This window comes from Wolffia australiana, chromosome 20 (assembly GCF_029677425.1).
Source record: "Wolffia australiana isolate 7733 chromosome 20, ASM2967742v1".
Lineage (NCBI taxonomy): Eukaryota > Viridiplantae > Streptophyta > Magnoliopsida > Alismatales > Araceae > Wolffia > Wolffia australiana.
The window spans coordinates 1,558,638-1,702,816 of NC_135854.1; the positions used below are offsets into that span (position 1 = coordinate 1,558,638).

Genomic DNA, 144,179 nt, shown 5'->3' on the forward strand with positions numbered 1-144,179 from the left:
TCAAGTGACCTATGTTGTCAACCCAAAGTTTGGGGTAACCTCTCACAATGTCTAAGAGGGTTAAGTGACATGTGTGGTCCAAAGAAGGGGAGGTAGAAATTCCAATCATTTGACATGGCTAAGGGGGTTGAGGACATCAGATCAATACTGATTTTCTTCTTTCATACGTGTATATACACCCTTTCCAAGTATTTGCTTAGGGGTTTTTTGAACTCGGGTCAGGCATTCAGTGAACATTTGGATAGGATATTTCCAGGATATGGGTAAGGGACTAGACCTAACCTATACATAAATCATTGTGTACAATCTTATTAACTATACTATACCTAGATAGGAAAAATTAATGAAATTAAAATCTAAAAACCTAATTCATCCCCCCAAAGCATAACCTAGTTAAATAAACCAACGACACCAATGATATAAAATGTGTGCTATTAAGTGAAATGAGTTCATTGAATTAATCAGTATGAATCCCTAAATGGTTTTATACCAACCTGTCAACCAGCTTGATTCATGTTATTGTTCAATAATTGGTCCCTAGACATGAGACAACAAAGAGTTCTTATAGATAGGCAGTTTTACATTGACTATGGTTTAAAATTTCCTATTCATGGAACTCCAAATTTCTCAGCTTGGTGCAGTAAAAAATTCATGAATATGATTCAGTGTTTTAGATGTGAGCATCCGCCCTCGATTTAAGATCACACAACTCAAGAGAGATATGATCATCCACCCTTGGTCGAGGTGGAATAATATCAAAGAAGCATTATCCAATGATTCAAAATTCATCTGTATTAACCTGGAGGACATGTTTTCTTTTGACAATGAACCGTACTCTAAATAATCCAAGGAATGTCGAAAGGATGAGGACTATACCTTCATGAAAACTAGTGATAGAAACATTCCATGAGTTAGTCTTTACACTCCTTTGAATCTTCTTGAGCACAAGTTATGGCTTGGCACTCCACATGTTGGAGGCTCAAACCATTGATCAGGATAAATTTATATGTGATTAATTACTAGAAATAATGATATATATAATTAATCTTGAAGGCAATAGAGGTTATTGGGCCATATAATTTTGTTAACTAGACTAATACATGGGCCTAGAAGGCTCTACACACATGGTCTTTTGGCCGTGTGAAGATATAACTATAGTTTAGGGATTTAAAGAAAAACTCTCATTTAGTATAGATAGTGGAAGGCTTTGGGCGAAATTCATAAGGGCCAAAAAGTTTCTGGTGTTTCACCGTTTTTTACCCTCTTCTTCTATTTTCCCCTCCCTACTCATGAAACAATTGGGATGGGGTGGTAACACCTTGGCTCATCAAGATAAAGGAGGTGATGCAACCTCCAGGGATCACGTGGATACATCTCGAGGATGGACACATGAACAACTCAATATGTCTCACTCAAATAACTGAGAAGTCAAAGATTTGATCAATGCACCAGTTATTTGATCATAAATTTTGGAATGTCATTTTACAAGAGCCAATTCGCAGTCATTTAAACATGAATTCATGCATCAACAAATTAAACAAGATTCAATTGAATTAACGATTAAAACATAATGAAGCTCTGAGTCAATGTCAAAACCACATAGAAATAAAAAAAAATTACCGTAAATCCATGCGTATAAACAATAATTTTTAGTAATATGAATGACAATTTGGCTTCAGAAGTGTGAATTGATGTTGAAAACATGAAGAGAGACTTGATAGCTCTCCAACATATCTAAAATTACACAAATAGGGCCCAAACTTGATGACAAATCAAGAATACGAAATTCAGATTGATAATTTGCGGGCATATTTGTTTTGTAATTTAACCTAAATTAAAAACTAAAACATTAAATTAAACCTATTTAAGCTTGGAATTTTCTCAATTAGAGGAAAACTAACCTTGGTGTGAAATTCAGGCAATCAAAGCTCTCTTGGATTATATTTATCCTCCTCGCGAAGTCGCAGTTCAAGCTCCATCAACCTTCTTGCTCCTGGCATGAACATAGCCTCCACGAGGTCATTTTTTGTCTTCAAGTAAGCCTACTCTTTCCGGCGATCACTCCTCTTGCATCAAAAGCACAAGAAAGCCCCCAGGAAATAAATTTTTCAAGCCAATAAGAGGATCTCGTTTCATGTTTTCTGAAAACACATAAGGGGCATCGCATCCCCTCCTAGCCGTCCGACCACCCTTAAGTGGGGCGATCAGGCAGGATGGGACCTCACCCTATAAGAAAGTGAAAAGACAGGCCAAACATGACCTATTGGCATGGCAATCGCTGACCGTTTGATAGGCCACGACACCCATATGGATGGTCACGATCGCCCGCAAAAAGAGAGAGGGAGACAAAGGGGACATCATAGAGAGGTAATTGCCCCTAGTGTGTGATGTGTGTTTTTGTGCACACACAATACATGTGGCTCTCCTCCGCCATCCTATCAACCTTGCAAATATCCTCGCACGTCCCACGCCACATTGATGAAAAGCAGAAACACCGTCCACTCACAAAGCACCACCCACCCATTGCACTTAAAGTGATCGAGGGGATTTGACAGCTCAGACAAAATTTTAGGATTTTCAAAAATACCCCCTATCGGTCAGACTTTTGGTTGCATTGGCAATAAGTCCACCATATTTTTCTTAATCTTTTATTTAACACACGGCCCATGGCCTGTAATCTACATCCACCTCTATTTGCCCTTCGCCTGACCCACATTTTGAATGAAACCTTTAAAGGCATGAATCGTGTATGAAAATATGCTAAAAATGAAAAGCCTATATAATTTCAGAAAAAAATACTTTTAAATTTGAAAAGAAGCCTCCCGTGCAGGTGCTAAGTGCTTCGATTTCTGACAATGTGTGGTTCTCTGCTGCCTTATTGCCTCTATTATGCCCTTGTAACTTTGGCTTCGGCTGATGCTTAAAGCCAAAATCCTTTTTTCATAGTAATAAAATTGTTAAGATATTGAGAAACTAAAATTACTGAGGTTATATTAATAATATACTTCATGCACAAGTCATGCAACATTCAGGAAAAAAATAAGAAATTTTGTATTATTTTTCAAACTCATAAAAGGGTGTCCATGATATTTAATATGTTAGAGACCATCCCCTTTTTATCACAAAAATTCCTTTAAAAGTTATCTTCATAAAAAAAATCAGAAAAGATGCATGGTTGTGTCATCTTAAATGAAACAAATGTGTTGCATTTATTTTTGAAATCCCAAACTCAAAGGAAAAGATAAATTTCCACAAAAAAAATTTTGTTTCAGTTTGAATGGGTTGAGGAATATCAGTCTCTGATGAACCCTCTCAAGAAGAAAAGTTCCATACTTGTACTCTATGGAGAAAAACGAGAAAACTGTGCACAAACATAAACATCTGATGAAATTTTGCATATTTCATCTCCATGAAGCATCATTGCCCAACAAATTATAAGTTCAAGTTGTATGTGATGGAAATATATGTGGCCGGCAAGCCAATCACACATTCCACATCTCGTTCCATATTCATTAATAGAACATATTCATTATAGTGCACGTGTGATGCGTATAATGAAGTCCATGAATACATGATCGGACTTAGTGAATTATGATGAGATCATAATACGGAGATCACTCGTCTTTAAACATGTGTTTTAAACATTCCTATTCAAAGGATACACGAGAAGGACATCGAAGTATCCGGATATAATAGCACTATCTAGCCTCACTCATATGATGAGTATGGCCGGTCCCGTAGCCATTAGTTTGGCGACACTAAGGATAGATAGTGGGTGCTCTTTAGTGAAAGAGTTCACTGAATTGATCCATACGAATCCCTGAATGGTATTATACCGAACTGTCAATCAGGTAGATTCTTCACGTCACGGTTGTGTAAGTGGTCCTTAGACCTGAGACACCAAAGACGTCTTGTGGACGGACGGTTGTACTTTGGCTATGGCCAATGAGTCTCTAATCATGGGATTCTAAACGGTCTTAGTTCGGGTGCATCAAGAAGTACACGAAGGCGATTGAGTGGTCAAGATGGGATCTTCCACCCTCGGTATAAGAGGTGACAGCTCAAGGAAGACGATGCAACGAAGTCCTTGGCCAAGGCAGTGAAATATCGGAGAAGAGTTCTCCGATGATTTCCGAATGCATCAGTACTAACTCGGATGACCGATTAGGGTTTGACAGTTGACCATACCCTAAGTCATCCAAGGAGTATCAAGTGGATGAGGGATTATACATACACGGTAACCGATGATGAACAGGTTCCATGAGTGAGTCAATACACACTACTTTGTATCTTCTAGGACACGAGGTGTAGCTTGGCACCCCACGTGTCGGAGTCTTGACCTATCGATTGGGTTAAATCGATCCGATGTTAATTAATCTATATGATGATATGGTTAATTAAGTTGGAAGGCCAATAAAGGTTATTGGGCCGTTGGAGTCGTTAACTAGACTGATACATGGGCCTAGAGGGTCACAAGAAAATGGTCTTTTGGACGTTGGAAGATATACTTAACTTTTGGGGGTTTTATGAAAAAAACCCACTTAGTATAAATAGGGGAAGGCCCTGAATGAAATTAACCCAGACCAGAATTGTTCAGGGGCCTTTCCCCTTCTTCTCCAGTCTCCCCACACCCCCTCTCCATCCCTGATGTGATCGAGACGACGTAACGACGCCGACGGAAAAAGAACGGGGCTTGTCAACGAGAAGGAGGAGATCCGATGCGCCGAGGACCTCGTGGATACGTCTAGAGGCTGCACACTTGAGCAGCTCGACTCGTCTCACTCTGGGATTCAAGAAATCACAAATGAGATTCGTGCAAAGGTACATTGTTTCAATGTTTGGGTTGATGTCGTTCGATTCGCAAAAGACTTCCGCTATGCATCGTTTTAGATTTATTAATCAACAGAATACCAACAACATTACTAGAATAATATTGGATAGAATAATATATATATTTAGAGAGAGAGAGATTAGAAAAGTATACTGATAAATGAAAAAATAAGAGAGACAAGTATACTTATGGAGGATGTGAGAGTTCAAGATGAAATCTAGAGAGAGATACATATAGTGAAAGAAAGAAGAGAGCGAAATACAACTTGAGGAATAGATAGGAAGGCTGAGATAGAGAGGAGATAGAGAGAGAGATGGCTTAGCCTTATTTACTAGCATATTGTCTAAGGCATTCATTTCTACTCAACTAGAGAGAGAAAGAAGCAGATAGAATCTCAGATGGAGTTTATGTGAGAAAGTTAGGAGACAGAAAGCTGTGGGAGATGATATGGTGATGAGAGAGGAAAACAAGATAGAGAGAGATTACGTTTGAAACCCTAAAAATCCTAAAAATAGAGGTAGAGTGAAATTGAGGAATGTAGAGAGAGAAAGAGTTCTAAAATACCTATGGAATCCCGAAAATCTAAATCTACAGGCAGAGTGAGAGAAAAAGAGAGATGGGAGATATGCTGTAAGAGATAAATAAAAATGTAGAGAGAGAAAAATTACCCTAGAACTCCAAAAACCTAAGAAAGCTCGTCAGTAGTAGAAATCCAAAAACCTGTCGCTTTTCTTTTCTCTTTTACTCTTTTCTTTCTATTCCTTACTTTATTCTCTCTGTTAATTTGTTTATCTTTTCTTTCTCCCTCTTCCCCTCTCTCAGATTATTTCTTCTCACTTTATTTTATATTTTTTGTTATGTTTCTCTCTTTTTCTGTCCCTTTTCCTCTCTAGATTTTTTTTCTTTTTCACCTTAACTTTCTTCTTTCTCTTTTTCTCATTTTTATTTTGCAAACATCAAAATTATTTTCATTAATCTTAAGGAAATAAATGTAATCAGAAAAAAATTATGTTAATCAAGAAAATTTAACTCCAGCTCCCTCTCTGTGATATCTTGTGTCTGGAGAGAGGGAGATAGAGAGACTGAAAGAGATAAAAATATATATATAGATATATATATATATCAAAAATATAATTTATAAATGATTGAAAGAGGAGATACAATTATACTTATGAAGGACGAGTTCAAGGTAAAATCTAGAGAGAGATACAGATAATCAAAGAATGGTTACGCCAGTTAGGGGTAATTCTAGATCTGGGCCAAGGCGAACTCTTTTAGGGGATTTCTTGAAACCTTTGAATTCGGAATATGGTAAAGTAGCTCCGGGCTGTGGTATTACTCCCTTTATGGGAGTCGCAATGGCTCTGTTTGCTCCTATCGATTATTTTGTTATAATTTTTATTCATTCCCATCCAATCAAAAAGTTTTTTTCGTTTATTGATGGTTTTGTTTTTTGATGAATTGTGAGAGGATAAATATCTGCATTATAATTTTTTTGATAATTATGAGTTCCAGATTTAGTATTGTTATTATTATTGGTACCAATATGCATATTAGTCCAGGTATCAATATCGATGTTTTTTCTAAAACAAAACCGGTTAATTCTACAACCAAAATATTTTCTAATCCCCCTCAGGGGGACAGCATTCCTCGTAAACAGAGAGTTACCATCCCTCCATTATAAAAAAACATGTTACTTTGATGCTTTTCTTAATAAGAAGCTCGGTTACGAGCCCCTGATGTGGGATTGTACTCGCCCGTGGAATCTTTGTTTAACTTCGAGCTCTAAGACAGTTCTTTCAGAACCTCCACCGCTCCTATTACCTTCCCCAAGGAATCACACTTAACCTAAAAAACAAAAACTTTGTTTGAAAAGTGCAATGCTTCTTTTTTTTTAGTAGCTCGAAGCTACTCCCCCCTTCCTCCAGTACAAAGCCTGACCCGAGGCATGACTTTAGGAGCATAGAAAAGTTACAGCCCCAAGACAAGGTGCAACTTTAGGGGCAAGCGACTCCATGGGCTTAGGAGCAGAAGACGAGCAAAAGGCGCATGCCAGTTTTATACGGCCTGGTGGAGTGGCACAAGATCTTCCTCTTGGCTCATGTCGAGTTATTGATTCCTCCACACAATAATTTTCTTCTTGTATCGACGAATTAGAAGAGATATCAATGATTGTTTAGCCAATGATGGATTTAACACCACGGAATGAATCGAAGAACTGAGGACGTTTCCAATACCGATAGCAGCTCTCGCTAAAGTAATTGTAGCAGTTCTTGTCTTGACAAAGTCAAAATCAATTTTGAGCTCCCCAATTTCTGGTTTGGAGTCTGTCGGCCGGTCGCCGACACAAGGAACAGCTAGAACCTTGCATCAACTACGAGAGTTTGGAATCGGATTTTCTCTAACTTGTAACATAAATGCTGAGGGGCCAATGATTGAATCTTCTGAAATGTTGCGATGCAAAATGACATCACTAATGGTTCCGAAGTTGCACTTGACGCAATGGCGAGACTTTAGGTGTGGGAGGCAAAGCGACGAGCAAAAGGGGCGAAACTTTTCTTACATGTTCACTAGGTAACCGAAGGTTTTCCAGATGTATACTTGTCAAATGAAAAAGTATTTTAAATTGATTTCTCCTTTTCTCATATCATAAGTTCTTCACCGCTTGTAAACTCGCGCCTGATCTAGATTATTTTGTTATAAAATATAATAAAACTCAGTCATTTTATAATCAGCTCCAAACAGAGAAAGATTACATAATAAAAAGTTTGTATTCCGAGGATTTGTTTAATTGACACAAATTGTGACCCAGATCTTGTAGATATTTCGATTCCAGCTAACGACGATGCTATCACGTCAATCCGATTGATTCTCAACAAACTAGTCTCTTTGTCATGTCAACTATTTCCACAGAAGATGGTAAGTGAATATCTTCAGCTGTTATGTTTTTGGGGCCTTTGACGCAAAGAACCTAAAGCTTTAGTTTATGTTTTTGGCTTTGTAGCAGCAAGCCAGCCTAGCATGTTCCAGATCTTTGCACCATCTGCATCCCCACATTTCTTGATGATTTTTACTTTGAGAGTTTGCCCAACGTGAGCCGAGAAAAAATGTGTGAGTACAGAGATTCTAGGGTTCAGACAGAAATACAAAATTTTATAAATAACATTTTTGGCATAAGATCCTTAAAATAATGGACATAGTGTTGATGTATTGAGTTTTCCAAATAAAACCAATTCCCCATTGCATATTGTTACTTATCGGGTATAGAATATGGTTTACAAAGTAAAAGGTTACGAAGTAAATGAATTATTGAAGGCGCGAGTTTACGAGCAGGAGCAGCGAATGCGGCAAGCACCTCCTCTCCCAGTTCTATCAGCTTCTTTCAGATTCTTTGACTGAAGAAAAACAACTGATCGACTTTAGGGGCGTTCAGATGAATCTTCAGCCGCAACTTTAGGAGCGTGAAGATTAAGATTCAGACGCGACTTTAGGAGCATTATGATTAAGATTCAGGCACAAATTTAGGAGTGTGAAGATGGCCTGAAGGCCTCGAGTGTCGCTTTCCTCTTATGTTCTTGTTGGAACAGCTGTTCTCGTTGGAACTGCAAACTCCATAACTCCAGAACTCCTTAACACCAATTATTTTATAAAATTTGAAAATTCAAATAAAATGCAAAATGCAAAAGTTGTCTTATTCAAAATCCCAATTATGACATCTCTTCTCTCCCACTCGTAAACACGTTCTTGCTCCGCTTGTAAACTCACGCCTTCGTCACCTATGCTCATAAATTCTCCCGCTCGTAAACTCACGCCTTTATTCTCTTCGCCCCTTTTGCTCGTCACGCCTGGCTTACCGCATTAGCTTACTGTGCAAGCGAGTATCCTTTCTTTCATAACCTTTTCTCGCCAAAAAGAACGAGAAACCTAGCACAGTTGAAGTCAGTCCGTTTGGAGCAGTAGAAGCTTCTTAAGAATGAACCAAGGCGCGACTTTAGGTTTGACTTTAGGAGAAATAAATGTCATAAGGCACCCCTTCTCCCAAAGTGACGGGGCTATTTTGCCGAGTTCCTTAGAGAGAGTTGTCTCGCGCCCTTGGTTTAGTTGGTCTTTTCTTTTACAGTTCATATTCCGGATTAGGCTCATCTCTCTAGTAATAAGATGAGCAGAATTGTACACATCAAAAACTAATAACTCAGCAGGTCCATAGCCTCGAATCAAATAAAACAAAGGGTACGGTCCTGCCAAGTTATTCATTAAAAAGAGCGAATGCGCAGGTTCATGAGCGGGAGCACAAGGGAGTGAAGCGAGTTTACAAGTAGGAGCGAATTTACAAGAACTGTTGTAATTTATAGGCGATTTAAGGAAGGGCCCCCTGTCGTAATTTCTGTATAAATTCTTTTTACAAATGAGTTATTCTAAAATTGTGGATTTAGTTTTTCTTTTTCCTTTATTTAGGAATAAGGAATTGTATGTGACTTAAGGGAGGGAAGGGAGCCCCTATAGCCATTATCCTACTGAAATAATTCTTGCTAAGATGAATGCCCATGTTGCGGCAATTCCACCCAGAAGGTAATGGGTTACTCCTACAGCTCGTCCTTGTATAACACTCAAGGCTCTAGGCTGGGTAGCAGCAGCAACTTTTAATTTGTTATGTGCCCAAACAATAGATTCAATAAGTTCTTGATAATAACCATGACCGCTGAATAGAAACATTAAGCTGAGAGCCCATACAAAATGAGCACCTAAGAAGATGAAGGAAAGAGAGAGAAAGACAACTTGAAAAACACACAGAAAGGCTGAGATGGAGAGAGGTGAGAGAGAGAGAGAGAGATGGCTTACCCTGATTCCTAGCATATTATCTAAGGCATTCATTTCTAGTCAGCTAGAGAGAAAAAGGAAGATACAATATCAGATGGAGTTTATGTGAGAAAGGTAGGAGACAGAAAGGCTGTGGGAGACGATATGGTGATGAGAGATAAATATATACGTAAAGATAGAGGAAAACAAGGTAGAGAGAAATTACATTTGGCACCCTAAAAATACTAAAACTAGAGGTAGAGTGAAACTGAAGGTAGAGAGAGAAAGAGTTAAAAAATATCTATGGAATCCCAAAACTCTAAATCTAGAGGCAGAGTGAGAGAAAAAGAGAGATGGGAGATAAGCTGTGAGGGATAAAGAAAAAATGTAGAGAGAGAAAAATTACCCTAGAACTCTAAAAACCTAAGAAAGCTCATCAGTAGTAGGAATTCATTACCAGTGATGAGTAGCAGTCCCTAAGGCAGAATAAGAAACAGTTTCTTTGGGAGTTGGGAACCATAAAACTCTAAAACTACAAGCAGATTGAAAGTGAGGAAGATATGATGTGAGAAATAAAGGGGTAGAGAGAGAGGGTAGAGAGAGAGATTACCACGGGACTCTAAAAACCTAAGAAAGCTCATCGGTAGTAGGAATTCATTACCAGTCATCAGTAACAGTCCCTGAAGCAGAAGAAGAAAGACCCCCTGCGACGGGGCTCGGAGGCGCCATCACGACCGCCATCGTGCAGCGCCATGAGAGAGCTCGTCCCGGGGGACTCCGGCGGTATAACTGCGTTCTCTGGGGTGAATGTTCTTACCAGTCTCGGCGGCAACAGCGCAGCATAGAAGCTCTCCAGCATCTGCACGATTTCCCTGAAGTTGGGCCGCTGGTTTGGATCCTGCTCCCAACACGACGTCATCAACCTCGCTAGATCCACTGGCACATCATCCGCGCTCGGTCGAACATTCTTCAACAACAAAGGTAACACCCGAGAAATTGAACATTATTCAGAGAAAATGAACATTGAATTGGTATATTTGCAAAATGCAGATGTAGAAATAACCTGGTCTTGAGATTACGCAGAGTCTCAAAAAAGAGTCAGGAAATAGAAAGAAATATCCTCTCTAGGCAACAAATCTCTCACGGAGTTTCAAGATAGAAAGAGAGAAATGGAGAAATGGAGAAATGGTGGATGGATGAGATGCCAATTTGAGAAATTGAGCAATAACTTGATTAAACTGAGGAACACTTGCTCTATAAGAATATTATCTTCAGGTAGCAAAATTGCTCAGAATTGAGATTTTGCAGCGCTCCAAAAGAAAATATTTTGAGATCGAACAGAGAAAGATGGAAGGTGAAGATCCAGCGATTAACTGGAAAGACGACGGCGGGGAATCATCAGACGGAAGATGAGATTTAACCTTGAAGGCAGCTGCGTAGGCGGCTTGGAGATTGGACATGCCTTCAAATGGGAGTTTGTTGTGGATCAATTCCCATAACACTATCGCGAAGCTGTAGCAGTCCACCTTGTGATTATAATGCTTCTTCTCCCCGTGCCTCAGTGTCACCGTGCTGTACAACTATTCGACAAAATAAATAAATCGAAAATAAGCTGTTCGTGATTTCTAATTTAGATTTTTTTCTTATTTTGATATTTTTTCTATAAAGTGAAGGATTTACCTCGGGGGCCATCCACCTGTAAGTGCCGGTTTCAGCCGTCATCATCTCAGTCAACGTCTCCTCCCTTGCCAGCCCAAAGTCGACGAGCTTCACCATTTTCCGGTCCGCAGTCAAAATAAGGTTCTCTGGGAAAGCAACATAATTATTCAGAAAAAAGCAGAAAACACAGTACAGAAAATTAAGCAGAAAAATTATGAAGGTAACCCAAATAGGAAAATTTTATCCCCGTGGGTTCAATAAGAGCAAGAGACTGAGGAGATCAGAGATGTATAGAAAAGATCGAGAAGGATCAAAGAGGAAATGGATGGGAACGGGACGCATAGAACGAGAGATGAAGGGAGGATTAATGGTTGAGAGAGAGAAACGAAAGGCAGGATGAAGGGACGAAGGCATGAATGCGAGTAGAGCGAGAGAGAGAAGAAAAAGTAGGGATGGGGAGAAGAGAGGCAGGATGTAGAGGGAGATTGAGAGAGAGAGACTGAGAGGTCAGCAGAAAAAATGGGGACGAGCAGAAGAGAGGGAAGAAGAGAAAGATGAGAGCTTAATGGTAAGTGGACGATAGAGATAGATAAGTGAGCAAAGAGAAGAGAAGACAGTATAAGATAGATATAGAGGTAAAGAGGGAGGGGGAGAAAGAGAGAGAAAGGGAGAGTGTGTGAGAGAGAGTGAAATTGCCAGAGAGAGACAAAAATTGAGAAAGATCACCCGAGAGAGATTACCAGAGAAAGAGATGGAGAGAGATCATGAGAAGAAAAAATAAACAAGAGGTTACCAGGCTTGAGATCTCGATGAATGATCCCATGGGCATGTAGGCATTCCATGGCCCTGGCAATGTCCAGGGCGAACCCCACCGCGACGCGCAGATCCAAGCACTCAGGCCTCAAGTTGATCAGGTACTTCCTCAGAGAACCGCCCAGCAGAAGCTCTGTCACCACCACCATCACTGGCTCTCTGCAAGCTCCGATGAACTGTCCCCCATCCATCCCAATCATATATATATCCCACTCGACTCTAGCCACAAACGCTCTCAAACAATGCCAAAAGTAGTCCAGAATCCATCATCGTCCTCCGCTTGAGTGACGGTGAAGATTTCATCATTGTCACAGTGACGACTTTGTCATCTCCTCTCGTCGTCTTAGCATTGATATGGACAATGAGGACAATTTGGACGTCCTTATCCATCATCCGGGCAACGAGGAATGATGGGGGCGATGACGACTCGTCATTGTTCAACACTATTCATCAACAGCCTCGTCAACGACAATGTCATCGGGCGTCATTGACGTTGATGAAGTTTACGATAGACAGTTGACAGTGATGTTAATGGTTTCACTGTTGATGGTTTACAACCGTCATTTTCCCTCAATTTTTTGCTAACAAAATTGACAACCACATCAAACTCATTGACCGCTCTAGACGATGATGTTGACTGTTATCAACATTAGCGCCTTAATTCAGAAAAATTAAACCATGTGTCTACATCACACGTCGTCCAGTCTCATTGATGTAGATGAATTTTGGATGATGAACAGTTGACAGTGGCGTCGATGGTTTCACCATTGACAGCTGACAACCATAATTTTTCCTGAATTTTTTGCTAAGAAAATTGACAACCACATCAAGGTCATCAACCGCCATTGACGATGACGTTGACTGTTATTGACATTAGCACCTTAATTGAGAAAAATTCAACCATGTGTCTACATCACACGTCATCCAGTCTCATTGATGTAGATGAATTTGGGATGATGGATAGTTGACAGCTGACACCCATAATTTTTCCTGATTTTTTGCTAACAAAATCGACAACCACATCAAGGTCATCAACCGCCATTGACAATGACGTTGACTGATGTTGACATTGACACCTTCATGTAGAAAAAGTCAACTATGCGTCAACGTCCGTGACACGTCATCGTAGTCTGGATGGAGGAAATTGCCAAGGTTGGGGGACCAAACCTTGACCAAGTTGCGGTGCTGGACACGGGAGAGCATGGCCACCTCCCTCGCAAATCTGCCCTCCCTCTTCTCCTTCTCCTCTGCCGTGTCCGCTTTGTGCACGATCTTGATCGCCACTGCCTGGTTCCTGTACCTGCGCCAACACCACAACATCAGTCCAGTTACTGTGAGAGAGGAAGAGAGAGGAGATGTAGATGTAGAGGGAGAGGGAGAGAGAGAGAGAGAGGGAGATGTAGAGGGAGAAGGGAGGAAGAGAAACAAAGAGAGAGGAAGAGAGAGAGAGAGGGAGAAGGAGGAAGAGAAACAAAGAGAGAGGAAGAGAGAGAGAGAGGGAGATGTAGAGGGAGAGGGAGGGAGAAGGGAGGAAGAGAAACAAAGAGAGAGAGAGAGGGGGAGGAAAGGAGGGAGGGAAGAGAGAGAGAATGAGAGAGGAGGACGGAGGGAGAGAAAGTGAGAAAATGAGAGTGGAGAGAGAAAGAGAGTGAGAGAGAGGAAGAGGGAGAGAGAAAGAGAGAGAGGGAGGAGGGAGAGAGAGAATGAGAGAGGGAGAGATGGAGCGAAAGTGAAGAGAGAGAGAGAGAGAGAGAGAGTGAGAGAGGAAGGGAGATAGGGGAACAAGAGATTTGGATGGATGGATGGATGAATGGAGAGAGAGAGAGAGGTAATAAGAAGAAGAGGGGAAGGTGAGAAGAAAGGCAGGAGAGAGGGATGGAGACATGACGGCATCATATTGTGCGAAAGAAACAAAGATAAATAGAGAGAGAGAGAGACTGAGATCAATCCATCACTATAAAACGGAGAAATCCGCAAGGATCTACTATAAAAGTCTAGAAACGGCAAAATCCGCAAGGATCAGTTAAAGAGATTAGCGAAGCTATAATTGAAATGATTGCAGTTCTCTATGAGATTAAAGAACAATGGAATGATTAGTTCAAGAACACTTGAAAACGGATTAATCGGATACAATCGGCATCCATAACGTAGATCAAGAAACGGAAAGATCAATCCAGAAAGAACAACAATGGAACGATTATCTCCAAGATCGGCGAAGCAGGAAGAATAAGAGCGGCCAGTCCAAGGAAAAAATCGGAGTAATTATGAGATTGCCGATTATTTGTACCCAGATTTAAGAAATCAACGGACTGAAGAACAAACTAGAACCGACTAAGATAAAGAAATTAACGGACTGAATCCGAGATTACAGAAATAGCAAACTGAAGAGAAGAACAAACTAGAACCGATTAAGAAAAGGAAATTAGCCGACTGAATCCGAGATCATAGAAATATCAAACTAAAGAACAGCTAGAACCGATTAAGAAAAGGAAATCAGCGGACTGAATCCGAGATTACAGAAATATCAAACTAAAGAGCAATTCGAACCGATTAAGAAAAGGAAATCAGCGGACGGAATCCGAAATTACAGAAATAACAAACTAAAGAGCTATTCGAACCGATTAAGAAAAGGAAATCAGCAGACGGTATCCGAAATTACAGAAATAACAAACTGAAGAACAAGCTAGAACCGACTAAGAAAAGGAAATCAGCGGACGGAATCCGAAATTACAGAAATAGCAAAATGAAGAACAAGTAGAAACGACTAAGATAAAGAAATTAACGGACTGAATCCGAAATTACAGAAATATCAAACTGAAGAACAAATTAGAACCGATTAAGAAAAGGAAATCAGCGGACTAAATCCGAGATTACAGAAATAGCAACCGAAAGAACAAACTAGAACCGACTAAGACAAAGAAATTGATGTACTGAATCCGAGATTATAGAAATATCAAACAGAAGAACAAACTAGAACCGATTAAGAAAAGGAAATTAGCCGACTGAATCCGAGACTACAGAAATTGCAACCGGAAGAACAAGCTAGAACCGAGAAGAAGTAGAAGATGAAAGACAGTCTTACGCACTTTCCTTCATAGACCTTGGCGTGAGCTCCTTCGCCGATCTTCGGCCCGACGAGCAGTTCCTTGGGGTCGACAATCCACTTGGAATCGAGCCGAAACTCGGAGATGGAGGAGAAGAAGTTACAATCGCCGCCAGACTCCATGGCAATTAGGGTTTCGCCGATCCGTCTCACCTTCCTTCTCCTCCAAGCTCGGCCATGGCGACGCCCATCTCCGTGGCGACGCCGATCTCTTCCCGCAGAGCAGACGAGGAATCAACAGCCATGAATGCTCGGACCCCAATTTTGAGCTTGCTCTGCTGCCCAGAGAGCCATGGATATACCCCGGAAGAGAGAGAAAGGCAGAGTTTCTAGAGAGAGAGATGGCGGAATGGGGACTGGGTAGAGAGAGAGAGAGAGATGGCTTGACCTTTACTCTCTAGAGAGAGAAAGAGAGATGGGATGGGAGGAAGAAGAGGATGGAATGGGGAGGAGGACGAGGCGTATGTATAAAGGGTAGAGAGAGAGATGGCTAGAGCATTACCCTCTAGAGAGAGAGATGAACTGGTGAATGATGGAGAGATAGGATGGGAGGAAGAAGAGGATGAATTTGGAAAGAAGACGAGCTGAGGTTAAAAGGGTAGAGAGAGAGATGCCTTGAGCTTTACCCTTCTAGAGAGAGAGAAATCAACTGATGGATGATGGAGAGAGAGAGATGGGATGAAGAAGAAGATGAATTTGGGAAGAAGACGACCTGATGTTAAAAGGGTAGAGAGATAGATGCCTTAAGTTTTACCTTTCTAGAGAGAGAGAGATGGCGTGAGCTTTAACCTTCTAGAGAGAGAAATCAACTGATGAATAATGTAGGGAAGAAGACGTGCTGAGGTTAAAAGGGTAGAGAGAGAGATGGCGTAAGCTTTACCCTTCTAGAGAGAGATGACTGATGGGGAAGAAGACGTGCTGAGGTTAAAAGGGTAGAGAGAGAGAGATGAATTGACCTTTTACTCTCTAGAGAGAGAGAGGGAGCTGAACTTTTGAATGATGTAGGGAAGAAGACAAGATGAGGTTAAAGGGGTAGAGAGAGAGATGGCTCGACCTTTTACCTGCTACTCTGCTAGAGAGAGAGAGGGAGATGAACTGATGAATGATGAAGGAGAGAGGAAGAAGAGGATGAAATAGGAAAGACAAACTGAGATTAAACGGTAGAGAGAGAGATGACTTGATTTTTAACCTTCTAGAGAGAGAGGTGACTTGATTTTTTACCTTGTAGAGAGAGAAAAGAATGGAATGGGGTAGAGGACGAACTGAGCTAGAGAGATGGATTGAATTTTTACCTGCTAGAGAGAGAGAGGGGATAAACTGATCGGGGTAGAGAGAGAGACTATATGGGCTATAACTGTGCGCTACTTGCTTTTAGAGAGATAGAGAGAGAGCCAAGGCAAAGAGCACGTGACTTTCTCTCTCTTGGGTATCTCGGATTTGTCTCCGGGAAGAGTTAGAGAGAGATGGCGAGGGGAAAGAGGACAAATTGAAGTTAAGGGTTAGAGAGAGAAAGAGAATTGGATTGACTTTTCACCCATTGGAGAGAGAGGGATGAACTGATGTATGATAACGGAGAGAGAGAGAGAGAGTCTCTATGGTCTAGACCTATGTGCTACTTGCTTTTAGAGAGAGAGCCAAGGCAAAGAGCAGGTGACTTTCTCTCTCATGGGTATCTCGGATTTGTGCTCAGAGAGAGACAGAGAGAAGAGTTAGAGAGAGATGGGAAAAAGGAGAGTTAGAGAGAGATGGGAAAAAGGAGAGTTAGAGAGAGAAATAGAGAGTGGAGGAAGAAAATGGAGTGGGGAAGAGGACAAATTGAGGTTAAAGGATTAGAGAGAGAAAGATAATTGGACTTTTCACCCATTGGAGAGAGGGGGATGAACTGACGGATAATAAAGAAGAGAGAGAGAGAGAAAGAGAGTCTCTTTGGTCTAGAACTGTGTGTTACTTGCCTTTAGAGAGATACAGACAGAGACAAGGCGAAGAGCAGGTGATTTTCTCTCTCATGGGTATCTCGGATTTGTCTTCAGAGAGAGACAGAGAGAAGAGGGAGAGAGAGAGATGGGGAAAATGGGAGAGAGGAAGGAAGAGATAAAGAAGAGAGAGAGAGAGAGGTGAATGATGAGTTCCAGAGAAGACAGACAGAGGAAAAGACAATCAAGAGGTAAGAGAGAGAAATATGAACCAGTAAAAGAAGGGCGAGAAAGGGTTGAGGACAAACAAAAGAGAAGATGAAATGGGGGAGAGAGATGATAGAGAGATAGAGAAAGATGATGAAATGGGAGAGAGAGATAATAGAGAGGGAGAGAAAGGAGATGAAATGTGGGAGAGAGAAAAAGAGAGATGGATAGATAGAGAATATGAAATGGGGAGAGAGAAAAGAGAGATGGATAGATAGAGAAGATGAAATGAGGGAGAGAGGAGAGAGAGAGATATAGAGAAGATGAAATGGGGAGAGAGGAGAGAGAGAGAGAGAGATATATATATATATATATATATATATATATATATATATATAGAAGTTGTAATAGGGAGAGAGAAGAGAGATAGATATAGATAGAGAAAATGAAATGGTGGAGAGAGAAGAGAGAGAGATAGATAGAAAAGATGACTGGAGGTGAGAGAAGAGAGAGAGATATAGATAGAGAAGATGAACTGGGGGAGAGAGAAGAGATATATAGATAGAGAGGATGAAATGGGGGAGAGAGAAGAGAGAGAGAGACATACAGAAGATGAAATGGGGGAGAGAGAAAAGAGAGATATAGATAGAGAAGATGAAATGGGGAAGAAAGATAGGAGAGAACAAAAAAGGGAGAGAGAGAGAGAGAGAGAGAGAAGATGAAATGGGGAGGGAGATAAATAAAGAGAGAGAAGACAAAATAAGGGAGAGATAATAGAGAGAGAGAGGGAAAAAAAGATGTAGAGAGAAGAAAAGACTTTTTGGTTTTACGCGTAGAAGAAGAGTCCAACGTTCACACCGATCTCACCTGCTCTGCTTTTTACTCAAGTGATTAAAAAACGTTATTTTTTATTCTCTCTTTTTTTCCATGTGCGGTATTTCTTAAAAGATGCAATCAGCGTCAATAATTGTAACTATTTAATAACAAATGTCGATTAATATATCATGAAAGATAGCTAATAATCCGACGCTCTAGCCATGTAAACTTAAACATAAACTAATCGAGTTTAGAATTGAGGTAAATTTTGAGGCCACATAAAATAAACTACAATACTGGCTTGATGATTGGGGCGGCAGACTAGTCCGTTCAGTTCCGGATCGTCCAAGACGTGGGCGATGGACAGGCCGGGATGAAGATAGTCCCGTCCAACGTCCGAAAATTTCAGCTTCGTCCAAATCGTCCAGGGATTTGTCCATTGAAGAAAAAAATCGTCCGCTGCCTGACTTTGCCAGTTTTTTCCAGTCCGGAGAAAAATCGTCCCATGCCTTGTTCAGGACAACAAAAAATCATATTTTAATTTTTTAATATACTTTTCTACGTTTTTCTAGGGAAATATTGAGAGAGAAAGCTAAGGGACATATCTCAAGGACTCTGATTCAAAATGTCAAGTAGGGAATGGTATGTCCGGGACATGACGCCCCGGATGTGACGGGACAGATGACGATGTGTGACGAACGGTGACATGATGAAACGTTTGCCGCGTCACTGTCTCGTCATACGTCCGAGGATTTTGAAAAATTCCATCGTGTACTCGTCACATGTCCCTTCTTCCTCGTTCCGTCACGTCGCCGTCACCGTGATGCCGTCATCGTCACCGGTGACGGAAATAATTATTATTTTTACTATGTTAATAAGCATAGTCAAAATATAATGTTATTTATTTTACTATGTGTTATTATTTGTAATATTTATTTTACTATGTTAATCCGTCACGGTCGTCATCTGTGGACCTGTCGTCATGTCACGCGTCCGGGGTATCCCGTCACCATCACGTCACCGCCACGTAGAGCCCATCACGCGTCGCCGTCACCATCACACCCTATGCATTCCGTCACCATCACCGTTACGTCATCCGTCATGTGTCTGTCATGGTGACGTGTGACGTGACGGATGACGTTTGACGATCCCTAATGTCAAGGAATTGATTAAGCGATGCCACGTAGCAATATCTCAACCGTCGGAAGCGAATCCATGCTGGTTTCTGTCCATCCCTAACCATCCATCGTCCCAGACCTCCGTACAGGACCATGTTTTCATCTGATAATAGGAAAACCATCCCATCAGTTCGTCCCAGGACAAAGTTCCGTCCTGATTTTTATCCAATCTCGGGGACGCGACGATTCTTTGCCCTGGGACAACAAAACCGTTCCCCTCCGCATCCCTGCACTGTACTCGACCGCTTCGTCCAAACCCGTCATCGTCCGTACTGTACCGATGACTGGATGAAGACACTTCCATGACGGATGGACGGACGAACGGGACGGAGAGAGTGAGAGGGAAGGAGAGCGAGGTAGATGGAGAGAGATCAAGAGGGAGAGGGAAGCGGTCGTGTGACGAGAAAGATACCTGAGACGGCTACAGGGTGTCGGCGGTGACTGCATCAACGGCTGAATGACTAAATGGGAGTGAGAGGAACGGGGAGCTTGAGAGAGGGAGTCATTCGGTCATGACCGCCATTTCCAGTATACTTTCATTAAGTTAGAGAAACTGATGACAAAATGGTGACGATGACGAAATATGAACGGATTGCAGAAGCGAGGGAGTCATTGCTCTCATCTCCATCATCAGTCCATTGGCTGTGCGGGACTGATGACAGATTTGTGACAATGACGATATGGATGGATGACGTCATCCCTTCCGTCATCCATCATCCATCATCTATCCCTACTTAACATTTACTGCGAAAAATTGTTTACAAAAGAGGACTCAGAAAATGATGAAAATTTGAACTATAGGCCGAGTAATGTACAAGCGGGGCAGCCCGGGATAAACCAGGTCAACTGACCAAAATGTCGGGCCGCAGTAGTCAAACGTAAGCCCACCAATTAGGACTAAACCTAGAAAAATATTTCGGGAAAATACTTAGAAAAAATCATGGTCTTGATGGGGCGAATCGATGCCGATTAATCAGGATGATACCCTGTAACAAGAGCGAATGCAACTAAGAAAGGATAAATAATTGACTACCTACGAAAAACTATATTAATTACAAAAATACGAACAAATTAAACCAGATTTATAACAGATCTGAAATTATGACGGCAGCTTAAGGTAAATAAACCAGTGGAGAAGAGTAAACGCCAAATAAAGTTGGCCAAAAAAGTATATCTGAAGAAAAAAAATCGAAATATATAAATAAAGATGAATACCTCAAGAATCATGGTTTTGACGGGTATGATCACCAAGGCCTCTTCGCTCCGACGGGAATCGAGTTCGGGCCGGAGATCTGCGAGCGGCCGCCAAAGCCGCCTCGGCCTCTCCCATGGTTCCGCCCCACAGGACCTATTAAAAATAATTAAAAATTCAAATATCAAAACATATTTATTTAAAAAAAGAGAGAGGGAAGATGGATGAACCTAGAGAGTTGGTGAAAGCAAGAAGGGGAGGGGGGACAACTTGGCCCGCGTCACGAAGGATCTTGACAAGATCTCGGGCGTAGCGTGCGTTCGAGGAGGTGAAGAAGGTGAAAGCCATTCCCCTGGCGCCGGCCCGGCCGGTTCGGCCAATCCGATGGACATAATCTTCCAGTGTCCCCGGAAAATCATAATTTATCACGCATTTTATGTCCTTCACGTCTGTGGAAGAACAAATACAATCGCCAATGTTTTTTAAAAATAGAGATAGAGTAAATATATATATAATGGCTACAAGATAAGAAACATAATCGTCGAAGTTCATAAAAGTAAGTTAAAAACCAAAATTAGAGATAATGGTAGATGTATATACATATGCATATGTGATGGCGAAAAACAAATGTAATTGTAAAAGTTCACGAGAAATTACAAAGAAGATAGAGATTGATGAAAACAAAAAGAGAGATATAACCGCAAGATGGAACAAAGGTAATCGTCAAAGTTCATTAAAAACGGAGCAAATTTACAACAAAAATAGAATTAGATTGAGATAGGAAGAGCGAGATATTTATTCGCAGAAGGAATAAATACGATCGCCAAAGTACATCACAAAAGAGCAAATCTATTACTAAAATAGAGAAAGATGATTATAGAACGAGAGAGATATAATCGTAGAATAGAACAAAGATAATCGTCAACATTCATAAATAAATGAGGTAAACGTATCATGAAAAATAAAGATAGATGAAGGGAGATAGAGATATATATAATGGCAAAATGGAACAAATATAGTCGTCAAAGTTCTTCCCAAAAAGAGGCAAAGATATTAATAAAATAGATATAGATAAAGATTGAGATTGAGAGAAAAATTTGGACAATGGAAAAAAAGGGAACAAAGATAATCGACAAAGCTCATCAAAATATGCGCGAATGGTTTAAAAAAATACAGATGGATGGAGACAAAACGATAAATGAACACAAAAAAGAAACAAATATATTCGTCAAAGTTGAAAAAATTGGCAAATGAAAGACGAAATAGAGAGATAAAGATCGATAAAGAGAAATATAATGGCAAAAATGCAACAAAAGTTAAATCTCAAAGTTTATCGAGGAGATAAGATTGACAGATCAATTAAGACAGAGAGATAGAAAGAGATGGCCAACTAAAGCAGTCAATGTAGCCACTAAAGCTGTCCATGTAGCCACCAAAGCGCATCGAATTAAATAGATTGAAGAACAGGAATTAAGTTGGATAAATAAAATACAGATTGAGAATGAGGAAGCAAATAAGATCACAATTATTCATGCTATAACGGGTCAACATAATAAAGATAGGGATGTGCAATAAGAAAGGAGAAAGAAAGGACAGCAATGCACACCGTAGATGGAAAAAAATCAATATAATCAGCCAAGTTCATAACTGAATGAGTAAATATACGGCACGATTGGGTGTGCAGAGGAAAGAGAAAGCGAGGGATTAAGGGATGAGATTTTTTTTGAAATATTAAGGGATTAGGGGATGAGATAGAAAGACAAGAGAGAGAATAGTGAGAAAGAAAAGAGAGAAAGGGGGGAGACAGGGAGAAAGAGAGAGAGGAAGCAGAAAAGTTAAATCTGACCAACAAATTCGTCTCAAAGATATTGAATGATTTAAAGGAACCAATGGCCAAAACTTTAAATCGAAACAAATAAAAACCGGAACAAGAAAGAAGAAAGAAAGATGGGACATAAAGGTATGGAAAAAAGGCAAATATAATCATCTAAGTTCATCGATGAATAAGTAAATGGACTGCACGATTGAATGTGCAGAGGAAAGAGAAAGCAAGGGACCAATGGAGGAAATAGAAATATGAGAGAGAGAGAGTGACAAATCACAACAAAAGCTAAAGACCTAAGAAAGCCGCAGGAGCAAGTTCTGAGAAGATGAGTGGGGGGCAGTAGACTCTTTGACAACCACATCGAGGAGATGAGCACTTACAAAAATACCTGATTTCTGGGCCTCAAAAACATGAAAAAACTCAACTAATCAAAACTAAAAAAAGAAAGAAAGAGAACGATGGGAAACTGAAAAAAAAAAACGATAAAAGAGTTGAGGCCCAGAGTTCAGTAAGTGCTCATACTCAGTGGAGATTAAAGTAGCTACCTTTACGACGATGCCACCCCATTGCACCACAGAAAATGAGCAGGACGATGTCCTGCGGCAGCGCCGACGACAACTAGACACATAAAATTTCGGAGTGCGATTGGGGAAAAGAAACTTGTATCAGGTTTTAAGGAAGATCCATCCCTACCGAGGCCACGAGCGGCCACATCGGTGGCCATCATCACAGGACTACTGCCGTTCTTGAATTGCGATAAAACCCAGTCTCTCTCAGCCTGGGGCTTATCACCGTGGATAGAGAGAGCAGGCCAACCATCCATCCTGAGCTGCCTGGTCACCTGGTCGCAGCCTTTCTTTGTCTCGAGAAAAACGAGGATCCGGCTGCCGTCCATCATCTCACCTAGTAACTTAATTAACCTGCTCAGAAAAATCAAAGCCCATGCAGGTTGTATCAGAATTATCACATGTAACAGAATCATGCAATGTTAACAAAGTGGTTCATTTCATGTGACATAGCAAGGGTATAGAAAGTTCTAATGAATCATCCATTCTGCTGAACTTAAGAGGAAGTGAGTTCTTTCCGTACACCTGGGATGAATTGTGCACCGAATTTGGTACCTAGTTTTTAGGGTTAGAGAAAAATGATGAATTCATCATCCGCAGCCATTGTCATCGTCATCATCTGCAGCTTGGAGAACAACGGCAATGAATCATCGTTGTCATCCCAAGTGAATTGTGAATGACAAATTCCTCATCATATGACGATGTCGATTCCTCATCATCGTAATCAACCTGACCTCATCATCGTCAAGGACGTTGAACCCTACTTATCCCGATAATAAGGCAAGCAAACTTCACTCGATGAACACATAATGTTTAATACAGACAAGTATGCATTAAAGCATCTCATTTTATTTGAATTACGGGGGACTAATATATTTCCAAGCTATCTAAGGGGTTTCATTTCATTTTGTCATCGAAAGGAAGACAAACCAGCAGTGATTCATCATATCTTGTTATAATATATGAGGAATGCTTTGTTTCTAAATTACATGAGAGAATTTACGCAATATTACAAGCGTGAAGTTAGTTTTTGACTTCTTCAATTGAAGGAACTTAAACCCCATTATAAGCCATCTCATGTCACTATAATTGGAATCAATTCTTTCCATCATATGGGATATTCACCGATTCATCGGGTGTTCATCCCTTTTATTGTTCAAAAAAAAAATTTATTCCCGTCAGTAATTGGGGTGTGTCAATAAAACAAAAAATAAATCAAAGGCGAGACCTTGGATACTTTTCGTGTTCAGGTAAAACTTCGACAATTTGGCTGATGGATTGGTTTGCTTTCAGCGAGGGAGACCCAATGATGACCTAAAAATGGAAGATTTCAGCAAGCGAATCAAAGATTTGAGGAAGCAAGTGGACGAATGATACCTTATAGGGGTTTTGCAGGAACTGTCTAGCTAATCTCTCCACCTCCTTCGGCCAAGTGGCACTCCAATACAAGGTCTGCCTGTCAGGTCGAATCTGATGACAAAAAATGATTTTAAATACGAATAATGTATCATCATTAATAACCTTAAAATAAAAAAAGCTAGAGAATTTTGGGACAAGAAGACAAAAAAATTAACATTAAATTCTTCGTTTAGAGCTACATGGGAGCATAGGGTTAGAGGAAAATGCCAAATTCACCATCGTCATTGTCACTGTCAAGGGATGAGGACGATGATGATTTATCATTGCTCAATATCATCATCAAGCTAGAAACCTAGAGAGCTTGTAGATAGAATCACATTTAGACAGACAATAAATTGCATAAATTATAGATTCGCCATTATGATAATCCTTGATCAATCATTATTGAAATTTCCTGGCAGATGAATGATAAGAGCGACGATTACTCATCATCCAGCAAAAAACCTTGGGGAATAATGCTACGAAACCTACTTGAGAGACAATCTTTTTTATTTGAGGTTCGAATCCCATGTCCAGCATCCGATCTGCCTCGTCCATCACAAGGTAGGTGACCCTCCTCAGATTGGTATGGCCAGCTTCCAACATATCTATGAGACGACCAGGAGTAGCAATCACGATCTCAACACCTGATAATAATAAAATTACCGAAGAATAAGTTAAGAACATCAAAATAAGATAACATAATAAAATAAAAAGTCACAGTCAAGCATACCTCTTTTAAGATCCCGAATCTGGGGTCCCTTTGGAGCACCTCCATAAATACAAGTGCTTCTAATATTTGAATGAGATCCAAACTTTACAGCTTCTTCCTGTATTTGCACCGCCAACTCGCGGGTGGGCGCCAAGATTAGAGCAATTGGGCCATCACCGTACGCTGCAAATTAAAATGAAAGACCAAAAACTCAAAAATGTAATATTTTCCACGGAGAGTAAGAATAACTTTGATGAAAACGAACCTAGAGGAGGCTGAGCTTTAATGTGCACCACGGCTGGAAGCAGATAAGCCAGTGTCTTTCCAGACCCAGTTTCCGCAATGCCGATCAAGTCTACACCTTTCATGGCCATAGGCCAACCCTGCGCTTGAATAGGAGTTGGCTCCACAAAGCCGAGGCTTGCTATCACTCGGAGACAGTAATCTGATACATTAAAGTTGGCGTTCATAATTCCAATATTCTAACATGAGATAAAGAATCACACAAAAAAATTGCCGAATTTAGAAGAAAGATATTTAATAGGCATGTTTCATTTCTTGTTAAACACAACTATTGATATCATTTTTTTTCGTTTTAAAAAAATTTATTGGTATCACTTAAGATTTATTTATGCAACTAGAATTGGGCTATAAGTGAATGGGCCGATATCGGCGTGTTTGTTGCGTCTTTTTTTTAAGAAAAGCGTGATGTTGCGTATAAGTTTGTTCAATCGCAAACTTAATGGGCATGTCTTACGTAATTGGTACTTAAACCACTCTTGCATGTGTAGTAGATAAAGATTTTCCTTCCTACACCCTAACTGAGGCTGGCGGCTGCTAGGAAGAACACTGCGCCAACGACGTTTGACATTTCTCACTCGCAGAAATGATATAGTCATGGAACATACAAAGAGTAAAGAGAGTCTAAAAAATTCGTCCAAGGTAATTACTTTCGCAAGCTCCTCAGGTAAATTTCTTCTCAGATCTAAGACTTAATCTTCACATCGCAATAAGATAGAAATGATCACATATTTTGAAGAGAAAGCCACTAATTTTCGAGATTGCACAACATTTAACATTAAATAATCCGTATGAACCGTAATTTCAGATTTAAAGTCACCTGGAAAATTGGCCTCGGAGAAAAACCTAATCGGCCTCGGAACATCACGCCCCTCCACTGTTATATCTCGCCTTCTACGGTAGATCAATACTTCCTCCTCGGACATGGCCTGAATCGCGGGATGCTCGACATAAAAGTTCTTCTCAAAAGGGGTAAGATTACGAAAATCCTGCCTCGCAAGAACAATATTATCCAGATCATCCCTAGGCCTTCCAGCCCCGCGTCCACTCCACCCACCCGACCGCCCGCCTTCAAAACTCGGCGCACCCCTACCTCCCCCACGACCAAACGACCGTCCTCTTCCCCTCCCACCATCAAATCCTCTTCCGCCACCGCCATTTAACCTTTGATCCATGCCGAAACCTCTCCCCGAGCTAGATCCACCAATGAATCCCATCGGAGGGCCATAATACATCCCGGAAATCGGTTCCGAAGGGATATACGGCACGGAAGCGACTGGACCTCGGAAAACGACGGGAACGGGCGCCATTGGGATCGCTTGAGGCAAAATCGGAGCCAGATCGCTCCTTCTCTCCCTGTACGAGTTCGGATCGCTATACCTGAGTTCTTGACGAGGATTCATCGTTCGAAATCTCGGACAGTTTCTCGAAATCTCGCTAGGGTTCCACTGCCTCCGAACAACAAACCTGAAGAACAAGGCAGACGAACAGAACTCGCAATTGGACCAAGTTTCAAAAATTGGCCGGCTTACGGGTATTTATAGATGGCCCGGGGTTTTATAGCATAACAAAATTACCCTATTTCTGTAGAATTTGTGCTTGTACTGTTGAACATTAAGCATATACTAAAATGTGATTTAAAAGTGGTGGGGTCCACCTTGTGTCTGCCCACATGCAGATCTGTTATACTTATGAAATTGAGAGGATCTCAGATATTGGATGGATATTGAATATTTATATGTTCAAAAATTGGACGGATGTCGTAGACGTCGGTGTGTACCTGAGTTCTTGACGAGGATTCATCCTTCGACATCTCGCTTGATTTCACTGCCTCCGAGCAACAAGCTCTCAATGAAACCGAGTTTCAAAAATTAGTCGGCTTATGGATATTTATATATGTCCCGTTGTGTTATTGTATAGCAAAATTACCATATTTCGACAGAAGTTGTGCTTGTACTGTTGATCATTTGGCACGTACTACAACCTGATTTTAAAGTGGTGGGGTCCACCTTGTGTTTGCCAATATACAATACCTGATATACTTATGGAATTGAGATGATCTCAGATTCTGGATATCGGATATCGGACAGATACTGAATATCCATTCGTTCAAAAATTGGATGGAACGATGGTATCTAATGTTGGATCCAATATTCTTCTCCAAACTGGCAAGCGCTTGGTACACCACTGAAGGGCTGGTCTAAAGTTTCGAATAGGTCAGTTTGAATTGGGGAAAGGCCTTAACCCTCCCAAAGACATGACCTTCGTGCACATTTGGGACATCGTGGTCTAGGTTTTGGCAAAATCTGGACCTGAAGTTAGGTCAAGATAACTAAGTGTCAAGCTAAGTGTTAGGAAAAAATCCATGTGATATTCTTCAAGGTTGTTGTTGTCCTGAATCTTAGTTCATAATTCTTCACTCCTACAACAAATGGCACAATTCGAGAAGCTATGTATTTTTATGAATGTTAGAAATAACTTTCATGTTAAATAAAAAATTTTAAAATTTTTGCAACAATCTCTTGATGATGATATTCATGCCAAGGTTCCTAATGGAGAAAACCATAAGTCATAGTGTTTTCCTCTTTGTAAATTCTTTCATTTCTTACCAAAAAAAGGGTCCTAAATCCTGGGGATCTGGGATAATGCGAGCAATAAATCTGGCATTGATATTTTCTTGATAATGTTAGATCTCTTGCTTGCCTTGATAGATAAAATTTTCAAGTCTGGAGATTTTCCAAAGTATTTTTTAGCTTTGTTTAATCAGAAAAGTTGTTCATGCCATAAATCCTTACTTTTTTAATCTTATCATTTGAAGCACGATTGAACGAATTAATGGGGGAAAGAAGAACATTGAGAAATCACAGAGAAAAAAATGTCAACTCATGAATAATTTATATAAGATTCACTCAACAATTCACCATAAAATTAATTTCTGCCCATTCATAAATTTTTAATGTTCTTTAATATCTATTTGTATGAAAGTATTTACAGGTAACTTTTATAATTTTAATTAATTAAACACACAAACTTTAAGTGGATCCCATTAGGATTCGAGGGTAACTAGTGAAGGCTTTGGGGGCCAAATAAGAGGGGGTTTTGGTGGTCGAGTCTAAGGAGGTCAAGCATGGTCACTCCATGAAAAAAAAATTGAGGGTTGAGGAAGAAAAGGTTTGAAATACCTTTATATTTCCATGATATCCTTCTTACACCTTATTTCGAAGTGTTTTACTTGGACATATACAGAAACTTGGTTAGGCCTCGTCGTCACCTTAGGTTAGATATCATTGAACATGATTAAGGCCTGGATTAAGTTTTTTTGAAAAAATAACTGATCCTACCCTATCAGTTATCTCGTTCAGCAGATAAGTAGTCCTTATCTCACATAATTAAGTAAATTAAAGTGGATAAAATTTTAAATAACATTATTCACACACCTCCAAGTCTTAACTTTGACTAACATGAACAGTTACAATATGCTGCATTTTATTGAGGAAGGTCATCCTGCCTATTCAATATCTGGATGAAAGGGGTAGTCCTTTTTCAAAAAATAAGAAGAAACAGGGAACATAAATGAGAAGATCAGCGTGTTTTAAAATGCTAGTTCTTTCAAGATATGATGGATGACTCAAGTAGATAGATACAAACCCTCCTCAAGGCTGTATCTACAACTGTGGTCATCAAGAATATGAGGCTGCTTGGCCGAGGACACTTGGAGTTCCTTATTCTTTAAAATTCAAGGAACGGCTTCTTGGTTTGGCCAAGGATGCAGGATCCAAAAATGAGAGTCCCTCTATTTCATAAAAACCCAAAGTTCTTTGTGCCTCAAGTATTCAATCTAGCACAAAACTTGTAATTTGAACAGCTAAAAAAAACTTAAATCCAAGTTTGCAAGTTAAAATCTGGATTCTCCTCTATGTTCAAAACCAGAACGCCCATCTTTAAAACCCACAACCCAATTTTTTAAAAAAATAGAGAGCTCCAGGTTCCATTTTACTTTGGAGAAGTAATTTGACTTATTCTACTTCTAAAGTTGCACCACTCTTAAAGTCACGTTTTTCATCATTTCACATTGGACTTCATACTCTCTTCCCCCCTATAGATGACTGAAGTGGTCTCTACTGGGCCTGGTGTATAACACTTTATTTTGTGGTAGTCAAAGTATATATTGTAGAAGTGATCAAAGCCCCCTTCCACTCCTAAAGTAGCTCATAAAATCATGCCTAAATTATCTCCTAATCTATCTAAGAGGGAGAAAAGTTCGCCATCATAAAAGAGAGGGGATATGTAAGGGCAACCCTTCCTAGTAAAATGCAAGGCATGTATGGAAGCAAGGAGGTAGACGCTTGGGGTTACTAACTATACACTTTCTTTATTATCGCATGGATGGTGTTGTGGCTCTTCGACCAAGGTTAGGAGGCTTTTGTGTTATATTAATTACAGGAATGAATCACATATCCTGGTCAAGAAAAGCTCGAGAATGCTTTGATAGTTAATTTTCCAAGTTCTAGGGGGTTTCCCATTTTTTTGTTGAGTGAGTAGCTCTCCCTCATTCTACTCATCCATCCTTCTTCACAAAACTATATAATTGATGAAAAGAAATATCCATTGGGCGATGATTTGGGATTGGCTATCTAGAGATGTGGAAAGAGAAACAATGATAAGTAGTGGAATCATAGCGACATAGTTAAAACATGGAAACAAATCACCCGTGCATGGATCATATCTATGATCACTTCATTCCTTAAATAAGTTGTGTGGAGCTGCTCATGTGTGCATCCTTTAGAAGTATTCACACGATCATCGCCACGTCAAATGTCCTCCTTCACCTTGATGAGCTCCGTTCACCCTATGTCATATTCGTTACATCATTCAGATCGCATCAAGGTAGAAGAGGAACTATTGGGAGAAGGGAGAAGAAGGGGAAGACCCCTGAAAAATACTAGCTTGGGTGAATTTTATTCAGGACCTTCTCCTATTTATACTAAGTTGGCACTTTTCATTAAACCCCCTAAGCTGAAGTATATTTTACAACGTTTAAAAGACCATTTGTGTGTGACTCTTTAGGCCCATGTATCAAACTAGTTAACGACTCTAGTGGCCCAATAACATTTATTGACCTTCCAAATTAATTAAATAGATCATCATATAGATTAAGTAATGCTGGATCAATTTAGCCCAACCGATAATTTGAGTCTCAAACTCGTAGGGTGCAAAGCTACACCTAGTGTTGTGGAAATACAAAGGAGTATGTATCTACTCACAGCGACTTTCTGACGCTTGGAGGAAGCATAATGCAGCAGACAGCGACTTTCTGACGATTCTTCCTGCTATGAGTCACATTAAGTGGCTTTTGAATGAGATGGATAGCCTAAAAGACCGTTAGGATAGGAAAGCACATCTTGGCAACATGATGGATGCACAACCTTTATTTTGGAAAATGGATCCAATGTTGTTGCAATAGCGAACCTATGATTGCCCCAAAGTACCATTGCACATTGGATTAGCTAGGTATGCATAACTCTACACGCCAACCACAATGTATCCCTCCGCTCAGAATCCAATACTACCTTTGCCTTGTATATAGCATGCTCAAGGTGAGGCTTAAGCTCTGCGACCAATGACATTACCTTCAGTGATTAGCAATTTCTTCGCTGAACACACAAAGTCAGAACCCTTGCACAATGGGACGAGGATGCCCAAATATTCATCAATCAACTCCCATTCCACTTGTCAGAGGTAGTAATCCTTAGTCGACGTCGTAAGAAAGCTCATAGGCATATGGTCAAGTACCTCTCTCTTGGCAAGAGCATGCTCTAACATAATGAAAGTGGAGTTCCAGCACGTTAGGCAGTCAACCTTTATCTTGTTCGAATCTAGGAGCTCAAATATTTTCACATATCAACATATTTTTCCATTCGTTGCGTGGATCCCTAAATGACATTAATGATGGCTCTCACGCATGAAACAACTAGTCCTAAAGGTGCTACCGTCACCGATGTTCTTTCGTCCGTGATTATGGCACAAAGCTTAGACTTGATGCCATATTCATATACAACTTCCACGACAATCCTCGCCGAGTTCGTGCTACAATGGGATCCCTTGATATGTTGGAGAGCAAGAAGTAGCTCACAAACTTCTACTTTTTGTCAATCCGATGGGCAGTGACACCTAAAATGGCAAGGTTATTTTGAGATGTCCAAGCATCCACAATAATGTTGGGTTCGGTGCCTTGGTTGTTCGTCCATGGAAAACACGTTCCATGGATGCGGAAGCATGTAGATCAATTCACAATTGATCTTTAAAATCAACATATTGATTGTACCTTTTTGGAAAACTTATTCCACCACTGACATGCTCACTTTGAGATTGTTCCAAAGCTGTTCACATGTTCGGCCTCTAGAAGTATCCACGCGATCACTCGGCACTTAGATCTCTACCTCTTCATCTTCAACTCTTCTTGGAGGATCTAGAAGATCTCCTCACCATAAAGATACTCTTCCTTGGATGAGTGGAGAAGAGAATGGAGAAAAGATGGGGCTCTCAAATTAGGCTTGCATGGGTGCTAAAAATGAGACCCTTTTCCCTCTTTATATTTGACTTAAGATTTTTCTCAAAAACATTATAAAGTAAAATATATCCACCAATGCCCTTATGACCTTGTGCGTGTGACCCTCTAGGCTCATGTATCATTCATGTTAATAACTTTAGTGGCCCAATAATATTTCTTGGTTAACCTTATTAATTAACTATATCAACATATAGATTAAATGAATAATGATTGATTTAACCCAATCGATAGGATGTTGTTAGCCCGTGGGGTGCCAAGCTACACCTCATGCTCTAAAAGATACCGAGTAGTCTCAAACTCTCTCATGGAACTTTTATCGTCGTCAATTACCGTATATGTATAATCCATCATCCGCGTGAATCTCTCGAATGACTTAGGGTTTGGTTTATTGTCAAACCCTAATCTGTCATTCGATTAGTAATGATGCATAACGGGGATCATCGGAGAATGCCTTCTCCAATATCCTCACTACCCTGGCCAGAGATTTTTTTGCATCATCTTCCTTGAGTCAATCTCCACTTATACCAAGGACGGAGGATCACATCTTGACCACTCAATCATCTCAATAAACTTCTTACTACATCCAATCTATAATTTATTTGAATCCCATGATTAGAGGCTCATAAGTTATAGTCAAAACGTAGTCGTCCACTCTCAAGATATCCTTGGTGTCTCAAGTCAATGAATCACTTTTACAACCATGATTTGAATTAACTTCATTGACGTTTAGGTATAATACCATTCAGAGATTCGTACAGATCAATTCAGTAAACTCTTTCTCCAAAGAGTACCCACTGTTTGTCCTTAGTGTCGCCACACTAATAGCCACATGATCAACTATACTTGTCGTGTAAGTAGGATTAACTAGTGCTATTTCATAACACCCTAAATTCGGTATTTATTTCATGCTATTAGCACAACTTTATGCATTTAAAGAGCTTAAAATGGGGTTGTTATCATCTATTTACATGAAAATACTATTTTCAAGTGATTTCTGATTTTTTCCTAATTTTCTGTTAATTCTATGAATTTTAAGGGATTTATTTGGGCTTGAAATAATTATTTTTTAAATGAAAATGGAAAGTTTAATATTTAATTTCAAAATTTAGTAGTATGGGGATGAATCATGAATTTTCTAGAAATTTTTAGGATTTTATAGGATTTTTCTGAGATTTATTTGAAGAAGAAATACAATTTTTCTAAGAAAAAAGATATATTTATAAGAAAAAAATGAGTATTAAGATTATTTTTGATCTTTGAAGGGCGTTTCCTAAATTTTCATTGCAATGAGGCCCTCAAAAACAGCTCTCAGTCGTGGTTGCAGGAGTAAAGATATTATTTAAAATATTCTAGGGTTTTATTGCAATTATATAATATTTGTTTTAATGTTTTTAGGGAAAAAACCAGAGGAGAGAGAATGTGCAAGGGGTATATACACAATTATTTTTGGGTGGCGTCGGGCCACAATTTTTTTTTTAAAATAGGATTGATGTGTAAAATGACAGGCGACCCTCGTTGGCGACGAGGTGGCCTCATCACAGCCGTCGGATGAGAATCCGACGGCGGGTAGTGATAACGGCCACTGGGCGGTAAGTTTACCGTCCATGTGGCGCATACAAAGTGCACGCACGGGTGGTGACGTGGCGTGGCGTGGCGCGAGTGGATATTGCAGTGAGAAAATGCACCTTAGGTGCTTGGCGATATTTACGGGGCTGATTTTCTTACCTTTTCTCTTTCTTTTTTATTTTCGCCAAGGGGTACGTGGCGCAACAAGAATGCACCTTCCTGAAGAAGTTGAAAGGTTGCCGCCAATGGGAGGACGAGACCTCAGCGAGCAGTTAAAAGAAAAAACTATGAAGAAATGATTTAAATCCAATGGCTAATATTGGTTTAAATTCATTTATTCATAACTTTTGAAGTCTGATTGAGATGAATTTTTTATGAATTTGCTCATCTTGATATCCTCTTTCTATCTGTATGGTTTGATCATTGAGATCAAGCCCACATTGATAGATAAAAATTAATTACTAATTAGGGGTTAAATGGTTTTTACCATTTTACCTAGGTATAAAAGCCAAATTTCGAGAGAAGGGGGTCATTCTTGATGGTTCTCTATCATAGCTATAAGACAAAGAGGAGCCCCAGCCTGGATCAACCTGTTTGGTATCTTTCCCTTCATTGTATTTTAGTTTTTGGTGCATTTTGGATGAAATTAGTTCAATTTCTTGATTGTTCTTCTTGATACTGGTTTGAACCTCTAAATCGCTTGGCTTGAGCGGCATGTACAGACGCTGATTAGGATTGAGAGGAGTAATTGAGAGATTTAACTAGATATTCAAGTGCATTTCAAAAGAAAACTCTAAAAAAACTTTAAATTCTCGGGTATTAAAATTTCTTTTTTCATTATTATCTAATAGTGTAGTTATTTCTGAATTATCAAACCTATAAAAACCAACCAACCAAATCAAAATTTTCTTCTTAATCCCTCTAATTGAATTCTTTGATCCTTTTATTTGGATCAATTAATTCAACTTAGAGCTCCCTTACTTCTTCTACTCTTCTCATCTCTTCTACCTCCCTCTCTAAATTCCTTGTCTAATTAGGTTGGTTTAATCTTCATTGAAGATCAAATTAATCCTAATTAGGGTTGATTTATCAAACAAATCATCGAATTGAATTCCTCACTAGCCTCCCTTGGACGATACCTATAGTCGTCATTGTACATCTTAAGTGAGGTTTTATAAATTTTATTGTATAAGCTAAAATTGACAACGACAAGGGTTTAAAATTGCATAAATTTACCCCTATTTTTGGCTTATCACTATTCTATCAGGATAATTTGATGTTTGTCTTGACTATCCATCGAATAGGAATATTTTGAATATATGTTTAAAAACTAGTGATCACTGTATTATGATCTCATCATAATTCACTAAGTCATTGCACGTATTTATGGTCTTCATTATGAACATCACACGGAGTAATAATGAGCGTATATATTTTATTCAATGAACTTAAATAAACATGGTAGTGTGATTGGCTTGATGGCCACGTAATATCCATGAGGTTAGAGAGACACTATGGATGTCAACAAATATCTCCACCAATTTCCCTTGAACTTTTTTGTACATCTTTTTAGTCGTCGCTTTGACCGCATCCGGACTAGGGACGTCCCCAACCACTTGTGTCGGTAGAACCATAGTCTTGGGAATGACTTCTTCACAAGTAGCCAAGGAAGATCATTATCGCAGATGAACCTAACGAACTCCTTCGTCTGCTCCATGTTGGGGCCGGACAAGTACAACTTGTGTGAGAGTAAATCATATTGGAGAATAGTTCTCTGCTTCGTCGGGCCTCCCCTAATGTCATCGTGAAATTTACGATGGGCTTTCTCTAGGTGTTTCCAAAAGATGTTTGTGCTCTTATCATTATTTCTCCTGATGATGACCTTATGGGTGGAATTCTGCACTTGACAAAACGTACACTAGTACTCGTCCAGACCAACTTCAACAAATCGATCTAAAACTTTAGACCGATTGCTTTATCCTATGTAGTAATAGAGTAACAACTGTAATACTACATCCGCAGGCAGTGTAAATAAAATAAAACGAAGAAAAAAAAAATATGAAATAACCATAACTGATCCATCGGATGGGCATGAAGTGATTGACTTCCACTTCGAGATGAGACGTTGTCATCAACCTCTACTCAGAGGTACTCCGCAGCCACTGACAGCTTATCCCTAGCCGTCGATTTTGAAGTGGCAGTGGATGTGGACTCCATTACTCTGCCAAATTAATTCACAAGATGCAATCATTTGTACAATGCGTGTGACACGCAATTTTCATGAAATACTCGAGTCACATTCAAATATAAAAAATGGTGGAGATTTAAATAATTGTTTTTCAAACTCTAAGTTCACAAAATTAATGATCACAAGAAAATAATGATGTTGTATTACAACTAATCCACGTGAAAGAATATTAAATCAACCAGATCAAACTATCCATCAATCATATTTACTCCATGGACTGATCAGATCCTAGTCCATTGAGTAGAATGGACGGATGGATCCATTACAATAGTGCATATGACAAAGTAGATGGGTGGAAAGAACCCATTTCTTCTTCTCTGTATTCTCAATCCCATTTAGTGATGATCATTGATAATCAAGCAATTTTTTTTGACCGATTGAACTATCTATAGAACGAAGGATCCAAAAAAGTGTGATTGACTCTTACATATTAATCACCTAACAAACGACAAATTGGGATATATGTAATTAACAAAGTGTACCTCTTCTAGGTCGACGACAAAGACGCACGAGATCAAGTGTCTACTCTCTAGTTACATTTCGACCTGGTCAGTAGTGGCGTAAGTGATGTGCTCAGTGATGATGCACGTATTTCTCTAAAATCCAAGAAAGTTGAGGTAAAATTAGATATATGCACAATTCCAGTCATAAGTCCATGTGAAAACGTCCCACCATATGTGTAAGAAAATATGATACGAATATCGAGATACGACAAATGCAAAAAGAGTTCAAAATTTGTAGTGGGTGTAATTGCAGTTATTAATAAATAAAAAATGTGGTTCCTTGAGGAAGTCATGTACAGATGGTCAAGTGTACAGCCTTTGGATATTTCATTCTCCATTAAAATATGGAATAAATTTATCAATCTCTATGGAAGAAAAAAGGGAGATTGAGAGAGAGAGAGAGAGAGCAAGAGAACAAAAGATTTTGAGACGTGGAGAGAGATAGAGTGTGAGATAATGAGAAAAATAGAGATTGAGAGATTAAACGAAACAAAGAGTGAGATACCAAGAGTATGAGATATTGAGAAAGAGTAAAGAATCAAATAAGCAGCGATCAACATGTTGAATCTCCCTTATTCTGATGAATGAGGATGAAAGTGAATACTTAGGGGTGTCATGGCACACGCCATCAAAGATCGTCGACGACGTCATACGCGCCGCCCGCCACCGTCGTTGAAGCTCGGATGAAAATTGCTCAATTATCGCTTTTCGTCTTCATCGTGTTTTATGTTTTATGTTTTATGTTTTCCCGTCTCATCGTTGTGTTTTTGTCGCATTCGCGACGGGTCCCTACGTCCTTCATTGTCGTCATGGGGAGGGGTCCTTGGCCATTTTGGATCCCCTCCCTTGTGCCCTTCTTTCCTTGTTTTCTCTTCTTTTTTATTTTTAATTTCCCTTTGAGTTTGTAATGAGGGGGCCCATTATATGAGGGCCCCCTTAATGGACCCTTTTCTTCCCCCCTTGTTGACCCAATTGGGGGCCCATTGTCCTCTCCCCTTTATAAGGGGAGAGGGGGGCGCCCTAAAAATTCAGACCAGGAAGAAAAGAAAACCATGAATCGTTGTGTGTTTCTATCTTGGTCTCACCCCTTGAGAGAACAAGAAATCGAGGGGGGAGGAGAGGGAGGAAGACGACAATTGTTGGAACTGGTGCAGCTGGATGAGGAAGCCTTCAGTCCACACCCCTCATCCAACAAGACGTCATTCCCACGGTGGATAGCAGATCATCAAAGACAGGAGAGAAATTCGCTGAACTCCCCCTTCTTCTGACCGCCACGAAAGAAACTCACATCGCTAATTGCGGACTGCTAAGTCTGGCCGTGGATTCGAAGGCAAGAAGATAGGAAGGCAACTCTCTGAATCTTCCCCTTCGCCGACAGCTACTGAATTCCGCCACGGGAGAATCCCCACACCGGTAAATTTTGCCGGATTGTTGAATCTGGCTGGGAATCACAAAGTAAGAAGATAGGTGAGAAATTCGCTGAATTCCCCCCCTTTCTCTGACAGTTGCTGAACTCCTCAACCGAAGGATCCCCACACCGCCAATTTTGTCGACCGTGAAGTTGGCTGTGGATCAACTAACTCGCGAGGCTCCCGTGAGGGAATTCCGTGCTTGTGGGGGGGGGATGCCCAGAACCCGATCAGGCCGCTCAAATGCCCCTGGTCCTCACCGTATATCCCATCCCCATCCTTCGTCGAGTCGTCTACGGTCGGGACAGAGTCACCGATCGCTGACCATCGCTCTTGACGGGCTGTTGCTACGACTGGCGAGCTCGACGGTGTAACGTAGCCTTCCAAGCTTCGGTTCTTGCTCTTCCATACGAGGAACCTGATTCGATTCATGCTCTTCCGCGCTAACGTCGGGACACAGACTAGTCCAGCCCCATCGCTCACTACCTGTTCAGACGCCATGCCCATTAGAGTCTGGTCGACGTTCAGGATGAGTCTACGTGGTGCGCTCTCCCTCTCCTCTGACCTCTGATACAACACCTGTGCCCCTTCGCTAGTCGAGCCTGCTCCCCCTCTCTGACATCTCTCCACCCACCTCTCGCGATGGATACCATAGCTGACAAGGAACCTGCACAAGGAGCCGCACGCCGACGAGGTACACCGTCTCTCCGCCACTCGTTACATTACTTCTTGCAGTGTACTTTAATCTAGACTCCATCGCGCTCGGGCTAGGTAGGTGAGAGAGGGTATTCGAGAGGAAACTACAATCGTATTTTGAGCGTCTTACTGGTACGGACGAGTCCATCCGTTATGTGTGAGCCATACAGAGTTATTCCGTTCGGTCGTAGACATCCTCGTTGCTCCGACGAGGTTCGAGAGGCTACCGTCACCGTCACCCGGTGATCCCGTCCAAGCCTGGAGCTCGTCGCCTCCCTCGAGTCGGAGCCTGCACGTACGACACATAGGACACATTTCATCACGTCGTAATTACATAACCCGCTAGGGTTTCATCCGTTAGACGACTACACCGTCGACGATCGATTCCACCATCCCTTATCGGTACCGAGCCAACCTACTCGGTGCTGACCGGACGATGTCCTAGACGATGCCTGACATCAGGGGGGGGGGAGAATGAAGCAGAAGTACACAGATGGGAAGCGGAAGAGCTGGAAAAAAGGGAGATGGTGAGAGACAAATAATGCGTGAGCAGGAATGATAGATTCATGGAGATAGAGGCTGACAAATAAAGACATTGCGATATTAATATTGATAGTCAATTTATCTAAATTTGCTATTCATTCTCATAAATTGATAAAAAGGAGGCTTTGAAATTGTATTCCATGTATGGCTTACCGTTTATCCTGACTTAATTGCAATGTCATTCTTATTTTTTCCCCACTTAATGATTATGACATCTTACCGCAATAGGTTGAAGCTAGATGTCTATAACAACATAAAAATAGGTTTTCGTGCATTATTTCTGTTGGATCAAAGTGAAAATGGTATATAAATACAAAGGACTTATGACATTCCATCATAGTGGATCAAAGATAGCAGAATATGTCCACATGAAATAATAATGTGTATGTCATCCCATCGCACTAGGTTAAAGAGAGTGGCACCTAGATTAAAACTTATCAAAATATAGCTTCATAAAATATAAATTGGATCACATATCATAATCATGATTTTGTGCGCTCCTTATGCATATGAATTTAGCGTATGATGTATGTTCAGCACCATGTGATTAAATTCTAATGATATTCCATCATCTTGGATCATGTTTTGTGGCATATAACCTGATAAAACTCTTCACCGAAGCATACCATCACAGTAGACCATAACCAGCGGAATATGATATATAAATACTTCACATCGTACCATCATATTGATCAAAACTAGTAGAAAAAATCCAATAAAATGTTTTTACAATACCATCACAATGGATCAATGTCAGAGGATAGTAGCCCAGTGAAGTATAGATACCCATGCCATTACATATTCATACAATTTCTCATGAAATTAATACAATGGGTTGTCACATGACATATTTTGAACCTTAGCTAGTGGAATACTTTCATATGAAATGTCAATGCTTATGGCATTCTTCTTAGAAGGTAAAAAATATGGCTGTAGATCCAACACATGAATCAAAGGTGATGCAATACGTCCATATGACATAGAAATGCACATTTCATCTCATCGTATTTGATGCAGGACGTCGTCTAGGACGTCATCCCGGTGGTACCAAGTTGATGCTTGGATACCTAAATACTGGGGTCGGACATAGTCAACGACATTGTCTAACGGATAAACCCTAACGGGGTATGTAACTATGAGAGAGATGATGCATCCTATGTAACTATGCACGTCCCGACTCGATGACGAGTGCCGAACTCCGAGCTCCGAAGGGGTCATCAGGTGACGACGATGGTGACCTCTCGAACCTTGACAGAGGGATGAAGGCATCTATGATGCTGAACGGAGACAATCCGTAGGGGCTCACACGCAATGGACGAGCTCGAGCCGTACCGGTAAGACGCTCGATTCTCGTAGTTTTCTATCACTTCCTCTCTCACCTATCTAGCCCAAGCACGGTGGAGACAATTGACGATATACTACAAAAGGTAATATAACGAGCAAGTGAGAGGACGACGTACTTCGTCGGTGATCAGCTCATGGTGCAGAATCTTCATCCAGTCGATGGCTGGTGTGGACTGCGGTTGGAGAGGAGCTGGAGAAGGTCGGCATAGCTTGACTGGCTGTGGCACGGGAGTGGTTGATGGAGGTCGGAGGAGAAGACATGGCCGAGGATGAGGTGGGAGAGGCCACGATGGCAAATCGGTTCAAGCAGTTTGGCTGGATCCGGCGGCGATTTTACAATAACCGACACAAACAGAGTCAATCAGCAGAGGAGAGCGGCGACAGGCAAGTGGGAATGGATGCCAGTCAATGCAATTGGCCGACGAAGGGCAAAAACAGCACGACAACTACAGCTGGCAACAATGGGGCTCATGCAATTCGGAGCTCGACGACGGTCTGTGGCGACATGGCTAAAACACAGCGGTGATTGACTAGCAGCGGTCAGTCGAGATTTGTTTGTCATTCTGTCCCCCGTGGCGATCGAAATCTATCAGATCGGGTGAGGCTATGCGACCCCCGACCGCGTCCAATGGTGGCTCGATCAGGTGATGGCTGAGCCAAATAACCACGCTGGGTGCAGCGGGTGCAGCTAGGCGAAGCTTAACATGGCTAAATCAGAATCTTTCAGGCGCCCCAAATTTGCGAGTCGGTGTAGCCGAAGATGCAAAAGTCGGTGGCAGTTGCCAATGGTCAAGATAGGGCCGGTGGCGGTTAGTGGAGGAGCACCCACCCGCACGCTTCAAATCCCCCCAATGTAGTAGGATTGTCAAGAGACATCTCTGCATCGAAGAGGGAGAAGAGTATCGCGGGACGGCGACTGGGTACAACAACCCGTCATCCCGCATCACGAACTGGCCGCGCGAAGTCGCGACCGTCGACCCTGCAAAGGGCGTGCGTTAGATTGACCAGCGGTGTGCGAGATGGGTCTTACGACTGAACCAAGGGGGTGGCAAATGGAGTCCCTCCCGATCAATGATGGGAGGCTGCTCTTTCACTCCTACCTCCTTCCTCTCCCCTCAATCCTCTTCCCTCTCCTCCTCCATTCTCCTCTTCTTTCTTTCACGGTGAGACCAGATCTGAATGAGAAATCCTTCTTCAAAATAAACCTGGTCTAACCTTCTCCTAGGGCGCCCCTCTTCCCTTATAAGGGGGAATTGATGGGCCCTAGGAGGATCGATAGGGGGGGGACTGGTCCATCAAGGGGGCCCTTATATAATGGGCTCCCATTACAACAAAATAAGAGAAAAAGAAGACATAAAAGGGAAAAGGGAGGGGGTCCAAATAACTAAGGACCCCTCCCAAAATAAAGACAAAGACACACAAAGAAACATACAAAATGACGGACGCGTTGCGACTCGACGAGTTTGAAAAACACAAAATGCGACTAATGAAGAGGATGCAAGAAATCAAAACACAATAAAGATAATCCATAGGGGGGGGACTGGTCCATCAAGGGGGCCCTTATATAATGGGCTCCCATTACAACAAAATAAGAGAAAAAGAAGACATAAAAGGGAAAAGGGAGGGGGTCCAAATAACTAAGGACCCCTCCCAAAATAAAGACAAAGACACACAAAGAAACATACAAAATGACGGACGCGTTGCGACTCGACGAGTTCGAAAAACACAAAATGCGACTAATGAAGAGGATGCAAGAAATCAAAACACAATAAAGATACGAGTGATTTTTTCACCCGGGATGTTCGAAGCCGGGTGTCTTCATTGGCGACTTGGTGTGCCGGGTGGGTGGAATGCTAACCGGCGGGCCATCGATGACGAGAAGGACGGCGTTGAAGACGTCTCTGAGGGAGCGAGCTGGCATGCTCCATCAGTGTTGAATGTGAGAATCACAGCAGAATCAGACATACCTCTACCGTCTTCGAGGCGTTTGTCGAGGAAGCGATCTCTGACGACGAGGACCTCCCGTGGTAGCACCGGAGGGGGTGAGGACGGTGGCTGTCTGCAACCTGCTGTCAGCCTTGTTTCGAAGGAAGAAGCAATTAGGGGGGGACGAGGGACGGCCTTGTTTCAAAAGACCTTTAATTAAATTAAAAAAATAAAACTGGTTTTTTTGTCCGGGACGAGGGATGGGACAAAAAATTGTCCCCGGAGGGCTGGATGGGATGGTTTTTGTACCTTCGGATGAAAAGTCCGTCCCATCCCTTGTCCCTGCACTGAATCTGGACGCCGGACGGGACAAAATTTGTCCCGTCTCGTCCATCATCCACGTCCGAGACCATCCGGAACTATACTGCCCATTTCGCCTTAACAGCATGGAGATCTACAAAACTGTGCCAATAAATTGCAATTGTTTGTACCCTTTTCGATAGGTTTTTAATTTACAAGTTCTTCTCTCTACTTCTCTATCATCTTTCTCCATATTTTCTTTCAATTCTATATCTCTCCTTCCTGTTCTTCATGTTATTTTCACATATGTCTCCATCATCTCACTTTTGTAGGTCTTTAGAAAACAGAGACTTGAGAACTTACCTTGACTCTGCATATGAGAGACACTTGATCTCTGTTGAGACCAATCTCAACAGAGTATAGAAACAGATAAGAGGGACAGTGAGAAACACAAACCAAGAAACCCTTCTTGTCCAATAAAGGAATATGAAGGGTTTTTCATTCAAAGGTTCCCAAGAAACCCCAAAAGGACTATTTATAGAATGTCTCTTAAGTCCAGAATAAAGGAAAAACATTAGGCTTTTAAAATTATGAAAACACCCTATTTTTGTAATAATGAAACTCAACTTCTAGGCCCTTACCAGCTAAATGGCCGAGCAACCTTCTTCTTACACTTCCTTGCACTCAATGTCTTTCTATTTACCTGACTATCGCTCCATCTCTATATTTTTCAAACTCTCCCTATATCTCTGTCTCTTCCTTGAACTTACTCTCTCTATCTCTCTCCCTACCTCTATCTCTTCCCCAAATTTACTCTCTCTCTCTCTCTCTCTCTCTCTTTTTCTTCATTTCTCAAACTCTCCTTACCTCTGTCTCTTCCTCAAACTTTCTCATTCTCTTCCTGTCTGCCTCTCTATCTCTATATCGTTCTCTCCTTGTCTGTCTTGTTGAGAAAGGAGACCTTTTCGAGAGAGAGAGATGAACGAGAGAGAAAGAGGAAGAAGGAAACAATGGAGGTATGAGAGAAAGAAGACAACTATCTTATTGAAAAGGATCACGAAGATTTACAAGAGTGTGGTATTTATAGGCAGTCAGAAACCGCCTTAATTCAACCTGGGTTGACTTGACTAGGGATATCTAACCCTGTCTTGGAACCCGTCAAGGTCTGGGAAGTTGAACCAAGCAGACGTGTGGGTTTAGGCCCATTTAATTCATCATTACGTATCTTAACATGCATCTCTGTCTCCTCTATATCTTTCTCTCCCTGTTTGCCTCTCTGTCTCTCTCTATATCGTTCTCTCCATGTCTGCCTCTCTGTCTCTCTCTCTCTCTCTTCTCCTCACACTCAGTCTTGATCTCTCTTTTTCAGTTTTCCCTCTCTCATTTTTAGTCTCTCTCTAAATCCCAATTGTAATCTCTTTAAAATTTTCTCATTTTCTCTCTCTCTCTATCACTTTCATTCTCAATCTTTCTCTCCTCTAATTTTTGTAGTATATTTCTAAATTTCAAACTCCATCTATTCTAATGTCTCTCTCTTGCTTTCTGCCATTCTCAATGTCTCTTAATATCTCTATTTTTTTATCTCTCTCTCATCCATTCTCATAGTTGATTTCTAAATCTCAGTTGCAATCTCTTCAAAAATCTCTCACTTGCTCTCTGTCTCCCTCATTTTTGTAGTATCATTGTAAATATTAATGGCAATATCTACAAAACTCTAATCCTCTCACTCTCCCTCTAAATATCTTTCTTGCTCTCTCTCACACATTTTTGTAGTCTCTCACTACATCTCAGTGCAATCTCTTCATGAGTCTCTCACTTTCTCTCATACATTCTCCCTCTCTCTATCTTTCCTGCTTTATCTCTCTCTCTGATATTTTTCGTAGTCTCTCTCTAAATTTCAATTGCAATATCTTCAGAGGTCTCCCGCTTTCTCTCTCACACACTCACTCCCCTGCCATTTTTCCAGTCTCTCTCTAAATCCAAATCTCAGTCTCCTCATGAGTCTCTCATTCTAACTCTGTCTTTTTATTTCTCTCTCTCTCTCACAATTTTTTGTTGTCTCTCAAGAACTCTCTATAGAAATCTCTTCAAAAGTCTCTCACTTGTTCTCTCTCGCTCTCTCACTCTCTCTATCTTTCCTTGTCTCTCTCTCTCTCTCGCATCATTTATAGTCTCTCTCTAAATCTCTGTTGCAATCTCTTCAAAATTCTTACTTTCTCTCTCCCTCTCTCTACCTCTTTCTTTCCATCTTTCTTGCTCTCTCTCTCATATCATTTGTAGTCTCTCTCTAAATCTCTGTTGCAATCTCTTCAAAAGTCTCTATCTCTCTCTCTCCCTCGCTCTGCCTCTCTCTCTTTCCATTTTTCTTCCTCTCTCTCTCTCTCATTATTTGTAGTCCCCTTTCTAAATCTCTGTTGCAATCTCTTCAAAAGTTTTACTTTCTCTCTCCCTCACTCTACCTCTTTGTTTCTATCTTTCTTGCTCTCTCTCTCATCATTTGTGGTCTCTCTCTAAATCTCTAATGCAATCTCTTCAAAAGTCTCTCACTTTCTCTCTCCCTCACTCTGCCTCTCTCTCTTTCCATCTTTCTTGCTTTCTGTCTTTCTCATTATTTGTAGTCTCTCTCTAAATCTCTGTTGCAATCTCGTCAAAAGTCTTACTTTCTCTCTCCCTCACTCTACCTCTTTCTTTCCATTTTTCTTGTTTTCTCTCTCTCTCTCATCATTTGTAGTCTCTCTCTAATTCTTTGTTGCTATCTCTTCAAAAGTCTCTCGCTTTCTCTCTCCCTCACTCTGATTCTCTCTCTCTTTCTCATTATTTGTAGTCTCTCTCTCTAAATCTCTGTTGCGATCTCTTCAAAAGTCTTATTTTCTGTCTCCCCCACTCTGCCTCATTCTTTCCATCTTTCTTGCTCTCTCTCTCTCTAATACTCTGTTGCTATCTCTTCAAAAGTCTCTCACTTTCTCTCTCCCTCACTCTGACTCTCTCTCTCTTTCCATCTTTCTTGCTCTATCTCTTTCTCATTATTTGTAGTCTCTCTCTCTAATTCTCTGTTGCTATCTCTTCAAAAGTCTCTCACTTTCTCTCTCCCTCACTCTGCCTCTCTCTTTCCATCTTTCTTCCGCTCTCTCTCTCACATCATTTGTAGTCTCTCTCTAAATTTCTGTTGCACTCTCTTCAAAAGTCTATCCCTTTCTCTCTCTCACTCTCTCTATCATCCTTACTCTTTCTTGCTCTCTCTCTCTCTTCTCTAATACCGTCCCGTCCCGTTCTTATCGTCATCCACAACTTTTCTTTATTCACGTTCCTACAGGAATGCATTGCTGGAATGGATTCCGCTCTCCGAGCACTATTTAACCCGGGTGGATCGCGATTTTTGAAAGTTTGTTACTGAAATGGAGGCCGGGAGCAGCGCGGGCGGGAAGAGGAGGAAGAAGACGATGTCCGACAGAGGGAAATCGGTGCAAGGAAGTGGTGGAGGACGCGTGCTCTTGCTTGGGGCCGACGTAATCTGCGCGGTGTTCTCTCATCTCGATCATTTCGATGTTGCTCGTTGCGCAGCTGTGTGCAGATCGTGGTCAGTGCTCTCCGCCCTCTTTCGGCAAGTTTCCTTCGAATTACGCTTCATTTTCGAGTTCTATGGCTGGATTACGATAAAATATGCGATAAAATATGGATTATGATAAAAAGTGTGATAAAAGATGTGTGATAAAATGTGGATTATGATAAAATGTGGATTATGATAAAATGTGTGATAAAAGATGTGTGATAAAATGTGGATTATGATAAAATGTATGATAAATTGTGCGCTGAAGATGCCTTCAGAGACTTGCAAAAAGATGTGAATGGGTGCCGCGTTGTCTTTGTTCGAGTTGGCTTTATTCGATCGAGATGGCGGAATAATGCCTGTTTCTTCGTAAGTTTTGATGCGTCGCCAAGGTGATTGCTCTGTTTTGGCTTTTCATTTTTTCTCCATGTACTCTCGATAGATTTTGACTTCGAATTCGAATATCTACCTTGCCTTGTTTCTCTAGTGTGGAGGCTGATTATTTTGGTACTCCTGCCTGAGAATTTCATGACGTGGTTTACCGTACATTAGAAAGACATTTCTCTCATGTATGCAAGGCGACAAAGACTCTTTTAGAAGTTCATCATCCTTTTTTTGTGTATATTCTCCATTTAAATGTGTTCATGTCACCCTAAAACATCTCCATCTTTACGCTCATGTAAGTTATTTTATGGTATCTTAGACTTTGTACAGCGGATAAGGCTGAGCTGTTTTCCTATAGGCGGGACATCATCTTATCATCTAGTTTAATGCGAGACATATACCTTGAAAGAGGTCCCCGCGTGTTTGGTACCGCTGGTGTACAAGTTTTAGAAGGAGCTCCGTTGAAGCAATACTTGGAAGAACTGGCAAAGGAACAACACAGAATTGCATTGGTAAATGGTCATCCTGAAGTTTATCAGTGGCAAGGCCATACTGTCAGGTCTCTCCCTTTACCTTATATTCTCTGACTTTCATCTTCTTTTATGAGAATTTCTTCGATCTCATTTTTCTGATAACCAGTTTTTCGATTCTTTCCTCGAAATTATGTTTTTCTTTTCATACTTGTAATAAGTATATTATGCCTCGGCCACGAAATTAAGAACTTGGAGACAAAGTTGATGATATTTGCTAGTAGTGGGCCACACGCGTCCAGAGACTTTTTTCAGAGAATCCAGAGATTGGAAGGCACAAGATGTCAAGAGGACAAAAGAGTGAAGATAATATACTCGTGATCAATCAACTGAAAACAGAAATATATGTGTTCTTTGTTTCTTTGTTGCATGCTGATGTGATACTGGGCTGGGTTTATGAGTGCCACTGTCCCGGGCGCCCAATAAGCATGAAATATATGAAGGGCTGTCCCCATCTTCAAGGGCAGGCAGAAACATAACATATATGTGTTAATGTATTGTCGGCATTCCCCCATCTCCTTCCTCTGGCCTTGTGTACCAGCATAGTCTCTCTCTCTCTCTCTCTCTCCTCTTTCTCAGTCCGCATACCCAGTCTTGTTGGACATTTCTAATTAGTGAATTCAAAGTGTTTTTATGGACACTTCAAAGATAGTTGTGATCTTTTAGAACTTCATTGTGGAACCTGGATATTTGGTTCAGATGGTCATCCCCTGCCTTTCTGATGCCATTTCCGACCCCTTCAAGTGTATTTTGGTCTTTTCGGCCATCTTTGTATTATTCTGAGCAGGGCAGCACAGAGGTTTGGAATTTCCTCTGTGGTTGATCCTCTATCTCCCAAAGCCCTATCTCTCTCCTCAATCCTTTCCCCTATCGTTTGTCCAATCCCATTTTCCGGAGATAGTTTTGCCTATCTCTGAGTCTTCAGTCAGCATTCCCACAAGAACGATTATATCTCCTCGCTTTCAGACTCTCCCAGCTCACATTAGGAAAATGATACGATCCCAGTTTTTGAACAGATAGATTCATACTGTAATTCAATCTCCAAACTGGAATTGATATTCCCAATTGAGCACGAAGTGTCTACATCGTTCACGGAGAGACGAGTGAGGGAGAGATGAGAGAGAGAAGTTCCTGGGGTAGAACGGAGAGAACGAGAATGACCAGGGGATGGCGAAGGATCGCCAATGAACGATCATTGCTCGGCAGGGTTGACGACGTAGGCTTGCGAGCACAGAGAGGGAGAGTCACGACCGGAATAAAGCAGATGACTGGGTAACAAGGAAACTCATCGTGATCTTCATCCCGCCCTTCCTCTAGAGAGGGAGGGCTTAAATAGAGGCCGAAATGGGCTGGGCCTGCGATTTCAGATCGGGCCGCTGCCGGGTCTTCTTCCGGACATAGTTGCACTGACGGATCATATCAGAAAGCCAAGCCTCTTATCAGTTTCTCTCATAGATTGGTCAATTATTGACCCTGGGGCCGTCGATTGCGGAGAAACTGGGGCCGTCGACTTTTGAATGATGTCTAGAATGTAGGCAAAAGGAGAAACCTAGAACCTCTTTTCGGGGTGTTTATGAGTCGCATCCTATCCTCAACATATATTGAATATCAGTAGAACATAATCAGTTATGAAAGAGTCTCTTCTCTCTTTAATCACAACCTGGAAGGCTATTATCCCGATTTGCATGCCACTATTCACCCGGCACTATGTGCCGAAGTCAATCAGTTGTTAAAGCTCCCCTCTCTTTAATCACAACCTGGAATCCTAGCAAAGAGATAATTCACTGTTCGATGTCCTAAAGATCATTGGGCCCTATTTGTGTGCTCTTGTCAAAGTGGCTACTTTTCTGGAATGAAATGTAATGCATAGTTGTTTTCCAAATCATTTTAAATTCATGGGTCGAGATTTCTTGACAGAAGTTAGAAAATATCATTTTTAATCAATTAAATACGAACCCATTTGTATTTTTGACCCTCCCTAGGCTCTATCTTATTTCAGAGTAAGCCAATGTCGTATGAGGAGGGGGATGATTCTCTCTGGTGTTGGGGACAAGGTGCATATTTACCTTAACGCCATGTAGAGTTATCTTTGTCGCAGTGTCCATTTTTGTGTTTCTTGGGAGAATCTCTGTTTAATTCTCTTCTTGGGTTTATTCTAACAGCCATACTGATTTAACTTGTGTTTCACTAATATATTTTCTTCCACTAGGTCATAAAACTGTGGTCAGCGACGGACTGTCAATGTTTAGATGTTTATTCTGTACCTGGCACGAACCCGTTGGTTGATATGGATTTTGATGAAAGTAAGGTAGGCCGAAGAAAAGTTTCTATTAGATAGAAATTGTCAACTCGTCTTTGATCTGGGTTGTATATTAGATCTTAGATAATTTGCTTCAGTTGAGATTTATGATCATTTGTTGAAATGTTTTAATCTTGAACATGCTTCAGCACATTTATAGGTGCAATGAATAAAATAATCTTTTCATCACATTTGGGATTTTATGAGACGTTCCAGTCATGGATCCTATCAGTTTCCATTTAGGTGTAATTTATGGACAGATCATTTTGTTGTACCATGTTTTGATTATTTTTATTCATATTTTTCCTTTATTTTCTCTTTACCGTACTTTAACCTGAAATGATACCCTTTTTCACTATTTATTGGCAGAAAAGAACCTTTTGTTATCATTTTTTATTTTCTCTTTTCTTTTTTAATCTTAAAAGTTGTGTATTTGTATTTATAACCTCCCAGAATATGACCGTTGCACTTATGATTCCAGGATCCACTATCCATTGGGTAGTGGATCCGAGATAAGCATGTATATATATATGCTATTCACAGAAATAAGAGAACACTTTTCTCTGGTCATTCAAATGATCTCTCTGTATCAAAAGGATGACCTAGCGACCTGCACTATGCTGCATCAATGACGAGGAGGTTTCACGGCCCTTCTCCTGGTTCAGCCTTCTACTTTCATTATTCCCTCACTATTTATTGTTATTTGTTAAAAACTTAAGCAAGAGAGCACTCAATTTTGGGCAGAAGTAGTCCTATCCTCAGTCCATTCCTTCTGGTATAGACAAATGATGATTACATAAATTCACTACAAAACACCCAAAAGACAAAAAATTGTTCTTGTCGTCTAATTCCCTTTCAAGCTGGTGAATGAAGTATTTCATCGCCAGCTTGGAGATAAGCAAAATATTTTGGTAGGTGTGTTCTCCTCGTTGTGATGTTCCCTTTGAAGACTTGTAGCTCTTCCCTAAGGATGCCATGTAAAAAGTAGTTGAGAAATTTTCTAGGAGATCCTTGTATAGAGGGCACATGCAATCTTAATTTATTAATTCTATTAATAAATAAAAATGCATGTTGCCATTTGTTTTCGGTTAGCGACATTGGCTGAGTGGGAGATTCTCCTCTTCAGTGAGCGACGAGAGCGATCCGCCTCGTCGCGATCCCGTCCTCTTCCCTCTTCTGATCTTTCTTTTCTTGCCTATTATTCCCTTCAACTAGAAGTGCATTGTATTGCGAACTTCTTCCTCGTTTGGATCAGCGTATTTCCATTTGGTATTCTTCCTTTTCCGTGTATTTCTTCTGTATTCTGGGAAGATTGGGCTCGGATCGACATCATTTGCAGAGGTCGTAACACCCTCCCTGGTACGTTTCTGCCAGACTCACTCGGAAGGAAAGTGTAGGAATCATTAACAATGTTCTCCATGTAGTCACTCGGAAGGAAAGTGTACGTTTCTGCCAGTACCCGTCTTTGAAAGTGTAGGAATTATTAACAATGTTCTCCATGTACCTAGCCTGAGGGCTCAATTAATTTCCCCAGGCGTCTAGCTCGGGATACTGGATGTACTCTAATTTTTGATCCTATTGGCTGTTTTGTTTATGACAAAGCAAGGAACCAGAAGATTTCACCCGTTGAGGAACGAAATGGACTGATCTACGTCAAGGATGAATTGAAGGCTGGGATGATCGTGGATGCTCAGAGGCTTGAAGAGAAGAGGAGCAATCAACTTGAAGAATTTTAACTCTTACATTTTCGTCTGGGACATCCAGCTTTTGTATTAATGGAGAAAATGTTTCCCTCTTTTGCTAAAGACCTTGAACTCTCTAAAGTTGTGTATGAATCTTGCCAATGCGCCAAACATCAGTGAGCATCATAAAATGGGAATGGTGAAAGAAGTGGGATTCCATTTTCTCTCATCCATGGTGATGTATGGGGACCATCACCTGTGACATCATTGACAGGGGCAAGATGGTTTATTATCCTGGTCGATGACTGTACTAGGTTAACTTGCGCACACCTACTCAAGCAGAAATCAGAAGTGACAGAAGTAATCAAGGACTTCTGCATACGAATTAAGACTCAATTTGGTGTGTGTGAAGAAATTTCAATCAGATAATGCGAAGGATTTCTTTGACGATACCTTGTCCTCCTTTTTTTGGACAGGGAATGGTACATGAATTGTCCTTTGTATGCACGCCACAACAGAATGGTGTTTCTGAGAGGAAGATAGGCCATGTGGTGAATACAGCTCGAATGCTCCTCTTACATCAAAATGCTTACAAGTTCTTCTGCGGCGAGGCCTATCTTTAATCAGTTACCGTCAGGAGCACTGATTAATGACAGTCCAGTTGAAACTCTTTCTGAGCACTTTCTCCATATTGACTTAAGGATTAAGCTAAAGCCCAGAGTATTCAGCTGCAAAATCTTTGTTCATTTGCACAGTCCAGTGGACAAACTCAGTCCACAAGTAGTTAGATGTGTATTCATTGGTTACTCGCAAGAGAAAAAAAGGTGCAAATACTATGACCCTAAGTCAAGGAAGTTCTATATTTTGGCAGATGTCATTTTTCTCTGGTGAGATAGCAGAAAATGTTCTAACTGCCTCCCCTGCAGATGGGTTGGTTGAAACCATAAGCACTGAGTATAAGAATAATGGACTACTAGAGCAAAGACAGTCATCAGTTGATATGGATCCGAGCGATAATGTTGCTGACAATAGAGCACCTGCCGAGGAAGTAAGGTCAAATGGAGATGAGGAAACTTACCAGAACAAAGGTGCAACAGCCTCACAAAGTGAATTAGTTACTCCTCAAGATGGGTACTTTCTAACTGAAGCTGTTGCTTTGCTAGATCAGATGATCATGCCGGGTGGCCTATTGCTCTCAGAAAAGGGTGGAGGACATGTACTCAGGGAGTAAAATATCCCTTCTCACTATGTGACATATGGCCATACTTCTACTGAGTTTCTGACATTCCTCACTAAGCTTGACTCCATCATTATTCCTAAAACTGTTAGAGAAGCTCTAGCAGATGATAGATGGGTGGAAGCAATGGACACTGAAATGGAAGCTCTCAAGAAGAGTGGTGCATGGGACATAGTTGATTTACCAAAAAGGTAAAAGAAACCTGTTTGATGCTGATGGATATATGCTGCAAAGTATAAAGCTGGGGGATCCATAGAAAGATATAAAGCTCAATTGGTGGCCAAAGGCTATACATAGTGCTATGGAATCGATTACGAAGAAACTTTTGCTCCAGTGGCTAAGTTGAATAAAGTATGCATATTGATTACACTGTTATAAATTACAGTGGCCAAGTTGGTGTCTGGGATGGCAATTGCATCAATACGATGTTAAAAATGCCTTTCTACACGGAGATTTGGATGAAGAAATTCATATGCAATTTGCCTACTGGATATTATTCTGATATATCTAGGTGACAAAGTTTGCAGGCTGAAGGTGTTGTATGGCCTCAAACAGTCTCCAAGGGCGTGGTTTAGTAAAATTTCCCAAAGTTTGAAGAACATGGGATGTATGCAAAGTCATGGCGATCACACCCTATTTGTAAAACAATCTACTTCTGGGCAGATAGCAGTTCTCCTTGTGTATGTAGATGATATCATTATTACAGGCAATGATGATGGAGAAATTAAGCTACTTGGTGTGCGCTTGGCTGAGGTACTTGAAATTAAATCATTGGGACCACTGAGGTAGTTTCTGGGCATTGAGATTGTATACTCGAAGGAGGGGATGTTTATCTCACAGCGTAAGTATATCCTGGATCTGTTACAAGAAATAGTAATGAGTGGTTGCAAGTTGGGCCTGTGTGAAGAGTCTGCTCCTATCAACAAGGAAATATATCAACACTTGATTGGAAGACTTATTTATCTCAATCATACCAGGCCAGATGTTGCTTTCGCAGTAGGACTCCTCAGTCAATCCATGCAAGTCCCAGAGAACCTCATATGCAAGCAGCCTATAGAGTGTTGTTGTATCTGAAAGGCACATCAGGCCATGGTTTATTGTGAAAGAGACAGCTGGCTTAATCTGGAGATTTATACATACTCTGACTGTTGGCGGATCCTTCTCTGATTGTCGGTTTACAACAACATATTATACCTTTCTTGGAGGTAATTTAGTCACATAGAAAAGTAAGAAACAACATGTAGTTGCTCTATCTAGTGTTGAAGCTGAATTCAGGGCCCTTGCTAAAGGCATCTGTGAAGGAATATGACTCCAGATTATCCTTGAAGACCTTCGAGTGCGGCAAAACTCAGCTGATTCTGCTATTACTCTCTACTGTGATAGTAAATCAGCAATTAACATTGCTCACAATCCGGTACAACATGATAGAAAAAAAATGTTGAAATTAACCGTCACTTTATCAGAGAGAAGATCGATCAGAAGCTAATCAAGCTGGAGTATGTATCCACTGCAGATCAAGTGGCAGATCTTCTCCCCAAAAGAGTTCCCAGGAGAATATTCCAGAAGCTTATATCCAAGCTGGGAGTTAGAAGTATCTACCAGCCAACTTGAGGGGGGTGTTAACACTTTTGTCTTCATTTTTCTCTCTTTCTATGCAATGGACCCATTACGGGCCCATAATGGGTCCATTACATGGAAACTTCCACCTGCTGTCACCAGTACACTATATGATCGGTTGATTTATCCCACTATCAGGCAGAACTTACTACGATCACCCTACGTAAAAGATGTGTGGAAAAGGTACATCAGACACACTCTAAATGCAACGACAAACCCTAATCCTTATTCAGCACTCTAGTACGCTCACCCACAGGAGTACGAGAGTGCTTGAATATGCTTCAGCATTGGAGACTATTTGGAATGAGCTGGATCATTATAGAAATCCAAAATTAGAGGAGCGAGCGTATGTAATAGAAGACCAAGTTCTCAAATTTATCTTCGGTCTCAGCTTACAATTTGATACTCTCAAGACTCTACTGATAAACCGTGAATGGACTCCTATGCTTGAAGAAGCAGTTAGTCTTGCTACAAGAAACGAAAGCCGATTGCGACCTGTAATCATGGAGTCCATCCAAGAAACCATGGCCTTTGGGATAAAAACCATTAACAAGAAGCCTCCCCCTAGTAGGCTCACAGATTCGAGGTGTCACATGATCTCCGCTGAAGATGATCCTAAAGGACATCTCTGGTGAAGGGATTATGGTAAACTAAGCCAAACAAAACATACCTTTTGGAAGCTTCATGACCAACCCCAAATGAATCCGAAAAATGCATTTCTATGCCTGATGCACAATAATCCATGGCAATTCCCACAGGAGCAGAGTCTAAGTGGTACAAACACTCAACCACACGGCTCCTCAATGGGGGGGGGGAACGTATTATGCCCACTGTGTCCATGGTACCAACTGCTGTACCTGCAGAAGAAATTGAGAAACTACGCAGGAGCTGGATCAGCTACATCATCTGGTGGCAGCATCATCAGGCACACCCTTATGCTTATACTGGTTTGACATCCCAGCATATACCTAATGCAGAACGAAGACCATGTGATCTATGTGTTAGACAGTCCTTTATTTTTCTTCTTTTATTTTCCTTTATTTTCTTCTCTTATTTTCCTTTATTTTTCTTTATATTTTCTTCTTCATGTACTAATGGGCCACATGATATAAGTGGCCCATTTCGTTTAAGTGACATGCAGCCCACCCTCTCACTCTGTATGGCATTTTGGAGGCCAATCCTGTTCAGTAGAATTGAGGTGTTTTTTGGGGAAAACTCTAGGCGCCAGAGCTTCAGGGCATAGAGCAGCTGGAGAGGAGAGAGGGCTGATGCAAGTTTGACATGGTATTAGAGCAAGCCTGGTGAGCACATTGCGCCTCCCTTCTCTCCAGTAGAAACCTTCCTCTCTGTTCTTTTATCTCTCTCTTGCTAGAGGATTCACTGTTTGTGAAGAGGCATTTCGAAATCTGGAATGGAAGACCAGAACAAGATTTCTACCACTGTGGCCATCACAGATCGAGATAGGGTCACGATTGTGTTCCCTGATATCAAGATAAAGTTCAATGGGCTTAATGCATATCAATGGTGTCAGCTAGTGGAATTATCTTTGGAGGCTAGGTTCCTCTTTTGGAGGATCCGATTACCCCTGGAGATCCAAGGTATAAAATGCGGAAGTCAGAAGAGTCCCTTATCCATCATTGGCTTCTTGAATTATAGCCTCTGATATGGTAGACGATTATCTCTATGTGGAATCTGTTAAGCAGATGTGGGAAGAAATTATCAAGAGCTGTTCTATGCAGCGGATGGATTGGAGAATTTATGAAATTAATGCACAGGCCATTCATGCAAAGCAAGGGGAAGCAACCAATTTTGGTTTATGCTAGCCGATTGAAGGGAATTTGGAGAGAAATTGACCACTATTGGCCAGTAGAGAATACCCAGCCCAAGGAAAGAAAATACACCCTCAAGCAGAGACTCTTTACCTTTCTCATGGGTCTTATTCCAGAATATGAAAGTGTCTGAAGTCAGATCCTTCATTGTGAGTAGCTTCTGGACCTTGATGAGGCTGTTGGAATGCGTTTAGACATAGAGAAGAGACTGAAGCTTACTCCTGATGTATCTGGGGACCGTGGCACATTTGGAGCATTCTCTACTAAGAAGAATGTTTCCAGGGCTTTCCATGGTGAACCAGCTGGAATATCTCAGTGTGCTGGAAACTCAAACCAGAAACAGATGCAAAAGGGAGACTCCAGTGACACTCTTTTTTGTGTTTATTGCAAGAAGCGAAATCACACTAACGAGAATTGCTGAAAACTAGCCAACAAGAACCATCAGCAGCAGCAGCAGCCTCAACAGTACAGGAAAGCATAGGTAGTGGCCTCAGACACTCAAGAAATGGGAGAGAACCCCTTGGGAAAGATCAGGTGGATGAAGCACTAAAAGACACAGGAGAAAATGTTCATGCACTGAAGGTAGAGGTGAATCGCCTTAAGGGATTATTGGGTTCTACATCCTTGGTTCATTCAGGTAAAATTTTGGCATTGTTGGGAGTGACTTCTTTCCTAAATCTTAGTGGAAGCACCTGGATTCTAGATACTGGGGCAACTTATCATACAACCCCAGATCGGAATCAGTTTGCTTCGTACCTACCTGTCAGTGAGCCCCACAAGGTATCACGGCTGGTGGAGGAATTTGGACTGTTGCTGGGTTGGTAGTATAAACCTCAATATTGGTGTACTCAAGCGTATGTTACACGTACCTGGCCTCAGGGCGAGACTGATTTCATTGCAGAAGTTAGTTGATGACAGTGGATGGAGGTTTGTTCTTGATAATAATGGGTGTTTTCTCTGTGACAAGGTAACTGGGAAGAGGACTTCATTGTGTAGAAGGGAAGATGGCTTGCTGCTCCTTGAAAACTCCCCCGTCACCTGTCTCACCTCCGTTAAGCCTTCTCAGGCTGTGGATCAGGTCCTACTGGTGCATAAGCAAATGGGCCATCCCTCTTTTGAGTTACTAAAACTATGTTTTCCGTCTTTTTTTGAAGGAATTGATATTAATACTCTGTTTTGTGATGTTTGCCAACTGGCTAAGCACAGAAGGGTATCCTACAAAGGTCTAAATGATAAGAGTTCGACTCCATTTGATTGCGTTCATAGCGATGTGTGGGGGCCATGCACAGTAACCAGTCTTTCTGGGCATAAATGGTTTGTGATCTTTGTGGATGACTGCACCAGGTTAACCTGACTATATTTGTTGAAGTCGAAGGCAGAAATATTTTCTGTGATTGTTCAATTTTGTGAACTAATTAATAATCAATTCAATGTGAGGATTAAACGACTCCGATCGGATAATGCTAGGGAGTACTTCAATTTCACAGTTAATACCTACGGTGACCATAGAGGTATTCTTCATGAATCTTCATGTGTCAACACCCCGCAACAGAATGGGCTAGGCCAAAGGAGAATCGGACATATACTTGCAACAGCCAGGTCACTGCTCTTTCAAGCAAATATGCCCAAGTTATGCTGGGGAGAGGCAGTATCAACTGCAATCTATCTCATTAATAGAACTCTGGCAAAGGTAATCGGGTACAAGAGTCCAATTGACCTTATGTCCTCAATTTATCCTCGCGTGACATTGAGGGCTGGGTTTATGTCCAGAATATTTGGGTGTGTTGTGTATGTTCACATGTATGCAGGAAAGCTTGATCCTAGGGCAACCAAGTGTGTGTTTATTGGGTACTCTAATACTCAAAAGGGTTATAGGTGCTATCACCCTGGGTTCAGAAGATTTTTTGTCACAGCAGATGTGGCATTCAATGAGAAGAAGATGTTCTTTGCCCATGAGAAGGGGGACACAGGAGAAGCTTCTGAAATATTGCAGCAAGACTTCCAGTTCCTAACTCTACCAACAGGAATTCTAAGTGTGGGAGAGTCCATTCCGCATGAAGTCGGTCAACCGGAGTCAGAGGGTCCAAGATGTGATGAAATGTTGCCACTGGCCTCAGAACAGACGGTGGAGATACAGGAGACAGTCAGATAACCGATAGTGCCCAGTGAAGGAGAAGCCAACAATGTTCCAGTAGGCGATGAAGAACTACGTATTGAACAACCTGAGGAGATTACTGAAACTGATCCAGTTATTGACCAGGAAGAGGAAGACCTGGGATGGCCAATTTCATTGAGAAAGGGTAGGAGGAGCTGTCGAAACAAACCCAGATATCCATTGGAGAATTATGTCTCTTATGCCAGACTGAGTTCACAGTACCAAGCATTCTTATGTGCTCTCAGAGAAATCTCTGTTCCCAGAAATGTTGAAGAGGCTCTAAAAAGTAGAGAGTGGAGAACTGCCATGGATGAGGAGATGGAGGCATTAAATAAAAATCATACTTGGGACTTGACCTTCTTACCTCCAGGAAGAAAAGTTGTTGAGTGTAGGTGGATATATACGCCAAAGTTCAATGCTGATGGGACTCTAGAGAGATACAATGCGAGGCTGGTTGCCAAGGGTTATACTCAATCTTATGGCATCAATTACTTCGAAACTTTTGCACCTGTAGCCAAGTTCAATACTGTCAGAATCTTGATTTCTCTAGCTGCAAAGTTGGGATGGAATTTGCTCCAGTTTAATGTTAAAAATGCTTTTCTGCAAGGTGATTTAGAGGAAGAAGTGTATATGACTACTCCTCCTGGATACCAACTAGCAGATAGACCAAATGTGCTGTGTAAATTGCGAAAGGCACTTTATGGCCTGAAACAGTCGCCTAGGGCCTGGTTTGGAAAATTCTCCACAGTCATGAGAATTTTGGGATATCAACAGAGTAACGGTGATCATACACTGTTTATCAAGCATAGTCCCTCTGGCTCTATGGCAATCTTTGTGTCTATGTGGATGATATAATTGTCACAGGAAACAATGAGGAAGAAATTCAACAACTTAGCCGGCAACTCTCTGAGAAGTTTGATATTAAAGCATTGGGGGCGTTGACATATTTCCTGGGTATTGAGGTTGGATACTCAAAAAGAGGAATTTTCATTTCACAGCATATAAGTACATTCTGGATCTACTCCATGAGACAGGAAAACTTGACAGCATACCGCTGGCAACACCAGTTGATATCAATGTTAAACTGGGTAAGGAGAACGATAGCCCTCCAGTGAATAAAGACTCATTTCTGAGGTTGATCGGAAAACTCATCTATCTGAATCATACCCTGCCTGATATTTCATATGCTGTTAGTACTTTGAGCCAGTTTATGAATAAGCCATGTAAAGCTCACCTCCAGGCAGCGAACAGAGTATTGCAGTACCTTAAGGCTACAGTGGGACAATGTATATTGTTCACAAGAGATGAAGATGTGTCAGTAAAGATTTATTCTGATGCTGACTTTGCTGGTCCAACAACAGACAGAAGATCCACCTCAGGGTATTGTACTTTTATTGGGAACAGTCTGGTGACATGGCGGAGTAAGAAGCAGAAAGTAGTTGCTCTCTCAAGTGCAGAGGTGGAGTTCAGGGCCTTAGCACATGGTGTACGTGAAGCACTTTGGATCAAAGGCATCATGGAAGACCTTAGATTATTCTCCCAAGGGAATATTAAACTGTGCTGTGATAATCAATCAGCCATTGCAATTGCTTAGAATCCAGTTCAGCATGATAGGAATAAGCACGTTGAGATTGATCGGCGTTTCATTAAAGAAAAAACTGATGGAGGAGTTATCCCACTCCAGTTTGTGAGGTCGTTGGAGCAAGTTGCTGACATCTTCACCAAAAGCCTTCCTGGTCCCCAGTTCCAGAGACTCGTCTCCAAGTTGGGCATGATCAACATTCACACCCAACTTGGGAGGGGTTGTTAGACAGTCCTTTATTTTTCTTCTTTTATTTTTCTTTATTTTCTTCTCTTATTTTTCGTTATTTTCCTTTATTTTTCTTTATATTTTCTTCTTCATGTACTAATGGGCCACATGATATAAGTGGCCCATTTCGTTTAAGTGACATGCGGCCGACCCTCTCACTCTGTATGGCATTTTGAAGGCCAATCCTGTTCAATAGAATTAAGGTGTTTTTGGGCAAAACCCTAGCCGACAGAACTTCAGGGCAGAGAGCAGCCGGAGAGGAGAGAGGGCTGATGCAAGTTTGACACTATGGATACTGCACTTCTCAAGCATTTCTTTACCCACTACACTTCTTTCTCTACTGCTCATTAGGTACTGACTACTGATGGCCTTCTGATCCACATTCCAAATGTTGGTTGTTTCCAAGAAACTCTTCATGTGCCTTGCTTATCAACCAACCTAGTCTCAATCTGTCAGTGGAGAATTGCCATGATTCATGATTTAATTATCTCTAATAATTGGTGTGTCCTTGTGAATCAGACTACCTGGCAGAGGATTAGACTTGCAGAAGAGTACCCCACAGACTGTTCTACCTTGCGGATCAGACAAATCTTGATGCCCCTACCTGTTTTCTAAAAGCCTTTCGTAATACCACTTCTACATCGAAAGAGGCTGTTTTGCTTTACAAACGATTGGGACATCCCTCTTTTCAAACATTACATTTGACATTCCCAAAAGTTAATCATCGTTTACATTGTTTTAATTTGTATGTGACATGTGTCAGCTGGATAAACACACACGTGCCGATTATATTTTGTCTCTTATGAAATGTTTGCAACTGTTTGTCTTAATTCATAGTGATATCTGGGGACTGTCTCCAGGACCAACAACAGGGCGTAATCGATGGTTTATCGCTTTCATAGACAACTGTACTTGGATGACATGAGTATCCTTAATGTCTCAAGAGTCAGATTTTGCTCAAATAATAATGAAATACTTTAAAATGGTTCTGTTGCAATTTAACAAGAGCAGTCAGAGGTTTTGCTCAGACAACCCTTAAGAATTTGTAAATCATGAAATACGGTGTTTCTTTCAAGACACTGGGGACATCCATGAGAAATCATGCGCAAACACCCCCGGCAAAACAGAGTTACTGAGAGAAAAAAATAGGGATCTGCTGGATATAACTGCTACAATCCTATGCCCCAAGGGTATCTTTGGCATTTTAGCACATAAGGGGCCTTTTAATAATCTGATGTTTAGGTTAGACTGCTTCCTTTCTCTATAAATATACGTAGCCCTCGCTTTAGGAGGGTAGTCAGGAATTAAGGTAAGATCGGCTTTGCTCACTATCTCGATCTTCCCTGTCTCAGTCCCATCCCCTTGACATAATTTTAGTATGCATTTTTTTTAGCATACACAATTTTTTCCTCTGAAGTTTCCTACTCTTGAATTATTTGTGTTATCTGTAGGCTTGTTTTCTAGCTTTCTTTTTGCATGAGCTTTGAAATCAGGAAGGCATCATCTTTGCAATGTGCAGGTTGTTGGTCTTGTAGGAAGACAAATATATATTTGGAGGCGCAATGGGAAAATGAGTGTGCTTCAGTCTAGGGACCATATTATTTCACGGGCCTTATGCATGCGGTATGTGATCCTTGCTGTTGGTTTCTGATGTAATATTTGTCAGCAACCGGTGAACAGGCAAACTCTATTTCATTTATGTTGTCTCATTGTTTTCAGATAGCTTAGGGTTTTTATGCATAAGGAATTAGGTATCCAATAAACCTGCAAAACAATGATCTAGAATTAGTTTTTCTCAAGGCATCGAAGGCCCTTCCAAGCTCTGATCATCTTATCTGCCAATGACTCTTCCATTCTCCAAAATACATCACATTCTACTTGGATTTTCGGTTGGTTTTCCCGAAAAAACCTCTTTTTTTAATCCTTCTGTAGGCCTTGATATCTGGGTTGAGAGTTTTACATCTTGGTTGAATATTAAATGATGCTGAAGTAATGAGTTTATTTTTAATTATAACGTATTTTTTTGATTTATTTTTCATTTAGGTTGTCCTTAATGGTTATATCTTGCATATAAGGATGCATGTAAAAAAATTATCTAGCCGAAAAAAATCAGCAGTTGTTATTTTAACATTTTTCTATTGTTACAGAGATGAAGACTGTTTTGATATCTTCAATAATTGTTTGTGATATCTCGAGTCCTCATTTGCACTTAACTGGTGCTATGGGAATTCCTAGAAGAATTCTGTCACTTCTGATTCCATCACTGTCCATTTATACTTATTTACCAAGACTAAAGTCTTCTCTATTTTTTGTATGACCCTTAAGATAAAATTTTCCGTCTCACTGGAACAGAAGCTATTTGAGCGGGGCGACCGTTTTTTTTGTAGCCTGATGGCAATCTCATCAATCTGCGTGGCATTATTTCTATTCATTTCTGTTTCTTCTTTCTAATTATCTCGTCGCTTTTTCAGATATCTTGATCCTGATGCAGTTGTTGGTTGTGAAGATGGAAGAAGCCGTGTGTTTGATATGTATAGTGGCAGCTGTTCAAAGATTATTCGGTAATATCATCAACTTGAAGCTGAACTTTTTGTGATATAATATGTTTAATTATCCTTCGAAAAGGTAATTCCTGATAACTGCATACTATTAAGAAGTCTTATCAATGTTGAATTCCAAGTTAATGATAAAAAGTTCCATGTTCCCTGGCTGTAACACCGTGTACCCAAAGGGGAGCAATACTTTTGTATGAAACCATCACTGACCGAATACGAAGCTTCATTATGGGTCGGTACTATAGGCAATTTGATATTGTTGAAATCAGTACTAACGGGGCGTTTGATATTGTTGAGATCGGTACTATCGGCAATACCAATATTTTACCTCTCAGTCTTCAAGTTGCCTAAGGGGATCGAACGTCGGTTGGAAGCTCTGATGAGGCAATTCTTCTGGAACGGGCCTGGATCGACAATGGGCCGTGTATCAGCAAGGTTATCATGGGAGGTGGTGTGTCGTCCAGTTGAATACGGCAGGCCGGGTGTACCACATCTGCAATTCATGAACTAAATGGGTAGTGGAGGAGGAAATGGTCACGAAAGTGTTAAGAGATATGTACGGCACACGGTTGAATTGGGAGCAGCGATCGGTCCCAATCAGAGGGGCCTCCGGCTTTTGGCAGGGATTGGGCCAAAATTTCCAGCAAAGCCAAGGGTTATTTGTGCCCAAATTAGGGGATGGAGCGTGTTTTCGCTATTTGCTCGATGACTGGTAAACAGGAGGTCCTTGGAAGCTTTCCCCCGAATATTCGCATTGGCTAGGAGCCCACAAGCCTCGGTGAAAGACTGTTGGGACGACACATGGAATCCAATCTTGCAGGATGTACAGTCTGAACAGAGATTGAAAGATCTCCTGAACATGCAACAGACCATAGTGGATCTACAGCCCATCGATGGGATAAGGGACAGTTGGGTATGGAGGGGAGTCCAGTGATCAGTTCCCGATGTGTATAAGTAGATCCGGGAGAGTATGACAGAAGATGCAGACTTTTCCACGCGTGTAAATGCCTATGGAAGCAGAAGGTACCGTTGAAAGTGCGAATTTTTTGTTGGCTGCTTATTAGACGTCAAGTGATGACACGTACTCTCCGAAGGCACATGGTTTTTGGACACGCCAATCGCGTGTCACTTGTGCGGGCTTGGAGAAGAAGACTGTTCTCACCTGTTTTTTGAGTGTCCTTTTGCGCAGGCCATTTGGAGATTACAGCAGCTGAGAGGGGTGGACGTGACGTCAGATGATGTGTGCTGGAAGTCCCTTAGGAGGAGGCCGGTAGCGGACGGTCGAGCGGTGCTTTGGAAGTTTTGACTTCGCCACAACGAGGTGATATTTAAGGGGAAGGCTGCATCGTTGGAATCGGTACTACGTGATGTAGGGAAATGTATATCCTACTGGTTCAGTAGGACATAAGGGAGGGACAAAGGGCCCGGCGGGTCGGGCATGTACTATGTCACAATCATATATCTCAATAGTAATTTTGGGTTGACCTCTGAGTTTCGGGTGGTCTTCCCTCTTTTAAATTAAAAAAAAACGAAGCTTCATTATGGAGACACAAGAGGAGACCCAAGTTCTATTGTGTTTTAGAGGAAGAGCCTCTGATTCAAATGATATTATCTGCATAGTGTGCTGGTATATTTCAAAACTTAATGGTAGTTCCCTAAGGGATGGATTAGGTGGGTAAAGAGATGCATTACCTCACACTCCTCATTGTAGGTGAACGGAATACCGTAAGGTGGGGATATACTGTCAAACAATAGCAAGATTTCTTCTCTCTCAATTGATGCACTCCTCCTGTAAGCTACAAAGGACTCTTGGTGGCTAGGGTTTGAATGAATAGAAAAGGACAATCTTCCATTCCCTCACACTGAACTTAATACCAGCAGTAACAACATGCTTGTGGGCCCCACTTACCTTCACATGACTTATTCTATGAATACGTCACGTGGGCCACTAATAGATGTATGGGCCACTTATAATATGTGGCCCATTTACGTTTCTTATAACGGAAATAAATCAAATAAAATAAAGCACAAATAACAGCTCTAATAAACATACACAACCACAAAGAGGGATGAGGAAAGGATGCCTGCTTGCCCCTCTACTATTTGTCCTGACGGTGGACGCACTTGCCACGTGGACCAAACAGGCATGTTCTCACAGACTTTTGAGGTGCTACTAGACAGCAAGCTCCCAGAGGATATTCTGTTAGTGCAACCTGTGGAGGGCACTACGTTTTTATGGGAGGTTTGGTGGAGGAGGCGTGGAACTTGTCCACCGAGATTTACTTGCCTACTTCTCTGGTCTTTAAATCAATCAGGCTAAGTCAGCATTTGTAATTAGCAGTCATTCTCAATAAGAAAAGATGCAATGTTCTGGCGGCGTGGGATATTGTTTGCTGGGCCATCAAACTTGGAGACTTGGTTGTCTTACATTTACAAAGTATGAAAGTGAAACTATTGACAAAGTGGGTGAGAAGGATCATATACTCCTCGTGGGACCTTGTCATTCAAATACTGTGAAATAATTGTGGTCAGGGTTTAAACTAGGATACGAAAAGGGCCCGCCATTCTGGCAGGGCTGTAGACAGACTTTCCTCCAAGTTTGCTTTTCTTCTCTGCCGAGCAAGAAATGGCTCGTTGTTTCAGTTGGCGTTGGATACATGGTCGTCCTGTGGCCCTTGGTGGGAGGCATTTCATCAGTTTTTTGCTCTAGCCTGGCGTCCACATGGCACTGTGGGCGACTGCTGGGACAACACATGGAACCCGTTGATAGATGAGGCTCTGTCAGACCAGAGGGTATTGGAGTTCTTGGGCGTGCAACAAGCTCTGAATCAGAGTCTCCCGTACTCGAATGGATCTGGACTAGTGCTACGTTTTCTGTTTGAAGGGCCTGCGTGAGGATCCTCTTGAGAATTGAGGAGGAATATTTTACTATCTGGGCTCGTCAAGCCATTGGGCGCCTAAAGGTTCTGCTGAAGGTAAAGATTTCGGGTGGCTCTTAATGTGAAAAAGAATGGTGACTGCTACCATCTTATCTTCAAAAAAGGATGTGCCTAGATACATCTGCATCATGCATGTTATGCACAAGAAGCAATGAAGACTGCAACCATCTATTCTTCGAGTGCCCCTTGGCCTGTATGATTTGGGCCATCAAAGCTCAACTGTTAATGAATGTGACATCGGTGGAAGCCTTCTGGGAGGAGGGAAGAGGGGCCGAGTGATGACAATGCCCTGGGCAATATGGCTTCACAGATATAGGGAGGGAAGATCATGTGCGGGTTGAACTTTAGGAGTATATATGTGTACTTAGGGTGGTTATTGCTGTGTCAGGTTACCGCCTTCAATCATCTTTCACAAAAAAAAAATCGGGTTATTAAAGGTGCGTTAAGCTTCTGATAAAGATAATACTATTCTTGATGATACCATTTAAAATAATGAGATGTCGTTATTTGCCTCAAGGTTTCATCGATTTCAGTGCTCTCTTTGAGAGGAAATATGCTTTATCCATTCATGTTTTACATCAGCAACTCTTTGAGACCCAGCAAAGGACTGCTGTTCATGGATATTCTACTGAATTTGTGGTGATTATCACTCAGTTGCCCCTTGTAGCACCTGAGATTAAAGAAAGTGCTTACTTCAGGGGCCTTAGGCTGCTTGGGTTAAGCGAGACTATGGATCTATCTCTTCAGGGGAATTCAATCTAGGCATACACCGCAGAGCATGGAAGACCATTCCACAGTATGCGGAATTACCACCCAATCTGATGACTACTAAGAGGTCTTGATTTTTTTTTTGAAATAAGGATAAGGGAGATCACACAAAGTCGGTGACCTTCCCAGTGAGATAAAAATATAATCGATAAGTACATGAAGGGCCTAAAAGGCCGCCAGGGCCTTGGCCTTCGGATTTTACACCATGCAACAGTAAAACCCGCAGCTGCTTGTATCACCGCATCCGTCGATGCTTCCCGTTCGTTGAAAATGACTTCGTTCCTGTGCAGCCGTAGTGCCCATAGCTCTGCGAAGGGCCGAACCTGTCCCGCTCGCCCCCTAGGTGCTCCATTTTGTATTGACTCCCAAAACGCCACCTCTGATGAGATATCCACCCCTTGAGTGGCTCACAGTCCATACCGTTCGGGCAAAGGAACAATAAAAAAAGAGGTGAGCGCAATCCTCATCACCATTTGTACACATAGCACACAATGCCGAAGCTTTTGGGAGCCATCTCCTCCGAAAAACCTTTGTCACTATTCTTCGTCGAAGGAGCAGCCAACAGAATATTTCACCTTTAGGGGGAACTTTTGTCTCCATATGGTGCGACACGCGTAGAGGATCCTCGGTTACTCAGAGGTCTTGATGTAAGTTGTACCCTACAGCTGGCCTATGTATCCGTCTTTATGTATCTTATTGGTAGGTAAGGCCTGTTTGGTCTACTTTAAACTTAAGAGTGCCCCGCTTCCTTTGGATATTAAGGTTAAATAGTGTGGTGTAAGGAGAAGGGGACTGGTTTTTGCTTTTGAGTTAAACTCTCTCCTCTTGCTCGGGACTGCTGTTCTTCTTCCACCAATTGCAGCGCTTCTCGCCCCTGGGTTTCCGTCATCAAACTCTCCTATCGAGCATGTGTTGGGATCAACATCAGACCCAGGAAATTCCATGCACTGTGTGATCCAAACAAGGCTTTGCTATTTAATCTTGTCTGCTCTCAAATTGTCTCCAATTTTAAGATTTCATATCCTTCAGTGTTTGAGTCCTGCATGGATTGCCACCTAAGGCGGATGTAGACCATCAAATGCACCTAATTCCTCGGTCAAGACCAGTACACATGAAACCATACAGGTATTCCTATCTCCACAATAATACGATTACACAGCAGATACAGGAGTTGTTAGATGCAAATATTATTAGACTATCTTCTAGTCCCTTTTCAAACCCAGCTCTTCCGATTAAGAAGAAAGATAATTTGTGTTGATTATCAAGCATTGAACTTAATCGCTATACCTGGTTGGTTTCCTAAAACCATTGTGGAAGACTTAAAGGAGTTTCATGGATTTACAATTTTCACCAATTGGGACTTGAAATCTGGTTACTATTAGATCAGGATGCTGGAGGAAGATATTCACAAAATATCATACAAAACACACCAAGGTCACTATGAATTTTTGGCAATGACTTTCGGTCTTCCTGCTGCTTCAGCTACATTCCATGGACTGAGTTTGGTGCCTAAAAAATTGCTTCAAGTGGTCACAAGAAAATAGCAATATGAAAATGATATGATCCTCATCCTATCTAGAGGTCGTCACGTCATGTTAGCCCACAAGGGCATTTTGTTTTTTGGACACATTTTATTTAAATAGGGAAGCCATTCTTTTAGGAAAGCAGGCTAGAAGAATGAAGTAAGTCACCTCTCTCCCATTGTCTAAGTCCATGCCTCAGTCCCCTCTCTCCCGTTGAGATCCCCATCCCTTGTGATCGTCTCTGCCTCACCGTGTTTTCAGGTGGCGAGCCTCAATGAATTCCTGCCTTTGTCTCTATGTCTGACTCGGTTCTGTTTTGCGTGCGCCTTGCTAGGCTTACCTCTTCTTTGAATCTGGCTTCATGAAACCATGATTTATCTACCTTGAAATATGTAGGTCTCTTGTACGCCTCATTTTTCACCCACATGATTGGTGTATGGTCTGATAAGGGCCTTGGCAGAGATCTCTCATCAGCATTTGGGAACCTTTCGGCCAGTTCAACTGAGCATAGAAAACGGTCCAGCCACGCTTTCATCTCCCCTCCTGCCATGCTCCTACATGTGAATACACAGTCTGATGGTCCCATTTCTTGTGCAGCTGCACTTGGTCTTCCAAGATAAATCATGAAAGACCATAAATCTTCCAAGTCAGGGTCTTGTCCACCCCTGTCATTTGGTCGATCTCTTGCCTCTAGCATCACATTGAATTCTTCCCTAAAGATTATCGAAGACCCTTGGAATGTGGACATCACCTCTGCCAACTCCCCCCATAGTCCACTCCTGGTGATATTTGCGGCACCACAGACGGAGGATATTACCGTTGTGAAGCCATTGCTTTTCTATTTTAACTTGACTGCCGCCACTGATTGGCTTGTCCAGTCTGCCACTCTAGAGAACATATTCTCATTCCATGCCTCCAAGATTCCACTCGAGTGTCCCACGGGCGTCCACCGCCACGAAACCATCTAGAAAACCCCGACCAACTGCATTCCATTCTCTAGCCTCACAATTTCCAGCATCGTTTTAATGTATGCATACCACCATGGCACCCCATTCTTTCAAGTGCCCTCCTACTATTCTTCTCCTCCATTCATCACGGAGGCCGCGAACATTCCACAAGATGCACTTCATGGTTTAGTGTTAGTCCCCCCTTCCCTGCTCTGAGTCCGCTGCAGTCCCACCTCCATTGAAATCTCCTTTCCTTTTCCATTAATCAAAGGGTCGTTGTCCCCCTCCTTTGCCTCCTCCCCTCTTGTCGTCTTCTCTGCTCCAGTTGATACGCTCTCTGCCGACTGAGAGCTGGAAGCCTGAGCTTGGTCTGGGTGCTTTGTACTGTTTCTCATCTTCATCCCTGCTGCAAATTTCAGACGGCTGCTTATTCCGACCGCTGTCCACTTCATTGTCTGTCACCCATAATTAGCCCGTGCTTTCTTGCGCCTGTAGTTTATGCTGCTTGTTGGACTTCCCCTTTTGTCTTCATTACTGGGGCGTTGCTCCGTGATCCCCATGCCTCCTCCGTTCCTGACTTCCTTGTGCGCAGCAATATACTTGGTTGCTGTGGTAGTTGAGGACTGTGTGCTTCTTCCTCAACCCCTTTTGCCTTCTCTTGCAGTGCCTCTTCTCCTACTGTCTTGTCCACCTGGCTCTTGACCATCCCGTTCTCGCTCTGGCTTTTTGCTGTTCCGCCCTCTGTTTGGTTGACTTTGGCACCTCCTGTTTCGGCTCCCTGTTCTGAAACCTCTTCCCGCTGTATTGTGTGTGCTATCTGTTTTTTTCTCCTTTGCTGAATGACCTCCTCTGTTGATGATGAGGCCTCCCCTTCTCTTATGATGCTTGCCACCTTTTCTTTTCCCCTTTCTTCCTTTCCTGTACCCTTGTATTGGTGGTGGCAGCATTGAGAGAATATCCAAAATGACCTCAAAAGATCCCTATAGGCCCCACAAGTTTGTCAAGTGTGGCATTGTGGTTCCCTTGCGCCTCTCCACCTCCAATACCACGCAGTCAGGGTCCCCCGATACCAGTCCTGTTGAGAGGATTCTGCGTAGCCTGCCGAAAGTTTTGACCAGAGCTTCCAGCTCAGGCCTGATCCTATAGCCCATTGGGATGTTTCAAGCTTCCAGAATGACAAACTCACCTGCCCCCACTTTTGCTCCGTCCTTCGGTAACACTCGAGCCAGTACAGCTCCATTTGATCATTGACCATTTGGCTCAATTTGATTTATCAATAAATCTGGATATCCAAGCACGGGGCCTCATGCCTTCTTGTTGTGGGATGATTTCGGGACAGAACGGCCTGGGACAGGGCAAAAATCCTAGACAATTGATGATGTTGAAGGTTTTCCCTGGATGAAATAAACCTCACTCCTGGATAACTGGTTATTTTTTTAACATTTACCTGTCTTTTTTTGTGACTGATTCGTGATATACAAGCCAGTTCATTTCTGACATTATTTTTGGATTTGTTGCTATTTTTATTGCAATTATTAGGATGCATTCGGGGCCAGTCACTTGCTTGACGTTGACCGATGATCAACTCATTCTTGGTGGGTCTTCTTATGGCAGCATCACTATATCTGATCTGTCCTCTGGGGAAAAGGTCGCTACATTGAAATCATCTGTTTCACCTATAGGTCAGTCTAACAAGGGTAGTTTCATATGTGTATTGCTGCTCAAGTTTCAAGTTCCAGAATTTGAAGGTTCATAAGGGTATGACTTGTGAAATAATATTATTCAGAAGTCCAGTCCTATTTTTTATGTTCATTGGTAATACAGAACTTGAAAAATGAGCCCTTCCAAGGCTAAGGAATAAATTTTTAGCATGCGAAAAAGCAGTTTAAAAATTATCAAGCAGTACTTAATATGGCCCCACTCATTGCGCGTGCATTTGCTTTTTTTGTACATTTTAAGATTTTGTTTTTACTGAAAAATATTCGGAATTAGTCCTTCCCCTGTTGTGCAAGGAAAGCTAGGTTTCTTCCCAAGTGCTAAATGTCTTTGGATTTTTGGGAGACAAATTTTCAGTAACTTTTGCATGTGTGAATACAAATGCCTCTCTTTATCTCCCTGCTCTGTTCTTTAAGGTTTCATACTCTCCAGTTCACCAAATTACATTGTAAAATACATGAAATGTCCTTTGGTTTTTTTGAATACTACATGTCCTCGCGTGATATGATCAAGAAAATAAAAATCGGTGATGTGAGATTCTTGTGTCTTCTTGAAAGGAAGATCTTATCAGTTCAATACAATGCGTGAACATAATGAGAGAAGTATAGGACGTTTGGACAATGTAGCTTCAAATGGAATTGAATACAAGATACCAGGAACCAGGATCAAATGATCCTTTCTTCGGGGCGCAGGCTTCTCCTGCTCTCCAGCCTCTCCCCGTGCTCCTAGACGGGAACCCAACAGCTTCTTGGATATCAATTGCTGTAGGTCTTTCCCTGTCTTTATTTATCGGGTTTTTGGCCCTCTTATTCCTCCTGAGCCGACGTGGACCTATTATTTATTAACTTGCCTGCTTTTATATTTTCTTGAGAAGAACATATAATTGCGATTACAAAATTTGAAAGAAAAAGTGTATTACAGTCATTTATTTTTATTCGCAAAATGATATTTAATGTCATACACTTATTTACAGTCATGATTTTATTCGCAAAATGATATTTAATGTCATACACTTATTTACAGTCATGATTTTATTCGCAAAATGATATTTAATGTCATACACTTATTTACAGTCATGATTTTATTTGCAAAATGATATTTAATGTCATACACTTATTTTATTGAAATTTAATCTTGTGATGTATTCTGAACAGGGTCTCCACCTCTCTCTGATGTACTTAAGCTTGTATATTCTCTTCGAGAATGTTTAGTGAGGAAATGTTCTCTTTGTCATATGTTCGTGGATGGTATCTGGAATCTTTTTTTTAACAATGGATGGTATCTGGAATTAAAAAGGAGAGAGAATGATGGATATTAGGCAAGAGGAAAAAACCCCTATTGTTATATTTTCTCTTGTTTGGTTGCCATTAGAATGTCAACTTATAAATACAGTACAATTGCAAAAGAGTCTGCGATGGCTGATCCACCGTCGACTAGAACTGGTACAAATCTCAGAGGGTTCAACTTCTCGAACTCCGGAGTAAAGTGCTCTCCTTTGACGAGGTTGACAGTCTTGTGCTCGTATTCCAATCCCTTGACATTGAGCGCGATGTGAACACGGTACGAGCAAGAGCTTCTCCAGTATGAATATAACGTTAATTTCTTGGATTCGTCTGCTCCAGCGGACTCCAAGCTAGACCTCATGCCAGGCTTGATTGCCGGAATTGAAGAATTGCGTAGAGACAAAATCAGTGCGTTTTGGGAAATGAAAAGTACCCCAGCATCCCCTGCTTCCTCATGATCTTCTGAAGAAGGCGATCAATTATCAGTGTGGGGTGGACAATGGGCTTGGACTCTCACCCCGGACTGGGCGGAGGATGGGCTTGCTGGCGGCGGTCGCCGTGGTGCCGCCGCGTGGCCGGCGGCGAGGAAGGCAGTTCGGATCTGCGCGCAGTTGGGCGGCGGAGGCGGTGGCGGGGACAACGCGAAGAAGGTGTCGAAGAAGAAGTTTATCACCCGCGAGCCGGAGCCTGAACATTCACTCGTAGGTCCAGTCCGATGCTCGTCGATCCATCATAGATCGTCGGCAAATCGCTACGATCCTGCAGTTTTTCTGATAATCGGTGTTGCCAGTTTCAAGTTTTCCTTTCGGATTTTTCTCCAGTTGCGGTATTCGCCGATGGAGAACGCTGCAGTAGCGTCAGAGACTTCTGTGCGGCAATCGAAGAGCGTTCGGGTTTCGGTTGTGGCGGCCGGCGAGTGCTTGCCGTCGAAATCTAGCCGCTCGGAGGCGAACAGGTCTGGTGGAAGCTCCCGAGAGAAGAGGGGGAAGGAAAATGGCCCTGAGGATGAGTCTTCCGATGATGAAGTTGTCGTTTCCGACGAAGAGCCTGCGCCTAAGCCGAAGAGGGAGCCGGGTGCCTTTGGAATGTCGAGAGAATATTTGAACTTAATTGAAGTTGTTAAATCCGGTGCGAAGGGAATTCCTTCTGCGATCAAGCAATGGTTTGAAAGGTACGAGAGAGACGCAAATCCTGCTCTAGGCGAGGTCTTGATGATGCCTTCCGAGGCTTGTGGAGCCAGGAGTGGGGAAGTGGAAGATCTTTACAATTCCAAGTTGAAGGAGCTTAGGAATTTCAAGGAGAATCTTTCAGTTTTCTGGGATAACTTGGTCTTGGAGTGTCAGAATGGACCCCTATATGATAAGAAGCTGTTTGAGAAATGCAGCGACTACGCTGTTGCACTGTCATGCACTCCACCACGGGTTTATCGTCAAGTGGCATCATTAGTGGGTCTGCAGCTCGTCACCTCATGTCACCTCATTTATAAGTGAGGCAAAATCGAAGTACCAGGACCAGGAGTTGCAACTCATAGCTGATTTCCTCGAGAAGCGGAAGAAGCAGAAGCATGCGAAGATCAACGCAGACAGATACAAATCCTGGGCCCCCAGCAATAGCAATGCCCATGTCGAAAGGGGAACAGCCTTTGGGAACAACCAAATGCTTATCAAGTTACTAGACGGAAAGACACGATGCATCCAAATCCCCCGAGCCCCTATTTCTGGCCAGACCCTGAAGCAACATCTCTACAACATAACCCGAATTCCCTTGCACCTCCACCTGGTCTCTGAATCCAGTGAAATCTACAACGAGACCATCATCTGCTCATCTAATGATGGTCTCTACCCATCCTGCAGCCTTCTACTTCGCCTTTGTGGTGGTTCTAGCTTCAAGAGAATGCGACAGCGCCAACAGGGTGACGACGGCAAGCATGCAAAGACCCCGCAAGGAGGTAACTACGGAGGATGCTTCAAAGCAGGGTCCGGGACAAGGAGGGGGGAGCCAGGACGGGAGCGACTTGAGACAACATTATTGGCCACATGATCAGCAGAGCTACACAAGGACCGAGGGGTTGCAGAGGCCAGGGTATCAGGTGGGAAGGCACCCAGGCCAGACAACAGTAAAGTTTAGGTGGCCTGGTAGTTGCAAGGAGACCCCAGGCTGGCAGGAGTCCCGGGTTGCTCAGCTCATGCCCAGCGGCCTGGTGGGATGCGAAGATCATCAGGAGGCAAACCCCACAATGGTTGGTATAGCCACACGAAGAGAGAGGGGTCAGTGGGACGAGAGGACCGGGAGGATGCTCCCGAAGACATGGAGGGAGGATAACGGAGCAACACGCTATGCAGGCTCTTTGCACCACACCCTTGGCAACCTGCAGAAAAAGTCGAACAGACCGACAGGAGACGATTCGCATGGGGGGAGTGGGAGATACAATGTGATGGAGTCGCAGTCCCCCTCACCAAGCCAGGAAGATGCTTATACAATGCTTTGTGTCACGAGGGGAACAGAGTTGTAACAGAGCAGGGTGGTCAGAACCTCTCCCAGGTTCTAGCAGAATATGCACTGTTGACCAAGTGCCAGAGGTACAAGAAATGGACAGGTGGGTGAGAGTCGGTCCACGACGACAACGAGTTACCCGTTGGCCAGAGTTATATAGAGCGGGAGGGACTGAAGAGCACTGTTATTGATGCTTGAAGAGCGACTATCGGGCAAGGGAATGTCGGGGCCAGCTGGTCTGCCTTAGATGTCAGATGACAGGCCATTGTCAAATGGAATGCCCAAGGCACGATAAAGAAGTGGTCAGACAGACATACCTCAACCGGAAAACCCACGGTCCCAAGGGCCCTCAACCTCAACCAAAAGACGACAACATCTGGCAAAATGGAGCATCGGCAGACCACCAGCGAACCCTGAGGGGCTGTCTTATCGGAGAGGTCTTGCGCGGCTCCCCTACAGCAGACGAGGTTCGGATGGGTCTACATATAAAAGTTACAGCCCTCGCCAAGGCAGAGGTCTGGACCCTCAAAAGCGGTAACTTCTTTCTTCGGGGAGCATCAATGGCAGCTTACACGTCACTGATCGGCTGGGAGCAAGTAGTCAGCGGGGGTGCACTAGTGAGATGGCGCTGGGTTCTCCCAAGCGATGGTTCAACGAAGGGATCCAGTGTCTCACACATTATAGAAGCTCGAGGCATCCCAATGGGATACCAGACCAGACCGGCCCTGGAGGCTTTGGTTAGACTGTTAGGAACTCTCAAACGCGTCTTTTCTTATGGCTTGGAGTCAGGGGACCCAAACATAGTGGTGCTAGAAGTCGAGCGCATCCAAGCAACCACGCCTACGCCCATCCTGAACTTTTGGGGCCCGGAAGGAATCTATGAGGTTCGAATCACAACAAAATTGCCACCGCCACCACCACCGCAATCGGCTAATAGACAGTGGGCTGCGAGAGAAAAAGGCAAATAAGTAGCAACTCCCTCGGGGGAGACGTCAGTTTCCAGAATGAAGACGGTCACCCTAGAGCCAAGGAGACAGCAATCAAAAGTCAACTCAGGGAAGGAGGATGACCCTAAAGGGATCTCACCCAATCCAGGAGACACAATGCAGGTACGACAGGAAAACCAGATGCAACAGACATCTGCCTCAAATGAGACAAGCAAGGCAGACTTAGGGATGGGGGGAGAACCAAAGAGCCAAGAAATTGTGCAAGAACTAGGAAGCACACCAAGTAGAAGGGCAACAATCAGTGAAGGAAACAACGAAACTGTATGCTAGCGCCCGCGGCTAAGCAAAAGGGGTCACCAACGTAGTGAAAGGCTTGTATACAAACGTAAGAAGTTGGGCATCCATCATGAGCGGAAAATAGTTGCATGGGCAAAGGCCGGGAAAAGTGGCCACCTGCTATTAGCGGCTGAATACAAAGCCCGAGGTAACAATCGAGAGGACCGAGGATTGAAAGGGGCAGCCAAACCCCATGGCAATTGCAAAGAGATTCTCTGCCATCCCTGCAGTGCCATAGTAGAGTCAGCTAACGAAGCAACAACCATGATGAACCCTCCCAACCTCGTCACAATAGAACCGGCGATGGAACAAAGGACCACGGAGGCCCCTCCCAATTGTGCTGCAGCAGAGCCGGTGGGCAATCAAACAATCACGGAGGACCTTCCAATTTGTGACTCCACTGAGCCTGTTGGACAACAAACAGCGATGGAGGACCCTGTGATAAACCACAGGGCTAAAGAGATAGCACTGAAGGTTGGACTAAAGCTGTCACATGGCAGCAAAGGGGGGGAAGATCGTTCTCCATGAAGTGTATCTCATGGAACGTTCGTGGACTCCGCGAAGAAAATAGGCGCGGAGTAGTCGGAAGTTATCTGAGAGAATGGGGAGCCACCGTGGCATGCCTACATGAAACCATGCTTGAAAAGTGTGAGTCAAGGGAATGGAATACACTGGGGAGGGGATTTCTTGAAGGTTTTTTGGTGCTCAACGCCATAGGGAGGTCAGGGGGTGTAGCTGTGGCATGGAACAGGCGAATCTTTTCAAAAATAGACAAAAAAAGTAGTGGACTGGTCAATTTTCTGCGGCAGTCAAATTAAAACGCATGAATGACAATTTTAAAATGGTCGTAGCTTCGGTCTCCGGTCCAACTAGCGCCTCACGGAGAAACGATGATACGATCCTCTACCCCCAAAGGGTATCTTAGGAATTTAGCCACTAGGGGCATTTTAGTGAATTGATGTTTAGGGTAGATTGCTTATGTTCCTTATAAATAGGTGTAGCCCTCCACGGAGGAGGGCAGTCAAGAATGAAGGTAAGTTTGGCCTCTTGGCTCACTATCTCGATCCTCCTCGTCTTGGTCCCGTCCCCTTGACCGTCCAGCAATCCTCTACCCCCGTGGTCGTCTCACCGGATCTTCAGCCGGCTCCCCTCCAATCCGATCCCTACCCCTGCCATTCGGTTCCCTTCTAGCCTCCGGCAATCCCCGTCCCCGCGATCGTCAACCGTTCACTGCGTCATCAGGCGGCTCGTCCTCGGTCGATCCCTGTCCCCATCTGTTCGACCTCTCTCTTCATTCCCGTTTCGACTCTCCTACCCCGGGAACGTCTATCTCGCATCGCCCTCCAACCCCCTTCCGATATGAACCTAGATCAAGGTTTGTATCAAACGACCTATGGAGAGAGTTGGCCGATCTAGTGGGCACCTTCCAAGGGTGGCCTCTACTAATAGGAGGTGACTTCAATGTGACATTGGAAGCACAGGACCGTCTGAACGGAGCAGGAGGGAGTGATGTCGATTCAGAGGCTTTTTGGGCTTTCATTTCGGAGTCATTACTCCACGAAATGGGTCCTATCGACTGCACATATACATGGCGAAGCATAATGGGCCATAAGATGATGTCGAGATTAGACCGATTCTTATGCTCAGTGGAGCTGGCAGAACGTTTCTCACTAGCAGACGTAAGATCCCTCCCAAGGTCATTATCAGATCACCCTCCCATTGTATGGGCAGGAAACGAAGCAACAGAAGACCCACCTATTTCAAGCTCGACAAGTCGTGGCTACAAGAGGCTGGCTTCAAAGTCGAGATAATGGGAAAGTAGTCAGCACAGACTCAACTCAGATCCAAAATGGAAACGCTTGCAGCAAGAATTCATGGGCTAAGGCAGCACCTGGTGGAGGTTCGTAAGCGCATCCACGAGAACAGAAGACAATCTAGAAAAGAAGCCTTGCATAGGATCAAAGTTTTGGATGACCTGGAGGATACTCGATTTATGGAAGAAGCTGAAGCCCTTGAGCGAAGAAAATGGAGAGGCGTGGTTGCCGAAGAAGACAAGAAGCTGGAGATGGATTTGAGACAAAGGTCTAGACAACTGTAGTTAAAGGCAGGGGATGCGAACACAAGATTCTTCCATCTAGCTGCTAATGGGAGAAGAAGGATAAACCATATTCAAAAGCTGAAAGTGAGAGGCCAGGAACACATCGGTCCAGAACTAGTGGGTTGTGCCGTCGCCGAACACTTCCGCTCGTTCTACATAAAAGGACGGCGTAATCGGTGGGTGTGGTGTGGTAAGGGTGTACGAATGTTGAACCCGGCTCAAAAGGTTGATTTGATTCGGCCTTTCTCAGAGGAGGAGGTCAAGGAGGCAATTAAAGGACTTAATGGCGAAGGGGCGCCAGGCCCAGATGGTTTGCCAGTATTCCTTTACCAAGAGTTTTGGGATTTGGTGAGAACAAATGTGATGGCCAAGCTTGAAGAATTTCGCCAAAGAACGGGCAGTATGGAGAGAATCAACCAAGCATATCTCTTTCTCCTTCCAAAGATACAAGGCGCAGATAAAATTGAGGATTTCAGACCAATCTCGCTATCCAACTCCATCTACCTAATTATCGCAAAGGTCCTGGCGAATAGGCTGAGAGTAGTGAACGGAGAGCTTGTCGGGCCCTCCCAATCAGCATTCATACCGGGCCGCTTACTAGTGGATAGCGTAGTAGCAGCGGGAGAGATAGTAGCTTCATGGAAAAGGCAGGGGACCAAGGGTTCATGTGGAAAGTGGACTTCGCCAAAGCATACGACACACTAGATTGGCGCTTTCTTTGGGCATCAATGAAGAGAAGGGGCTTCCCGAAGGAATGGATCACATGGGTAAAGAGATGCATAACTTCACACTCTTTCTCGGTGCTGGTGAATGGGACGCCAGAAGGAGGGCGTATACAACCACAAAGAGGTGTAAGGCAAGGTTGCCCGCTTGCCCCCTTACTTTTTGTCTTAGCGGCAGACGCACTCGCAACTTGCACCAACCTAGGAAGCTCCCACGGGCTCTTAAAGGGATATCAGACAGCAAGCCACCCCGAGGTTATTCCACTACTGCAATACGCAGATGACACCATTTTCTTTATAGAAGGCTCGGTGGAGGAGGCGAAAAACTTGTCTACCTTACTAGATCTATTTGTAGACTTCTCTGGCCTACAGATCAACCGGGCTAAATCATCTTTTGTGGGTAGCAGCCTCTCTCAAGAGGAGGCGTCACGATGCATAGAGGCACTTGGTACACCACTTGGAAGTCTACCCATGAGATACTTGGGCCTGCCACTGACCGCAAGAAGGATGACTATGGTAGATTGGCAGCCGGTGGTAGAGAAGGTCGAGAGACGACTAGAAGGTTGGCAAGCCAGGGTGCTGTCTAGAGGAGGCCGACTAGTGCTAGTGAGGTCGGTGCTGTCATCAATTCCCATCTTCCACCTCTCGGTGTTCAAGATGCCAGTAGGTGTCAGTCAGAGACTCGAAGGCCAGATGTGTTGTTTCCTGTGGAAAGGAGCTGGGCCTAACGAGGATCGAGGGCTGGCGTTGGTGGCATGGGATATCGTCTGCAGACCTACCAAACATGGAGGCCTGGGCGTTCTCCACCCAAAACGCATGAACACAACACTACTAACAAAGTGGGTGACACGGCTTATGCACCCTCGAGAAGAACTATCCATCCAAATTTTGGGCGACAGCTATGGTCGGTATTTAAACTGGGAGGAGAAAGCAGCCCCAGGCAGGGGAATGTCGCCTTTCTGGCAGGGCCTTAGACAGATTTTCTCCCAAGTTAAAGACTTTTACACTGCCCGACATGGCCATGGCACCCTGTTTCGCTTCTGGAGAGACCCATGGTCTTCGGACATCCCTTTGAAGGAGGCATTTCCTCGGCTCTATGCACTTGCCAGATGCCCCGATGCCGCAGTGGCAGAATGTTGGGACAACATATGGAATCCAACGGTAGACGGTGCTCTCTCAGATCAAAGGGTGGCAGACTTTTTAGGCATGCAACAAGATTTGTCTCAGCGCCGGCCAAGACATGGTGACCAAGACGGATGAACTTGGATAGACACTCCCTTCTCTGTTCGGAAGGCGTACAAGAAGCTATGCCAAGAAATGGAGGATCAATCCAGGCATGTCGGGCCATCTGGCGCCTCAAGATTCCTTTAAAAGTTAAGATTTTTGGTTGGCTCTTACTACGCAAGAGGCTAGTGACATACGCCTTCCGTCGGAGGATGTATCCTAATACCTCTGCGACGTGCACTCTATGCACGAATGGGGACGAAGACTGCAACCATCTATTCTTTGCGTGCCCAGTCGCCCGTTCGATCTGGGCTACCCAAGTGCACTTGGCACCGAATGTGACGTCAGAAGAGGTTTTTTGGGAGTTCATAAGGCAAGGGGGCCCTACGAGGAGGGAAGTGGGTGGTCCAGCGTTGACAGTGCTCTGGGCGATATGGCTACACCGAAATGAGGTGGTATTTAGGGGGGGCAAAGTATCCAAGGAAGGGCTAGCCCACGAGGTCAAAGGCCTCATGGCATGCTGGTTTGCTAGAGGGGTAATCAGTTAAGAGAGGGGTTGGCCAGGTGGGGAGGAGAGATTTAACTCTCTCCACATGTAACTCCGGGTGGTTACCGCTTTGTCGGGTGACCGTCTTAAATCACTTTTCAAAAAAAAAGGAATGTCAACTTATGGCATGCTCCTTGTCTAATTTTTGTGGTTTTACCATTATTCAACTGCTATTGAATTTATCACTGATTCCAGTGGATAATTCATCTTCCTTCTGCCCCCTCTGGTCTCTTTTGATTCGTAACACGAAAACATAGTGACCTTGTTATCTGTTTTATGTCATTTCAAACAGGTATTAGCAGCCTGTGTTTTAACCCTGACAATCATCTGGTGTTTGCTGGTTCAACTGCTGGACATTCTCACTGCTGGGACATAAGGTTAGGATTGGCTTCCATATCTTTATTTTTCCTTTTGCTGTCAACCTTTTTTTTATTTATGCCAGACTTCCGTTGTTCCTTTTTATGACTTCCAAATTTATCCTTGAACGAGATAGTTTCCACCCTGCCAGACGCTGCTCGAGAGATCCAAAGATTATCTGATTTGAGTAGAACGAGACTACACAAAGGGAGAAAGATAGAGACGATACAATTAGTGCAAGCTGTTGGGCCAAAAGAGACAAATTGATTCTACAGTATTGGAATGTACATATATAGACAGGATTACAAGAGACATTAGAATAGCTAGTTAACCTCTAGGGAAATGTAGCATGTGGGCTTCACGTGGGACATTATAACAGTTTCCACACGGCTGGATGCAGCTCAGGAGATCGAAGAACAACCAAATTCTTTATAGAAACCCTTATCGACAATCACTTGATGCATATATGAAAATAAAAAGACAGATATTAGATCCTGTCTGTTAGAAGAAGAAGAAGAAGAAGAAGACGAATAGGAGAGAGGAAGAAGAATCCCGTGAGAGAAAAAGACCGTCGAACTTTATTATGTTTTCTGGTTACATATATACAATACACATATAGGGTTTATACTTCAAGGCCCAATAGTTCTCACAACGGCTATTACAACAGTCAACAATGTGCCTAAAATTGTGTGTAGCATGTGATGGATCACGTGCTAGGTGATTCTCCGTTGACACCTCCCCTCAAGCGTAGGAATGGATGTTTTTCATTCCCAGCTAGGAGTCAAGATCTTCATGTTGTTCACAAGATAGACCCTTTGTCAAGAGATCTGCAAGTTGCTGTTTTGAAGGGATATAGGTGATCTCAATGAGGTCCGACTCCAGTTGGTCTTTAATGAAATGTCGATTGATCTCCATATGTTTGATCCGATCATGCTGGACTGGATCATGGGCCAAGCTAATTGCAGATTTGTTGTCGCAGAACATGGTGATAGGTTTAGCTGGAGACAGGCCTAATTGGCTGAGAATTCCTTGTATCCAGAATGCTGCACAGATTCCTTTTGTGAGCGCGAAATTCAGCTTCAGTACTTGAGAGACAAAAAACTGATTGTTTCTTACTGCGCCAAGTGATGAGATTTCCACATAGAATAGAATAATAACCTGTAGTTGATTTACGATCTACCTGGGAACCAGAAAAATCAGAGTCAGAAAAAATCTCAAGGTGTAATGGTTTACTACGAGAAAATGTGAGACTAAGGCCAATGGTCTGTTTCATGTAGCAAAGAAGCCGATAAGCACCCTGCAGATGAGAAACTTTAGGGCGGTACATAAATTGGCTAAGAATGTTGACTGAATATGTGATGTCCGGTCGTGTATGCACTAGGGAGATGAGTTTTCCGATAAGACCTTGATACACAAGAGGATCAATATCAGTACCATTAATATCTGTCCATTGGATTTGAGACAGGTTGGCATTGGAGATATACAGTGTCATTAAGAAGATCACATATGTCTTTGGTTGAGATAGAGTGATACCACTAGCTGAGTGTTCTACTTCAATTCCAAGAAAGTATTTAAGTTGTCCTAGACTTTTAATATCAAACTGTGTTCATAAGTGTTGGCTTAATGTTTCAATACCACCAGTATCATTTCCAGTAATAATAATATCGTCTACTTAGACAATAAGAATTACAATATTATTTGGGAACAGACGATGATAAAAGAGAATGTGATCACCCTTAGAGTGGAGATAGCCAGATTGTTTCATGGCATGAACAAAACGTGCAAACCATGTACGAGGGGATTGTTTAAGTCCATAAAGAGTTTTGTGAAGGTGACAAACCTGTCCCGAAGGATGATCACATCCCGCCGGAGTTTTGATGTATACCTCTTCGTGGAGGTGACTGTGGAGATGACCAATTATGGGCAGCAGCTAATGAAATCAGTATTCTTACCGTGTTCATCTTTGCCACGGGGGCAAAAGCCTCTGTGTAGTCAATACCTTGTTGTTGAGTGCAACCTTGAGCTACAAGTCAACCTGACCATCAGCATGGTATTTCATGGTATATACCCATCAACATCCAACTGGAGGTTTACCTGGAGGAAGGTCAGCTCCCAAGTGTTATTAGCATTCGAGGCTTCCATTTTCAGATCCATAGCTTCTCTCCATTGAGGTTCAGCAAGTGCCACCTGAACTGAGCGAGGTATATTTACCTGCTGAAGTTGAATTAAGAATGCTTTATGTTTAGGTGACACTTGCTGATATGTTAATACATTGCTCAAAGGAAAGGGTGTGGTAATAGTGTCTGATGCTGAGGTGAGTTTCATGTTGTGTGCTGTATCAGGAGTAATGTCACTGGATGGAGATGGGCAGGATGTCTCTGAGACAGTTACAGGTGTAGTAATAGGTTGGGCCCAAATTCGTGTTCGAATAAAATGTCTGGGATATGGAGGGAGAATATGAGACTGGATTGGATGTGATTGACATTCAGGCAAGGTATCAGGAACATTAGTGGGTGAATCCAAGACTAAGGTTGGGAGATCAGGATAATCTGGCAAGAATAAAGACCTCTGCGTAGGGGAAGATGCACTAATATCATCTAAACTGCGTGAAGGATAAAAAAAGATTTGTTCATTAAACATAACATCTTTGGATATCAGAATTCGTCGAGTTGGTGGGTGGAAGCACTTATAGCCTTTTTGAGTATTAGAGTATCCAACGAATACACTCTTGAGGGATCGTGGAGCCAGTTTATTAGTTTGATGAGGATGTAGGTGTACATAACATACACGCCCAAATACCCTAAGTTGTAAATCACTATGCAGGTTAGCATTAGGATAGGTTGTAGTGATGATTTCAAGAGCTGTTTTACCATTCAACGATGGGGTAGGTAGTCGGTTAATTAAGTAGATAATATGGCAGCTTCTCCCCGTAACAGATTTGGAGCATAACTCTGGATGAGTAAAGCGCATGTTTTCTCCAGGATTTTCCTTAATTTCCTCTCAGCCATTCCATTTTGCTGTGGTGTATGTGGGCATGATGATTCATGTATAATCCCTCGACTCTTGAAGAAATTAGACATCTCAGCATTCATGAATTCTTTTCCATTGTCCGTTCTAAACCGCTTAACTAGCACACCATACTGTCTGTGTATCATAGCTGCAAATTCCTTAATAATGAAGGTGACATCAGATTTATGTTTCAGCAAGTGTATCCAAGTGAAACAACTAACATCATCTGTAAGGATAAGACACCAGCGAAAACTATGCACGTCATGGGAAGGAGCTGGCCCCCATACATCGCAGTGTATGAGGTCAAATACCTCACTAGCCATGGATTCAGACAAAACATATGTAGTACGTTTATCTTTGGCAAATTGACACACTTGGCAAATAAAGTTGTCTATACATAATCATTGCCAAACATCCGGAAAAAAAGTTTTTAAAAGATGAAATGAAGGATGCCCCAATTGTTAGTGGAGTCAAACTTGAGCTTCTTTAGCCGCCAATTGGGAAATTTCCGTTACTAGAGGCCCTTGGCAACTGACTTCAAGCATGAAGAGTTACGATCTGAGGAGCACCAGTAATATAACCCATCCTTCATTCTAGCTAGCCCATGCTTCATGCCCGCAACCTTGTCACACAGAAATGCATTAGCCCTGCCAAAGATTAGTTTGTAAGTTGAAATTTGGGCTAATCTTTGCACGGAGATTAGACTAACACATAAGTGGGGAACATGTAGGTCATGATTCAATAGTTTAATCTATTCAAGTTCAACACTACCTATGACATCGACTGTAAGCAGTGTAACATCAGCCGTTTGAACCTTTTTTTTTCTATGACTTGTTTCGTAGTGTTTAAATACAGATTTTATGGGCGTCATATGGTCAGTAGCAACAGAGTCTCAAATCCATGAGTTAAGGTTATGAGAAAAACTTGCTTACAATGGAAAACATAGTGAATTACCTGATTGAACCAAAGAAGTGGAGCCAACTATATCAGTGGCCTGAAGTTGATTCCGAAGTTGTTGTAGTTCCTCCTTCAACCTTGTGATGTCATCTTTGTTCTTAATTTTCTGTTCAGACTGTTCCCCTTCTGATTCATGACACATCACATTATCACTCTTACCAATATTATCTGCCCATGCAGGTCTTCCATGAATCTTCCTGCAAGTATAATTGGTATGACGATGCTTGCGGCAGTGACTACACCATAATTGGTCCTTGTCATCTCGAGTTCCATTAGGTTGGGTCTTCTTATGTCCCAGTTGAGCAGAAGCAAGTTGAGGTTGTACTACTGATGGATAGGGATGTGGATTTCTAGTGGCAGTCTGTGGAATTTGAATCATATGCATGGAATTCTGTGTCATTGGCATACTAATGTAGTCAGTGCCAAATTTGAGACGATTTTCCTCCTTTCCAACTTGAAGGACCGCATCTTCAAAATCAATTTCCTTCCATATGGCTTGGAGTTCATTAGCATACTCTAAAGCCAAGCGATTTTCTTGTAGAAGGGTCATAGAACGATCAAAAAGATCTGCTACCTTTGACTTATCTTCTCTCATGGAATGACATTTTTGGATGAGATCCCATACTTCTTTAACATAGTCATAATCATTTTAGGATCCACTAATTTCTGGAATCATAGAATCTAAGATACATGTGAACAGGACGTCCTCTTCACAATGACATGGTGAATATTTCTGATCAGTAGATGTAGGTAGTTCTTCATCCAAGTGATGACGTTGACCTCTAGACCGAAAAGTCCTCTAAACATATTTGGTCCACTGCTACAGATTGTGACCAGTAAACAGTTGTCGTGAAGCAACCTGAGGAAGTTGAGTGTACCACTTATCTCCTAAAGTGGGTAGGGTTGTGATATCTTCTTTAGCCGTATGGTATGGATTTTGAAATAACGCACAGAACCACCTAGAAATATTTTTACTGACCAGGAATTTTTTAGGAAGAAGGTATAGAACAATCACACCTGTTTTCTGTTAGATCAGTTGAAGAATAAAATGGTGGTTCACCAGCGACCAGATACAGCCTCTGAAATGCGTCTATAATAGTAGCAGAGACAACTCTTGAATGCTGACAGCTTCGTAGTTGCAGCAACCGCAAGAAAAAAAGGTACCTGAAGAGTGGCAATAGCAGAGCAGTAGGCCAGCTGATAGCCTTCTAGCAACAGCGGCAGGTAGTGACGGTAGACCAGCGAGGGTAAACTTCTAAATTCCGACTGCGTTTTGCTATTATCAGGGCATATGAGGCTCTGATACGTCGAACTTCATTAGGTTTTTGGGTTACATATATACAATACACGTATTGGGCTTATACTTCAAGGCCCAATAGCTCTCACAACGGCTATTACAACGGTAAACAATGTGCCTAAAATTGTGTGTAGCACGTGATGGATCATGTGCTAGGTGATTCTCCGTTGTCAGATCCTTTGACGGGAATAGGACCAATGGTTATCTGGGCCTGACTCGGTGGTCTCGGACATGCTCATTTACCATAAGTTTGAAGAATCATATCAATACTCCTCCCTCAAACGAGCACCTTGTCATACGCTATGATAAGTTACGAGACCTTAAGGCTTAAATTTTCCACTGCGACACATTCATATCTTTGTGAATAGCACCGTTGGTCATGAGATTTAAACATTCTTCATCATTCGCTGTTCATTTACTTTGTAATGTGACCGTATAACCTGTGCCAGATTCAGCTCATTAATAAGACCAAGAAAAGACATCATTCGCTACACCCGAAAGAACCTACAGCTATGTTGTCATGCCATTCAGACTCCAAAATGCTGAAGCCGCATATCAGATGGCATGACGACCATCTGAGTGGTACACTCAGATTGCCACCAATCTTCTTAACTGGGTGTGGGCTGGGCATGGAGCGCAAAGTGGAAGTTCGAGAAATCCTCGTTCAACTTGACTGCAACCTCCCAAGTTTCTTCCTCCATTGGTAAGTCCTATCATTTGATCAACTTATCCATATCTCTGTAGGACAGTCGATTATCCAGGATTTCTTCAGGCACTAGGAAGATCTCCCCTCCCATAGCTCAATTCAGCTGTGAAATGTGGAACACCGGATGGGCAGTGGCTAACTCTGGAAGCCGCAGCCAGTAGGCAACTACTCCCACCTACTCCACAACCTTGTACAACCTGAAGTGCTTGATTTCTAATGGCCTTTGTGTTTTATGAACCGCATGCGGTATTCATGCAGTAGATGTAATCCAGGTTGCCCGCTTGGAATTTGTATTCATCTTGACACTTGCCTGCCAGTCGCGTCATAGATCTTGGGCCCTATGCATCTTCAGAAGATCCAACTTGTAATCCTGGCCCATCAAGTGCTGGTTGAGGTCATCGAAGGGAGGAGGCGCCAACTCCACATAGAGGAGCGTCGGTGGATTTTGGCCATAGACAAACTTGAAGGGTGGGATGCGGTGTTGTAACTCAGCTCTTCCCAAGCCTGCTAGTGTATCTCGTGGATATTTAAGCCCCAAACTTTGAGCTTGAAATGATGTTGTCTCTTTCTTTCTGAAACCCAAAAGCGTGGAGACTAGCTGCTAGTCTGTTCTATTCCGGCAGAGCCGTAATGGCAACAGAGCCATGGCAAGAATGCCGCTGGCTGAACTTCTGACTGCCTTCCGGATGGGTATTCACTGGGAATGTTGTTGTCATTTAATCTTATCATGAGTCACATTTTCAACCAATTTTCCTCGTGGTATTCAGAATGATGCATTGGATCTTCCACAACTCCCATTTCTTGATGGTCCTCATACACGATGGAACCGATGGTTAGGCATACTTTTCTATTTCTTGACTGCTAATCATCTCAGAAAATATAATTATGTGGTGTAATTTTATCCCCAGTCGCATTTACATCCACTAAAGCCAAATATTCAACAAATACTGATCATACCACATTCATGCACTCCTTAATGTTGGAACTTCAGTCCATGGCAAACAATTTTTCCTAGTATTGGGTTTCCTAAAGTACTCATTTCCTGAGAAAAAGGGTCTTCATTTTATTCTATATCAGGACTTTAAGGCCAGTATGGGAGGTGAGGGCAAGCGCCAACATCATCTACTCTGTTCATCATCTTCCTGGTGATACATCAACGCTGGCAACTGGGGGCATTGATGGTGTTCTAAGATTCTTAAGTCAACGCACTGGTGAGGTGCTTGCTAGCTACGTGACTAGCAAGAATGAAGCTGTCGCCTCGATGACGGGCAAAAATAAGTCGACAATTATGCAGTTTCAGGTAAAGTCTCTCTCGAATGAGGCCAGAATAGATAATGTTCCTAGACTACAGAGGCCCTCCATTACTTGCCTAGCTGTGGGAATGAAGAAAGTGGTAACTGTTAATGATGAAAAATATGTTAGGGTTTGGAGATTTAAGGAATCTAATAGAGCATGAAGAACTGCTGATGTTTTGTCTGTATTAGGGTTGAGAAGTACAAGAGGGATTATAAATGTTGTGTCAACTTTCTTCCCAGGTAAGAATGTTCGAACTCTGCTCTGATCTGCTGTTAGTCAGGTTATTTTTTCTATTTTATATTTACACTGTGTATTCATATTTTAGAAGAATTATAAACTCTTCCCTTATATGTTTAGTTTATTACATTGGTCTCAGTATCTTTGATTGAGAACGAGATTTGATAAAGAATGTTCAAATTCTGGTGTGTTCTGTTGTTAACTTGATGATTTTATGTTCATATCTTACATTTATGGGGTGTTATCATTCCAAAAGACTTCTTCATCTGTTCTGTATTGTGTCTCACAAATCAGAAATAAAAATTAACGATGCTGTTCAAATTTGCATGAAGCCAAATAAGGATGCAAGTGTGGGCATAATGATTTCTAAGATCAAATATCAACTAATTAGAACAGTTTGCCTCATTCAAGTGGTAATTACGCAACAAATAATTTTATGAGAGGTAAATTTTGTGTACAAAACTTTATTTAAGGGTATTTTGCTTACACATGATAAGTCTAGTCCATTCATTTGTATAAGATTTAAGCAGTCATCGTTAGTTGCTTTTCTGCAGCTAATGATGGTAAATATAGTGGCCAATTTCTACACATAGTGACACTCATACTCATTTAAATTCGTAAATTGAATTTAGATAAATACATAAATTTAATAACTTGAATGGGGACTAAATGATAGCTTTGGTATGTAATTACATATATGTATGACCACATATGTTAACTAGATATTGGATATCGACGCAGACTTTTAGTATCATTCTTTTAGAGACTTTAACCAATCTCGTCCATCGTCAATCTAGCTTAAAATCAAAGGGGATTTCACCACAAAGCAAATACAAGCCAAAAAATGATCACATACACCAGTCCAAGCAATGACCTGAATCAAGTGTAGATGTGTAGCGAGGAAACTACTAGTTGGTTGATTCATACATGAAGAATACGATTCAGTCCAAAGTTTTCATGTGGATCAACAGAAGTTTTCTCATAATGGTAGTAAGCAATTTTATTGAGTCTATGTAAGTGGATCTGTTACCAAGGAGTTTGTGCCATTATTCTCACTAGAAATCTTTTGTCCGGACTATTTTTTCATGGCTAAGAACAGGTACTTCATGTGTTAGACTTCATCAAGCTTCGTGGCTGACTGATTAACACAATAAAGCTTTAATGGTCGTTCAATTTCATAAACAACCCTTGAGCTTATGAAAAGCTTTAATGGTATTTTCCATGATTTGATGCCTCATATTGTGCTACAATTTCTGCCACTAAGGTGAAAGAGGATGCCAGTACTTGTTCACCTCTTTTCCATTTTATAGCTTCTCCTTCCATTAGGAAAAAGATGTTTCCTACTATTAGAGCGTCCAGAAAAATTAGAAGGATCTCATGGTTTTTTCTTAGTTGTATGTGAGACCGTAACCCTTCTTCCTTAGAAGACATCTCATGACTCTCTTGACTGCTTTCCAGTAATACACTCAAGTATCAATGATAGGCACCCTCTTGTGCATTCATAAGGCTTCTGACAAATGATGCATAAAGAATATTTAGAATCTTTGCTAGACTTATTCATCGGTCATCGTTTAAGACTAAAAGTTTAAATATATTTAAACACCTTTCTCTAAAGGAACTATTGAAGGACACTTGTCTTTGAGGTTGATGATTTTCTTCATTTTTATAGTACATGTAGGATAATTGTCTAAAAATTGAGTTTCTTTTGGAATAAAAATGTGAATATTAAATCATCTTTATCATTTTCATAGATGGCTGAAATATAATAGTTTCTCCCTATTTAAACTAGACATCTTTAAAATTTACACTTTTGTCTCAAAAGGCTTCATCATTGGGATCATAAAATTTGAAACCCTAGACTTTTTAGCTTGTCATAAACTTCTTAGATCCAACTTTTATTTTATTAGGCATGAAGTTGTTGCCTCTGTTTGACAACCCTAGTTGTAAAAACAATTAGGCATAATTTTGTATCTTAATATTTTATTTTGTTAGAAGTCTATTGACAATTAAGCTGTAGTCTTTAGTAATTCATTCCACAGGTTAATGAGAAGAAAAGCAAATATTCTTCCTGCAAACAAATGGTAATTTTATGTGGGGGTCAACATCTAAATGATATGTACTGTACTCCCTATACCATTTTGTGCGTGCTCTTAAATGTGTGACGCGCTGCACACCATGTCTTGGAATATTCCCATGGATGCACGGAATGCTGTATTGGCATTCTGTGTAATTCCTTGTGAAAATCAAAGATGAAAATGAATAATATTGCTTGTTTATAATTTCTTTGGGTTACTCTTCTCTTCTCCATTCCTTTTACCAATTGGTTTTTCTTCAAGATTTATCATGCATGTCTACATTATGTGTTCCATAAAATTCATGAGTTTTCCACCACAGATAAACCCTCCATATATAGTTCTAATAGATATGATTTTGTTTCAGCAATCACCTTGGTTTCCTCATGTCTCATGTGTACTTAAGTCCTGTGCGCACAAAACACTCGAGAATAATATTAATTGTTCCATCTTATGGGTCCAAACAAAGTATTTAAGTTCAATAATAGAATGGTAAAAGCAAAAATATTGAAAAATGAATGAAAATGATATATTTTAAATATACCATTATTATATTATTCCTTCACTACACAAATTCATCACATTTTTTATAAGCTATTGATCACAATATCATTTTTATAAATTCCCATGTAAAATTATTTTACAGGTAAGATAATCATTATTGTGCCAGAATGAGAAATAATAATATTTTGCTCATACTGTTTGTTACTTGATAGGCTTTTTACTGAATTTGGAAACTACATTTGTTGTCATCTATTGTTATGCTAGATATGTGATAGAGAAGCCATTATGTTAAGAGAAATCAGACGCACTCTTATCTCTTATCCATCTATCCATTCAGCCATCCATCCAGTAATTCATCTCTTCATTCATGGATTGATTGTTTAATATGTAGATGATAATTTAATTTTAATTTACAATGAATATTCAATAATATACCATCTTACTTTCTTGAAGAGTTTATCGATTGATCTTGGTTGTCTTTGCAGCTTAATTTTGGAAGGTTCACTAGATAGAATCATTATTGTTTTTATTTATTTGGGAATTTAGATAAATGAAGATGAAATAAGTCAAGTTTTTCAATTATTAAAATTTACATCCATAATACATTTAACTTTTTGTATTCGTAAATTAAATTTTCTATCCAAAAATGATAATTTCATTCCAATTTTAAACTCTCAAATATCTGAAATCATTGATAGTGAGTTGATTTGTCTCTCCAATGGTCAATAATCTACCTTTGATATTTCAAAGAATTGGAGAAAAGGTTCACCTAAGGGAATATTCTTAATTTTCAATTACAAATGAAAATGAAGGATAAAAAATGTCTTTGAAAGAAATGTGAGCTGTCAAAAATGTGAGAGCTTCAGAGATGAAGCCTAGAACAAAGGGAGTCCACTGTGGTGTGAAGGGATTGTAAAGTGAATCCAAAAGGTTGGGGGAGATGTCGAGTGACAAAGAAGGCATTTAAGGAGTGAATATGCAAGACCAATCTGCACATGAGGTGTTGATTTAATCAGTAAATATTACGATTGGATTGGTTTTTCAAACAATTTTTTTTGAGTCATTTAGACTCATAGGTGATGAAAATATATGCAGTTAGAAAGCTAATCACAGATTCCATATCTCGTTCCATGTTTATTTATAGAATGTATTCATTATGGTGTACGTGTGATGCTTATAATAAAGTCCATGAATACATTATCTGACTTAGTGAATTATGATGAGATCGTAATATAGAGATCAGTAGATAGTACGTGTGTTCTAAATATTTGTATTTAAAGGATAAATGAAATGGAAGTTTGAATATTCGAATAGAGTAGTATTATTAGCCTCACTTATATCATGAGTATTGTTAGACCCGTAGTAATTAGTGTGAAAACACTAAGGATATATAGTAGGTCCTCTTTAGTGGAAGGAGTTCACTGAATTGATCATCACAAATCCCTAAATGGTATTATACCAAAGGGTCAGTTAGGTAAAGTCACATCAAAATTTTGTATGGGATCCTTAGACGTGAGACACATAAGATGTCTTGTGGCTAGAAAATTATACTTTGACTTTGACCTACGAGTTTATAATCATGAGATTATAAATAATCTTAAGTCGGGCACATCAAGAAGTTCACAAAGAAGATTGAGTGGTCAAGATGGGATCATCCACACTCGAGAGACATCTCAAGGAAGATGATGTAATGGAATATCATTGAAGAACCCTAACTTGGATGATTGATTAGGGTTTGACAGTTGGCCATTGCCTAATTCATCCTAAGGGCATCAAGAAGATAAGGGACTATACGCACATAGTAACCAATAATGAACATATTTCAATAGCGAGTCAATATGCATTATGTTGTATCTTCTTTAATGCATGGTGTAGTTTGGCACCCAATTGGGTTAAATCAATTTGACATTAATTAATATATATGATGATATGGTTGATTAATTTGGAAGGCTACTAAAGGTTATTGAGCGAGTGGAGTCATTAACAAGACTAATACATGGTCCTAGCGGGTCATACGCAAATGGTATTTGGGACGTCAGAACACATTTTTAAAGTTTAGGGGTTTTATGAATAATATCTACTTATGTATAAATAAATAAATGCCATGAACGAAATTCACTCATAACATAATTTTTCCTTCTTCCCATAGGTCTTTTCCACTTCCCATGCAATTAGAACAACGTAATGTCAACGCTAGAGTAGGAAATGAACTCGTCAAGGTGAATGAGGAGATTCGATGTATCGAGGATCACATGGATACATCTAGAGGCTGTACACAAAAGCAGCTCAAAGAGGCTCGCTCAAGGATCTATGGAATCACGGATGCAATCCATGCCTAGATGATTGATAAATCCAAAATGATAGTAATATATATATATATATGCAATTCTAGCTAATTTATCTACTTCTTTATCTTTATCTGAATATATTATCAGAATTTATGTTAAGTTGTGAAAAATCATCAAATAAAATCACCTTTTTCTAATTTGGAGTTAATTATTATCATTTGTGGGACTAACCCCACTTAACTTAATGAGTTAAGTGGAATGAATCTCACTCTCTTCTTAGTTGATGTGGAAGATGCAGGAATTAGGTGAAACTTTCATGAATAAAGGGGATATTTAAATGAAGAGGAAGCTATTTAGAACAGAGGAGCAGGCTCAGCCACAACCCTTGGCCAAGAAAGAAGGCCCAAAGCAAGACAGTTGGCTCTAGTCTAAAGGCCCATTAAGGAAGCTCCACTAAACCCACTATGAGAGGCATGTTGGGCCAAAGAAAGGAGGGCAAGGGGAAGGTCCAGTCATGATTATTTATGGACATTTCAGAGGCTTAAATGCTGATTGGAGGACAACCTTGGACGTGGATCCAAGCCAGAGAAAAAGATCCAGCCATTCAATCCACAAAACATCCAAGTGTGGAGACTTAAAGATAGCACCTTTAATGCTAATTAAGGAAAGAAACCTTGAACGTCCAGGGGGTATTTCAAAGGTCTCAATGCAGATTGGAGGACCATAATGGACGTGGATCATGACCCTGAAAAGAAGATCTGGCCATCCATTGTATTAAAAATCCAATGGCTCTCATTTGCTCTCTCTCCCTATATAAACCCCTTCACCCTATTGTAATATTCATCTTGTGATTCAATCCAAAGTAATGTTTGGTGGCCTAAGTGCAATTGAGTCATAGATCCATTCAACTCACTGAGTGCCAGGCTGAGCAGGAAGCATCCAGGGCTGAAGAAGCTGGTGGAAAGGAGACGAAGAAGTCCCTTGGACCTTGGCGGGTGTGACAAAGAGGTTACCTTCTTATTTCTCCTTTTTCACTCTTTTCTGATCAGCTAGCCAATATCCAGACAGTTCTAATGCATCTAACCACGCTCTAAAATTCATTCTAGAACTCATTCTAGAGTGAATTTAATGCAGTCCATTTTTTCTCTCTCCTCCACCAAGCCACCTTCCCCATTTGGCATTCGTACTTAGCCAAATTTTGGCCAAGTCCAGAGCGCCAAACTGTTTCATTTCCTATTTTGTTTTAGCTTTCAAATACTCCTAAAAATCCCAAAAAAATTATTTTCTGCCTATTAATATTATTATAATATTATAATAATATTTTATTTTTCTTTGTTATATATTTTTATTTAATTAGTTATTTATCTTCATATGTAGTAAACCTACTTCTAAAATTATTAAAAAATACATAACTAAAGCACAAATTCCTAAGAAAAAACCCTTGCTCCCTGTGGATCGACCCTTACTCTCCCTACACTAGTAAGGTTATTATAAATTTTTGTTGTTTTAATTTGGATAAACCAACGACACTAATTAGTGAAGTTAGCTCATCACTAATTACCCCAAAATCTGAATTATCAATGATTCATGTCATGGTTTTTGTAGATCATGTTACGATTCCACTATTACGCTTGCACTCCAAAAGAATCATTGTATCCAACACTAGGCAGCTGGACGAATGAGACATTAGGTTCCAAAGCAGGGTTAAATTTTAAGGACCAAAGTAAAAATTTCACTCATACATAAAATTCAAAATTGCTAAATAAATCCAGATCACATAAATATATTATGAAAATAGTCCACCCTCTTTTATGTCATACATTATAAACTTATGCAACGCAACTAAAGAAGGGATATGCACAAGATATTGTCTCGACTATGTATAATTAATCATTTTAGTGGACATTATATTTGTCTCGCTTAAGAACACATACTAAGTGACATAACAAACAAATAATTTGACTAAATTCAGGAACCTCTTAAATTATTTGGTTCTGCCACGATTGATTATCTGAAAATTTATTGGCATGACAGACTAAATTCAAAATGAATCAAATCTTTAAAACAAATTAAAACATGTAGAGAACTAAATCCCATATCATGGAGTCAAGTTTGTTACCACTTTTTCCTCGAATGTGACTTAAGCTTCACAAGAATCCGACTTGGCCTTTGGCGCATCAAATATGCTTGTCTTGTTCTTTATCAGCTCTGCATAGACACAGGATGATCTACTAGCCACTCTAGTAACACCAGGAGGGTTAGGGAACTGATGAAGTATGGGAGCAGGATATGTATCAAAGGAGAGACCTGCATGTATATTTCTCAATAAATAAGATATATCCATTAGACAAAATGAAGTTTTTCATTCAAAAACTTATATTTTATATTAAATATATACACAACAATCAATTTCCAGGTAAAAAATTGTGTTTAAAATTCTTTAAGTATATATATTGATCTAAGATTTTTGATAGACACATTAGATGTATTGGACCATGAAACATTTCATATGTAAGATGTATTTTGTTAAGCAGAAAACCAACTTGGATGTTAAGTTTTTATGATGAAAAAAATCCACATTCTATTGTATAAGAAACATTTTCTTTATACATTCTAGTTGATCATAAGTACAGAATAATTCATGATGTAATATAATATCAACCATAAAAAGAGTAATTGCTTTCCATAAAGTGATCCTGCAAACCTATGAAATATATGTATATATATGTATACCAATTTTATTGTCATTGAAATAGATTCACATTCTTAACTTTCCCAAATTATCTATCAAACCTCCAGGGTTAACCTCTTTAACATTCACCATCCTCAATTATACCAGAAAATTTTTCCTTTCATTATTCATAATTAAATTTCTATGTATACACTTCAAATAGACATCATCATGACTTTCCATAAAGGAAATTTTATTAAGATTCCATGCAATATTCACCTTCTAATTTTAAAAAGGACATGTGAATGTCCAAAATAGCATCATTATCTCTTAACTAAATCTCATCTCCTTCTTTAATGATCGGGCAGGTTCGTTAAAACATTACATTAAAATTTTTAAAACAACATATGGATAACAGAAATAATGTCATCAGTTTTATAAATAATCATGTAAAAACCAATAAAATACCATTTTTATCATCCATCACTGGAGTTTTAATATCAGAAAAAACTTGAAGTTCATGCTCCAAATATTACATATTAAAATTTTGTTGCTTTTGGTCATGGGAGTACTCTTTCAGACATAAGATTTTAAGGTTTTTTAAGCTTTTGGGAAGGAAACATGAGGCTATTCAATTTATTTCTCATTCATTCTTATGTTATCCTTATATTTCTTATCAATAATTTCTTAGAATTAGTTTTCATGTGAACTTCTTCCTTCTTTACTCCAAAGTGTGAGGACGTATGCTGCTCTAAATGAATATTAGTTCGTAGAATTAGTTTTGATGAGTATGAAAAGGAATTTATTGAGAGTTTATTTCCCCTTCCCTTCTCATTTTGTTGGTTAGAAATTGGTACTGGCTTACTACTCTTCACATTTGGTCCACATTTCTGTTAAAGTCTCTAAATTTCTCTTCTTGCCTTTGAAGCTTGTATATCACCCTTTTTTGCTGATCCATCATCATCACCAATCGTATCTCCCTCATCGTTGGCATCATAGATCTTCCTTCATTTCTATGCATCATCTATCATGATGATGATTTCTCAGAACATATGATAAAAGATGAGTTTGCATATGTAAGAGAACTCTGACCTGTATGTTCACGTTTCCTTCTTCATTTTAACCCTGAATTATGGAACACTTGATAATTGTTTAAAGATATTGGTTATTAAATAGCATAAATCAATTTTGTAGCATAAACGGGACCTTCCTCCATGTAAATAATACTAGTTGACTACGTTGACTTAGTTGACTCATGGTAAAGTTAGTCGCTTAAGGCTTTTAATTTATGCAAGATATTTTTTCAAACTCCTTACTCGATACAGTAGAAGGATCAAATATGCACAAACACCAGGTAGTGAGACAACACATTTTTTAAAATATATTCTCTTGATTTCTACGTTTCACATTTTTTTGATTTTTCTAAAGTTAATAGTAGAAAACTTATAATACTCATAAGAAAATGCAAAACAAATATTCCTTCTATTTTTATATTAATATAAGTGGTCTCTTCAGAATTAAATGAGAATGACATTATGTCAATGAAACAAATAAAGAAGATTAAAAATATCTTTAATTGTATTCTAGTAGCTCTAGATGGCACTCACAGTAGCGATCAGAGTTAGCAATGCGGCAGTTGACTTAGATGGGTGTGTCAACTGAGTCAACTCAGATTCCTCCTAAGCCAATGAGATTTTGTCTGAGAGATGTGTGATACTACATATTTTTAGTACGTTAATCTGACCATATTTACATTTTTATTTGTATTAAATTGAATATATATGCATGTTATGAAGCTTAAAATCATTAAATTTATTTTATATTAATGTAATTATATTTCTTCCAAGTAAAACCATGTTGTTGCATTTTAGTCATAAATTAGTGCAATTATATTTCTGCCAAGTAAAACCATGTGGTTGCATTTCAGTCATAAATAATGTAATTATATTTCTTCCAAGTAAAACCATGTTGTTGCATTTTAGTCATAAATTAGTGCAATTATATTTCTGCCAAGTAAAACCATGTGGTTGCATTTCAGTCATAAATAATGTAATTATATTTCTTCCAAGTAAAACCATGAAATATAATGTAATTATATTTCTTCCAAGTAAAACCATGCAGTTGCAATACAGCCATAAATTAATGTAATTATATTTCTTCCAAATAAAACCATGTAGTTTAATTTCAGTCATAATTAATGTACTTAATTACATTGAACATGCTACATTTCAAAGTCATTTTGAAAAAAAATGTTGTTGAACTAAATTAATGTATTTCCAAGTAAAACTATGTAATTTTTTTCTATTATAAACAATGTAATTATATTTGTTCCAGGTAAAACTATGTAATTACATTTCAGTCATGGATAATGTAATTATATTTATTCCAAGTAAAACCATGCAATTGCAATGAAGTCATAAATGAATGAAATTATATTTCGACAAAGTAAAACCATGTAATTGCATCTCAGTCATAAATTAATGAAATTATATTTCTTCCAAGTAAAACCATATAATTGTATCTCAGTCATAAATTAATGAAATTATATTTCTTCCAAGTAAAACCATATAATTGCATCTCAGTCATAAATTAATGAAATTATATTTCTTCCAAGTAAAACCGTGCAATTGTATCTCAGTCATAAATTAATGAAATTATATTTCTTCCAAGTAAAACCATATAATTGTATCTCAGTCATAAATTAATGAAATTATATTTCTTCCAAGTAAAACCATATAATTGCATCTCAGTCATAAATTAATGAAATTATATTTCTTCCAAGTAAAACCATGTAATATAATATAATTATTTTTAGAGGTAGAAAATATGTGAATATAAGCGGGTAGGAAAGATGAAAAAAATTGAAGTAGCAGAAGAAGGAAGAAGAAGAAGAAGAAAGAAGAAGGGGAAGAGGAAGAGGAAGAGGAAGAGGAAGAAGATTGACCTAGTTCTTCGATTGGAGTGCTGATTGGATAAGGGTAGGCGAGAAATTTGGATTGGTATGACTACTCGGATCGCTCCCGGTGTTGGAGCAAACCTCCTCGGCCAGCACTCGGCAGAGAGGAACCAGGATGCAACTGTGTACGTCGGAAACCTCGATCCCCAGGTAGCTTTACCCATCAAATCTTTCCGGTTGAATCTTCGGTTGATGTCTCGCTTCTAGGGTTTTGGTGATTATTTTGATTTGTTTGTTCTCTGATTTCGTTGATTGCATGGTCGGTGAATAGTCCTTTTCTGGGGTTTTTAGTTATTTTGATTTACATGGGATATTTTTTGGTGTTGAATTTCTCTTGTTGTGGAAAATATTGACGCGGGAAACTGTTCGAACCCCATTTTTTATTATCGATGTAGTGAGAAAGGGTATTACGCTTGAATTTTTCTGGAGTTCGTCCAAGAAAGCTTGATTCTAGCAACGAAAAAGCTTCATTTTTTGTAAATTGCAATTGTTTTAGTTCCATCTCTTATTTCTTCGATGATTTCTTAGAATTTTCTATCCATTTTCAGTCTTCCGAGGAACTCTTATGGGAATTATTTGTGCAAGCAGGACCCGTTGGTAAGTCATTAGAGTTTCTCTTTTTCCCATTCAGAAAATTTCTGGTTTCTTTTAGAAAATCAAAACTCGTATTTAAAACAAATTAGAAAGCCCAAAGTTTACGTTTATATCTGCACACCAGTGGATCCTCGTTCGATTTAATGGTACTGAAACATGTGAAAATTTCAGAATTTTCTAAAAAATAGAAAGGACGTCTGGTTGAGAACATTGCACTTCTACTTTGATTTTTCTCGCTTTAACATTTTTTTCATATTTTATTGCAGTAAATGTTTATGTACCTAAGGATAGGGTGACAAATCTTCATCAGGGATACGGGTTCGTTGAGTTCCGGAGTGAAGAAGATGCTGATTATGTGGGTGCAATTAACTCCGAGATTTCCCTTCTTTTTTAATGTCTTTTTGAATGATCATTTTATTCTGGCCATGGTCTATTATTTTTTTTTTGCAGGCTATAAAAATTCTAAACATGATCAAGCTTTATGGAAAGCCAATACGTGTGAACAAGGTGTGCTTTGTATTTGTTTTTGAGATAGAGTATAGCCCTAATTTTACACTTTGAGGGGATAAATATTTATAATATTTATAATATTTTAAAATTCAATCAGTACTATGATACTGTTTATGAGCAATTTCTTATGTGCGCTGTATCATAGCAAACCTTCTGATTTCTAGACAAAGATCATTCTTTTTTAGCTCTTCATTCTGTTATTTTTCAATTTGTATCATCCTGATCAGCTTTTTCGCATTACTCCTAGTCAACCTGTCATTCTTAAATATCATAAACATCAATTTTATTTCACATTCATTTCTTAACACGTCTTTTTTGATTTAACAATAAACTCACTGTGGATGGTTTTTCTGGAATGAATCCATTTGTAGGCCTCACAAGATAAAAAGAGTTTGGACGTGGGAGCAAATCTTTTCGTCGGTAATCTTGATCCGGTATAATCCCTTCAACTCCAAGTTTCTTCCGATAATTATGCGTCTCTTTGTCTATATTTCAATATTTACTGTATATATTGTCAACTCTATGTTGGATATTCATTCAATGATAATCGTTCTGAAAAGGATCTCGGGACTAAATGAAATATGATTAAAGATCTCGTCTCTTAATCATTTATGATAGGGAGAAAAAACATCTTCAATACTCTCCCCTCTCCCTTCTTCCCTTCCAACAATTATGAGGCTAATGAATGCGATATTTATTCTGGTTTTTTTGGTATTCATCATAGGACGTGGATGAAAAACTCCTCTATGACACTTTCAGTGCATTCGGCGTAATCGTCAGCAATCCCAAGGTAACTTTTCATTTATCTTGTTACCAATTTTAAAGATTTTATAATTCTTTTTTTCTAATCTATGATTTTTATTCATTTTTATTTTGAATCGTGGAGATAATGAGGGATCCAGATACCGGCAACTCTCGGGGATTTGGTTTCATCAGTTACGACTCTTTTGAGGCCTCTGATGCTGCAATTGAGGTGATTTTACATTATTTTACGATATCATACATCTCTCTGGGCGTACTAGTTTTATATTATTTCCTATGCGGATTACATCACCGATGCCTGCTATTTGTTTCCAAATCTCTTCGGTGTTAAAAAAGCTAATTTTGTAATTATATTTGCCTGTTTTTCTCATTATTCTATCAATTTTAATACCCATTACATTTCATATAGTCTAGAAATATACTTATTTGGGTTATCTGTTGGGTAGAATCTCTAGTCCCTGGAAGAGAGATCGTTTTTTGAAGGAAAGAAGAGATAATGTAAACTTGAAAAAGAAAATGCGACCCATGTTGAGTTATTGGGGATGCTTTAATTGTCATTAACATATTGGGCCCAGGACCTATAACGGTACTATGCATGTATCTAATTTACAGTGTAGTCGTAGAAAATAGCAATAAACAAAAATAAACACTTGTAAGTCTTAACAGATGCTCATATATCGAAAATTGTTTATTATTATCTGTTCTCCGCATGTTTCGAAAAAAATTATCTATTCTCTGCATGTCTTTAGGAATGCTAGAATTGTGTCTTATTCTTATTGTTTTCAGTAATGGAAATTAATCTACTTATTTCATGCTATTGTGTATTTTCCTTGAATTTCCTTATTTCATTTCAGGGATTCTATTTCTTTGTATTCCCTTATTGCATAAGTATGTGCAGATTTATTAATGATATTCTCGATGTATCATTCGTTCTTTGTTGAATCATTAGTTTGGTATGTTTTAAAAGGTATTTTCGATGAATCTTCTCCCCTCGTCTAAATTAAACTTGCTATTATTTTGGATTCTCCTTGATTTCTTATTGACAATTCATAGTAGTCGTACTTTCTCCTCACATCTCTTATTCTCCTCGGTTTATGAAAACGATTCTACTTGTTTTATTTTTCTGATCCCAGAAGTATATTATCATTTCTTGTGGATGATATTTGTTTGATCATTCATACGAAACAACAAGTTTGGTTCCTTTAAGATTTTTTTTTGTCCTATATTTCTCCTTGTCCATACATTTATTTGCGTGTTATGTTCGAAACATCTCTGGATTCTCATAATTTTAATTTTCCCTGAAAGTAATTATGTATTTTTTTTTCTTTTTGTAGTCCATGAATGGGCAGTATCTTTGCAACAGACAGATCACTGTTTCATATGCATACAAAAAAGATACCAAGGGAGAACGCCATGGAACACCAGCAGGTGCGTTTCCTAAACTGGAAAATAACTTCAAATAACCGTAGAATAACATATTTTACATTTTTATCTTTAATCTTTTTCCAAAACTTGATTTTCTATTCTTAAACTGGCAAATATTTTTTTAATTGAAAAGATAACTTCAAAAAAATATTTAATTGAAATCTACATAGATGCTATTTAAAGAAGCTTCAAAGAGCCTTGGAATAAGCTGAAATATACAAATTTGTACAAATATGCTGTACATATTTGCTTGTTATCTTTTCCCAAAACTTGATTTTATATTCCTAAATTTTCTTCAAACCCAGGAACACGATTAATGAAAAATAAACTTTGTATCATTTATCCGTTTCCTTCTACGATATTACTTTACTTTTGGTTCAATGAGCATCAATCTTCCACGAAACTGGGAAATAACTTCAAAGATTTATTTTTTAATTGAAATCGACATAGATCCTATTTAAAGAAACTTCAAATAACCTTGGAATGAGCTACAAGCTGTACATATTTATTTGTAATCTTTTTCCAAAACTTGATTTTATTTTCCTAAATTTTCTTCAAACCCAAGAACACGATTAGTGAAAAATAAACTTTTACTCATTTATCTGCATGCCTCTACCTGGAATCTTTGGCTCAATGAGTATTAATCTTCGACGAAACTGAAAAATAATTTCAAAGATTTCTTTTTAAATTGAAATCTACATACAAAAGAAGCTTCAAGTAACCTTGGAATGATCTACAAGCTGTTATGTTCTTCCAAAACTTAATTTAATATTCCTAAATTTTCTTCAAACCCAAGAACACGGTTAGCGAAAAACAAACTTTTACTCATTTCTCTTGATGCGTCTACCTAGAGTCTTTGGTTCAATGAGTATTAATCTTCAACCAAACTGAAAAATGAAACTTCTCATATACTTGTTCTTTCCTGATTCTTCCCCAGAGAGAGTTCTCGCGGCGAGCAGTCCAGGAGTACAGAAGAGCCGTCCCCACACCTTATTCGCGAGTGGCCCGCCGTCTCTACCCAACGGTGGGCCCGCAGCCGCCCCAATGGCGCCGAGGCCGTTCCTCGCAGCCCCAATCCAGCCCCCCCCGCCGATCCGGCCGCCGATGCCGGTGGCTGGGGTCTACCCTCCAATGTCAATGGCCCCGCCGCCGGCGTGGCCTCCGCAGCCGCCGCCGCAGCTTCAAACCCTTCCCAGTATGCAACCAATGCCCCAGCAACAGTTCAGACCGCCGCCGCCGCCGCCACAGAGTATGATGATGTCACCATCTCAGGGGCTTATCTCGAGGCCGCCGCCTCCGCCTCAGTCGGCGGGCGGCTTGCCTCAACAGCCGATGTGGAGGCCGATGCCGCCACCTATGCCGATGCCGCAGATGAATGGGAGGCCGATGCCGCCTCCGCCGCCGCAGCAGATGCACATGATGCCGCCGCCAAGCTCTTGAGCTGGTGGCTTCTCATAACTCTCCCTAGATTTTTGTAGAATGCTTTTTTTCAAGAAAGAAAAAAAGATTTCTGTGGGAATGTTCTTCCACTGGAAGAGTTGTTTTTTTCAGATTGTGTTTCCGAAATGGGGGAGTATGATGCATTTTCTCAAAAGGTTAGGGGGGCGAATATCAGGAGAGGGAGATTTGTTACCGTGCAATCATGAATTTTGGAGGGAAAATTATTAAGAATGAATGGACGATGGAGATTTCTGTGATCAGCTCAGAACGCATAAAAAATTCTATTTAATGGATGGGACGACTAATTAATGCATGTCCCACAAGAAAGATTAATTATGATGCATTTCTAAAATTCGAAGTAAGAATTAGTTGAAATCTGAGATCATAACAAGATTGTCGAAGAATCATTATAATCTTCGATACTTGGATGGCTTCTTTCTAAATAAAGTTTTAATAATACAAGCAAAACGACCAATTCAAACCCTAAATCCTAAAGCTTTATTGAGTATGCTGCAAACAGATGTAGCAAACAAAGAAATTATGAAAAGAGAAACTCCGATAGCTTACATTCAATGAAAAGCTATGAAAAATGCAGTCTGAGTAGTTTTCTTCTATTTCCATAAATATATCCGTGTTCAAGAACCTGTAAAGAGGAACACGGCTTTCATTATAAGCTTAAAAATGCTTTCCGAGGTGGATTACTGCTCTATTTGATAGTTCAAAAAAAAAAATTACTGCTCTATTTGTGTAAAACATATTTGCATCAGAAAAAATATCGATTAGATGGGAAAAAGTGAGAGAAAAATTACTACTCTTGATGGTGGGTATGCTGCATCTGCCATTTGTCAACTAATGACATCGCCCGGTTTCTCAGAGAAGGGCAGAGAGACTCTTCTATGATTTCCTTGACGTGTGCGGCTGAGGATTCTCCGGCGCGTGTGGCGAGTTCGAGGTAGACAAGGGCCTTCATGAGATCACCTGACTGCATAGAGAATTCTAGAATCAAAGCGTTGAATTACTTTGCCAAATAAATTATCTCGTATACAAACCGAAATTGGAATTTTACAAACGAAATTAATATTCTTTTCAAAATCACAGAAAGTCCATAAAAAATATAACATTACATCTGCTGGTTCTCAATTATATGTAACTGTCGTGTGAATTAAGAAGTTCAAAACATAGTATAGTTGGCAAAGATCAGGTAATTTAAACCATATCTAGTTTGAAGATGAAAGAAACCGCATTGATTACTCTACAGAATACATGCATCTAGAATTAAAAATGTATTTATCACATAAATCAAGCAAGGGCATATAATTGGAGGCTTCAGCTACTGTAGAAAATCACACAGCTTAAGAAAAGGAATAGCCCACGTTAATTTTTCCAAATAAATAAATATCTTGGGGGCTAAATTATGCAAATCATGTAAATTACTTAAACACAAACTCAATCAGTGGTCAAAAAATTGTTCGTCCGAAATCATGAAACATGTATATTATTAGGCGGATTTAGAAGTAAGAAAAGGAATAAAGCGTAATAAAATTTCCAAAATGAACATATCCCATACGTAAATACCGTGTAAATTAACACAATTACGTGAGAATTGCAACAAAAGATATCAGACATAATTTTTTTTGGAAAAAAATCAGACAGAAATAAAATGAACAAAACCTCACAAATTTCTAAAAAAAATAAAAAGTCCTCCCGTGACATCTAAATGGCACGTAATTAACACAACTATAAATAATGGGGTCAATATCAGAAATTACCGCATAGATTTCAAAACCCGCTCTAACAGGGCCTTTTAGTAAAAGGGCAGATTACAGACGGAATAAACATATGCCCAAAACATCACCATATCATCAAAATGAAAAACGTCCCCCAAGTAATAAATGTAAATATCATCCAACATAATCTCATAAATGTGGCTCAGCCCGAGTTCGTTCGATGTCATTAAAAAAATGAATAAATGGGCAAAGATGAGAAATTACGGCGTAGAGTTCAAGCCCCCGTTCTAGCTGGGCACTTTTGTGGCCTTGGTCAGCTGCAAGCTTCATCCATTTCCTCGCTTGCCGATGATCTTGTGGCAAGCCTTCGCCAGTGGAATAACATATTGAAACATTGTACATTGCTCGGATATTGCCACCCTCGGCTGCTTGGAGAAACCACTTGGCCTGGAAAAAAATCCACTACCGGTGAGAATAAAGACATGAAATTAATGGTTATATTTATTCCATTTTAATCCTACGATCCTTTACTATGTCCCGTAATCTCATTAATGTTGTTCACAGCTTGGAAACTTTTGGGAATATTTCAATGAACCGAACTGATAGATTCCAAGAATAAAATAAATGAACCTCTATTCACCACATCCTCAATATGACCATGATACGAGTCGCTTCTTTTCCAAAAATTACCAAAGGAAAAGAAGACTCGTCCAATAAGAAGACTTGGAGGGTATAAATAAAGGAGGAAGCCAGAGGAGGGGTATCGAATATTCAGTTTCAAGAATCAGTTGCAGACTCCAAAAGGAGGCTGGGGAGCAGGAGCCGGCCTGCAATCCAGAAGAAAGGGGAGCTCGAATTCCTGAATCCTTGTTTTACCTTCTTGTTCTCTCTACCACATTTCCCCCACTCGTCTCTCCCTCTATGTCATATGAATTGTTCCCTATTATGCCATTTCTTGGAAAAATAGGTCTGGATGCGTTTGACAGTTTCAACCGATTTCTATATGGAGTATTATTGATCTTAGACGAGGGAATCACAAAGGGTTGAGGGAGACATCTATCATAAACGAGGGAGAGATTGATTCAGAGGGAAGCCAGCTGAAGGTCTGGTGAATATAGGTTGGGAAACGATGACGAATTCATCATAACCATCATCATCCCTATATTTTGCCATTGTAATCCATGTATGGGTTTTACAAAATGAAATTCATCAGATAGATGACACTGATGATAACGGCCTTGGAAAATCGGATGACAATGACAACGAAGATGACACATGATTAAATACTCTGCCTTTTCTTGGAAACTGATGTATAATGATAACGATGATAACAATTTTTCATTGACCAATTGGTGGCAGTAAGAATTACGATGACTTTTATGGAAACTTGATAACGAGTGTGATTCATCATCGTCATCTTTCAAGCTGAAAGGTTCAGCAATGAGGCAAAAGCTGAAAGGTTAGGCAATTGCAGGGAGACAGGGAATAGGTGAAAGGTTACGGAGGACGAGAGAGAGAGAGAGAGAGAGAGAGGGAGAGACGGATGAGGAGTGAAGCCAACCAGCAACTTTTCTTTTTTTTTTTACCATCAGTGATTAAAGTGTATCAGCAGAAGCACTCCGCATCTACAGCGAAGTAACATCTCAGACGGAAGCCAAGCAGCAACTTGAACTCTTCATTCTTACCTTTCCTCCAAAGCGAGGACCATATTATTTGAAGGTAAATTACCCTAGACAAGTAAAGACCAAAATGTCCCCACCAATGGCTAAAGTGAGGACCTTATCAAGGACCCGTTAGAAGGATGAGCCACAATTATTGATTCCTTAAAATGATAATAAAACAAAAGCTAAATGCATCTCTAAAATTAATCTGATGCCCAACGAGAATGTTCAAACTTACAGCTTCTTTGGGATTCTGTTCCACCCCTCGACCTCGATGTAGACAAAGTGCAAGGCTATATTGAGCGCGTGCATATCCTGACATGGCCGATTTACGGAACCATTTCACAGCCTCTACGGGATTTGGATGATCAGCTGCAATACATGACACAAAGTAATCGGTGAGATTAATTTACCTGCTACTTTCTCTGCTACTTCGGAATTACTAAGATTTTCATGAAGACGAGTTTTAAAGCATGTAAATGATGAAAGATATAGCTTCTAATCCTGATCTAGAGCTGGCTCAAAGAAAAATCAATGAGAAGTCTCCGCAACTATGTGTTTTTATGATACCCGACCCCTACCATGGTTATTTTTGGTTATTTCGGCTCAGGGGTACTTCCCCTTTTAAATAAATGTATCCCTCCACTAAGGAGAGCAGACTAGAGTTGTAATTAAATCTGGGTGGGAGATCCTCCTGAGGGGTACGGTGCCAATTTGAGCTTGGTGTTATTTGGTGTATCATTCTCTCTTTTCTTCCTATCTCTCTTCCTCGTAAGAGATCTACATCAAGGACCCAAAAAAAAATTGTTCCTTTAATCTTCCAAAATCTGATTTGGGTTAATTCAGACACTGTAGAATCTGATTTGAGGGAAGTGGAATCTGATTTGCAAGCATGAGAGCAAATGAAAACGCCAATCGTTGAAGAACAACATGTCCTCCCAGCCAATCAACATGTCCATCAACAGATTGTGGTAAGAAACCAGGGAATGTGTTTTAAGCATGCATTTTCAAGTATTCAATCAGTCTCTGCAATCATGCCTTTGATCCTAGGATTTTCTAAATCTGATTTAGGTTTTTCCAGACAAAGAAACGGCAGAGGAATAGAAAATTTAGGGAAAAGTGGCATCTGATCTTCAAGGAAATTCAAGCAATCCTGCAAGCATGATGGTATCTGAAAACCCCAATCATGTAGCTATAGCTCCAAGCTAATCAACATATTCTTCAACAAATACGATACGCTCCTGAAGGACGCGAGATGGTATTGAACAAATCTTGAATCAATATTTCAAGATATTACTCCAAATGGTAACAACTCAAACCAATGAAGTTAGGAATAGAGTTCTTGAATAAAGAATAAAATGCGGAAGAGATCAGTACGATGGACCGGATCGGTCGGTCATCCTCTAGAAAAGGGAGGATCTCCCTAAGCCAGCCAAGCAGGAGCGTTGGAGTGTCAAGGAGCTCCTCTCCAAGAAGGTCAGTTAGCCGTCCTCCTTTCCCTGCTCAATTCCTCTTCTTATTTATAATGTCGACCACCGTTGCTAATCATCTCTCATGCGCGGCTCCACACAAGTAGGCCTGGCACGTTTCTCCATCGCAAGTGCGTGGAAGAGTCGTATCAAAATGTACAACAATAAATCATTGAACCCGGTAGACAGAGCTAGATAGATAGATAGATAAATAGATAGATAGATAGATAAATAGATAGATAGATAGATAGATAGATAGATAGATAGATAGCTTACCTTCAAGGAAGGAGATGCCAAAATTGCACTATTTGATCCTCAGATTTTCTTAAATTTGATTTACTTTTTCTAGATTATGGAACTTTTCTAGGAAGTGGCATCTGATTTTCAAGGAATATCTACCAAATTCAAAGAGCACAATGGCATACGAAAAGACCAATCATGTAGCGATAGGTCAAGCCACGCAACATTTTCTCCAACTGATCTTGTTAGTGAGATAGTCAGCCTTATGGGCTAATGGGCCCTATTCTATAAGCCCATTAGCCCTCTTATCATTCTCTCTCTCCTAGGGTATATGTATACCCAGCCATGTACTCTATTGAGTTATGTCATTATCTTCTTCCTTCCTCTCTTGACATGGTATCAGAGCTCCAGAGCTCTTCCATCTAGGGTTTGACATCACCCTCTCGCTGTCTAGCGAATCCGGAGCGTGACCGACGGATCAGCCACAGCGCGAGCTGTAGCCAGCCCGCGGAGCTTCCGGAGAACCAGCCGCACAGCCGCAGCCGCGCACAGCCGCAGCCGCGCAAAGCCGCAGCCGCGCAAAGCCGCAGCCGCGCAGCGCAGCGCGCAGCGCGCGCAGCGCGCGCACAGCGCGCGCGCAGCCGCAGCGCAGCCAGCGCGCCAGCCGCAGCGCGCGCGCAGCCAGCGCAGCGCGCAGCCGCAGCCGCGCAGCCGCAACGCGCGCAGCCGCAGCCAGCGACCTCAGCCGCAGCCGCCCGCGAAGCAGCAGCAGAAGCCGCAGCAGCCGCGGCCAGCGCGGCAGCAGAAAGCAGCAGCCGCAGCAGCCGCAACCGCCGAAGCAGCCGCAGCCGCCGCAACCTCAGTCACAACAGCCGTCTCCGTAGAGACCACGGCTCTGATGTCGGAGGAACTTTACTCCACGGGCCAGACGCGTCAACCGGCCGTCCCAGATGATGGCTTCACCGATGCAGACTTTCAACGAGAACCCTTGTCACACAAGGTTACTCATTCTCTGCCGGCGGTTCCCGACACGACGTGTCTCCAGGGCCCGAATTTGTTACAGTGGCGTCACTTTGTCGAGACTACTCTCAAGGCGCGCCAACTGTTCAAGCATTGCACACAAGCCCTGCTTCCATCGACCCATCCACACTATGCGGCGTGGGAAGCCGAGGAACACTTCGTCCTTGGATGGCTCTACACGACCTCTCTGGCACCCTCGTTCCGTGAAAGGTTCCCTCGCTGCGCCACCGTGAAGGGTTTTTGGGACCAGGCCAACAAATTCTGCGACGCGAAGGACAACTGGCGCCTCTTTATGCTCGTTGCTAAAGCCAGCAACTTTCGCCAAGGCGCACTGTCCATCTCGGACTATGCGCTGGAACACAAGAAGCTGTGGGACGAGGTGGACTACTACTTGCCGACGGATGATCCGACGTGCAAGTCATTCCAGAACACTAATCGCCTACGCCTCTTGGGGTTTCTTTATGACCTAAACAAGGAGTATGACGACACTCGGCGCCGTGCCCTCCATCGCAAGGAAGGCCTTCCTTCCATTGATGACTTGGTGAAGGAACTCCAGGAAGAGGAGAGTCATTTTCATGTCATTGGCACTCTCTCCTCGGAGGCAGCTCGTGACTCGACTGCCCTCCTCGCCCGGCCTCCCTCGCCCACTCCTGCTCCCCCCGCGGAGGCGGCCCCCTCCGGGCTGATTTGCTCCTACTGTAGCAAGCCTGGACATCTCCGCAAGTGGTGCAAGAAGCGTCAGTATGACAACCGGAAAAAGGAGTCTATCGAAGGGAAAGCTATGGTTGCCTCCTCCTCTACCTCTTCTACCAACCCGGCGACTCTTGAGCAGCTCCAAGCCGACTTGGCCCGTCTCCGTGACCAAGTGGCTACTATGCAGACTCCGACTCAGTCGACGGCACATTTTGGTGGATTTGGTGCGTTCTCTCTCCCTCAGTCTGAACAGTGGTATTGTGGTACGGCTTCTTACTCGCCTCTCGTATCGGATACGAGCTGGGTTCTTGATTCGGGGCAGCAGACACATGACCCCGTTCAATGACCGGTTTGTATCCTACGAAAGGCATAGTGGGGACCGTACAGTTATTACAGCCGGTGGTGGACGGTTGCGTGTTGCTGGAATTGGGGCAGTGTTTGTAGACGGCCTCGGAGTGGTCAGCAATGTTCTTCATGTCCCCGCCCTGCGAGCTATACTTATGTCTCCTCAGCGTTTGGTTGACAGTTTGTCCTGTTCTTTTCACCTCCAGCCTGACGGGATGTTTCTATCTGACAAGGTGGGTCGGACTACACCGATTAGGCGTGAGAACGGGTTGCTGTTGTTGGACGATGGGGGGCGCTCTCGGTGCTTCCTGCTTCACCGCCAACTCCGACCAGCGGATGTGCAGCGTATGGGACGTCTCCAGTTGGCTCACCAACGGCTGGGCCACCCGCCATTTTCAGTTTTACATCGTCTCTTTCCTTCGATGTGTACTGGATTGGACCTTCAGACTATCGTGTGTGATGCCTGTCAACTGGCGAAGCACCGTCGTTCATCTTTCTCTCCGTCCACCTCGCACTCCTCCACTCCATTATTTCGCATCCATAGTGATGTTTGGGGATCCGCCCCGCAGGCTAGCCTAAAGGGCCACCGATACTTTCAGATCTTTGTTGACGAGGCCACCCGCTACACATGGGTCTACTTGTTGACCGCCAAATCTGAGGTTGCTCCGACGGTCCGTCACTTCTACACCATGGTTCGTACTCAGTTTGGCCGAGGTATTCAGCGCTTCGCTCCGATAACGCCGGGACCGTCAACACCGAGCTGGCCACGTACTTTGCTGACCATGGGATTCTCCACGAGTCCTCTTGTGTGGCCACCCCGGAACAGAACGGTATGGCAGAACGTCGGATCGGGTATGTCACGTCGACCGCCCGTACCCTTCTGCTGAACTATTCTGTTCCGTGGGCGTATTGGGGTGAGGCGGTCTTAAGAGTACCCATCTGTAAACCGTCTCCCCTCCCAGCCCCTCGGGTTTGTCAGCCCACTAGATCGTCTCTCCACGGCGTTCCCCATCTCTCACTGCGGACTGGACTCCTCCTCGCATCTTCGGTGCACGGCGTCGTCCACGATACGGCTCCCACTCGCCTGGCTCGATGCTCGAGCTCTCGGTGCGTCTTCGCCGAATGCTTCTCTCCAGAAAGGTTACCGTTGCTACCACCCTCCGTCTCGGAGATTTTCATCTCGCAAGCGTCACCTTTGCCGAGCATGAGTCTTCGCCGGTGATTCTACCTCGCCACGCCTTCCGCTGGTTGAGGCGTCTTCGACTCCTTCCTTGGAACCCTTTCCGTTGGTGGGACCCATTCCTCCACCGTCGCCGTCCCCAGCCATCTTCTCTCCCTTGCCTCCTACCCTCTCACCTCCCGGTGCACCGTATCCTCCCCCTAGTGCACCTCCTAACCCCGGGCAGTCCACCTCTCACCCGGGAGCTACCTCCTACTCTTGGTGCCCCGTATCCTTCTCCTAGTGCACCATCTTCCCCGGGAGCCTCCCCTACCCGGGAGCTATCTTCTTCTCCCTCTTTGCTTCCGCTCCTCCGTCGGACGATCGTCACCTCGTCTACTGATGATGATGCTCAGTTGGGATGGCCTATCGCCCTTGGAAAGGGGTTCGTCAGTGTGCTCGCACACCTCTCTACCCCTTATCTCATTATCACTCATTTGATCGGCTAAGCCCTTCCTAGCGGTCCTTTCTTTCTCACATCGAGTCGCATCCCCTCCCTCGTCGCCTATCCGATGCTCTTACTTCTCCTCATTGGAAAGCGGCGATGGATGAGGAGATGCAGTCCTTGCTCAAGAACCACACTTGGGAAGTCGTCCCGCTTCCTCCTGGCAAGAGGCGGTGGATTGCAAGTGGATTCATGCCAAGAAGCATCATGCTGATGGTACTCGAGCGCCTCAAGTCTCGACTTGTGGCTCGGGTTTACTCAGTCGTATGGCGTGGACTACTTGAGACCTTCTCTCCTGTGGCGAAGATGGAAACAGTCCGTCTCCTCTTGGCGCTATGCCCATTCCGACTGGCCGTCGACAGTTCGATGTGAAGAATGCTTTTCTCCACGGTGACTTGACGGAGGAGGTGTACATGGAGCCACCTCCTGGGTATACCCTTGGCCCCCCGGGCACCGTTTGCCGGCTGCGGAAGTCTCTCTATGGACTGAAACAGTCACCGCGGATGTGGTTTGGTCGGTTCTCTTCGGTCATGAAGACCGAGGGCTACACTCAGAGCAATGGGGATGCCTCCCTATTCTTCCGTCACAGTTCCGCGGGTGTCTCCATCTTGGCCGTGTACGTCGACGACATCCTCATCACGGGTTCCGATTCTGCAGAGGCCGGCCGCCTCAGCTCTGCGTTGGCCAAGGAGTTCGAAATCAAGGCCCTCGGGCCTCTTCGCTACTTCCTCGGCCTTGAGGTGGCCTACTCCCCCCGGGGGATCTTTGTGTCACAGCAGAAGTATGCCGTTGACCTACTGGCCTTGACCGGAATAACTGAGTGTGCACCGGTTACTACTCCCATCGACCCTAACGTCAAGTTGGGTAAGGGGGAGGACTCAGCACCGGTGAACGCATATCAGTACCAACAGGTGGTGGGGAAACTCCTGTACTTGACCCACACCCGCCCCGACATCAGTTTCGCCGTCAACCTCCTCAGTCAGTTCATGCACTCTCCGCGGGAGATCCATCGTCAGGCGGCCAACCGGGTACTTGCGTACCTAAAGGGCTGCCCCGGGAAGGGCTTGTTCTTTCCTCGGAGTATGGAGCGGACCGTGAAGGTGTACACGGATGCGGACTTTGCCGGCTCAGTTGTGGACTGTCGTTCCACCACGGGGTACTGCACTTTTGTCTTGGCGCAGTCTTGTCAGTTGGAAGAGCAGCAAGCAGGACAAAGTGTCCCGCTCCAGTGCTGAAGCCGAATACCGGGCACTTGCCGATGGGGCCTCTGAAGGCCAGTGGATATACGGAATTCTCCATGACCTTCGTGTGGAGTATTCCGGCCCGATCCACTTCTACTGCGACAACAAGTCGGCAATCGCCTTGGCAAAGAACCCTGGCCAACAGGGACGGATCAAGCATATGGAACTCCACCGCTACTTCTTCAAGGAGCGCGTGGACGAGGGCATCTTTGACTTGGAATTTGTTCCATCCGCTGATCAAGCTGCTGATGTCCTTACCAAAGGACTATCTCGACCTCTCCTGCAACGTGCAGTGTCCAAGCTCGGCATGGATGACATCCATACTTCGCTTGCGGGGGGGTGTTAGTGAGATAGTCAGCCTTATGGGCTAATGGGCCCTATTCTATAAGCCCATTAGCCCTCTTATCATTCTCTCTCTCCTAGGGTATATGTATACCCAGCCATGTACTCTATTGAGTTATGTCATTATCTTCTTCCTTCCTCTCTTGACAGATCTGTATTAATAAATCAGTGACCAAGGTAGACGAGGTGATAGATGGATTACCCCCTCCGCAATCATTCGCATGATCCTCTGATTTTCAAAATCTGATTTGGGTTTTTTTCCGACGCTGTATATATTAATCAGAGACAAACGGCAATGGGAAAGAAAACTCTGCCGATTCCATGAGCATGTAGCGATAAAATCCAAAAAAACTCGATAGAATTTTTTCCAAAAAAACTCTGGAACAGATAGATTGATAGATGGATGGAAGTGTTACCTTCAAGGAAGGAGATGCCCAAATTACACTGAGCAGTGGGATGCCCAAGCTCGGCCGCCTTCCAATACAACCCCCTGCTCTCCTCCTTCCTCCCCATCTCCCAGTACATAAGCCCAGCATCCACCATGGCCGCCGCCAACCCTCTCGCCGCGCCCTTGAGGAACGACTCAAGCGCCTTCTGAGGGTCCCTCTTCCACCCTCCACGACCATGCTTGAACCGCTTCCCGTAGCAGAGCAGCACCATCGCCTCTCTCATCGGCCGCAGCGCCTCCCTCCACGACTTACAAACCGCGCTCGCCGCCAACAACGTCGGCAAATCCATCGGCGCGGCAATCCTCAACAGCAATTCGTCCGGCAAATCCGAGAAATCGAATTCCAAAACCCTACCCGGCGTTGCCGATCTCGCCTTCCTCTTCTTGAACGAATTCCGGCAGCGGGATCTACCGAGCGGAGGATGAATGGAGAAGCATTTGCTTCGCCCTTGATCTTGTGCTCGCATCTGGCCGGGATTGCGTCGGAAGAAGATGAATCTGGCTCGATCGATGGGGAAAACATCAATTGGAGACGAAAATCGAAGATTTAGATCTCTATCTGGAAGATCGATCGAGGATTCGCTCTGACTTCTTCTCGCCAATCGCTCTTCGACGCTCTCTCCGAGCTGACTGAAAGAGGAAATTTAACAAACTCGGAGATGTCGGTATATATAGTGAAGAAGAGAAGGGAGGAGAGAGAGATGAATAAAGATTAAGAAAGCGGTCACATCAGTCACATGCATGGCAAGAGTAATGATGACATGAGAGAGAAAGTAAAGGCCAGATAGAGAAAAGAATGGGTTAACATGGAGATAGAGATGGAGATAGAGATCAAGATGGAGATAGAGATCAAAATGGAGATGGAGATGGAGATAGAGATAAAGATCAAGATGGAGATGGAGATAGAGATAGAGATAAAGATCAAGATGGAGATGGAGATAGAGATAGAGCTAGAGATGGAGATGGAGATGGAGATAGAGATGGAGATGGAGATGGAGACAGAGATGGAGATGGAGATAGAGATAGTGATGGAGATGGAGATGGAGACAGATAGAGATGGAGATGGAGATGGAGACAGAGATAGAGATAGAGATGGAGATGGAGATGGAGACAGAGATGGAGATAGAGATAGAGATAGAGATGGAGATGGAGACAGAGATAAAGATAGAGACAGAGATAGAGATGGAGCTGGAAATAGAGATAGAGATAGAGATCAAGATGGAGATAGAGATAGAGATAGAGATAAAGATAGAGATGGAGATTAAGACAGGAATAGAGATAGAGACAGAGATGGAGATGAAGACAGGGATAGAGATAGAGATAGAGATGGAGATGGAGATAGATATAGAGAGATAGAGATAGATATTGACATAGGGGGAAGAGGTAGACAGAGATAGAGAGAGATAGAGGTAGAGATAGATTTGAGGTAGATATAGAGATAGAGATGGGGTAAAGATGTAGAGAGTTGTAGAGATGGGTATAAGAGGAAGAGAGAAGGGAGGAGAGAGAGATGAGTAAGTATTAAGAAAAATAGTCACATCAATCACATGCATGGCAAGAGAGGTGATGACATTATAGAGAAAATAAAGTCCAGATAGAGAAAATAATGGACAAATTAAGATTGAGATAGAGATAGATATTGGCATGTGTAGGGATAAATTTAGAGTACAGAGAGACGGAGACGGATACAGGTAGGGAAAGACGTAGTCTGGTCTCGGTCCGATTTTAGCAAAAACTTAAACCTTGACCTGAAGTTCGGTCCGATCTGTGTCTCAGTCCGGTCGCGGTGCGATTAAATGGTAGAGTTAATGTCAAAGTTAGATCATGTTGACTAATCAATGTCAAAGTTAAATGGCAGAATTAGAGAGTGAGCATGGAAGATGAAGTTAGAGATGGGGGAGAGTGAGAGGAACATTGACACAGTAAGAATGTGAGAAACATTGAGAAATTGTGGGATGAGAGCGAGAATGTGAGAAGGAATGAGAGAGTGAGAACTGAAAGAAAGAGTCAAGGCGGAGAGAGTGAGAGAACGAGAAAGATCAAGAGAGGGCGAGAATGATTGAGAGAGCCAAAAAGAGTGAAATTCAGTAAGATCTTACTATAAATATAAGTAGAGATAGATTTTTGAGGTGGATATGGAAATATAGATGGGGGTGAAGAAAAGAATAGATTGAGAAACGAGAGTAAGACTAGAGATGGAAATGGAGATAGATAAATATATATATAGATCATGTGGAGGTATAACTGAGGATTGATATATGGATGATGATTGTAATGGAGTAATACAGAAATTGAAATAGATATAAAGATAAAGATGGAGGTATATATGTATATATGATGGATATTGTGTTGCCTGCAAGCCAACCACAATAAATGACTTGTTAATTTTTGTTGAATTAAAAATATATTATTTAATATTATCTTGTGATGTAAATAATGACGTCCTTAAATACATGCACAGAGAGCACTAGTCTATTAACATATATTCTTAATATTCATATTCGAAGGATACTTGATATGGGGATTTTTAGTAGTAAAAAAATACACATTTCAGAATAATTATATGCATCATTTCATTAATCATGTCTTTATTTTACTATCAATTTTCTCTCCATGCATTATTTCTTGAAAATATTCAACGTGGCCATTTTTTTCGTTTACATCCTATCTAGTACCTGAACGCCATTTTTTATCTCGTTTGAAAAATGCTTTGAAATCATTATGGCCTCGAAAATTTTTTGAGTGGCCAGCAAAGGATGAGCGGGGGGGGGGGCACTCAAGCCAGCCTCTAGCCTGCGAGCGCACGACGCTCAAGCTGGTCAGCAGCCAAAGAGGACCGTCGGTCAAGGCCTGATAGCTGGCACACTTAGACGCATGAAGGCCCAACAGCAGACCAGGATATGCCCAGAGAGTTCAGCACGCGCAATAGAGGGAGGTCTTTTATCTTCAATTTATATTATTGTGCAAAAGTTTTATAATGCAACTTTTGTTAAAAAATTTTGATCTAGGATTTCAGCTAAATACCTCTTTCAGCTCCGCACCGGGCCAGGCTGATAAGGATAAGATTGAACACGAACCAACGGGCCACAACCTTAAGAAGAATAGAGGAAATATTGAACGGGCCTCGAGCCAACTTTGCCTAAAGCCCGATGATGTATCACAACTCATGCTTGCAAATTAACAATTTGCAAGTGTTAGTATAGGTGGCCTAGGAATAACCAAAGAGGGGGGGGTGAATTAGGTTCTCTATTTATATTATATTTTTACTTTTATTAGCCTAGGATATTTCTACTTAAGAAATGAGGTAGGGGAAATCGGTGACAGTTCTTTTTTTTATACAGCTTAGGCTATTCCTTAATGCTGTTCGGGGGTATCCGTCCCGAGGTGATGATGTGCCCTTGCCAAGTTTGTGTGAATGCCCCCCAAGTAAATCACTTGGAAATAGGGCTGAACAAGGATACCAAGAAAAAATATACTAACACTTGCAAAATTTATTTCTTCTTATGGCCCCAAAGCTTTAACCTGAGTGATCATCAAGATCTAGCAATAACAATATATTTCTGAATAATGTATTCTCCTCAACAACACTTAGTATTGATGGCTACTTAAAATAGTATTCAAATGATCAATTTTAAGTATTTAAACAAGAAAACTTTTATGTCAAAATTTAATTAATTCAGAGATAGAGATTCATAAATATAACTATGACTTCCCTTCAATAATACCTCCTTGTTTGTGGCCATTCTTTCTTCATTCCTATTCTCTTCCACGTTTTTTCTTTGGAAAAATTCTCGATTTGTTTTTGACTTTTGATGCTTAAAATCCCAGTATCTTTTTAAATCCTGCATCAAATGAAATTATTCTACATGAAATGGTTTTGTAACACAATTTTGAAAAACTTTTATGTCACACACAATATTCAAAAATAAATGAAAGAAATTTCTAGAGATCAATCTTTCAACGTCCTTTGTTTACCGCTCGATTCCTATGTGTCCAACCGATAGCTCTTTCCAACTCAACCAAATGAGGCAATTCAAATTTCTTTGGTTTTGTATGGATGTTAAAAAAAATTCATATGTTTAACAAAAGCTCAAAATCTGTATAACAAATTTGCAAAACATTATAAACTTATCATAGGGTCGAGGATGTGCGAAGTTTGAATCTGCCTTCTTTTCTTTGAATCCTGAAATACCCTGCACCAAAGACCACGATTCAAAGTTTTATGGACTTGTATTGATGTTGGCAACAAATGATCTCTTCAAAGAATGCTCAAAAACTACTTCAAAAGTTCTCCAGGAATTGAGAGATTTCTCTAGCTTTTGGACTGTGATTTTCAAAGGGCGAGGAGAAGAGTGTTTGACATTAGGGCTCAAAACTGCATATATGGACTTGGAAATCCAAAAGGGCATAATGGTAATCTGTCAAAATTCTAACAGTCATATTCATTGATTATGATTAAGCAATATAAAATAATAATCATTTTAATTTCAAATTTTTTATATTTACAATTTTGCCATCAATTCAAAATACCTTTAAGAGTTAAGAGCAAAAACTAGCTGTTATGCCAAAGACTTGAGATTTAAAATAATATTAAAATTTTTGATATGTTTTCCATATCATTTAAATAAATATATCACCATTGAATAATAATATCTTCATCTAATAAAATTACAAGTCCTAAATAGGTAATTGACTTGTTTAGTGTATGGTCAAACTAAGTAAGCTTTTAATATATCTAAGGCTCTTAATCTATCTTTACATACAATCAGTAAACTATATTACTGGGGGCCTATTGTGCTTTGATCACAACCCATACTCAGGCATGCATCACTTCGAACATTCATTAAAATACACATTAAAGCATTGTGCTAAAAATACCCTTTAAGCTTAATCTTCAGTAAGGGGTTGTCAAGTTCATATTATGGAATTAACATACATATTTCATGTTGAATTTCCATTCATGCAATTATTCATACATTATGAAAATTTCCTATTTTTAATGAATTTTAAAGTAACCCCTTGAGAAATTAAAAAAAATAACGAACAAATAATAATAAATAAATGCTCCTAAGGAGCCACCAAGGACCTGCAGCCGTAGCTAAGGCAATAGCCGCAGCCAAGGGTGCAGCCAAGGCCTCATCCGCAGCCAAGGGCACACCCAAGGCTGCAGGCCCTCAAAATGGCCCCAAGGTAACATTGCCCGCGCTCAAGGTGAGTCCATGTTTCATTTAAACAGTTGATATTCGTTTCTGCGTTTTACGAATTTGAAATAACTCGATATGCTGTTATTTTGACTAGAGATTTCAGAAACTTATGAGTCGGGCCGAGGAAATTATAACAAGAGGGAATGAGTCCGCGGGCCGCACTAGGCACAAAATCATATTAAAGTCTAGTGGGTTTTGCATGGTCCGGGCCCAAGCCCAAGTCAAGACAAGCTTTTCATAAATCAGACGATATAATCTCTACCGTTCATCTTCTTTAAGAAAATTGAACCGTCAAGATCAATGCTTATTATTCTTTTATCTTTTCTTTTATTTTCAGGCGACAGCTCAAGAAAGAGCGCCGACGTGGACGAGTCACTTGCGGACATGTGGCATTAGGAGCTTACCTGGCACTGCTGACCATGCAGGGTCCACCAGAACTGAAGAGGGTCCACGGCTACGATTAAATCGTAGCCGTTGAACCCCAAGGCGTGGAGCTAATGGTCCAAGGGCAGTGTTGACATTAAATCAGAGACATTATTCCGGTGACGAGAAGGCAGATTGATGATTCATCATTGGAGACGGCGGCAGAAAGGTCCCATATCACTCAGGAAGGTCTTTAGACTGTTCCTGACCTATAAAATGAGCTGTAGATCACTGAGAAAATGGTGTTTTGTCGCCGAATTTCAAGACAGAAAATTGGAGTTTTCTTTAACAAAGGGGCGTTTTTCCATTCATTCTCTTCTCAATTCTCTCGGTCGTCGATCGTGAAAGGTCTGTGACCTGAAGAGAGATCTGAAAGAGAGAGATAATTGAAGAAGGATCAAGAAATGCTTACCTGAAGGATGACGCGGTCGGAGCGGGGTCAAGAGCCGTTGGCGACCTCGAGCACCTGCAGAAATACGGTAAGTGCATAGTTTAGCAAGAATATTAATTAATTTTGAGTTTAATATCAATAAAGGATTGAGAAATCATCCTCAATCCAATTCGCCAAAATCAAAATAATTTAATTTCGAGCAAAAATCAAAATCGAAAAATCTTCATATAAGGCATTTCAACAAACACATGTCGTTCAAAGCTTGAAAATGATTTTTAACCACTCTTTTAAAATACTTTTAAAACAATTAAAAATCTATAAAAACAAATTAAAATTTAATTTCGTCCCTCATAAAAATACACAAATAATCCATTTTGTTCATCTAGGGATTTTATCAAACACCTCATGTGCAAGATTTGATTCTCAAAATCCGCCAATCAATTGAACTTTAGAAATTCCAAAACAATTTCCTAAAATCACTCATACACCTCCACTACATATATATACAATTTTGGGTCAACATAAAATATTTAGATGGAACTTCCTCTATAAAATCATTTATAAATTCTTTCTTCTTTCTTAGACATTACAACAAACACCTAGTGGTGTTTTTTAATCAATATTGTGGAAATTTCCTCAAACATATATTGAAGCTCAACTTAATCTTATTCTGAAAATTCACCACACTTATTTTGAGTGCAAGTAAAAATAATCATAAAATTCCCTATTAGTAGTATCCTTCTAAAATCCGTCATGTCTACTCTCCCAACTCATTAGTTAATTCTACCTCTAAGAGCCAATCCCTGTGGATACTACCTTACTCTACCCTATACATTTCTGAGTAAGTTTACAAATTAAAATTTTAATTTGATCAAGGTGAAAACAATATATCAATGAAATTAACACCCGTTTTTTTGCCCTTATCACCCAAGTCATAACTGGCCTTCTTAAAGATGTTGATCTAATCTCAATCGTCCAATCTTCTTAAAGAAGATCGGACAGTGAGATTTGATAGACACAAATTTTAAATATTTTTGATCTTTTGTAGACTTCTGATTGGTTGCACAGCGCTGACGCACACAAGGGGCTACATGAACTGGCGAATCACAAGGAGGAACAGTGAAGGGGCAGGGTGATGAGGCAAAACGGAATACATCGGTCCAGATGGGTCCAAAGCTACGATTTAATCATAGCCATCAACCCAGCATTACGAAGATTGAACTGTTTCGGGGGTGTGGGGGGGGGGGGTGAAGGCGTCTTTCGCCACCCTGACCGTTGCCCCCATCAACCAGTCCATAAGGCTGATCCAATAGCCCTAGAGCGTCGCTGGGTCAAGCCTGATACCTTGAGGGGTTTAGAGGACCTCTCTCGACCCCTTAAATGAGATTTTAAAGGCTAAATAGGATGTCTCTTGTCACAAGAAGAAACACACCCGGCGGAGATTCCTTTCAAGGTTGGACGCAAGATTTTAAAGACTGATATATGGCGGAATTTTGATAACTCTGGAGGTGTGCAGACAGCTCACGAAGGACAAAGGGAAGGGCGCGGATTATGTTCCAGCAAGGAAGAGAGGAAAGGGGAAATATGTGTACCAAAGTTAGGGGGTGGCGATTGACACCCCCACCCCTGTTCCTTGATTCAGGGCGGAATCTGATAACTCTTAAGTTATTTCTTGTTGCAATTGAGTAGAAAAAAAACATAGATTCAATTCAAGTTATTTCAATCACCAAACTAGTTCGGTTCGATCAAAAGTCGGTACTGTGATTTCGTTCAAGCATTTCATCAAGCACTTAATGTGCATTTAAAGATATTACTTGATTCACTTAAGTTCATCTTGATTTATGCTTATAAGATATATATATATATATATAAATATAAAAAAAATATACATCCTATTCGGTTTCTTTCGGGCATTATGTCAGACGCCTCTCGGTTGTCGATGGAACTACCCCCATTTCCTCTGATTTTCAACCATATAAAATATATAAAAATATCTAAAAATATCAAAAAATATCAAAAAATATATAAATACATATATAATAAATAGTAATTGAAATATACATAAGTCATAGCCTGCTATTGTAATTAACTTAGTAGTTATATACATTCATCCTCAATATTCTTATTAGTCTTTTATTTCCTCTTAAACCCTTGTTCTTCTCTCATTACTATAATTTTCACTTAATTATTTCTTTAAAAAAGTTTAAAAAATAATTCATCTATCTGTTAAATTAGATCTCTTACTAATTAAATAATATCAACATGTCCACTTATATTATGTGATGCAGGACGGCGGTGGGCGGAGACGATGCGAACAACTGCAACGGGTTGTCGCAAGGGAGAGGAGAAGGATTTGTCGTCCGAGCAACGGCACGGCAATAACGCGGCAGCGGCGAAGATGGCAGGGGTGAAAATGAAAAAAAAAATTCTATTCCAAAATTCACGTACAGTTCACGTCAAGGGAGGGGGCTCTTATAACCTTCTCCCTTGAGACGTTTGGAATTACAATAAAAAAACTGAAAACTATTAAAAGAAAGAAAAGGAAATAAAAGAGATAAAAGGAAGTTTATCTCGTAAAGGAGGGGGGGGGGGTTTCCCCTGTCATTCCCCACCATTATGTACTCTTGAAATTTAACTTATATCTGATCATCTATTCCATTCCATCATTCAACTTATAACGCTCACTTTCTCTAATCTTTATAATACTTATTTTCTCTCTTATTACTACTTAATCCCTCTTACAAAACTAAATACATCTATAAACTAATTACTCACCTCCTATTACTGTAATCTCTTATTCCATATCTAACTCAAATATTAATACCATTATCCTTATAACCAACTCATATTATTATTTAGCTTACTAATCACCAAGTAAGTAACCTCCTAGTCTCTATTCATAGAATTTATTAAAATTCTCTACCTATTCCATTATGTGTACTTTAACATTACTCAGAACTCTTACTCCATCTCTCACTTCTTTATTATTTCTAGCATCTGTAAATAATATCTTATATTTTCTCAGATCTAGTTCTCCTATTTACCTAATATTACTTCTACTTACTAACAACTTATTCCTTTTTACATTCACTATCTTGAGTACCTTTATTACTGCTCGTTTACTGTTACTCAATTATTAAATTCACATCTTAAGCCCAATCATTGTGGAGATGACCTTGCTCTAACTATACGTCTGAATGAGTTTTATATATTTTATCAATTTTTTTGATTTAGGTAAATTAAAGTTACAATGATATTACAATTACAAATGTAATTTGACTTCATCAATACTCGAGATGGACATCGTACTATACGGACAAAATAACGTTGCCGAATCCCACTCACATCGTGAGTATTCCTGACCCCTTAGTCATCAATGTGGAGAAACTAATGATAAATGGTGGGTACTCTTTAGGGAAAGAGTTCAATGAATGGATCCATATGAATTCCTAATCTTATTTTATCTACCTGTCTGTCAGCTTGATTCAAGTTGCGGTTGTGTAAGTTGTCCTCAGACCCGAGATGGCAAAGTTTTCCTATGGATGGAAGGTGTCCTTTGACTATGACCTACAAGTTCTTATTCATGGAATTCAAAAGCATCTCAGTTTGAGTATAGTAAGAAGTTCGGGGAGATAATTGAGTGGTTAACATGTGATCATTCGCATATAGTATAAGATGAGACAGCTCAAGGAAAATGATGTAACTAAGTCCTTAGCCAAGCCAACTGAATATCAGAGAAGTAGTTCTCTCACAAATTCTCAAATACATCAATACTAATTGAGATAAGCAATGAGGGTTTTACAATTGACTCTATTTAAGGCATAATATGCGTGTCAAGTGGATAAGGGACTATACGTACATGATAATTGATGACAGACATTTTCCACAAGTCGATGCACACTCCTTTGTGTCTTCTATAGCATCAGGTATAGCTTATCACCCCACACTTGGAGATTCAACCTATCAATTAGGTTAATTGCTTTGTCATTAATTAATTAGTATGATGATAGAACTAATTAATTTGGAAGGCCAATAAAGGTTATTGGGCCATTGAAGTTATTAACTAGACTAATACATGGTCCTAAAGGGTCGCACGTACAATGTTTTTAGGTGTTAGTAGATATACTTAAAATTAACCAGTGTTAATAAAAACATCCCTCTTAGTATAAATAGGGGATAGCCCTGAAAAAAAAATCACCTAGGCTAGAATTGTCCACGTCTCTTTCCCTTCTTCTCCCTTCTCACCTTGGATCCTCTCCATTCTCAATGTGATTGGGACAACACATCGATGACGATGGAGCTTGAATGGGGCTCGCCAAGATAACGTAGGAGATTGAACATGCCACAGATTATGTGTATACTTCTATGAATGCACAATTGAGCAGCTAAACACACATCACTTAAGGAACCAATAAATTTTGAGTTCAATCAATATACAAGTTATTCAATCAAAGGTTTTATGAATGTTTTTTTGATTATCTTCAAAGTATTCTGAGGTGGGAATTGTTTTTATTTCTTCCAAATGAAGGTCATACAACCCAACAGGAGGGAGACATAGAATGGGAGAGAGAACGACAGAGAGGGACGAAGGGAGAGAGTAGTGAGAGAGAAAGGGAGGGAGACAACAAATGACAGAGAGAGGAAGGGAGTGAAATAGGGAATGAGATAGAGAGGACGATAATGAATGAAAGAGATGGGGTGGGAGAGAAAAGGAGGCAAGCCAAGAGCAAGATAGAACAATAGAGAGATGGAGAGAGAGAGACACCCAGAGCTATAAAGAGAGCAAGAGAGAAAGTGAGTGAGAGAGAAAGAGATATAGAGAAATTGTCAGAGAGAGAGACATAAAGAGATAGAGAGAAAGTTTTAGAGAGAGAGAGAGCTAGAGAGAAAGTGATACAGGACAACGTCGGGGACGAGGTCCGGCTATCACCGAGAGATGATACTCGGTGTCGAGGTCGTCCGTGCACGGCGACTACGCGGAGCTGTCGTCGTGCGCGGGGAATCCTACGAGGGCGAGCTATGATGAAATGATCCGGGTAGGGGTGTCGTATGTGCAACTGCCGACAAGCAGGAGGGAAACCGACGTCCGGGTAACGAAGGGGTCGCCCGGGGAGGGGTAAGTAGACCTCCTGATCCTCGTCCGGACGGATGAGGTTGCTACGGCGCCGAGCGGGATAAATCCCGCCGGGGTTTGCTCGCACGAGACGGGCAAACCGACTCATCCCAAACCAGGAGAGACACTCGCTAGTACGTAGTTTTCACTCGTCCTGTCACTCTCACCTACGTCTAACCCGAGCGCGGGCCGCCAGCGGGCGCCCACAAGGTGCGAAGTTGAGGCTCTCAATGACCAGACGGCGGTGGGCAAGAGCACTGCGGTGGTGCAAACTCGCACGTCGGCGCGAATCGGGGACTTGGCGATCGGCAACTTGCGGGCGAGGGTTTCGGTCAAGCTGCACTGTCCGGGGGGGGGAGGGGGGCGTGGCCAGACGAATTAAGTTGGCGGCAAGGGCGTGGTTCGCTCTTGGCGTTGGAGTCGCGCGGGTAATTTCCGTTGGCGGTGGCAGGGCGCGGGTCGTTGCACCGCGCGGGTAACTTCTGGCCACGACGGATGATGCACCGCGGGACAGAACAGGGTCAGCGGCGACCTAGATGGCAGCCGTGGGTCGTGGGTCCTGCCCGTCCTTCTTCCTCGCCTCCTCTTCCTCAGCTCCTCTAGCTCCTCTTCCACCTTCTTCTACTTCTTCAACTGGTCGTAACTCTAGCTCATCGTGGAGAGGAAGCCATCTTTTCCAAACAAACACTTTCAAAATTCATCGATAGGAAAAAAAAGTCTGTCCCTTTAGGGCAACCTGCTTTCCTTATATAGGGGGGGAAGTGGGGTTGGCCCATTAGACCCAAAAACAAAACAAAAACTGGAAATTAGAACAATTAACCTATGACTCCAAAGAGACGAAAGCGACTCAAGGAAATCAACGGAACAGTAGCAGGGGGGGGAGATCCTTATGGGATGAACCTCCCCTCCTTACACGAGACCGTGACGAGTCAAAAAATGACGAACTCCGAAGACTAAAGCAAAACGACGAGTAAAACAAAGACGTAAAGATAACGATACGGTGTCCATTACCTGGGATACTTGAATCCGGGCGTGCGTACCGTCACTTTGGCTTGCCGAGCGGGCTGAACGCGAACGGCCGGGGCTGTCGAGGGCGGTGGTGACGTCTCCGAAGACGTATCTGGGGCTGGGGCTGGGGCTGGTGCCGTCGGGGACGACGGTGACGTCTCCGAAGACGTATCCGGGGCTGCTGCCGGGGCTGCGCCATCAGAAAGTGTCACAAACAAAGAGATAGAGAACTATAGAAAATTTTCTAGAGAGACATAAAGAGAGCAACAGAGACAAAGAAAAAGACAATGACAAAGACAGAGACAAAGACAACGACATATAGAATTGGCTTGAGAGAGAGACATATAGCTATACAAAGAGAAAGAGGGAGGGAGACATGGAGAGAAATAGAAAATAGAGACGCAAAGGGCAAGAGACAGAGAAAAGTGTGAGAGAGAGAGCCAAAGAGAAAGAACTGGAGAGAGATATCACATAACTTATATATTTTAATTCTTACCTACCCCTTTTGTTTGTTATCTATGTCTTCTGATTTTACTTATTCCTTTTCTTAAAAGCATGAAATGAAATTAATAGATTCAATGATAAACATTTTTTCATTTTTAAAAAATAAGCTCGCATTTCAATCACCTGTTTAAAAAAAGAATAAAAAAGAAAAAATAACAAAAAGGAGAAAAAGTATATATGGGGTTGGTTATTTATGAGGAGAAAAAGTCATTTTTATTATTTATAAGGTTTTAATCTCTTGCTCAGGTGGAACACAGCTATATCATCCCAAAACATGAAAAGTATTTTACATCCTCATTTTTTTCCACACCTTTCTGGTATTTTTTACTCATTTGATTATTATTTGGAGTAAGGTAACAAAGAAATAGTTATCTACTTCTTATTTTTTACATACCATGACACTTTATAATGAGATATCCATTAGTTTTTTTTTCATTTGTTACCCTCATCACCCACTTTCATTTAAATACATTTGATATTTTGTGCCCAAACAAGAGGAAAAGAATCTCCATACTGTACTTTTAGGCAGCAGGTGATGGAAATATATGTGGCTAACAAGCCAAGCACACATTCTATATCTCATTCCATGTCCATTAATAAAACATATTCAGTATAGTGCATGTGTGATGCCTATAATGAATTCCATAAATACATCATCGGCCGTAGTGAATTATGATAAGATCATAAAACAGAGATCATTAATGTTTAAGCATGTATTGTAAACATTCCAATTAGAAGGAGACTGGAGAAGGACATTAAAGTTTTTGGATAGAATAGAACTATCTAGTGTCACTCATATCATGAGTATGGTCGGTCCTAAAGCCATTAGTGTGGAGGCACTAATGGTAGATAGTTTGTGCACTTTAATAGAAAGAGTTCACTGAATTGATCCGTATGAATTTGTGAATGGTATTTTACTGAAATGTCAATCAGTTCGACTCATGTCACGGTTGTGTAAGTGGTCCTTAGACCTGAGACACCAAAGACATTGTGGAAAAATAGTTTTACTTTGGCTATGACCTACGAGTCTCTAATCACATGATTCTAAACTACCAAGCTTGAGTTTATCAAGAAGTTCACAAAGATGATTGAGTACTCAAGGCAGGATCGTCCACCCTCGGTATAAGAGGAGATAGCTCAAGGAAGATGATACGATGAAGTACTTGGCCAAGGCAGTAAAATATCAAAGAACAATTCTCTGATGATTTCCGAACGCATCAGTATCAACTCATATGACTGATTAGGGTTTGACAATTGACCATACCTTAAGTCATCCTAGGAGCGTCAAGTGGATAAGGGACTATACGTACACGGTAATTGATAAGGAACAGGTTGCATGAGTGAGTTGATACACACTCTTTCTTTCTTCTGGACCACGAGTTTTAGTTTGTCACCCCAAGGGTTAGAGATTCAACCTAACGATTGAGTTAAATAGATCCAACATTAATTATTTTATAAGAGGATACATTTTATTAATTTGGAAGGCCAATGAAGGTTAATGGGATGTTGGAGTCCTTAACTAGATTGAAACATGGGACTAGAGGGTCACACGCAAATGGTCTTTTGGACGTCAAAAGATATATTAAAGTTTGGGGGGGTTTTATGAAAAATAACCACTTAGTATAAATAGGGGAAGGCCCTGAACGGAATTCACCTAGGACAGAATTTTTCAGGGTCCTTTTCTTCTCCTCCCTTCTCCCCACATCTCCTCTCCATTGTCGATGTGATCGGGACGACGTAAAGATGACGGTAGGTGAAAAAAGTTTGCAAGGGTGAAGGAAGAGATTTGACGTGCCAAGGATCGCTTGGATACATCTAGAGGCTACACACTTGAGCAGCTTGAGTTCTCACGCTCTGAGATCCAAGAAATCACGGATGCAATTTGCGCACAAGTTCCTCCTTTAATGATTTTAAGGATATCATTCGATTCCATTAAAGTCTTTCTCTACGGATCATTGTGATTTGTTCATCTATAACAAGGCCTTTATAACCCGACATACTCCATGCCAAATGAGTGTTGGGGACCAAACTACGATCATATACTGTAATTGGTTACAAGTCCCATGAGATGGTTGGTCAATTATATATATTATTATTGGTGGGGCTATACTCTAGGTCATAATGTGTTTTGAGATTCTTCATATATAAAGATGAAGAAAGGTCAGCATCCAAAGCATAAGATGATGAACATTTCGTATCATAATCAACATCATCTAGAATCAACTAAGAAAATATCTTCACAATATTTCTCAGGATACTTCATTAACATAGCCATGTTGATATCTACTTTTTTGTTTCCAACTTTCCATTCAACTACTCCCTTTTTCCAACCAGTGTTTGCCCTAGCAGTAGCTAAGAAATACCTAAAATTATAGAAGCCTTTCTAAGGTCTTTGGTTATGTTGATGCCAGCTACAATAAAATCTTAAGAAAAATGAAATTTTCTATTTTCACAAAGCCATCTTCCTACAATGGTGCCTAATTCAACCACCTGCTAGGTCAAGTTCTAAGAAAAGTATTTACACCTGTTTCTGAATCAATTAGTGATTTTCAGAAACTCATTCTTCATATTTCACACTCGATTCAAGGATCTCCTGAATCCCAATTTTTTTTCAAGAATATTTTAAAAATAGAAATAGTATTTTCTGAAAATTGAATTATTTTTTATGCTCTACTACGCACACACAGATTTTTATAGATTTTAAAATATGGGGGAATATGTTGTGCTTCTTTGGTCAAAGAAATTTTAATTGTTAATTGCTTTAATATTACAATATTTTTATCATTAGCCTCTGGTTTAATTATTAGACATGTTATTCCTATTATATCCATTATCCCTAAATTTCAAATAATTTTCACCCTCAAGTCTATTCGTTCTGGATATTTCAATAGCCATGACTTGTTTGTGCAAAGGACAATCAACTGTCACATGATTAACACTAGAGAAATGGTGGCATAGTGAAATATCTAACTGATGCTTGCAGGAAAGGTATTAACTACCTCGGGGAGGTAGTTGATATCTACACACGCGCGTAGGAAATATCTCTACCTTCTCGGGTGAGATGAATCATGAAATTTCATCTTATGTAACCATGAAGTTAAATGAGAAAACTTGTTTAAAAAACTGGTCAATTCGTAAATCGGGTTCAACTACACTTTAGGATTCGTTTTCCCCATGCTTCACCAAGGATTCATCGGGTTCTCTGTTGAATTCCCGTATAGCTCTCCTTTATCCATATGTGTTTCCAATGAATTATGCTTTTGATAATGCAATATCCATTTAATTCCTAGAATAAAAAAATTATATATAATGGCATAAGCCAACTTCGAGCATTGTCAGTAAGATTGAATAGAAATAACATCATTTTCACTACCTCATTAGTAACATTTCCAAAATGAATGTTTTGGAAAATTGGAGTGAATTCTTATTAATATTTATCTGTCTCATCTTGTGATGAACCATAAAAATTCAAAATACATTGAATCATATGAATATCGATTTAAAATTTTGATACTTCATCAATTGGAGCAAACCGATAATCAGGCAAGTAAATTGGCTTGTAGGTGATGAATGCGATTCATTTCCACACGGAATGGAGATTAGGGTTCCGATGCTCGTCGAAATGGTGATTCGAGAGGGATCAGGAGATATGTTTAAAATATGAAACACAGATGTGATAATAACTCGTTAATAAGGATAAGATGAGTAAACGTAGGAATCACAACTATTGGGATGAGAACTTAGTGAGTGAGAATGGAGTAAGATGGATGAGATGGAGAGGGAGTGATGCTGGATATAGAGGATTAAATTAGAAAATAAGGTGATGAAAAGAGTATCTTAGGGTTTATGATATTGACGATGATCAGAAGATGAGATGTGATAGAGATGATGTGAGGGGATGTCCTGGTGATTTTAGAATGAAATGCAAAGACAATATAATGTTAGATCTAATAAATAGGAGTGATGGAGATCAATCAAAGGAAACAGGACTGACCATAGGTGCTTGTGTTCCGCTAGGATCACGTCAATTTGCTGATGCAAGCAAGTGTATCTTCTTCTATATTGATCAGCTCCTAGCACTCAGGACAAAAAGGGACTCTTGATGGATCTTAGAAACATCACTGTCTTTCAATTAGGCTCTCAAAAAAGGAAGCAAGTTCAAAGATATTTTTACAAATATGTCAGGAACTCATATTATATATCCCACAATAAACATGGATACAAAAGAGAACAATGAAGCTGCCCTTAAATTTTCAGTTTCATAGGCCTTTTGGATCATCAGATATCGAGCACTGAATTTGGACAATTCAGGACAATTCCTGACCATTAGTTTAATGTAAATATTTATCTCTCCTCGTCCTTGCTGCCACCATCATGTCACATCTAAGATTTACTCTTCAAATTTAAATAATATTTTTAATTGTTGGACAAGATGCCTCCACATCAGTCCAGATCCACGATCTATAGAGCAGCATATGTACATGTGATGAAAATACTAAAAACGTAATTTATTTAATAATAATGAGCATGCGATGTGGCACCATGTCCACATGTTATGCAAATAAAACACCTACACAGGTGCCATGTATAAATGCGGATTTGCATGTTTTGGTACATGGTCAATAATACAACTTTTGACCTTAAAGAAGGTAAAAAATCATTACTTAATAAATGTAATATTCCAACTATCTCCAGCTTCGCATTATAGTTATTGTGATTTAAATTCTTTGATTTTTCATTGGGCCACATAATTCCTTGCAATTAAAAACATAATAAGGCATTCATCAATGATTGGACATTATAGCATCCAAATTTGTGATGTCATGAGTCATGACATTCTGTTTTCAATGATAGGCTGAAGGATTGAATCAAATGGCAACATGTGGCTGGCAAACTATTGAACCTAAAAAACCTTTATTATTTCTCAAATAAATTTAAATATAAGTAGAAAAATATAAAATAATATATTCCCTGATGTATAAAAATTATATCCTCGTGAGTTTAAAATGAAAAAAATTAAGAAAATCATCAATGGCTCAAAAGTTGATTTCTTGCAGAATAAGACGTTAGAAATCCTAAAAAATAACTAAATTTCAAAAACGTATTCTAAAGGTAAATTTAATTTGTTAGGCTTGATAACATGCATCCATAATCGAATTGATACAAATAAAAATGTTAATATGTTCATATTTACCTACTGAAAATGTGTGTTATCAATGTTTCGGCACAAAAAGAAACAACTAAAATTGTTCTAACTGCATAAAATTCCATACGTGGAATTTTTTAGGGTAACTTTATTCCTCAACTCTATCCATCCATAGGACCTGAAATAGTTCTAGAAAAATATAAACTTATTCGGAGACTTCCAAAGTTTCATAATATTTCATTTAAAAATATGACCCTGAAAAGTTTCATAAAAATATATTATGCCTTATAAATTTTGTATTCTTTATGAATATGATACTGAAAAATTATTTTAAAACACCTAAAATCCATAAAAAACTAGAATATCATTCACAAAATACATTTAATCAATATAAGCTGGATAACACTTATATATAATAATTTTAATGAAAATAAACATATAAATTCATAACACTAATCTAATAATTAACTGCTCATCAGGGATATGAATAGTGACAAGGCAGATGAACAAGGAGATAAGAGACACGGAAAAAGAAAATATGCTCTATGGGACTAAGATAGGAGAAAATGAGAGGTACAGATAGATATGAAGATAGATGAAGAGATATATTTAGAGGTAAATGGAGTTGGATATAGATAATGGTAGAGAGATTTAGATGTAGATCGCAATGGAGATGGCCATTCACTTGTAGATATGAGATGGAAATGGGCGTAGAGATAAACATAAAGATGTATATTGAATTATTTATACAAAAAGTAGAGACGTAAACGAATAACGAGACAAGGAAAAATTGAGATTGATTGAGTTAGAGATGGAGGTAGATATGGAGATGGACACTAAAACAGAGATATAGATAGTCATAAGGATAAAGACATATTTTTATAGAGCTAGAGACATGTTCATACAGGGATAAAGATACCTCTATAAATAGTTAAAAATGAACACAGATATTGAGATGGATAGTGCACAGATATATAGATATATCTAAGAAAATGGAATTGAATAAATTGAAAAAAGATATTGAATTGGATACACAGCCATATGGTAGCAAATTAATTCAGGAGTGAGACATTGAGAGTTACGTAGTGAAGAAATAAATTTTTGGGCATGACCATAAGAGAGGGACACATTGAGTAGATAGAGAAAAACACAATACAAATATGCATAAATTTAATGCAAGAAAAAGATATATGAAATGTAATTAGCTAATAGCTACTAACTAGGAATTATATATATAATAAAAAATGAAATCAATTGACATGATAGAGCTGAGAAACAAAATGTTCAGGAAAAAGGGACAGAAATTATATTAAACTAAGAGACAAAAGGAACAAAGAGAAACATATATTATTATTTTATTGATTTATTGAGACAGTGGTTAGAAACAATGGAATATATGATTCAATGTAAATAAAATATTACAGACTAACACGACGTACCAGATGAATAAATAAACAGAACCAAAAAAGGCAAAAACATCTTCAATCACATTAACTTGATACAGCAAGCCAACCAACATAAAAAATGCATTTATGACCATTCATATCATTTAGAATTTTTTCCTAAGAGTAATTTTTTTCAATGCATTTAGAATTTTTTTTCCTAACTAGTTTCTACAAGCATTTATTTGTGATGTTATTGATACTAATCCAAATCATTATTTTTGAAATATGATATTATTATATTATTTTTTTAAACAAGTGACAAAAGTTGGGGTTGAGGATGGTGAATTCCTCATAGCTAACCAAATATCTACTTTGCCCAATATACAGAAATAAATTTCTGTAATTTCTTCAAAGATAGATTTATTTGATTTAAGATTTCCCTAGACCCAATCTTCCATTTCTTCAGTGCAATTGCATACAGTTTTTTCAACATGAAAAAATGCACCAGGACATTAAATGTACACACAATAGAATCATCCCTTATTGCATTCTTTTACATCGAAAACTCGTGTCCAGATAATCTGTTTACTCTGCATCCTGCATTATCCCTCTAGATATTTATAGACAGGCTGATACATAGATCAATCAATAGATGGATGGATATAAAGATAAATTGGATTACTAAATATAAATAAAATATAAAAACAAGCTCTAACAACCCAAATCTTCAGTGCAATATTCGGGTCAATAGATAATAATAGATATGTAGAGAGACAAACTACAAGCTAATATCTTTCTACCACATTCAAGACAAGGCCAAAATGACACAAATATTTAAATTTTACCAAGTACCAACTGCAACTCCCCGCCAGCATGGATTAGGACATAAATCCTGATTCAAAGAGAATAATAAATCTTATAAATGGAAAATTATGGAGTAAATATGGTTCTTTAAAAGGACGTTGAAGATGAAATATTAAAAATAGTGATAATTTCTGAGAGCCTCCCTCACCTTTCATCTTCTTCCATCAGCCGCATAACAGAAAGTCAGTTAAAGTCAAATCATCTCAGGGGAGAGCGGTGGGTCCCGGCGTTTTGGATTCATTTAGGGTTTGAAAGGGGCGAAAACCACGACCGAGTTATGCCCTCCGAAACCAAAGGAGTTGGAGATCGCTGCAGATCAGAAGAACAAGATAATGCGCATCAGTTCAGGCTCTAAAATTTATTAAATTTATTAAAATGTTGTAAAATAGATCGATAAATATGACAGTAACTAAAAATCCTGTTTTTATTAATGTTAATGATTACAGTGCTTCAGGATTCATGTTTCAGTTTCTAGTTTGACGTGTAAAATTTAGAGTTTGAAAGTCTTCACATATAAAAATATGGAAACTCTGACAATGAAATAGATGAACTGAGAAGAGTACATTGAGATATGAGAAAAATTAATCAGGAGGGTTTGAGTTTTTTTTGTTTGAATGTCGTGATTAAGATATAACATCAAAAGTAAAAAATTATGAAGGCCATTTTACTCACCAACGTTCACCTCATGCTGCTGTTTCGTATTTGCAACGGTATCAAACTCAACAGCCGGTTCTGGGTTCTGGAAACAAACACCACGAAATTTGTAGATGATTAAAAAGTGGAAGAAAATATCAAATGCAATGATCTGATCATTTGATTATTTCTCAGTAGCAGCAGAAAAGATACAACTCTGTAAAACTCTCGTCAACTGCGGTCCTCATCTGGCAAGTAACTGATACCATGTCCAACCCCTCCGGCGGTATATATCGTTTTACCTACTAGGGGTATTTTGGTCATTTCTTTATTTCTCTTTAAATAAAGAGAAATAAATAGAGAAATGAAGTAGCATTGGTTCCTCTATCCGTCCATTTCAGTTCTCTGGGATCCCCTGGTCCGGCGATCATGTCTCCCTCACAGCTTTCCCTCTGGATTGATCCCTCCATATTGATATGGGATAGAAACAAAATGACACTTTTTATGTCTTCATATTTACAGAGTCTGGGAAGCCACGAAATTACAGGATAGTTCTAGAATTAGAACTTTCTAGATAATTAGAGCTAATGGGCTTAATTCGTACAGGCCCACTATAGAATAATAAGAGAGAGAAATATGGGAGAGAGAGAGAGAGAAAAGAGAGAACTTCCGCTGACACATATCAATGATGTTGACCAGGCATCACCATCTGGATGGTGTCATTGCACTTGGGACGATGCCGATGACATGGTCATTGATGAAATTGAAGATGTTCATGGTATTTCATCATCGATTGATGACTCGGAATCCCTCCCTTCCATGATAGAAATTTGTTGGTTCCTATCAGTAATGAGTCTTAGAACTAAAACTACGCAAATTTATTCTGTTCAATCTCAAACTTGGAGGGCTTAATCGCAGCAGAAAGAAATTCTTAGCACAATTCCTACTAAGCCCAGTTCGGTGTTTACCAATAAAATCTTTAAATATGTCCTATTGCAGTTGAAATAAACCAGTAAATACGGCGTTTTGAATCTTCAGATAATGAAGGAAAACTTACAAACTGGTTTATACTAGGATGGAGCCATCCGGTTGTGATGGCCTTAACCGTAGCAATGGCCTCCAAGCCACCAGCAGCTCCCAGGCAATGTCCGATCATGGACTGAAGAACAATAAAAAGTCAAAGAGGGAGGTATAAAATGACAGAAATACCCCTAGAGGAATTGTATCAGAATCTGGCGGATGGATCACCTTAGTGGCGTTGATCTTGATTTCAGACTTGTTTTTGAAGACCTTTTTAATGGCGTTGATCTCAGCCAAGTCACCCGCCAAAGTGGAAGTTGCATGCGCATTTATATAGTTAACCTGTTGTCATTTGCATAACTCTCAGAACATCAAAAAGCTTATTGTTTATGAGAAAATTTGAAAAGGCCATCGGCCCAAGGAAATCTATTTGCGCTAAAAAAGATCATAATAACTTAAGTTTGGTTAGAAGTGAATAAAAGGAACTAAAAGAAAGTACCTCCTCTGAGCGCAAAGAAATAATAGTAAATAAAAAAAAATAATCAAAATAAAATAATAAATTTAATAAAATTAAAAACTAAAAGGAGAAAAAAATACCTCCTCTGGGGCTACCCCAGCATCTTCGAGGCTTTTCTCAATACAAGTTGAGACCCCAAGTCCATCAGCTCTGGGATCAGTCATGTGATAAGCGTCACAGTTGACAGCGCCACCCAAGTACTCGGCAATGATTGGTGCACCACGTTTCATCGCATGTTCCAAGCTTTCCATAACCTGTACATTAGAAAAAGGTTGATTATAATTACTGTTATACTTAGATGGGGAGGAGATAGCGAAAATGAGAGAAGAGACGTTGGAGATGGTATAAGGGAGAGAAATGACAAACTCGAATAACACTAGATTTTCTACCTTTCTATAGTGATAGGAACCCAAAGAAAGAGAAATTACAATAATCCTCTCCTTAAAATTTTCAAATAAGGGAAAAACTCACACGCCAAAACCTCCATGTAATCTAAACTAGCTCCAATAAACAAATATTCAAACTTGGACTTTGATCTAAGGGATAGTTTGGACAATTCAGCCCCATTAGAGCATTTAAGTTATTCTCCTCTAGTTCATTATAAATACATGTATTTATCGATGACCTTTGGTCAAGTTTTTTAAGCCTCAGATTCGGTTTCCATTAGCGAAAAAACATCAAGTTAGATCTAGAGAAACTGAGAGTTATTGGATGATTTCCACTATAAGGCATACCAGATTAAAAACAAATACGCTGAAAAATAGGGAAGGCAAATTTTTATTTCTTTGAGAGAGAAAATTATGAAAGATCGTGAACATAAAAGAACAGACATCTCTTCACAACTTGAGCAACAAAGACTTAAAGGCTTGGCATTAAATTATAGGCTGATTACTACCAAAAAAATCAAATTAAAAATTAGCAAGCTAATAAATAGGGAAGGCTTCCAGATTAACATAAACTCACCAAAATACCAGCTCCCTCACCCATCACAAAGCCATCCCTCTCCTTGTCCCACGGCCTGGAAGCAGTCTTCGGGTCATCATTTCTCTGGGAAAGCGCTCTACATGCCACAAATCCTCCCAAACCAATTGGAATAATTGCGGCTTCTGTTCCACCAGCCAGCATTATATCAGCCTCGCCTCGTCTTATGTGGTTCGCAGCCGCATAAAAACAATAGTTTGATGTCGCACATGCAGTTGAAATTGAATAGTTTGCTCCCATAAAACCGATGTCCATTGCTAGGAGTGCAGAGCCCATGTTTGTGATTGCATATGGAATGAAAAAAGGAGTGATTTTTCTGTGCCCCTTTTCAATAAGAGCCTGGACCCCGTCAGAAAAGACAGTGAGCCCACCCATGCCAGTCCCCACAAGTACACCAGCACGCACCTTGTCAATCTGAAATATGGATATGTCAGATGACAAGTTTGCACCAAGATCGAGTAAAGAAGAAATTTATTTGTTGATACATAGCTTGTTATTATAAGACACGAAATCAAGACACTGTATTCATACCATGATCGGATTGATTTAAGATATGTGATAGAACATTTATCTTGAATGAAAGATGAAAGGCGGAAAATAATACAGGGTTTTCATTCATGGTCAATTGAACATTGCATGTGCCCCAAGATAAATAAAAAGAAAATATGTTTGCCAAGATGGGGTTAATTACGATTATTTTAGAGCCCCTTTTAAGAGGTGATCGTATTACAGGAGCTGAAATAAAGACAATATATCCACATCTCACTCGAATTATTTTGTGATACATCAAAACATCATCATTCAGAGTCGACATTTGTGCGCATATGAGATCAATATATGAAATAAAGAGAAAATCATCATCGTATTTTTTGTCAGGCAACCATAAATGGAAGTTTAACCAATGAGCATTACAATTCACAACAGAAACCAGAAAATACTACCCCCTCAGATAAAAACAATCATGGTAGACGCAAAAAATACGAGAAAATGCACCTCTAAAAGAAAATGGATGGAATGTTAATTAAAATTTAAAACTTTCCACTGTTTTTCCTTCCGATCATGATAATCAGACAACTTCAACCGGAAGAACTACTCCCCTAGAGACAACAATCATGGTAGAACCAAAAAAACCCGACATGCAAACATCAAACATGATTTTAAGAAGTTTGATTTTAAGAAGGATGGAATGCAACAACTGGATCACATCAGCGGAGGGAAGAAGATTCAAAAGGATGAGGTTTATCTGGAAACATTTACCACCCCTCTCAAGAGAAAAAAAATCATGGAAGAAGCAAAAAATCCGACATGCAAACAGACAGTGAATTACTGTATGGGTAACAGTTGAAAAGAGAAAATGCAATTCTCAAAGAAAATGGATAGAAGTCAAGAAATTAAAAAAAAAAATTACCACTGTTTTTACTTTCAATCATAGAAATCAGACAACTTCAATCGGAAGAATCACTCTCCTAGAGGCAACAATCATGGTAAAACAAAAAAAAAGTCGGAATATGCAAACAGCAAACATGATAATCACCTTTTCCAAGCTAGGACTTCCCAGAGGCAGCCCGGCATCCTCCAACGCCTTCTTCCCACTAACAATACAATAACGGAGGCAGTCATCAAGCCTGCGGTCGTTCTTCGGATCAATGTACCCTTCAGACGAGAACCCCTGGATCTGCCCCGCGAATCTGGTGGGAAACTTGGACGCATCAAACCGATCGATCGGCTTAATCCCGCTCTCCCCGTTCAAAAGCCGCTCGTAGTAGCTGTCCACATCGTTCCCGAACACCGACACCAGCCCCATTCCCGTGATCACCACGCGCTTCTTCGGATCGGTCTCTCTCTTCGGTGCCGACACCGCCGACGCCATGATCAAGGATCTAGGGCTAGAAACCGGCCGGGCGCGGGCCGACCTCTGCCCAGGCCTCAGACCGTTCGTTCTGGGGATCTGGAGCGAGCATGGCGCCTGAGAAGCCTGCATTCTGGACGAGGGGGAGCTTAGAGGTCGAGCTTCGGTCGTTAATGGCGGAAATTTCTAGAGAGAGAAAGAGAGGAGGAAGAGAGAGAATGGCGGAGAGTTCGAAGCTGGCAACCCAATCTGGAATTCTGGATTGGAGAAGATCAAATAACGGTCCCGAGGAAGAAGACGAGTGAGTGCGGTCACTCGCCTGAGGCCGGTGACCGGACCGCATTTTATGAATTAAATAAAATAGAGATAATTTTCGTAAATTAGTATTTATTACCTATTTTCGTCTGGTAATTTTTGCCATGTAAAAGGGAAAAAAGTGATAGCTTCGCGTGCTGACAAGGCACGTAGCGGTTACGATGAATGAGGCGTGAGTTTACGAACGTTTAGAAGCAAAGTTAAGGTTATCGAATAATGTTCAGAATGAAGCAGCGGCCAATGACCGTAACCATAATGGAAGAGTAAGTAACTATGGACAATTAACAATTAGCGTATCTTTTCATCCGGTAATTTTTGCCATGTAAAAGGGAAAAAAGTGATAGCTTCACGTGTTGACAAGGCACGTAGTGGTTATGATGAATGAGGCGCAAGTTTGCGAACGTTTAGAAGCAGAGTTAACGTTATCGAATAATTTTCAGAATGAAGCAGCGGCCAATGACCGTAACCATAATGGAAGAGCAAGTAACTATGGACAATTAACAATTAGTGTATCTTTTCACCTGGTAATTTTTTTCAGTGAAAAGAGAAAGTGGGATGAATATGCAATATAGACAATTAACAGTCTAATATATTGATAACATGCATTTTTAGTACCTTATATCATCACATTTACATGTTTATTTGTATTAAATCACTCATACTTGCATGTTATCAAGCTTAAAATGATTAAATCTATTTTATAATAATTTTATGAATTTTTTACATTTTTTAGGATTTTTCTTACAATATATTCTAAAAGACTATAACTTTTGAGATGGAATGTAATTTTTATGGAATTGTTTGATATTAATTTTGGAAATATATGATTTTTATGAGTCAAATATATATATATTTATACATATTTTTGGGCTTTTATTTTATTTAATATGAAATTTTAAGTAGTTTGGTTTTTTATGGCATAGGGTGACGAGGCGCGCCGATGTGCTGCCACATCAGCGTCGAGAAAGAGATTTTTCTTTATTTTTTGTCCTTTTTTCATGTACATGTGGCACGGAATGAGAAAGCCACGGAATACAAAAAGCCACAAAATATGAAAAGCCACGGAATACGAAAAGTCACAGAATACGAAAAGCCACAAAATATCAAGTGCTTTAACTTCTTAACACGCACGAAACCAATGACATTGATGAGGAGAGAGAATAAATTAAAGGCTAGGATTGTTTCAACTTCCAATGGCCATAACTTTTGATCTTCCCCTCCTCTTTCTATCCATACCCTCTGATCTATAAATAGAGGCTTGGATCATTGTAAAAATCATCATGAACTTGCTTCCTACTTTTGTGGGCTGATTGAAAGATAGTGAGTTTTGAGATACATCAAGAGTGTTCTTGGTGTTTTGGATGTGTGGGAAGAGACATAAGAGAAGAGGGGGAGCTTACCGGCATTCGCAAATCGCCGTGATCCTGGCGGAACGCAAGGATCTAAGGTAAGTGTCTTCGCCTTACGTTGTTTCTCTCCCAACATCATCGTTATCATAGTTATAGTTTTTTATCAACGTTTCATATATCACTTCACTTACTTACGTCCCCATTCTCTCGCCTGTCTATCATTGCCATCATACCACTCCACATCCAACCACTATCCTCGTTCATACTCTCGTTCATCATCGTGTCTGTTACAATCACTTACTCTTTTATTTAAGTTAAAATAACATAAAAATTAAGTACTTCTTAATCGATATCACTACCTCATATCCTAAAATCGTGTTTTTGTCGATCCTCTCATTGATCATCACTAGTTTAAGAAAGTAATTCCTCAATCATTATTCCCTGTGGAGACGATACGTACTCATCACTAACTAAGTATTTTTCAAGTACGGTAAAATATATTTTTATTGAATAATCTCAATTACTAACGATGAATTTTAACCCTAAAATTGAGATTATCACATATACCTCCTTTCCTCTGGTAATTTTTGCCATGAGAAAAAGAGAGTGTGATAAATTTGCTTGTCGACAAGACGCATAGCGATAATGATGAATGAGGCCCAAGTTTAAGAGCGTTTGGAGCGAAATATACATTATCCCAATATTTCAAAAAAATGAAGCAGTGGCCAGTGACCATAACTGTATTGGATGAGTTCAATAACTAGAGATAATTAACATATTAATATTACCTCCTTTCATTTGGTAATTTTTACCATGTGAAAAGATATAGTCATAGCTTTGCATTCAGACAAGGCGTAAGTTTACAAGCATTTAGGAATTTACAATGAATGAAGTAAATGTTATCCAATTGTTTAAAAAATGAATCAGCAGTAAGTGATTGTAATCGTAGTGGATGAATTAAATAACTAAGATATAATTAATTGTTAAACCTTACCTTTTTTCATCTGGTAACTTTTACCATGTAAAAAGAGAAGAAGCAGATGTGTGCTGACAAGACCATAGCACGTAATATGAGGGAGACATGAGTTTATGAGCCTTTAGGAGTGAAGTAAACATTATCCAAATATTCAGAATGCAGTAGGATGTATGTGGTCCATTAGCTAAAGAACTGCCAACCTCTTGTTGACTGACGTTATTTAACCAACCAAAGTGCAAGCAGGGTTCAGAGCACAGCGTAATGCTAAGAAAGAGAAAGTATCATTGCTATGAAAAATGAACCGGCACACTAAGACCAACCTCTTGGAGAAAGTGTCAGTGATTTGTCTCAACAAGTGTTGTTGATGGGGATTCATGAGGTCAGTCTCTATTGTATTCAGTGTCAACTCATGGCCATAACATAATTCTTATCCAATATTTAGGAGCGGCACAGGAGTGACGGAGGGAAAGAGGGTTCTGAATTAATGAACAATGAAAAAACTAAGGAGCATGTAATAATAGATCAATGAATTCAACAAGATTCATTTGAATCAAAACAAGATGAATGGGACTGATATGACCTCTCTTGGATGTTGATTCCTATCGTACACATATTATACATGACACATTCTCTTAACAGCCCTGATAATGAATTATGGTATAACACCATGCAACATAAGTAACTTATAATAGGATATGATATTGGGGCACTGTACCTCACATGCATTCCTCTGGAACCTCATGTAACAAGGTAAACATTACATCAATGAAGCACCTCCAATAGAGACCTACTTTGCATGGGTATGGTGCAAGTACAAAAAGAGCGGTTCAGGCGGTATGCCAAAAGTGCTTCATGTTATTGCTATTATAGTGGGGAGAGAGAAAGAGAAGGTGCATTATCATTCTCTTCAATTGAAAAAAATAGAACGTTAACATTTTTATTTCATAACATTTATCCGACATCACCTTTGTGAGTTTATTATTCTTGTTGTTTCACTCCTACTTTCGTGCCTTTGGAACATTGCCTTTGATGAACTTGTGATTTTTTTATTACTTGCAAAAAACATGGTGTCAGATATGATAAAGCTGAGGGTCAAGCTGCCAGACCGAGGAAGATTTTATATGTATGTGATTATCCCAATTTACACACAGACCCACTCGTCCACCCCCACTATGATAGAGCTTTTTTATTGCAGAGATTTTGAGATTTTAATCATGACTCACCACTAAAAGATAATCAGATGTTTCTAGGAGTGATGGGAGAAAATATATGGAATAAGCATTTTGACCTGTGATGTACAATGAATCTTACTCGAGCCATGCACATTGTTTGAAAAGAAAACTCAAGATTTAGTCAATGATTGAACTCTAAAAGCTAATAGTTAATTTTCTGCCACATGAAAAATATTATCTTTCAACATGGTAATTTTAATCTATGATTTTTTTATTATGATTTTTTCAGATTTCCATTGGAGTAAAATTTCCATGATTTGATTCATGATGTAGAATTTGAAAGCTAATTCCTGGATTTTAAAATTAACTAGAATATTTAATGACCTTTCACAATATTGAATATGTAGAATGGTATTTGAATAGATAATCATTACATTAAAATTGAACTAAATGGTCCAATCATGGTTGGACATCGAGGCTAATCACTTGATTTTTCATGCTGCTTATGAAAAAATCATTATTGTTTCATTTGATAGTACTGATGAATATTATTGCATTGTTAACTTAAGAGAAACTTGCTTAATAAAGAGAAATTTTATGATTTTATTAAAATTTCACAATGATAATGCAAATATTATTTTTTCAACTCGTGCATGAAATAATATGGAAGAAAAATCTTTTTAAATCAGTATTGAGCACTGAAAGCAAATAATTTTATTTGATCATTCACACAAAAAAAACTCTAACAGAATTTGAACACCATAGATGGCCACCAAATGTTATAGAAGCATGCCAATCATTTTTTTTAATTTAGGCTCTGCTGGGATCATGTCTTCGATTGGCTCAATCTTTGATCAAATGTGCAAAGGATTACCAAGTCTAAAACAGATCTTAAAACAAAGGTATGGGTAAAACCAAAAACATCACTTTTTCACAGATCAAATCTGTAATTTCTTAGTTCCTCAAATGAGGATATTCTGGCTTTTTGGGTGTCTGGCCTGAAGACATATCCACACAATCATCAGAGCATGGATATCGATATCTTTTCCGCAAAATGTGCTCATAGAATCCAACTTCCTAGCCATCTGATCCTAATAGAAGCAACACTTGGGAAGAGCATAAAATAAGGGGAGGGTACTCAAAAATTGACATTCATAGGCATAAAAAGAGCTCTCCTCTATTTATGTTATGGCGAACAATTTCATTTATGTCCCTCAAAATTTAATAAAAGTTCCCCTTACTGGGAATACTTCATAAAAGTCCATCAGCGTCAAAAAATCTTATTTTTGTGACCCTATTTATCCCAGGTATTAGTCTTGTTAACAACTGAAACAACCCAATAACCTTTATTAGACAGCATTATTCTCAACTACAACTTATAGATTAATTTATCAATGATTGATTTAACCTAATCGATCAGTTGAGTTCCTAGCCACTAGGGTGCTAAGCTACACCTCGTACATATAGGATTCAAAGTATTATGTCAACTTTCTCATGAAACCTTTACCATAATTGGTTACTATGTATGTATAATCATTCATCTGGGGTTATATGAAACCAAATAGAACCACTTACCATTCATATACACCTTATGTTTTATAGTATTGATGGACAGTTTGTATATACATCTGATGATGTCCACCTTTTAGATACATAATGCTAGTACCTTTGAGTTACACGAAACATCTATTGTGTCTTTAAGGCAAGGGATGGAAATGTGTGACTCATAATGATCTTGTTCATATCTCTTCTATATACACACATACACCAGGTACCCTCCTTAGGGACCAATAT

General features: G+C 40.6%; 6 protein-coding genes across 14 annotated transcripts; 2 read left to right on the forward strand and 4 right to left on the reverse strand.

The window, feature by feature from the left end:
* Positions 1 to 10,234: 10,234 nt before the first annotated feature.
* Positions 10,235 to 15,747, reverse strand: LOC144716090 (serine/threonine-protein kinase STY13-like). The gene is made up of 6 exons (XM_078591126.1): positions 15,187 to 15,747; positions 13,268 to 13,400; positions 12,081 to 12,276; positions 11,309 to 11,433; positions 11,050 to 11,208; positions 10,235 to 10,595 (listed from the first exon to the last, which is right to left on the reverse strand). The coding sequence occupies exons 1-6, from the start codon at positions 15,324 to 15,326 to the stop codon at positions 10,296 to 10,298; spliced, it is 1,053 nt and encodes a 350-aa protein (XP_078447252.1). The 5' UTR covers positions 15,327 to 15,747; the 3' UTR covers positions 10,235 to 10,295.
* Positions 15,748 to 20,089: 4,342 nt separating this feature from the next.
* Positions 20,090 to 26,829, reverse strand: LOC144716091 (DEAD-box ATP-dependent RNA helicase 20-like). Of its 4 annotated transcripts, XM_078591127.1 has the most exons (10): positions 26,131 to 26,828; positions 25,276 to 25,455; positions 25,032 to 25,193; positions 24,791 to 24,945; positions 24,278 to 24,370; positions 24,129 to 24,214; positions 23,028 to 23,254; positions 20,740 to 20,958; positions 20,533 to 20,665; positions 20,090 to 20,303 (listed from the first exon to the last, which is right to left on the reverse strand). In XM_078591127.1, the coding sequence occupies exons 1-9, from the start codon at positions 26,711 to 26,713 to the stop codon at positions 20,562 to 20,564; spliced, it is 1,809 nt and encodes a 602-aa protein (XP_078447253.1). In that variant the 5' UTR covers positions 26,714 to 26,828; the 3' UTR covers positions 20,090 to 20,303; positions 20,533 to 20,561. The 4 variants fall into 4 exon arrangements, with proteins under 4 accessions (XP_078447253.1, XP_078447256.1, XP_078447255.1 ...); XM_078591130.1 differs by lacking the exons at positions 20,090 to 20,303; positions 20,533 to 20,665 and adding an exon at positions 22,880 to 22,931 and having other exon boundaries at positions 20,819 to 20,958; positions 26,131 to 26,829; XM_078591129.1 differs by lacking the exons at positions 20,090 to 20,303; positions 20,533 to 20,665 and adding an exon at positions 22,880 to 22,952 and having other exon boundaries at positions 20,819 to 20,958; positions 26,131 to 26,829.
* An 18,960-nt stretch (positions 26,830 to 45,789) lies between these two features.
* On the forward strand, positions 45,790 to 87,651 carry LOC144716134 (F-box family protein with WD40/YVTN repeat doamin). Of its 3 annotated transcripts, none has more exons than XM_078591184.1 (9): positions 45,790 to 45,993; positions 46,706 to 46,906; positions 48,877 to 48,931; positions 49,087 to 49,185; positions 61,026 to 61,129; positions 61,978 to 62,067; positions 69,778 to 69,920; positions 79,897 to 79,981; positions 87,008 to 87,651. In XM_078591184.1, the coding sequence occupies exons 1-9, from the start codon at positions 45,812 to 45,814 to the stop codon at positions 87,384 to 87,386; spliced, it is 1,338 nt and encodes a 445-aa protein (XP_078447310.1). In that variant the 5' UTR covers positions 45,790 to 45,811; the 3' UTR covers positions 87,387 to 87,651. The 3 variants fall into 3 exon arrangements, with proteins under 3 accessions (XP_078447310.1, XP_078447312.1, XP_078447311.1); XM_078591186.1 differs by having other exon boundaries at positions 87,466 to 87,651; XM_078591185.1 differs by having other exon boundaries at positions 45,857 to 45,993; positions 46,667 to 46,906.
* A 10,197-nt stretch (positions 87,652 to 97,848) lies between these two features.
* Positions 97,849 to 102,795, forward strand: EMB2444 (RNA-binding (RRM/RBD/RNP motifs) family protein). Its single transcript, XM_078591023.1, has 9 exons — positions 97,849 to 98,104; positions 98,503 to 98,551; positions 98,815 to 98,903; positions 98,999 to 99,055; positions 99,430 to 99,492; positions 99,783 to 99,848; positions 99,945 to 100,031; positions 101,155 to 101,248; positions 102,183 to 102,795. Exons 1-9 carry the CDS (start codon positions 98,000 to 98,002, stop codon positions 102,683 to 102,685), a joined length of 1,113 nt encoding a protein of 370 aa, XP_078447149.1. The 5' UTR covers positions 97,849 to 97,999; the 3' UTR covers positions 102,686 to 102,795.
* LOC144716014 (F-box family protein) lies at positions 102,049 to 114,166 on the reverse strand. Of its 4 annotated transcripts, none has more exons than XR_013584806.1 (6): positions 113,504 to 114,166; positions 106,312 to 106,445; positions 104,677 to 104,859; positions 103,495 to 103,667; positions 103,253 to 103,328; positions 102,049 to 102,709 (listed from the first exon to the last, which is right to left on the reverse strand). XR_013584806.1 is itself a non-coding variant. In XM_078591020.1 (6 exons), the coding sequence occupies exons 1-6, from the start codon at positions 114,000 to 114,002 to the stop codon at positions 102,698 to 102,700; spliced, it is 1,074 nt and encodes a 357-aa protein (XP_078447146.1). In that variant the 5' UTR covers positions 114,003 to 114,166; the 3' UTR covers positions 102,049 to 102,697. The 4 variants fall into 4 exon arrangements, 3 of the variants coding, with proteins under 3 accessions (XP_078447146.1, XP_078447145.1, XP_078447147.1); XM_078591020.1 differs by having other exon boundaries at positions 103,498 to 103,667; XM_078591019.1 differs by lacking the exon at positions 102,049 to 102,709 and having other exon boundaries at positions 103,093 to 103,328; positions 103,498 to 103,667.
* A 19,269-nt stretch (positions 114,167 to 133,435) lies between these two features.
* On the reverse strand, positions 133,436 to 138,838 carry KASI (3-ketoacyl-acyl carrier protein synthase I). Its single transcript, XM_078591118.1, has 8 exons — positions 138,259 to 138,838; positions 136,707 to 137,138; positions 135,824 to 135,997; positions 135,455 to 135,568; positions 135,264 to 135,365; positions 134,246 to 134,312; positions 133,722 to 133,882; positions 133,436 to 133,601 (listed from the first exon to the last, which is right to left on the reverse strand). Exons 1-7 carry the CDS (start codon positions 138,703 to 138,705, stop codon positions 133,815 to 133,817), a joined length of 1,404 nt encoding a protein of 467 aa, XP_078447244.1. The 5' UTR covers positions 138,706 to 138,838; the 3' UTR covers positions 133,436 to 133,601; positions 133,722 to 133,814.
* Positions 138,839 to 144,179: the final 5,341 nt, after the last annotated feature.

What these genes read in the sequence shown, in the direction of transcription:
- LOC144716090 (XM_078591126.1), bottom strand. Translation starts at nt 15,326, where the DNA reads ATGGAGTCTGGCGGCGATTGTAACTTCTTCTCCTCCATCTCCGAGTTT. An exon ending in TCATCGAGATCTCAAGCCTG is followed by an intron (nt 11,434 to 12,080) that starts GTAACCTCTTGT and finishes TTGCTTTCCCAG; the next exon opens with AGAACCTTATTTTGACTGCG. An exon ending in ACAGGTGGATGGCCCCCGAG is followed by an intron (nt 11,209 to 11,308) that starts GTAAATCCTTCA and finishes TTTGTCGAATAG; the next exon opens with TTGTACAGCACGGTGACACT.
- LOC144716091 (XM_078591127.1), bottom strand. Translation starts at nt 26,713, where the DNA reads ATGAATCCTCGTCAAGAACTCAGGTATAGCGATCCGAACTCGTACAGG. An exon ending in TGTGGCCGCTCGTGGCCTCG is followed by an intron (nt 20,959 to 23,027) that starts GTAGGGATGGAT and finishes GTTCTTCCACAG; the next exon opens with ACGTGAAGGACATAAAATGC. An exon ending in TGCTTTCACCAACTCTCTAG is followed by an intron (nt 20,666 to 20,739) that starts GTTCATCCATCT and finishes TATTTTTAATAG; the next exon opens with GTCCTGTGGGGCGGAACCAT.
- LOC144716134 (XM_078591184.1), top strand. Translation starts at nt 45,812, where the DNA reads ATGGAGGCCGGGAGCAGCGCGGGCGGGAAGAGGAGGAAGAAGACGATG. An exon ending in TGGATTTTGATGAAAGTAAG is followed by an intron (nt 49,186 to 61,025) that starts GTAGGCCGAAGA and finishes TGCAATGTGCAG; the next exon opens with GTTGTTGGTCTTGTAGGAAG. An exon ending in TCTCACTGCTGGGACATAAG is followed by an intron (nt 79,982 to 87,007) that starts GTTAGGATTGGC and finishes ATTCTATATCAG; the next exon opens with GACTTTAAGGCCAGTATGGG.
- EMB2444 (XM_078591023.1), top strand. Translation starts at nt 98,000, where the DNA reads ATGACTACTCGGATCGCTCCCGGTGTTGGAGCAAACCTCCTCGGCCAG. An exon ending in TGTGCAAGCAGGACCCGTTG is followed by an intron (nt 98,552 to 98,814) that starts GTAAGTCATTAG and finishes ATTTTATTGCAG; the next exon opens with TAAATGTTTATGTACCTAAG. An exon ending in TAATCGTCAGCAATCCCAAG is followed by an intron (nt 99,849 to 99,944) that starts GTAACTTTTCAT and finishes TGAATCGTGGAG; the next exon opens with ATAATGAGGGATCCAGATAC.
- LOC144716014 (XM_078591019.1), bottom strand. Translation starts at nt 114,002, where the DNA reads ATGCGAGCACAAGATCAAGGGCGAAGCAAATGCTTCTCCATTCATCCT. An exon ending in GGGCATCTCCTTCCTTGAAG is followed by an intron (nt 106,446 to 113,503) that starts GTAACACTTCCA and finishes CATGTATTGCAG; the next exon opens with CTGATCATCCAAATCCCGTA. An exon ending in AACAGAATCCCAAAGAAGCT is followed by an intron (nt 104,860 to 106,311) that starts GTAAGTTTGAAC and finishes ATTTTTTTCCAG; the next exon opens with GCCAAGTGGTTTCTCCAAGC.
- KASI (XM_078591118.1), bottom strand. Translation starts at nt 138,705, where the DNA reads ATGCAGGCTTCTCAGGCGCCATGCTCGCTCCAGATCCCCAGAACGAAC. An exon ending in CTGGGGTAGCCCCAGAGGAG is followed by an intron (nt 135,569 to 135,823) that starts GTATTTTTTTCT and finishes AAATGACAACAG; the next exon opens with GTTAACTATATAAATGCGCA. An exon ending in GCAGCATGAGGTGAACGTTG is followed by an intron (nt 133,883 to 134,245) that starts GTGAGTAAAATG and finishes TCTGATCTGCAG; the next exon opens with CGATCTCCAACTCCTTTGGT.